Consider the following 130,080-nt stretch of genomic DNA (forward strand, 5'->3'; position numbering starts at 1 on the left):
CATTCCTTAGCTTGGTACCGAGTGAGCATTAGCTGATGGCAGTACTAATTTGGAATGCCACCGATCCCCGTTCTTCAGAAAAATGGAAAAAAAGAAAAGAAAAAGAAAGCGATGATTCCCTCTGGGTTTCGGAAATCACAGCTGAGATCGTTTCAAGTAAATCATCACTGCTGCGGCACTGAGAGCAACTGCACCGGCCATCAATCCAACATGAACCGGCGATATCCCACTCCTGCTGGGAGGTGGAGCCAGCTCCTGTGACGGTTTTGTCACTTCAGTATACAAACCCGGGTCTTCGATGTGCAACTTCAGCACCTGATGAACATTCAGTTTGGTCAGGTGGGATGAGCAGGTAACCCTAGCCCTATATCTAGCAATTGAATAAATATCCACAGAAGGCAAGAAGAATGGTTACCTTCAATCCAGATGATTTGGCATAGAGCACAGCACCAGCCAGATCGGAGTCTGTTGTCAGCAGCACTCGGTCACCTTCATCATCTTCATACTACAAAGAACAAGACCATTTAAGTTGGTTCGTGTAGTCAAATACGGATAATCCTTTAGTAAATGGAATGATTATTGAAATTTTCTTGTAGCATCACCGACAAGGCAAAGAAAATGATGACCATGCAAAGACATGAATGACAACACACGCGCTTGAAGCACATAAACACAGTGAAATTTTTCATTGACAAAACAAGGAAAACTTGCTATCAGGTATGGGCGGAAATTAATAACTACCCTATTGGACCCTGGGAATATTCTCAATCCAAATGCTCTAGATGCCTACTAAATTATATGATAGCAGAATAGGTTACACACACAAATACATTGATCATCAAGGGACAATACAAATTACATATATATAAGCCTACAACCAAAGGCTGTTGGGCAGGTGTGATTCGCACGGGCAGAAATCCCAGGCGTGCACGAGCACAAGCCTGGCATGCGCACAAGAGATAGACTAGGACTCTAACATTATAGGGATGTTTTCATGCCATCATGCCAAAATACTAAACCTTACCAAGAGTTGTACTGTTTCCTTTTCATCTGTAATACTTAATCTTTGTCTTACAGAAGACACAAGCTCATCCAAGCTCTCAGAGCCTGCAGTAATGAATTATGACAAATTACTAACCAATTATATTAGGAGAATTGCAGCTATATCATACATCTGCAGGTAAAGTATGGAACAGGTATATACCACAAGTGAATCTATGCACACGACCCTTCCTATCTTGAAGCTTAAAGGCAAATGAATTGCCAATCCCAGGGGGGTAAACGCTACTCTTTCCATCTCCAGCCTCTGACGGCAGGAGTAAAGATACCTCACTGAGCAATACAAGGAGAGTTGTATTAGAGGAAAACGGAAGAAAAAAATAATCCTCTAAAGACCCATCAACAAACCTATGGCTATCGAATTCCTCATCTGGAGGCTCCAAAGCAAGAGCAGAGTCCCAGAACCTCTGCATTACTGAGTTTGCTACATCATTTACAGTTCCATTCCCTCCTTCAACCTACAAGTAAAGAAATAGATTGACAAATTCGGCTTATGAAGCAGCACAGAGCTGAACAAAGGAGTATGGAGTTAAGGATCACCAATTGAATGGTTGCATGGGTAAGCTGTAGGACATCCAGGCAAGCAGCAATTTGTCCATCTGTTTACAAACATGAAGACATTAGATATGTAAAAGATGAGTGACATAAATATATCCACAGACAGAAAGAAATCAGGTCGCACCTCTGTCAATAACAGGAATATGCAAAAATTTGCCATCATGCATTATATGTAATGCATCAAGAATTGTTGTATCTAATGTGGCACAATCTGGGTTGGCAGTCATCACCTGACAAAGTTATAACTAAAGTTAGTGTACAAGCAACTAAAACAAAACTTGGATAATGAGACTAAGGAAAAAATGTAAATATGGTCATGTTCGTAAGGCGTCGCCTTGTGCCCTACTTATTGTCTTTTTTTCAGTAATGTGGTCCAAAACTGTGGACTATGACTTATTAATCATGCCCACTAGATTCTAAGATTGTGGACTGATGTATTGAACTGATGATATTAGTTATATTATCATTCCCATGCATTTATGTTGCTAAAGTTCAGCTTTCACTTAATTATTTTTTTGTTGGTCTTGCTGATTGATTTCTTGCTCGTTCTTTATGTAGCTTGCTGCTTGGGAGAAGAGAAAGGATGCAGGAGCAATTGGGAAGGGAAGAAAGTATGTTGCAACAGCTCAACAAAGGTATGTACATGCTACTAAAATTTGCTGTCATGGTATATTTAGGATATGTCTATGGCGTTGCCTCGCCGCGTGCCTTATACGCCTAGGCGTTGTGAGGGGGGTAGGTCGCCACGAGTCCGCAACGCCTTAAGAACCTTGAATATGGTGGAATACCTTTTCTACTAGGGTCAACTCAGGGGAAATATTTTGTGCGACAACACGCATAAGTACATCTTTTGAGCTGCACAACATGATCAGTATGTCAGTAAATAATTAGCAAGTAGATCATGTGCAATACTTTTTTTACTATTATAGAATGCTTACGTAAAGATCCCCTGCAATGTGCTTCCTGTAGCGACAACCACCGAATTAACTCGAAACTCTCGCATTTTTTGTGCTGCTACGCACACAGGATCTGTAGGCGAAACAATTGCTACCCTGGAAGTTGAAAGCATAGTAAGATCAACGTTTTTTTATTTCTGACAATTCAAAGAAAATAGTAAGAGAAACAAATATAGTACTTTGTGTTCTCTGTGATGATGGTTGACAAAGATGGTTTGAACATCCTCTCTCTTAGAGTTTCAATTAGAGCAGAAGGAGCTGTAATCATAGAAAATAACCTTTAAATGATTGGTAACATAACAGAAAGTAAGAAAAAGAGTTACAAAAAGTAGTAACAAAAAACTAGATGAATATAATGTAAGAATGTAACAGTAGAGCAGGATATACCTAGGAAATTGGTATGATATGAATTTTCATTTCACTTCGATTTAGAATGATAAGGCGTACCATGATCTTTTATTTTCTAAAATATACCTTAAACTCACTGTACTAACAAGACAAAAATGTTTTTTGAATTGAGATAACATGTCTTATGAAAGACCTGAAAAGTTGCCTCCTAATTGACGTTCAACCCCTTCAACAGCAGCTGCTATCGCACTTCCTTGTTCTGCAGCCTTTTCCAGTCTTGCTATTGCGTCATATAGGCATCTTGCAATGTCCAGCATAGCAATAACCTCACCATTTTCTACTACAGGGAGGTGTCTAAATTTGCCTAAAATATGAAAGAACATATTGGAAAAGCCAATGTTAGTGAAGAAGGAAGCAAATATCCAACTAAGTGTAAGCTCCGGGTTTCAATTCAAGGACATGAGAACAACCAGCCTACACAGCATATACACCAATATTGTTGTTGAAATCATATCAGAAACTCAGCAACATGCCACATGAATACTAGATATCTAACCATCCCGATCAATGCATCTGTTGCTGAAAAATTGAGGACCTGAGATACAATTCAGCTAAAGATGCCTAATGATCTACCCAAAATTATGTTTTCATTGCAATTACGATAAGCAAGTTCATCTGGTTTGGTAGCAACCTACAAAAAAGTTTTCATCATGTGATAAAATACAAGACAATATGTTTTTCAATAGGAGGTTGTGTTAAAGACACACTGACACAGAAAAATTGCATATTGGTAACGTGAAAAAGATGTGAGTTGCACAAGAACTTCAGGATGTAGCCAATACTGTTGTGTAAAATGTACAAAAATGGTTGGTGTACTACAATTACATGTATAAGAGAACAGCCTGTAGCATAATTTAGTGAAAATAACAAGTTTACTGTTTGAACTTGCTGTACTTTGTTGTCATATTGTCCGTACAGACATTTATCTGATGAACTCTATCAAAGGGAATGCCTCACTAGACATACCTTGAACCATCTTCTGCAATGCCTCAATTGCAAGCGTGTCGGACATCACATAAGTTGGATTGTGTGTCATGATCTTGGACATGATGGTTTGGTCCACCCTAAGCCCCTCAGCAATCACCCTTGTAGCTATGTCCTGAACCCCAATTTGAATACAAAAGAAAATGAAAAGGTCACCTTGAAAGTAGTAAAAATAGGCCATCACCTGCTTGGTTAAAAAGCAATTTACAATGCTGCTCAACAGAAGTTGTGTGAAACCATCGTCATTTTACCCTGACTACTTAGATGGCCTTGCTGGAAACTAACAAGTCCCTCCATCCAAAATTACAATTTGTTTTGGCTTTTTTAGATACATAGTTTTTGCTATGTATCTAGACATAGTGTACATCTAGATGCATAGCAAAATATATGTATCTAGAAAAGCCAAAAAAATTGTAATTTGAGACGGAGGTAGTAATAAGCACTTAGCTGGCAACTAACTACTGAGAAAGTACAAGAACATTATCTTCCATTTTCCATTCTAAAGACAGAAGGGGGAAACATAAATGGGAAAGATAGGAAGTGGTAAAACGAAATTGCAATAAATCGACCAAGTTTGGTCAAAAATTGGCTTGATCAAAAGCTCCAAATAAAAGGGAACTTCTTTTTAACAGAAACAGCCACTTGCTAAGCTCCAAACCTATAATCTAATCCAAACATAGATTTTCCCCCGAAAAAGTGAGAGGACATGTGGCATTTTCGACCCCTGTTACATCAAATTCAAAAACTGTCACCTTTTCCTCTACTCTGAATGATTATGCAAGGCACAACGGAGCACATATGACCATTAAATTCAACCAAAAAATTAAGAAAATAAAAATAACACCACCTTGTCGGTGACTATTCCTGAGAGGAGGCCTTGGGCGTCGGTGAGCAGCACGGCATCGACCCGCCTCGCCGCCATCCGCCGGCACGCTTCCGACACCGTCGTCCCCTCCGGAATCGTCAACGCCTTGGACAGACGCAGCTTCTTCACCGTCCTCTCCCCTCTGCCCAAAGAAACAAGTAAAAATCAAATCTTTGCCGGTCCCGGTTCGAACCGAGGGGACGAAATGGAACTATGGAAGCAGATAAGTGGACGAGGCTCGCTGCGCGCTTACGTGAGTTGGTGGGGAGAGGCGGGCTTGGAGGCGACCTTCCCGTTCCCATTCCCGTTGGCGGCGGCGGCGGCGGCCGAGGGGTCGTCGGACTTGCGGGAGGAGGCCGAGGGCGGCCGGCTGCGGGTGCGGCGGCTAGGTGCCGCCGCAGAAGCGGCTGCGCTCATGGCGAGGTTGCGGGCGGGAGCTCGATCGGACTCGTGAGGCGGCGGCGGCGCCCGGCGAGGTAGGAGCAACAGGTGGACCGGTGCTTTCTGCTCCGTTTCTCCTGGGTCCTGGCTTCCTGGGTTCCTTCGTTAGCGTGTGGATGTTTTGCGTTTCAGTCACTCCAGTCCTCGGTTATCATGAAGAAATACTCATGGTTTTGAGAGTTTTCGGACTGAACTTGATCTTGGTATTTTCCGTTATCTAATGAAACTCGGCTTTCACACGATTGGAGAAGCAAAAGATGCCACATGGGTTACATACTAATTTATCATGAACTCAGCTAATTGAGGGTGGCCAAAGAAAAGAAATTAGTTGACGACGGAATATTGTCGGTTCCATCTCGAAACGCACAAACCCAATTAATTCTTTTTACATGGACGGATTTCCAAACTATAAAAAATCTAAACCGCAAAACGTACATGGAGTTTTGACGCATCAACGATGCTCTATTAATTGGTTAGTGCATATCAACGATTGCTCCATTAGCATTATGTGGTTAGTGCATGTTTCTAACATAAAAAAATCAACAAAAAATGTACATGTTTCTAGATTAAAGTTTGGCATTTTTAAAGAGTAATCAAGACATTATTGAATAACCACCACAAATGTTTCTTTCGTTTGCTTGTAGCGGCCATCCCTTTCACTGTCCCACGGAAGGGCATGTACCTCAATCGTGACTGACAGATAACCCGATAGGTGCAGGCCCTCACTACCCGCAAAAAAAAAAAAGGTGCAGGCCCTCACTGAAACATTACCCCAACAATTAGCAGAGTATTTATATGCAAAAGAGCACCCATTAACTCGCCATTGACTCCCAAACCGCGTGCACGACACATGGCCCGCACCGCCCGGGCCCCGGCCGTATCCCACCGTCCGCCAACTCCCACACCGCGTGGGCCCCGCCGCCGCAGGCTCGCCGTCCACGGGGCACCGGGTTTGAAAATTTTGAACTTGCCCCGCGGGATCGAATCATGGAATGGATCGAGCAGCAAGGCCCCTCAAAGTTTCTCGATATTACATCGGACCCCTCATGCCTCCCAGTGGACCCACGATACGGGGGGCGTGTCGGAGGGCGGCGTGGCGAGCCTGGCGGCGCCGGCGTCCGTGGGAGGAAAGGGAACAAACGGACGGCCGGCAGCCCGGCAGCGTGCAGCGGCGGATGGCCACACGAGTTGCGTGGCTGTTGGCTTGCTTGGCGCCACCATGCCATGCGATCACTGCATGTTCTATCAGAGTCAGCAACTGACACTGTGACAGCAGCCGAGCAACGCACGGGACAAGAAAACCTTGGCGACCAAACGACGACAATCGATGATCTGGCGCAGCATACATGATGGGTTCAGATAATTGGGATTGGTACATTAGGCTACCAAAACGAATATTAGGCCTTGTTTAGATGCACTTTTGTGCATCTGTAAAGTAATACTTTCGTTTGTATTTGATAATTATTGTCCCGCCATGGATTAATTAGGCTTAAAAGATTCGTCTCGCAAATTATAAACAAACTGTGTAATTAGTTATTTTGTTTAGCTACATTTAATACTTCATGCATGTGTTTAAAGATTCGATGTGATGTGAAATCTTGTAAAGTTTTGAAATTTTGAAGAGAACTAAACAAGGGCTTAGTAACACATATTTTAACTTTGACGGGGTTGCGACAGGCAAGGAGCCTTATATTGATATGCAAGATTTTTATATACAAGATCTTGGAATGGAGAGGAATAGAGAGTTTGTGCATCAATCTAGAGATCTCATCAATCCATCACTCCTGTACGAGGAATCAACAACTAAACGGTGTGAAATATGAAATTTGCTAGTTTGTGCATCAAAAGATGTATTGATCTCGATCACCTTGAAGCCCTTTCTTTAATGATGAAAGGAAATTCCTTAAATTTAATTTAAAGAAATCTCAAACAAGTAGTTGGCCGCCAACACAATTGCAACGCAAAATAAACCCTACTATACCCACCTAAGAAACCATTTGACAAAAAAGGATGAAATAGAGGATTAACTATAGCACATACCAATCTTGAGAAGTTGATGTTGTTTACACATCAAACACACTCTATGTACTCACTCCTACTTTCTCTTGCCTCAACGGCTCAATCAACCTCTAAGATAATATTACATCTGTCCTAGAGTTCAAACAAAAGTAGTCATTATCTATATTTCTTTTTGTGTTTTGTGCTGGTGTCCAAAACGTTGGCAAATCCATTTTAAGATCATATTGACAAGATGCCATATCTTATTGTGAGATAGCTCGCAGCTAAAATAACGACCTATAAGATAAGAAGGCAACATTCTTACAAATGTGTCCGATGGGGTCAAAAAGACGGATACACACATCAATATTTATTTAACTCAAAGAACTAACACTTTGCAATGCAAAATTAGTTTCGTAGCACTAAACAACTCAAATTCAAAAAAATAACATCAAAAATACTCTGGCACTATGTTCGCTATTCTTTTCTTTTACATCAAACCGAGTTGTGAAATACCAGTGTTGCCCCTTTATTATCCCCTTCCCTCAACTTCCTAGCAACGCTCGTTGTCTTCACTGCCTTAGGAATTCAAGGCCACCATCTCTGCAACCTAGGTAGGTGCGTATCCACCCTTGTCGGTAGTCAGCACTCCTAGTACAGTGGTAGCACCGTCGGAGAGGTGAAGAGAGCCACTGCTGCTCCTTGTGAAGAGTGCCCCAATGCGTGATTGCTGCTTCCTGTGGATGAAAGGTGCCAACACCACTCCTTATGAAGAGTTATCCCTTGTATGGTCATGCTTGTATGGTCATGTCGGCGCTCCTTGGATAATCATACCACCGCACGCATCTAAGCAACTTTGAGCATATCCTCTGATGATCTTCTTTCCTTTTCTTTCTCAATCTTCTGCTTTTTGGATCTCTTCTTTCCTTCTTATAGTAGCCACTTCTTCTAGGAGCAGAGGAAAGAGTGGAGAGGGAGGGAGGGAGACAAGAGTATTTTTGGTCAAAGAGAAATGCAGTATGGAAGAACTTGAGATAATATTAAAAATTGAATATTGCAACCTTTAGGTGTTGCTTCTCTAAAGTCATGATTTTTGGGTGCCATAAAACCATTTTTCTTCTGACAACACAACACACATGCAAAACTGAATACTCAACTTTAACACTGAAGATCAACTTGTTGAGAAATGATTTATGATCATTTGTACAAAAATCCAAGATATTGGCAAAGAACATAACTTTCATCACTATGAATACCAATCTATCTTGACTACCCAAAAATTCACAAGATAGAATTTTCTTCAGTTGTTAAATGTCTCGTTGCATTATATATAGAATGTCACTTAAATTTGTCTATTTGCATCAAATAGAAAAGTTAGCGCATGTGAATTAATGATCAAACCACAAGAAAATTGAGAATAGAAAGAGCATACTCTTTTATTTAATATTAAAATCTTCTTCACCTCCTCAAATAAGGTTTGCTTTACTAAGAAGATTTTTCTTTCTGCTGCCAAATTAGCTTTAGTAGAAGAACTTAATGGCGAAACCAATCTTGGCGATGGAGTTAAGGAATCTAATAGCCGTCGAGACAACATGTTCATGAGAAAATTAACAAAACTAACAGAAATCTAATCATCAACATTCAACATAACACTTCAAACATAGGACCCCAAGCTAGAATTTAAATCTACAACCAATATAATTACAACATGTCATCAGCCCACATGTATCCCATCGATTTCATATTATCTTTTAAGGTTGTGTTTTTGTTGCATTAAAGGTCTGTCCACTAGTACTTGCTAGTTTATCTACACCCTAAGAATACCTCTACCAGAATAAAAGAAGTAATTCTATAGCCTTATGCTTAGACATACTACTTTATCTTGCTTGGTAGATCCAATCAATAACTGTTGGCTAATATGGAACATACGATCAGAGCATAGCAAAGATACTATCATCTCATTTTCTTTAATATCCTCTGGTGGGAAGGAAAAACATTGTGTGGGGACGGGCCCCAAAGTGCATTTGGTGAGGACCCATCCCCAGAAATTGCCGCGTGGGCATGGGACGGATCAGACGGCAACACATATTTCGGCTCCATCTCTCATCAAACGCTGGGCATGGGACGGATCAGACGGCAACAGATATTTTGGCTCCATCTCTCGGCAAATGCTGCAGCTCGGCTTGGCTAGATGCATTAGCATCTGGACGGAGCCAACGGCTCCTCTACAGAGCTTGTTTCTTCGTGTCCTCCCATCGCCGCCGCCTTCGCCTTCATCCGCTACAAGACTACAATCGCCAAATTGCATCTCCTGCAAGCGCCCCCTCCCTCGTCATCCGCCGTCGTGCCATGCGGAGCGGCGTCGCTGGCACAGCTGATGTTCTTGCAGTAGTGGCTCGGTGGCAACTTCTCCCGCCGTTAGACGAGCAGACCAAGAGGGTACCAGATCTGCACGGTTAGCTTTTAGCAAGACACCAATGTTAGCCTTCGTTATCTAGTCACTACTTCCATATCTCCGATGGGGCAAGAATTGCTTCTCATTTATATCAGATTGGGCACTATTGATGTTGGCTCGGGAAATGGCCAACTATCAAACTACTCGATTGCTAGTGTGTCGTGCGTTGGATCGGATATGGTCTAGCACACAATCACTCAAGAATTTAGACTGGTTCGGGCCGAAAAATGCCCTACGTCCAGTATGGGGGGTGGTACTCTTGCTATATTGCTCGAGCCCAAGTGCTCAAAGTTTAGAGGTGAGCTTACAAGCCTTCAAGCAGTATGTTCTCTCGAGCTTGAATCTCTCGGAGTCGAACCCTCTCCTATGTGGGGGGGGGGGGGGGCTTCCCCTTTTATAGTTCAAGATGGACCCCCCTATTTACATATTTCTATCGAAGTGTCTTGGTTCCGCCCGGGGGGTCCTTCATCTTCGTTAGTCGGTGGGCCCTGCCCGGTCGATCGGGAGTGGAGAGGCTGGTGTCAGGTCGATTTTCTTGGGTGACGGGTTGTCAAGCTGCTGTCCCGTCTCCGTTCCTGTCCGTCCGTATAGGCTCCTCCGTCCGTATTGCCGCTGCACGTCTTTCCCGGCGTGGCTTCTGACCGAAGGACGGCACACCTGTTGAGGGGCGCCCTGTCTCGGTCAGGCGGCACTGCCCTGTCACGGTCGCTGGCATAATGGATTGGTGTTCTGGGGAAGCCATCATTACGGCGCGCGGAATGGAGCTCGTTGACGCCCTTTCCCGTCTCTCATCCGTTGCGTCGTGTTGGCTGCACGGTCCGCACTGTGCCCCTGTCAGGGGGTCCTGTCGATCACGCAGGCGTGGCGTGCGGAAGGAATGGGCAGCGTATGCAGTCGTACGGGGCTGGCTTGACCGGCACGCATGTTGTACTGGGCGGCGTTCTTGGAGCGCACGATTAGGGTCACTCGCTACGGCGCTGACCCGGGGAGTCCCAGGTCGGGAGGCCTCCACGTGTCCGTAGAGGGCCGGCAGCTGGCCGGGTCAGGCGCTAAAGGCCGGCAGTTGTCCGTACTCCTTATGGGCTTTGCCGGAATGCGCCTATTAGAATGTTGGGCCAGTATTTGTTTAAGGCGGGCCCGCTAGGCCCCCCGGGTTTACGCCCCCATCAATTGATTTCCAGAATGTACATTTAGTTTCAGAAGAGTTGCTAAATGCAGAGCAATGACTTGAACTGCCCTTGCAGGCACATCAGGATGGGCAATCGATGTTTATGAAGTTGATACAGACCAATCTGATTGATGACCAAATTGTGAATACACAGGTTGATTAGGAATTGTGCTTCGATTCAGTTCATCATAGTGACATTCTGGGAGCGTTCATGACTAGGAATTGTGCTTCGATTCAGTTCATCCATGATTAAAGGTGTACGACTAGGAATTGTGCTTCGATTCAGTTCATCCATGATTAAAGGTGTACGATGTGTTCAATGAGGCATCTGACATTGTTTCACGAGATAAATGTACAGTGTATCTTTTTAATTGAAATGTACATGGATGTTTTTTTTTGCAAAAAAAATGTTTCAGAAGAGTGACATGTTCATGTGAAGAAAAAAATATGTCGCTGATTAACAAGTAGGAAAAAATGACATGTCTCTTTGTACTCATACTGAAAATTAAATAGTAACTTTCATGTAGACATTACAAAGCAGCCTAGAAAGATTACATATTTTCGTGATGTGGGACTCCATCAAAATCTAATTTCCTAACTGGTGGCTGCAATGTGGAAGCTTGATCAGATAAGATAGGTAATATATGAAAAAGCATCACGATTAATGAATTAGGCCATGATAACCTTACCTGTTTTGTGTTCGCTTTGGTTCCACAACCACCAATGATGACGGTCTCATCAACAATATCGTCCACCTCAGCCTGATCCTGGGATCCTTCTTCCTGGGTCTGGTGGCGGCCGTTAACTATGGCGCAAAGGTCATTGCAGTATTGTGCGACCACCTCGAGTCCCTGATCATGGAAGTGCTGGGCCAAGACAACGACAGGCGAGTGTCATCAGAACTGTCGCTGGCGATTTGATCACATGCACGATGAGTAGATGCGTTTAAGTAGCTGCGTGCTTGGTCTCCTCGTTGAACGGCAGGAGAAGTCGCCAGTTGCCACCAAGCCGCTGCTGCAAGAACAGCAGCTGCGCAAGCGACGCCGCTCCGCACGGCACGACGGCAATTCGGCAATTGTAGTCTTGCAGCGGATGACGGCAAAGGCGGCGGCGCTGGGAGGACACGAAGAAACAGGCTCCGTAGAGGAGCTGTCGGCTCCGTCTAGATGCTCATGTAGCTCGCCAAGCCGAGCTGCAGTGTTTGACTAGAGGGGGAACCGAGAATATCTATTGCCGTCTGATCCGATCCATGCCCATGCGGCACTATCTAGGGGCGGGTCCTCACCGGATGCACTTTGGGGGCCGTCCCCACACAATTTTTTTTTCCGGTGGGAAAGCTAATGTATACCAAATTGCATTAATGATGATTTTGTGAGCAGGTATGTCAAGAAACTACTTGAATGCCTAACAACTACAAGACCATGTCACTTGAGAATTGAGTGATCGCATCCAAATAGTGCAATTTCACATCTCCATATAGAATCAATATTTTCAGCATTTGAGTGTACCCACCATAAAAAGTCAATCAATCTTGAGGTCGTGTATTGCTTGCACATAACTACATATATTTTGCAAGTATTAATTCAGCAATGAATGAATTTCATAGCCTACACTTGCACACATTTACATACACACTAAAAGGGTTTATTATCAAGGAAAGAATTCAATATCATCTCATATTTTTCACGCGTGGGTTACAAGAAAATGTTGTGTTATCCTTGCTACTCATCATAATCTCACTCCTTATGTTTTTTATTTCAAATATTCCTCTCCTCTCTTTTTCCGATGTATCACAAGTATACTAAACAAATAAATAAACAAGCATGCTCTACTCAGCATATGATGGCCAATATAAATAGAAGAGTAAGTGAACTAATATGCCACATGTCAATAATCTACCATTGCATGCATTTTATGTTTTAAGCCTAACCAAATATCCCTCTCCTCTCTTTCTAGTGTAGCATAAGTATACTAAGCTTGCTCTACTCTGCATATGATGGCAAATATAAATAGAAAATTACTTCCTCACAATCTAAAAAAAGTGTGTGACCTAATATGCCGCCACATGTCAATAATCCAACAATGCATGCATTTTATGTTTGAAGTACGGCTAACCAACTAGAAACTAGCAGAGAGTCAAATTGAACAAACAAATGGGACATGTACTCTGAATGTTCAATCACACTTGACTCTTTCTACCCTTCACACCCCCATTAGCGTATACAGAGTAATAATCCTCCTGGCCTTTGAAATTTGCTTCAGCGTCATGTAGAATCACCCTGCCAGCTCTTTGCATCTCGGACATGTAGAACGCCCCCTTCCACCTAGTAATAATTCGGTACATACCAATGATTTATTGAATTATTTCCAAGGAAGCGAACTATGGTGGTTATTGAATGTTGAGTGTAGCAAGCAAACTGAATCCATCTAATCAATCACTTGCATCAGTTTACCGAGCAAGCTAAGCATGTATACGTTGTTGCTGCATGCTGGCCTGCTGCTTGATCTATCATTGTCACTGCCACATTATTCATCCTGACCAGCCCTTACACTGGGGACAGAGGTGTTTTGTAAGAGGTAGAGTTACTTCATCAACACACAGTGCATGATCGTATCACATGTGTTTAAGAAGAAACATGAACGTTTTTGGTAAAAATTAGCTAGATTCCAGCATAAAAGTGTATTATCAATTCATTGTACAGAGGGAGAGGGGTAACACAAGTAGTGTCGGACGAACAAGCGAACACGGTATTCTAAAGAGAGGACCGTTTCTACGATATGTTGACTTTTGGTACATCATATATTATTGACAGGTGGGCCTTGGAGCGTCTGTATCCTTTTCTCCGGTTTGGAAATCAATCCGGTATCGGACATGGAAGATAGCGACACAGACGGTCAGATACAACTGTCTTTCGGTATTGCCTTGTGTTCTTCTGCTAGAAAACAAGTCCTCGCAGGTTAGGAGACGAAGTTACGTTCCTTTCTACTAGGAGCCTTGACACGCAACGCCTTGCTCGCCTCATGTTTTCCAGCTGCTCGCTGCTACCTACATCTGCGCTGACACATGCTGTGCCATGCATGCTTCATATGCTTGCTGCTTTGTCGTACAGTACCACCGCCCCTGCAGACTGCTCATTTGTCATTGCCAACAGTTATAACTTATAAGAGCCACCTGGCCATCACATGCAGGAGGAAGCAAACATCACCATAAGCCATCATCATCAGTTCTGCCGCAAATTAGCCAGCAGACGCAATACAATTGTATTCAAACTTCAGAAATCTTGTGATCTTCAATATCTTAATTTGATCCGCACAATGACCGATTATTATAAAATATGATCCTTGCCCAAGTTAGAATCCTGTTGTATTTATTTATTTGATTTTTTTCAATTATTGCATCATGATGACATCACTCTTGCTGCACAATAATTTCAAATTCCCGTTTACTTCCCAGTTCCAAAAACATCCCTTAATCCCTTGAAACTTAGGGCTTTTTTTTCATTATTGACCCAGACCTGTAAATGCTCATATTATTCACCCCGCCGTCTAATAGCTATGCTTTTTTAGCAATTATTTGTGCCCATGTAACCATAGCAAGGTGGTCTACCTTCTTATTCTGTTTAGGAGATGATTGGTGTACTGTTTATAATTTATTATGTTTGTTTTCTTGAATATTAGCTATGGATCTTTTGTGGTTGATTGCTTCAGTTAAACCAAAAGCAGTTCGTGAACCTACAAGATCACAAATTAAAGACTAGCATCAACAACAACAACCATAGTGAAAGACCTCAAAACTTGGTGTTTTCTATAATCCTCATGTAAACTTAATTGTATGGTCCTGCGCATTACAAATAAAGTACAATTCTATACTTGGTATCTTTTGTATTTATTTGTAGCATAAGCAGTCAAAAATAGTATATGTATCTCTATAGTATTGTAATATTGAACAATATTTTTTTAAGCTTGCGAGCAATTTTTTCTCTCTCCCGTTGCAATGTACGAGCATGCTTTCTAGTTGATTAATAAGTAGGGAAAAGTTGGTCTACCTTCTTATTCAATTTTAAACTAAAAAATTCATAAGTAATTTATTTTAAGACAAAACATTATGAAATGGGTATCAAAAGTTTTCTAAAAATACAACCTTTCTATTAGCATAATACTTGTCAGCTGTTCAAATACAATTTTTTATGTTCATAATATTTGGTTACTTGTACTTATACCTATTATTTTTTTAATAACTAATATTTGAATGGAGAAATAATAGATAATTTACATTTTTATAAAAATTTTGGTACTGGTTTCATATTTTTCTGATTTAAAATGAATTAGTTTTGATTTTTTTAGATCTAATTAGATTTTTTAATTTTTTTAGTAAATGCAAAACCACCTTCAAAACCACCCCAGGGCCAAATTTGTCCGGTTTTGTAGTTGAATGTTGAAAATCGGACTTTTGCGATAGTTCGAGAGCGTAAATTAGACTTTTCCCTAATAAGTAACCCCCTCGAAGACCAACTCTCTCTCTCTAGCTCTCTCTCTCTCAGCCATGTATAAGTCTACATAACCCCCTCAACTATTGGACCTAGACTACTTAACCCCCCCAAACTACAAAACCGATTATTTTACCCCCTGATGTTTCCAAAACTGACCAAATAACCCCCAAGGCGGTTTTGGTGGGTGGTTTTGTCTTTGTCTTTTTTATTTATTTCAGTTGAATCTTTAAAAAATCATCACAAATCACAAAAAAAATTCAAAAATTGAAAATCAAATTTTGTTAGACTCTACATGAGTAGATCTACATAGTGAATATATAATATGATATGATTTAGTATAAATTTTTTGTTGTAGATTTAGATCTATACATTTTTGCAATTAATGGAAATAATTCATATCTGCAATTTCCATTGTCGAATTGTGGTGAAATTTTTATGGTAGGCTAAATATTGTATGCTTGAACTCTAGTAAAAACCTCATACTCATTGGATCATGTATACCTTTGTTATAAATTTGATTTTCAATTTGTGAATTTTTCTATGATTTGTTACGATTTTTCAAAGATTCAACTGAAATAAATGAAAAAGAAAAAGACAAAACCACCTCCAAAACCGTCTTGGGGGATTATTTGGCCGGTTTTAGAAAGTTTAAGAGGTAGAATAACCAATTTTGTAATTTGGAGGGTTAAGTAGTCTAGGTTCAATAGCTGAGGGGGTTATGTAGACTTGTTCCTATATACATAGCTGATAAGTAACCACGCAACATCTATCAGGTTTGAAGGATCAAAAGAAAAACCGATGTGGTGGGCTCCTCTGGAATTTGCTTCAGCGTCACGCGTAGAATCACCCTGCCAGGTCTTTGCATCTCGGGCCCGTCATCGAGATTTGCTTTCACCCAGTAATCCCATCGAGATTTGCTTTCACCCAGTAATAATCCGGTAACGTATGTACCAGTGGTTTATTTCCAAGGATGCGAACTGTGGTGGTGGTTGAATGTTGAGTGCAGCAAGCAAACTGAGCATGTGTACGCCCATGCTGGCCTGCTGCTTGACACGGTGGCCAATCGCATGATCATATGGCGCGCGTTTAAGAAGAAACACGAACATTATCTCGGTAGGAAATTAGGTTCGTTCCAGCATAAAATAAAAGTGTATTATCCATTCATTGTACACGGTAATAATTGATTAATTAAGTAGGGAAACCACCTCGACGGCCAACTTCTTAATACAATCTCTCTCCGATAGCCATGCATCATATGATTATATGTATACATAGCTAATTAATTAAGTAGTGACGCATGCAGCATCTCTCGCGATCATGGCGACCGAGAATACGCTTACCTTGCTTTAATCCGTAGTGTATATTATGTATATATATATATATATATATAAATATATATCGTCGTCCATGGCGATCGATTATATATATATATATTAATTATTTAGTAGCTGTAGTTCTTGACGAACATTCCCTCCTTGGCCTCGGCGGTCTCGCCGTCGGAGGTGTACTTGCCGAGCTGCGCGAGGGAGTTGGCCTTGGCGCGCAGCAGCAGCGCGTCCTGCGCCGCCTTGACGTTCTCCGGCGCGCCGCCCCACGTCTTGAGGCAGGTGTTCTGCAGCGCCCGCGCGTAGGAGAAGGACACGTGCCACGGGTTGGCCCCCTGGTTCATGGCGTTGAGGTTCTGCGTCGCCTCCACCTCCGACTGCCCGCCGGAGAGGAACATGATGCCGGGCACCGACGGCGGGATCCGGCGGTGGAGCAGCTTCAGGGTGTACTCGGCCACCTGCTCGGGGGTGGCCTTGTCCTTGGACTCGGCGCCGGGGGTCACCATGGACGGCTTCAGCAGGATGCCCTCGAACATGACGTTGTTCTCCGCCATGGCGTAGAAGGTCTCGGCCCACACCTTCTGCGCCACCTCGAAGGTCCGCTCGATGCCGTGCTCGCCGTCCAGGAGGATCTCAGGCTCCACGATCGGCACAAGCCCGTTGTCCTGCAGTGCATCGAAAGATTATTGGTTGATGATATCGATCCATATACACAACAGCAGCAGCTAGCAGCAGCCATCATGCACATCTACCTGCGAGATTGCCGCGTAGCGGGCCAGGCCCCACGCGGCCTCCTTGACGGCGAGCTCCGAGGGCCCGTTGGGGATGCTGACCACGGTGCGCCACTTGGCGAAGCGGGCGCCCGCCTGGTAGTAGGCGGCCTCGCGGGCGGCGAGGCCGTCGAGCCCCTGGCACCACGACTCGTTGTTGGAGCCGGCGAGCGGGACGAGGCCCTTGTCGACCTTGATCCCGGGCACGATGCCCTGCTCCGCCAGGATGTCCACGATCTTGCGCCCGTCCACGGCCGACTGGTACAGCGTCTCCTCGAAGAGGATGGCGCCCGAGATGTACTGCCCGAGCCCCGGCGCGGTCACCAGCAGCGTCCGGTACGCCTGCCGGTTCGCCTCCGTGTTCTCCAGCCCGATGGACGCCAGCCGCTTCCCGCACGTCGCGTTCGACTCGTCCATGGCCAGGATGCCCCGCCCCGGCGACGCCACCGTTTTCTGCATGATGCGCAAGCTAGCTGCTAGCGGATCGATCGGGAGGAGGAAGAAGAAGAAGGTCGGAACGAACGAGTAGCGAGCGTACCGCCGTCTTGACGAGCTCATCGGCGTAGGCGCTGGCGCGGACGACGACCATGGACACGGTGACCGGCCTGGGCGCGGCGACCTGCCTGCTGGCGCCCCATTCGGACTTCTTGGGAAGGAAGGAGGACTTGAGCAGGGTAGCAGAGGCCATCGTCTTAGCTTCTCTTGCTCAAGACTACTAGCTAGCTTCCACCTCCAGGAGCGAGCGAGCGAGCTAGCTAGGGCTCTGCAGCAGGCTGCCACTGGGATCAGGTTCACACGAGTGATCGATCGAACCGATCGAGTGTCTCCGTCCTTTCTTAGGATGGTGAGAGCTGCAACAACCTCCCGTATTTAAACGAAAACCAGTGGTGGCCGCGCAAGCACAAGGGATGGATGTGCGTTGTGAGGCTGAGGTTGCCCTCGGGATTTCGGTCCCTGATTCCCTGATGGAGTGGCTGCTTCTCACTGGCTCCGATACTGTTGCTATCGATCACCTCCTTTTTCTTGTCCTGATCCTGAATTCCTCATGCTGGTGAGATCTTTCCTCTCATTTCCATCCCATTTTATTTTGTGCCACTGCCCACTGCCATGTAAAAAGTTCCTTCTCAAGTTGAAAGCAGGCTGAGCCATGGAATTGCTGACATCAAAAGGAATCCAAGGTTGGCTGATGAGGCTGACGGAGAACAACCAAGCACTGAAACACAGAACGCTGTGGACGCATCTCGCCAACAACTGTTGCCCGTAAGATGCTACATGCGTCCCTGCGGCGGGCATCTCGCCGGAGAATACATCCGTGGATCGATCGTATTCGCAGGGTTGGTTACGTAGTTTTTGTCGAATGCTGCGAATTTCTTTTGGAGGGCATCCGGTGATGGCAACAGCTGCAGGTTTTTTTAATAAAGGATAAACTGACCTCTATATCCAGCTGGTGGATAATGCTAATATGCGGCTAAAACGCTGACTTCTCTACACCTCAAATGGATGTTTCTTCAAAAACTAGAAGAAATGCACCTAAGCTTCAGATTACTTCTTCGCTCATGTTCCATCCTTGCAACTAGTTTGCTGCCACGCGCTGTGTGTGCTTTGTGTGGCTGCAGGGGCACATGCGGCGGGGAGAACTCCAGTCCAGTAATGTAGCGCTCCTGCAGATCATCTGTCTGTCCCGACACATGATACAATGATCTTCGCATACCGGAAGGAAATGCACGTGATCATTATTCCTGAGTAAACACCTCTGTAGGAACACATGAAACATATCACTTTAACAGCTAGTATTACGTGAACAGAAGCAGCAGGCACTCAGGCAGGCATGGCCTCCTACAGGCTACAGGAAGACAAATGATGCAACCGTTCCTAGTACTGCAATAAATGGGGGAAAAACAACGTTTTTCCGACAAATCATCAATAAGAAATTGGTTTGAGAGAACATGTTTACAAATGGATGGTAATTCAAATGGAGAGACCTAGATGCCTATCTTATGGGACAACAGCAGTGTACACTGACAACAAAGGTCAGTCATGGTACAAACCTGAAATTATCAACAACATTCATGACAAGACAACAGGACTCGAAGTAGCATAGTATATCATCTCCCAGCACCTAAAATTTGTTACACGGATACCATAGTATGCTCTTCCCACTAACTACTTGTACCACTGCAGAAATTTAACAGCTTTTCGGTGGCATTGGCATCAGCTGATGAGGCACACAAAACTTCAGAACGAAGCATCTGGAAAGCAGAATCCTCTGGTACCATTTAGTTCTCAGAAGGCTTCAAGAGTTCACCAAGATCCACATGCAAGCTGTTCCGCATGGTTCGCCTTCCAGTTCCACCAGCATTGCCCTTTCTCATCATTGCAGCAAACTCGCTATAATCAATTTGTCCATCCTGAAAAATGATGTATTTACTTGTTAGCGCCCAATTAAATAAGACATGAGACAAGGGTTAACATCAAAAGAATAAAAGATGGGTTAAGAGGACCAACATTGTTTTGGTCCACATCTTTGATCATATCCTCAAGATGAACATCAGAAAGACCAAACTGTTGGCATGCTTGTGAGAGCTCATCAATTGTTATGAAGCCACTCCCGTCCTTATCAAAGAATGCGAATGCTGACACCAAACTTTCCTCCCTCTCTAGTTTATTCATGTGCAATGTAGCAGCTAAGAACTCTCCATAGTCAATGGTTCCACTGTTATCAATATCAGCCTGATATACAAGACAAATCCACATTAAAATTTCAATGGTACCTACAATCAAAGGACGCTACACTGCAACTATTTTCTTTGGACAATAGACGTAATGCAATAGTAGTACTTACTGCATCCATTAAAGCCTGGATTTCAGGTTCCTTCAGTTCTGACCCCACCCTTTTCAGACCATTCTTCAGTTCATCATAAGTTATTGTCCCACTGTTGTCAGTATCGATCATTTTGAACAACTCCTTTAAGCCTCCGATCTCCTCCTCAGAAAGGCTTTCAGCAATCACCTGCACGAACAAAAAGATGCCTCTGAAAAGATCAATTTCCATGGTCATGGCACGTATCACATACCATCATGTCTTATTAAGCATTTGCAATCATATGATATCTATTATGCAAGAAACCAGTTCATCTAGAGTTCAAGCAAACAATATTGTACAGCCCATAGTGGAAACCTGGTCATTGGTTGTTTTAGTATTGTGTCAGTCAGACAATTAAGCAAAAACAGAGAATCTCTTCTCTTCAAAGAAAAAGAAAAGGACAACCAATTGTGAACAACACATTCTTCTGAACTTCTGTGAATTGTATGGAAGAGAGGTGTAGGTGACATGCCACCTTTTTGTTTACAGTGGGACTGTTTGACATGAAAGGTTGTGCGGCAGAACTGCTATTAGAAACAACAATAGGGGGTTAAATGGCCTGGTTTCAAAAGTTTTGGTTTTTAAGCAGATGTGTGCAAATTGAGCCTTCTGAAAAAATTAAGGGGACCAATGTAGATTTAACATGCACAAAAAAATCCAGTTAACATGGAAAGCCAGGGCCAAGAGAAAGGAAAGCTATTAGAAACAACAATATGCAGTTAAATGGCCTGGTTTCAAAAGTTTTGGTTTTTAAGCAGATGTGTGTAAATTGGGCTTTCTGAAAAATAAAGGGGACCGATATACATTTAAAGTGCACAAAAAAATCCAGTTAACATGGAAAACCAGGACCAAGAGAAAGGAAAAGGATACAGATGAAGTTAACTTGAGCGCACAAATATAGTAGGTTGTAACTTGTAAGACAGTGTTGTAACAGAAATGATGCACGGAACCGAACATTGCTCTAAACAAAGTACTGGATTTTGCTTGCAACATAATCACATATCAACAATGGGATAAAAAGTTCTTATCTGAGAGGAATTTGAGAGGAAGGAACTTCTTCTTACCCTCAATGCCATCTTCTTGAGCTTGTTCATTGCAGAGAAGTTTTTCAGCCTTGACAAAACAGCAGAATCAATAGGCTTGTCAGGTGCAACAGCATCATCAACAATCCATGGATGACCTGGCATAGTCAATGTCACCATGTATAATGAGAATGAACTTCCATGACCCAGGAGCACAAACATGCAAACGAAATCACAGAGAGAGAGGGAGGGCATGTAGGCAGAAAACTTACATAGAACCTCATGAGCAGTCAATCTCTTTGTAGGATCCCGGATAAGCATCTTACGGACTAGATCTTTAGCACTATCAGAGATACTTGGCCACGGTTCAGATTCCAAGTCAAGTTTGCCTCTCAAAATCTGCCTGAAGATCCCAGCTTCACTCTCTAAAAGGAGGGTAAAATAGGAAGATTTTTACATATGGAAATATGCTAATGTCGGTTAACAACAATAGATCTTCAAATAGCAAGTCAATGGTTGGAATAAACCAAATGCTTTACCTGCCCAGAATGGGGGTACACCACATAGCAAAATATACAGAATCACTCCAGCACTCCAGACATCAGCTTCTGGGCCATAGCATTTCTGAAGCACCTCAGGGGCAACATAATAGGGGCTACCAACAACGTCAGAAAATTTATCACCTGGAGAAATGAATAGAATAGCTTTCATTATGTGTTCGATCAATCACTATCACTTCAAGGAAAACAAAAACACAACATAAGCTGAGAGTTCACTAATCCTATGCACTATGTAAATCACAACAAGAAGTTGACGTTTGCCACAAATTCCGTTGGATTTCTATGAGAAGATACAGATCTTGCCATCAACCCTGAAAAGGCCTATCCCTATTAAGAAGTATTAAATACTCTGACATCGCAACACTGATTTTTCTCCAAAATTTCATTACAATTTTGATATTAGCAAAATTGTGACAGACTTATTTTATGCTAGCAAAATGATCAACATATGGAAATGTTAATATGATTGCAAGTCTACCAAGAACTATCTAAAGAGCACTACTCCCTACCAAACCCAATGCTAGCAGCTAGACCACATAGAATAGCCGCATCATGTATTCATGTGGACCAAATAGCAACATTGTACAACACAAATTTTAAACCAGATAGCACAAATAATTGCACAGATACGCACCGGGCTTGTAGAACACAGATAGCCCAAAGTCAGTGGCCTTGAGCGGGGCATCCTCAGCGGTGCTCGCGAAGAGGAAGTTCTCCGGCTTGAGGTCCCGGTGCATGACGCCGAGCGAGTGGCATCCCTCCACCACCCCGACGATGGTCCTGATGAGCTGCGCGGCGGCGCGCTCGCTGTAGTGCCCCTTGGAGACGATGCGGTCGAAGAGCTCGCCGCCGGCGCAGAGCTCCATGACGAGGTGCACGAAGAGCGCGTCCTCGTAGGCGCCGCGGATGCGGACGACGTTGGGGTGCTCGGAGAGGTGGTGCATGATCTGGATCTCCCGCCATACGTCCTCGTAGTCCTCGCGGCACAGCAGCTTGCGCTTGGGGATGGACTTGCAGGCGTACTCGGCGCCGTCCGCCTTGCCCACGCACTGGTACGTGGTGCCGAACTGCCCCTGACCCAGCTTCTTCCCGATGCGGTAGTGGTCGCGCACGTTGGCCGTCTTGTGCGGCAACACCGATGCCGGCCGCCCCGCCGACCCCGTCGACACCGGCGGCGGCAGCCGAGCGTGCGCATTGGCGCCACCCGCCTTCCCCCTGCCGGGGCCTTGCGGGTCCGGCTGCATTGTCTTTCACCGGCGGTGGTTCCTCCCCGGATCAAGAACGTAACCGTACGGAGGGCCTGCCCTTCGTGGGGGGAAAAAAACACCGACGAATCCGCGCCGGCGACCGATCAGAAATGAAAACCTTTTCCGATTCTGGGTACTCTCCGGAGGAATCTGTACGGATTGAAACCGAATAGCTCGAAGGATTGGATCTTGGCGTGGGTGCCTCTCGCCTTTGGGGATCCTTGGGGGAATGGCTGACGAATTGGGCGCGACAGAGGAGCTTTAGCGGAGGTTTATGCGGCCGGGCAGACCGAAGAACGGAGAAGAAACGCCAACGGGAAGGCGAAGACGCGAAGCAACGGGATTGCTCTGTTCTTCTCTCCCCTTTGGAATTGATTTGCTTGATTCTTGCGGGAGATTTTAAGGAGAGGTCACATGCGAAGATTGGATTTTTCCTCCATGTGAGGGTGGAAATCTACACGGCTAGGTTGGTGATCGCTCGGGGATTGGATTGGGTCTGCAAATGAGAACGGATCGCTAGGGCATGTGGGGAAGCATGTCGGTGGTTATCGCCTTCGCCTCCCTTGGCGAGAGCGGAGAAGGGGGGGGGGGGGGGGGGGAGGGGGAGGAGGAACCGAGGAAGACAACGTGGTCGGAAACTTCCCTTTCCATTACTTTTCTATTTTTTTTGTTTCTTTTATTTATCTCATTGTTTATCACTCCATTGTTGGAGCTTCTGTTTAATAAATACTAAAACTTTTGTAATTTGAAGGTAAACTAATCGTGACACATCATCAGCGAGTCCAAAAATTAATTTCGTAATATGTTTTCAATAGGTAAAATGCTATGTTAGCACAATTATTCAATTGTAATGTGAGCTACCAATAATGGGAAAACTTATCTAAAACTAGTTCAACAATGATGATAGGCTTCGATTACCAAATTCCATTTATCACCCTATCCAATTTGAGGCTGTTTGTGTTGTTGGACCATTGCTATATATCACCATAACAAGAAACTCTCCAAACTTTCAATGCTCTGTTCAGATGGTTTGTCAGCCGGTCAGCCAGTAATGTTTTTTTCTCACACCAAATCAGCATCAACCATCAGCTATCAGCCAGCAGTCAATTAACTTTTCTCTTACAGCAAATCAGCATCAACTACCATCCACAGTCAGCTAAACAGAGAGCACATATCTCACCCGGCCCTATAACGATTGATCAATGTCATGGTAGTGCTATAGTATACACACATATACACATTGTTCTGGTATTGAAAATTTTCACCGATCAGATATTGTTTTCCAATGTATATGTAACTGATAAATTTCAGATGACAATTCCCTGTATTGTAATTGTATTTTTTTCTTTTGTGAAAAGTGGCTAGGTGTTCAAAAATAATAATCTTGTTGGGCATGTTTAGAGTGTGTTTAGTTGATGAAAAAGTTTAGATTTTGGTTCTGTAGCACATTTCGTTGTTATTTGACAAATAATATCTAATTATAAACTAATTAGGCTTAAAAGATTCAGCTCGTGATAATCTGTTAGACTGTGTAGTTAGTTATTTTTTCAACTGTATTGATGCTCCATGCATGTGTCCGAAGATTCGATATGATAGGTACTATGTAAAAAATTTGGGAACTAAACAGAGTCTTTGTAAATAAAACTTTAAACCATCTTTTAGAAGATTTAATTAAAACTTATTTGAAAAGGAAAACCTACTTGCGCAAAGACAAAAATGAAGCCTACTGGTAAGTCCTGCCTTCTCTCGAAAGTTCATTTCCGGGGGTTGCCTTAACAATAGTGGCACATCACCATAATTCCATTTGACTAACTCCTACCAATAACGGGATGAGTTCCAGTCCCAACTATTTCACCAATGATGAGCATTTTGTGGCTAACAACAATGATTTCTGATTTCAAATTATGACCCCCACCCCATCCAATTACAGTTAGATGGGTTTCTCTGTATATGACTTTAGACAGTTTTTTTTTTTTTTTTTGAGATCGACTTTAGATAGTGTCCAACTGCCACTTTTGCAAGCGCATATCCTCATGCTTCCTTTTAGATTTTGCAAAGATGCATGAGGAGGAAGCTGCCAAGTTGTGCAAAGGAATGAACACTAATACTAAACAAAGGACACAATCACACAACACGCACATATAAAAATAAAATAAAAAATGATAGTGAAAGCGCTTAATTTTTCAATGGGATAACATGCATCCCCACTAATCACGCACTGGTCTCCTTGTCATCTTTGACTTTTTTGCACCAAACTGCCGGGCAAGTCTTCAGATGAACAAAAGCGCTGGAAAACATTGCAGAAATGATTGGAGTCTGTCCATAGCTTTCTGAAATTTATGTTGCCTGCTTCCACTAATAAAATGCCAAATGGGCATAGTGATAGTTTATTAATTCCCTGTTCATGTATATATTTGTCAAATTAATATTTGATGTTGCTCTGATTTTAAATGAAACAAGTGCCATATGCTCTTTTTTTTCATGCGTTCTTGTTTGCCGTTCGTCTGTGTTTGTGGTTTTTTCCTTTGAAATTCTAGTGCCAAGTGGCAATAATGAACATAAAAAAAACTAAAGCATACGATTTGTGTCTAGATCGTATCCAGTTGTCATGACGTAATTTATTTCCCAACCCTCCGTAGTAGAATAGTCACGCTACGAGAATCGTGATGCCGGGCATTTGGTTCTAATCTTGGTCGCTATCTCCTCAAGAATAGCTGTACGGACCTCGCACCAAAGAAAAAAAAAGAATTATTATTATTATTATTGAGAACATAAAAGACGAACCAATGCAGCAATGACTGACAAATTACAGGACGAAGCCGACTCAAACGTACTGTAAGAACCACCAGTTCTCTTTTGGATCTTGGGAACCATCATCTGCAACTACGAGGCAGAGACTAGTTAAATCACAGCACATGATTCACAGACCATATGAAAATTAAATATTTGAACACAGATCAGAGTGAATAATAACTTTACTAATCTCCACTTGAACAAAGGTGGCTGACATCAGCCTCGGCAAAGTAACATAGGGCATAGGCAAAGGGGAGCCACGTCAGCACCAGCTCCTATGCATTCCTTTCCTGTTCTATTCTACAAGGGTTAGAACCCTGGAGGTAGCCACAGCCATTGTTGAAACCAACCTGTAGAGTTCCTGAAGCTGTAAACAGGCAATAGCCATATGAATCGATCAGGGGTTGGCACTGCAAAGGTTGCCAAGATTTCTTTTTTTCCTTCAGGATTCAGGAAATCATACCAAAACATATCGTACGACAGTTCGACAGAGAGAGCAAGATGAGCAATTCGGAGCTCTAGACAATTTCATTAGGTCCGTGCAGTTTGCAATCAGTGGCAGCAACGGCAGGCGAGTCTCGGCCATGGCGAAGTGGGGGATACTGTTTTTTTTCCAGAGCAGTCCAAGTGGAGTATTTTATTACAAACTTGATCCGTTAAGCCTGACGACTCATTCGCACGATAGATATCATGCTAAGTTGCTATCCACTAAGGGGTGTTTAGTTTGTGAAAAAGTTTGGGTTTGTCTACTATAACACATTTTGTTGTTATTTGACAATTAATGTCCAATCATGAATTAATTAGTATCATTAAATTTATCTTGTAGGAATCAGCTAGACTATGCAATTAATTATTTTTTCAACTATATTTAGTGCTCTATGCATATGTCCAAAAAATCGATGCGACGGGTATCGCGCAAATTTTTTTGGGAACTAAACGCATCCTAACCAAGATTCAGAAAATCGAGACCTGATCTTGGCATGCTACAGTGTTGATCTTTTTTTTTTTCGCCGAACACATTGTTGACCATTCAAACCCCAATCTAAATTAACATGCGAGGGCATCATCATTCGACTCCAGGAAAAACATAAAATACAGCTGATAAGATCCTACGTATGTCCTGTTCTTTAGTGTTGCTCAGATCTTTACGTAAACATTTCTGAACATCATTATTCAACTCCCAGAAAAAACGAGTGACTCACATGATTCTACAGCTGTCCAACGAGTGATTCAGATTATGCAGACTAAAGAAGTCTGCAGTCCTGTAGGTAAGGATGAGGAGAACGATAGAGGCCGTGTTTAGTTGTTTTGTAAAAATTTTGCAAAGGAATTTTATTAATTTGAAGTACTAAATGAAGTCTATTTATAAAACTTTTTGCACAGATGGGTTGTAAATCGCGAGACGAATCTAATGATGCTAATTAATCTATAATTAATTTATAATTAGCGGATGGTTACTGTAGCATCACTGTTGCAAATCGTGGATTAAGTAGGCTCATTAGATTCGTCTCGCGATTTACTGCCCATCCATGCAAAACGTTTTGTAAATAAACTTCATTTAGTACTCCATACATGTGTCAAAACATTTGATGTGATGTTTTTTTTGTATTTACGGGTAAAGATGGCCAGAGATGGGCGACTGCTCCCATGAACCTCACCAGCCAGCACATCTCCATGTGGGGTTGCTGCAACCTTGGCTGCACTTGCGGAGGATAGTGAGGGCCAACGGCCACGGGGGCGATGGCCCCCACTAGATTTCTAATTTTTTTTTCTTATGACCATCTAATTTTACTAGCTCTGACAGTCTGCGCACCCCCCCCCCCCCCCAGATTTTGCTCAAGCTCCGCCACTGCTTGGCTGATCATTGCCCCAAGTGCATCGATGCGATGGTACATGTCCCTGACTGATGCCATTGCACCCACCCTGCCTCCCAGTGCACAGGCAACAACAGCCAAAGCAGGGGCATAGGGTTTTGTTTGCAGACACATAATTGTACCAGGTCACATGCAAAATTATTCCTATGGTTGCAGAAATGAGAAAGGGGCCCATGCATTTTGGTCCTGAACTAAAATGGGTCCTGCAACTCTAATGTGGCTCAGCCCAACAAAAGAGTCTTTTTTTACAGCTAAACAGGTTCACCTTGAGCTCTGAAGAAATATCAAATATCAGTGGTTGCATCAATCCTAGACGAAGATCACATTTTGGGAGGGACTTTTTCTTTTAGCTTTGCATTACTGCAAGCCAAATTTCCTCAAGCAAGAAATCTGCCATAAGTGACAGAAACAACTAGCTTGCTTGGGGAACTTGGTTATGGAGAACCAGTGGCTTCAGCTCAGACGAAGGCAACCCTATTCCTACCTTTGAATGCTAGCTGGAGAATTTTTAACACAGCACATTAGGACAAACATAATATGGGTTCTTTCTCCCTTTAGTTTGCAGATGCACATAGTACAGTTCTGGACTTCTAACTTGGGGCAATATTAATTGACAGCATACCTCCTCAAGTTCTTTTAAGTTATTGAATGTGGTTAGGGATGCAAGTTATATATATTTTCGGTTATTGGGTCGACCCAAAAAGTTGATAAAGTGAACTAGAATGTCATTCTGCGTAAATAATTTGGGAAGAGAAATGAACTAGAGTGGCATGCCATTGTAATTAATTAGCTGATCCAAAAAATACTATTGGATACCCACTTGCATCCTTAAATGTGGTTATTTCAAAGCTCACAAAGGCAATAAATATTCCAGAGCTATCAACAATATCCACAAAACAAAACAAAGGCATGCAATAAACAGTCAAAACAAAAAGGAACCATGGTTTCAACACTACACATGACAGAGGAGATTAAGCACACAGCAGAAAAGTAGATCATGCATTGTGCATGTCAGTGGTTTCATTCTTTGAACCAGAAGGTGTGATATATTGCCATACGAGACCTAGTGTGCTGCCCATGATGTTCATGATGACAGCTGAGAGTGCAGGTGGCAGGGCGACCAAGAATGAGGAGAAATGTGCAGCTGCTAGCACTACCCCCAAGGATGAATTTTGCATTCCTACCTGCAATCCGGGAAAAAAATAAGGCTATTGAATATTTTTCAGATTACATATTCAAATTCAGTATCGGCATTGTAATTCTGAAAGACAAACAGGTAGAAAGCATTCTAAATAAAACATGGTCAAGGCAACAGAATTATAGTTTTACAATTTCTGATCCTATGACCTGAATTTGTAACAGCCTGCCAGTACTAATCCCTACAGTCACAAATAAGTGATATTTTGGACAACATGCGTATGCAAAAATTGCAGCAATGTACACTGTTTTCATCATATACTTATAAGGGTGCACTATTTTCAACATATACTTATAAGGCCAAGTAAATTTATACAAATTACTACGTTCAAAAAAAATTATACACATTGTGAAAGCACTTTTCAAGATATAGGCCAATATCTCATTCATAAGGATACCAATAGCCCAAGTTTAAAATGTCCAACTGCATGCATACCAAAATGCCTCTTATTTTTATTAGAGTAGAAGGATACTTGAGTAGTAGGAGAGAACTAATTTATGTTAACTAATAAACTAATAATCTGATATTTGTGACTAGTCAGTCAATCAATCCTCCCAAGTATTTTACACATCTTAATATAAATGTAAGTATGCTTGAAGAGTTGCTTTGTTTGTCTACTTCAGTATTCTAACATGGTTTCAACAATGAAATATAATCCTTCGTTTTACTGGTCATATTAATTGGGAGATATGGTTAGATCTGGTCACGGTCCATACCTCAATTGATATTGCTCTCCTTTGTTTTTCTTTGAAGCCACCAATAGCAGCTGCTGCATACCTGTTTGTTATAGAGCCATCTAAATAATTAGACATCTGGACGCCAAGTAACTGAATTTTGATGGTTCACACCAAGTTCAGTTCTACTATACTCTTTCTTTTAATGAAAAAAAGATCCCTTAAAGTGCAAATTTGTGAATTACATCACATGTAAAGGCCTAAAGGGTATCGTATGCATTCTTGTGCTCACCCAACAAAGAAGCCAGCAAAATGCAGCAAGATGACAGAGAGCATGACAACTCTGATATCCCCAGAGAAGAAGTCTCCGTTCACAGAAGATGCATCAGCAATTGTGGATCTTAGCCGTACAAAATTCTCAGAGAAGACACTGTAGCATTAAAAAATAAAAGGTAAAAGGATGCACAGCTTCTCCTATTCCCAGGCCAAAAAAACATGATAAATTTGAAGGATCGGAACCTGGAAGCCAGAAGCGATGAAGCCAAGACTGCCATCAGAGGTGCAAAAGGAGTAACAAATTGAACTACTGATGGAAATGCTGTTTGTATAGAAGAACCTAATAGAATTGGGGCAACAACAACCTGAAGAGGGAAAAAGGTCAGAGACAACGAAACTAACTAGAGTAAAATTTTGCTATGAACTAATGGCGTCAGAAAATTTCACCTGCAAAGTACTGAGAGAAAGCTTGACAGCATCCACAGGAATGTAAGCACCAGCTAGAATTTTCGTTAGCAGAGGTGTAAGGAACACTGCAGCAAGAGTGCTGCAGACAGTCATCACGATGGATAATGGAACATCCCCTTGAGCAACTAAAGTCACCTGAACCACTATATGAAAAAAATTAGGTCAGTGCATAGGAGAACACATCTAGGAGAGAAAAAGATCATGAGGCGGAAAAACGGAATTGCTTATAACTGTTAACAAATCGAAACTTTTTTTTTTCAAATTTTCAGAAGTTCAGTAGCATTGTCCTGTAGATGGGTAAACATGTGCACCTGTGCACTTAGTGCATGTATGAACATCAGACGTTGGATTCTCCAGAAGCTAAAACAACCAAATACTCAACTCCCATTTCTATGAACAAATGCATCTGAAATCTCATTTATAATGCATCTGAACTCTCAATCGCATAGCTATCAGTTCACTTCAGTACATAACAGGAAAAGTGAAGTCCACTAAAAAATAAAAAAAAGGGGTTGGGGGGATCCGCACTCTGGCAGAAACTTACAGAAATAGGGAGCGTAACATCTAACAAACAGAATTCAGCCGACAATCTTACCACATTGGACGCAGTTCCTCCAGGACAGCATCCCAGCAGGATGAGGCCAGCAGAGAGGGATGGGGGGAGCCCCAGCGCGCGGCTAATGATCGACCCAACCGCAGGCATTATAGTGTACTGCGCAGCGCACCCAAACAAAATCTGCAGCACAGAGACGAATCAAGATTGCAATGGATCGGCACGGAGCAAATGCCAAAAATCAGAGGAGGCAGAGGAATAAGCTTCTTCTAGGAAGGAAGGGATGCGTTTGTACGGCGAGGGGCCTATCGCGGAGGAGGGCGGCGAAGTCCTTGAGCTGGAGGGTGAGGCCCGTGGCGAGCATAATGAAGCCGAGCGTGGCGGTGTACGACCCCGGCGCCATGTCGACAAACCACCGGAACGCCTCGGGCCGCGCGATGGCGACCGACGCGCCAGCCGTGACGTAGGCCGGGTACAGGCCGGCCGCCGCGGCCAGCGCCGCGTGCCACCGCGGCGCGGGCGGGGGCGCGGCGGGCCCCTGCTCCGCGCGGCATTGGACTCGGAGGGCGGCGGAGAGGCGGCGATGGCGGTTGGTGAAGGGGAGATGAAGGCGCAGCCGTGTCACCGGCCGGGACACGGGCCTCGCGGACGGGATGGGGCGGAGTGGGAGGGGGAGGAGGAGGAGAGGAGGAGCCATGGCGAGGGTGGCGTGAGGTCTCGGGTGGCGTGGCCTCCGCGGCGCGGCGCGGCGGTTGGTTTTTGTCCGGCGCGCGCGCGGAGGGGAGTCAAGTGTGGCGCAGATTTTTATGGCGGGTAACCGTATTATGAAGGCGGCTTTTTTAATCTACGTCTTCGCCCCATGGAGGCTGGTTGCATTTTCCACGTCTCTGCTGTTGCCTGGGAAAGAAGAAACCAGGGGGTAAGGTACTAGGGTTTAAGAAAATCGATATGAAATGACTACCCATACGTCCTGCTAAATAAAGTTAAATGGCACGATATAAATTCGTTTTTCTTTTTTCGTATGAATACTAACGTATTTAATTAGGACCGTGGAGTGGGAATATTTAGGTAATGAAATAACCAACTAAATAGTTTGGATTGAACTCTAGTGCTTTCCTCATATCCAGATGCGTGATGACCGAAAGTAGCTCTCAATCGCAACCTCGAACAACTATATATGAGCAAGGTGTTCCATTTTTGCTGAACTATATATGTATTCCCGTAGTAGATATTATGAAGGAAGAGGTTGATTGATTGTTAGTCCAATTTCAATAGAAATATTATGAGCATTAAATTTACTCACATGTATAAGAGAGAGAATATAGAATGTCATAGGATGTGAGAGGCATGAAACTCCTCTGGCATGATTATCTAGTTTACAGTCTTGATAAATGATAACTGTGTGATGATCTTAGAAGTTACTAATTAAATAACATGATTAGTGCATGTGTTGCTATATGCGTAAGTACTTGAGTAGTGTTGCCTTTCTTGATGCAAAGGTTAGTTTATTAAAACTAAAAGGTTGTCATGTCAACTGACTTCTGTGGCTCAATCAGCGGCGGGTGCAGGCTGAAAGTCTAGAGGAGGCTCATTCATCTCTCTTCTTCCTTCTCTGCTTAATCTCCATTTTTTTTTTGAAGCAAACGGACTTGTATTATACCAAGGATACGGATACAGCACAGTACAAATACAGGAACATCCTAGAACGATACAGATAGCACAGCTGTCCACCTGTTTTTGCACAAAAGACCCTTACAAATAGATCAATTACGGAACAGTCCAAGGGAACTTCTGGGCATCTACGAGCCGCCGTCCGCCGCCGTTCTTCTTCCCCAGCCGCAGCGCCGCCGAAGATGGAAGACAGCAGAGACGCCAAGATCAAGAGGAACACCATCGCACAGAGGCTTTCAAGCGAGCCGCAATAGAAAGAACCGCTGAAGACGCATCGGCCGGGGACGCACCCCATGCTCCTCTGACCATGAGCTTGAGCACACCACTAGAAACCAGCGAGGAAGACACCCAAGCCCATCCACCTCTCATCCATGAACCCACCAACCAGCTTTCTGCATCTCGTCGTCAACAGCAACCACATACCTTGTGCAGCCGCTGACGAGACTCCTACATCGGAGCAATCTAGAGCCAAGGGAAACAACGCCATGGCGAAGCTCCCGACTCCAGTTGACTCCGCCCCCACGCACCCCTCGTTGGCGCCGGAGTGAGCGCAGGCGAGACGGGGTCGGGGTGGGAGGGACTTATTCCTTGCCGCCGCCGCCGCCTCGCCGACGTCGCCCGGAAACGAAAACCTAGATATACTAGGACCTAATCTACACCGCCGGACGGAGAAGCACGCACCCCCTTACCTCCGGGGCCAAGAAGGCCACCGGAGCTGAAGAAGATGGGCTCTCTCGCCGGCGGGAGCACGAATCGCCCTTCTTTTTCCTCTCTCAACTGTAGCACGGGAGGGTTCGGGGGAGTTGGACTTGGGAACGGGCTGCTTAATCTCCATTGACACATGGGTTTGTGGGAGTTCAGGCTCCACTGCTGCGCAGGGGTAGGGGTCCAGACCCGTGCCCCAAGTATAGATCCGTCCCTAGGCTCAATAAGATTTGGTAAAAAAAAAGTGCTAACAATATGACATTTTTAAGATTTGAAACAAGCTCATAAAAAAAGCGAGAATACTAGACAGCCTAGGCACCGCCAATAGATCACTTTTCCGGCTACTAGTCATCACATGCACTTTGATGCAAAGAAAAAGAAAAAGAAAAAAAACACTTCTGAACATAAAGATCATTTTGATAGGGTGATTCTATTTTCTTTTTCTCAAAACGAATCCGGCGCAAGAGCTGCCTATTGATAGTTGAAATTTAATTCGCAGAAGTGGTCGCTTACTGATATTTTCCTCGTAGACGACGGCTGACTAGTACGATTACGTATACGTATTGAGGTAAACCACTGCCTGTACCGTACGCAAGGGTGGACTAGCACAGCAGTTCAGTACTTGGATTAGGGCGCGTTTAGTTCCCAAACAAAAAAATTTTGGTTGTCAAATCAACAGTTTGACCAGATGTCGGGAAGATTTTTCGGACACTAATTAAAAAACTAATTTCAGAACTCACCTGGAAACCTCGAGACGAATCTTTTGAGGCCTTTGACCGCATCATTAGCACAAGTGAGTTATTATAGCACTTATGGCTAATCATGCATTAATTAGGCTCAAAAGATTCATTTCGTCGTGTACATCCAAACTGTGCAATTAGTTTTGTTGTTTAACTACATTTAGTACTTATACACGTGTTCAAAAGAAGAGTCACCACAAATTTTGAGTTGAAAATTTTTGAGAACTAAACGCGCCCTTAGTACTAGTATAATCGATCATGCGATGCCAAGGCCCATGGGTATGGGCATCTCTACTCGCCCATGTTCTAAACAAATACTAGAGCGGGCAGAGGCAGCCACGACGACCACGAGCACGAGGTGACGAGCAGCAACCAGGAGGATGCTGGATGGATGGATGGGGACTCTCGGGGGCCGCAACAACCCATCCAATAATCTATGCGCAATTATTTACCCGCCACTGACTATACTACTCCGGCAGAGTCTCTCGACTCGATTGATTCTCGGGCTGCCTCCCATAAGTTTGACCAACCCGCCGCACCAAACCAGCCCCCGCATGGTTCTGGCCTTCTGGGTTCCTGGCTCCTTCCTCCTCCTGTACCTGCCCCCGGTTCTTGGCGACGGAGCGCCGCTGGGATGGTGACGACCTCCGCCGCCGCCGACGACGCCCGTTGCTCCTCCGATCCGGCTCCTCCTCTTTTGGTATGTCACCGGCTGCTCCTCCGACGACGACGCTTAAGCTCTTAACGCGATCCCATCTGTCAAGGTGTACGTCTCGCTTTGATTTCGCTAGATTCCTCGAGAGGTCCCTGGGTACCATCGATACCATACTGTTGACGGAGAGGGCGTTCTTTCTCTGAGATCTCGACAAGAGAAAGGGATGTTCTTGGGTCCATTGAAGGTCCTAGCTAGTGCCATCAAATTAAAGGAGATCGATGGCTTTAGGACGACCAGGCCTTTTTCACACCCTTCTTTTATTGCGGTGATTTTTCTAGGTCTTCCGTGATTTCCTGCGAAATCTTTGGCTCCTCTGAACTAAAGATGGTCCCTTTATGTAAATATTAGCCCTTTTCTTCTGTCTCCTACAAGTACATCATAAGTTTCCTACTTTCCTTTGTGTCCAATAATTTAGGGTGAAGTACGGTCTCTATACCCCAAACTACATCATGGTCTGATTTGTACGACCACCACTACTCGGACTCGGAAAGCTAATAAGCTGACTTGTTGGATTAGTAGAGTTGAGGTTCGGTACCATCTTAATCTAGCGACAAAACAATATGTGCAATAAAACATGCTAGTTTCTTTGTTTGCTCTTTTCTTTGCCTCATGACCTAACTCCCCATCTAAGTTAAACTTGAAACTTTTATGAGTAGAGGCCTCAAAACCTCCTGGTCTATGCTGAAAGTTTCTATGTTCTATTTTATACCCATCACAGCTAAGAGCTAATGCTTTGGGCCTTTATATGGCCTTGAATATCTGCAAACCAGGAATGTTCAAATCTGCTTTTCTGATGACATCTGCTTTCAACTCCTGTTTTGCAGAGTAGAGTCTCCCTTTGAATTCAAACACGATCGAGCTTTCTGGAAGTTGGTCGACAATGGATCACAGTCACCACATCTATAACCAATCTGCTGCAAACCTCTGCCACCAGTTTGGTTCAGACAATCCATTGCTTGGCATGGGGATTCAGCAGTCATTTGCGCCATTCACCTCTCCATTTGGTGCTTCCTCATCGACCAATATTCCCCACATGGATTGGAACCCAGCTACCATGCTAGATAACCTCACCTTCATCGAGGAGAAGATACAGCAAGTGAAGGATGTAATTCGGACAATGGTGGACAATGGCAGCCAGCTACCATGTTGTCCAGGGGAGCTCGCCCAGCAGCAGCAGGTGGTCAATGCAGACCTGACATGCCTCATCGTTCAGCTCATCTCTACTGCCGGGAGCCTCCTCCCATCACTGAAGAACTCGTCCTTTCTGAGCCACCCCCCAGCTGGACACACAGGCATCGTTAACCATGTTGGGTCGAGCTCAAGCTTTGTTCCTAACGTGACAACCATTTCTGAAGAGAACGAGGAAATGTGTAGCCCGGAGGACTACGAAGAACTTTTCAAGGGTTTCACTGATGGCGCGATGGAAGGAGACATTGAAATTGACAATGTTCTTGCTGGGGAGCAGGATGCAAAGGATGGCGATGAAGGTGGTGATGCTGGCATGGATGGAGAGAGCTTACCGCTAGGCTCTTATGAGTTACTGCAGCTGGAGAAGGATGAGATATTGGCCCCACACACGCACTTCTGCTCCATCTGTGGAAAGGGTTTCAAGAGGGATGCGAATCTGCGAATGCATATGAGAGGCCACGGTGATGAGTACAAGAGCCCTGCTGCACTAGCCAAGCCACCTAGAGATGCAAGCACAGAACACGAAGTGGTGAAGAGGTACTCTTGCCCATTTGTAGGCTGCAAGCGGAACAAGCTGCACAAAAACTTCCAGCCCCTCAAGACGATCCTGTGCGTAAAGAATCACTACAAGAGGAGCCACTGTGAGAAGAGCTACACCTGCAGCCGGTGCCACACGAAGAAGTTCTCGGTCATGGCCGACCTCAAGACGCACGAGAAGCATTGCGGCCGCGAGAAGTGGCTGTGCTCCTGTGGAACAAGTTTTTCAAGGAAGGACAAGCTTTTCGCACATGTAGCTCTGTTTCAAGGCCATACACCAGCATTGCCAGCAGAGGAGGCAAAGACTTCTTTAGACCAGATCGGTGACTTAGGGAGCCATCAGGAACCAGCGAAACTCCCAAGCTCCATGGGCAGCAGCTTCATGTGGGGTACCTCCTCCGGCAGTGACAGTGTGCTGGATATCAAAGGATTTGATGGCTGCAGCGATGACTTCCTGTCGACAGCAAACTTTGGTTCCTTCAATTTCAGTTTCGGGCCAGCTGATGGATTTACAGGAGAGCCTTCTGGCGGTTCGTTCCCGATGATGCCTTCTGAGCACTTCCAGAATGCTCAGAAGAAGGGGAAGAAATAAACATAGATAGTCTCAGGCAGCTTCAGATATCTCATCGCATTGATCTTGGGGTAGCTTCAGATGCACCACCATCTCTGCTGGCTGTTTGCATCATTTCCACTGTTGTATAACATCGCCGTTGCTTCCATGGCTCTGTACTCGATCGGCTGGGGAGTTCTTGTTTTCCTAGCCTGTTGTATCCTATGCAGTACTCTTATTATTCTTTAGTCTATTGAGCTTCCTTCTTGCCTCCTGCGTGTGAATGCTTGATTTCTACCGTTAATTGTCTGTTTCAGGTAGCAATTATAGTGCTTGTGATGATCATCCCATTTCATCAGCCAATATGAACTGGTGATATCTTAGATACTGTGCATAAAGTGATTAGGATTTTTCTCACTTTATTTTTCACAAGGCACAAGCACTTGCAAAGCCCATGGTGATGCTGGAGCTGGAAACTAGAACATGATAAGCTAGTCATCTATCCTTTTTCAACCACCTATGCATATTGTATTGGAACCTGCAATTTCCTTCGCTGTGATCTGATCTCTGCTAGCTGTTGACCTCTCGGGATTCTCGTGCTACCTCAGACTGACAGACAATATCAAGGATTCAGGCTCTGTTTATTTCCATCAGTTTTTTTTAGCCTCTGTCACATAAAAAAAATCTTACCATTTAGGAATATCAAATAAAATTTATTTATAAAACTTTTTTGACAGATGGGTGTTAATTTGCGAGACGAATCTAATAAGCCTAATTAATTCATGATTTGCTATAGTGATGCTATAGTAACAATCTGCTAATTACAGATTAATATACCTCATTAGATTCGTCTCGAAATTTAGCCCCAGGACTCTGCAGTTAGCTTTATAATCAGATTTTATTTAATATTAATAAATATCAAGATTTTTTTGAATGTGACATAGTCTAAAATTTAACCTCTGAAACCAAATAACCCCTCAGGATCGCCATGCATATTACTGATACTGACTGACCAAACAAGCATCAGTGTATTATGGGTCATCAGCAGTCTGTACCACGGAAGCACATGCCATGTGGCCTGCTCCCCCATGCAGATGCAGCCCATGAACTGTGCGTGGATCGATGTGCGTGCAAAATATCAGGGTTGATGCGTCCGTCGATGCCAAACGATGTTGTGTCAATCAGGCCTTGATTCATTTCATTCTGCCCCTTCACGGAGCCAATTGGCAAAGAGCAGGGGTATTGAGTGTCACTATCGAGTTGCTTTAACCTGACGTTAAGAGAAAGACAGAACCAACCTACTAATACAGTGTAAGTTTTTTTTTTTTTTTTTTGCGTCTACTCCAAGAGTAGCTCCAAGCCTCCAACGATGTGAGATGGAGAAACTCTGCATATGTATCACCAATAAGAACATTGAACAATTAGATCCATGTTCGTATAATCATGCAAGTGCAGGTTTTTTATTGTTGGTGTTTCATTTGAAAAAAGAAAAGTTTCCTTCATATCTTTTCTTTTTTAGTACATGAGCGTCTAGTAGAACGAAGTTGCATCTTTACCAAACAGCATCAGCCCCCTGCGCTTCCAAGTTCCAATACTCTTGTCCTTCTGAAACTCATCAAACCTGCGCGCGTGTCAGCTATCAACAGACAACAGCTCGGTGGTGTACTTTGCTTCAGGGTTGGCATTCTGGCAACAAGCAAGTCTGCCCCAATATTCTAACTGATCAATTGCAGAAAATAAAGCCCACTTCCTCACAAATGCAGGAACTATTAGGGTTGATCAGTGATGGTTCTGCAGCTCTGCTACATACTGGGAGCCAACTACTGGAACCAATAAATTGAAAAGAACAAACTACTGCAACCAATAAATAAGACACGACTCGTTGTTCGTCTAATCTTTATTTGCTCGGAGCCTGCTCCCGTATCTGAAAAACAAGGAGGAAATGCAGCATCCCCACCTTCACATCATGTTATGAAATGGAAGTACCAAGACTCATGTACCGTGCATGAAGTATTTCAGATAAACTTGATATATAGCGCTTATACTGGGCATGCAGCAGTAAATTATTGATCCATTTCTACTGATGCGTATATACGTGCAAACTGTTGATATCCTGACCTCCTGGAAATCTGCTACTCACTGACATATTTAGCAAGGATCACCATGTTAGTGACTGATCTGCCATCATGCGGGATGCTGAGCATTGTGCACACCGACTAAAAACAATATTCATACATGATGCCACAATGTCAGGGAAGATAACATTTCACTACAGTTGCTTAATGAAACCAGGTGCAAGTGCTTCAAAGTTCTGATATGACATTTCAGACATTCACTGCATGTGCTTAAGGTTACCAGAAGCCCAGAAGGAAGTTTCATGTCGTCATTACCAAATAGCATCTCCCCCATGCGCTTTACTGCCTTTCGGTGCTCTTCCTTCTGTAACTCATCAAACCTCTTGGTGGTGGCCATCAACAGTTCCGTATACTTCTCGTAGACTGTCGTTTCCTTCCTGTCCTTCGCTTCTTGATGCTTCAACCTGGCTATCTCAAGCTTCTCTTTCGATAGGCGGAGCTGCACCTCTGACATCTTCTCGCAGTCCTTCTGAGCATGGTCTGCAGATCCACTGCATGTTTAATGTCTTCCTGAACTTCCGAAGGAGGAGTTGATGCGTCCCCTTTGCGTTTCCGCTTGGACTTTGTCATCTTGGAACCTTGTGGGTATGTTTCTTGCTCAGGAAGACCACCTCTCACTGTCTCTGCATGCTCTACCGTTTTGCGACCTTGTGGATGTGTTTTATTTTCAGGCACATCTTCCCTCACTGCACTCCCGTGCTGAAACTCATAGAACCTTGAAATGTCAGCCATTAGTCCATCTCTTCCATGCTGCAACTTATGGACCCTTAATGTCCCAGCTATCAACAGATCTGTTTGCATTTCAGATATTACCATTTCCTTGTCCTTCACTGTCAGCTGAATCGATCTATCCAGCTCAAGCTTTTGGTCTAAGCACTGAAGCTCTGCCTCTATCATCTCCTTGTGATTCTTCTCAGTCATGTTTTGAGGATCCGCTGAGCACTGGATATCTTCTTGCAACTCTGATGAAAGAGCTGGCACCTTACCTTTAGCTTCATGTTTCTTCTTCACAGGCATGCTACCCTGTTCACCTGTTTTTATTTCAGGTGCATCTTCGGCATCTTCAGACAACTTAGTTTTCTTGGAGTATAGAGAAGAGATGTATCTTTTCCGCTTGGGTTGGTCCCAGACAACTTTCAAAAAATGGTTGAAGGCAAAATGATGTTTTGTTTCCTCAAGGTACATCTCCCGTGCTTCCTCATTATACATCGCCCATGTTTTGTCCATCAGTTGCATTTTCTCAGACTGGAGACTGGAATATTTTTCGTCAACTTTTTTTTTTCTCGAACGCGCAGGAGAACTGCGCGTCGTTGTATTAATAGGAAGAAAGAACGGTTCAATTACAATGCCAAATCCACGGCCTGGGTTAGTTTTTTGTTACAATCGCGCCAGCTGATAAAGGGTACAACCACACACTCCTCGCTGCAGCTCCCCCAACGCCTTTGCCCCCGCCATCTTCCACAGTGTTGCTTGCTCAGCTATCTCCTGCAGGACGAGCCGGATGTCCTGCAGCTATCTCATATTTTGCCTCAACTTTGCACCAGCAATCATAGAAGTGGGCGACCTTCTTATTAATCTGAGACCAGTGATTCCTTAATTGTCCTAGTGACCGTTTTCGATCTTTCGGGGTGTTCCTATTGTACAACCCCATAACATTTGCCCAATATTTGGAATTACTCGACTTGGAATTATTCAACCAAGCACTAACCTGTGTATCCAAAAACAAATTAAGGAAAAATGTAAGGTCTAGTACGGAATAACAGAAAATGAATAGAAAACTTCTTACCAATCTTACAAACCAGCATTTACAAGATCCTACAAACTACGAAACAAGACTAAAGTCAAACATAGCATGAGGATTAATAACTTGCTGAATCATAATCGCATTTTCTCTAAAAATGAAGGTAGAAATAAGTCCAAAATCGTAGTATTGGGCATTGTTCATCATTTCTAAAAAAAATGGAAACCTATTGTGCAAACCTATTGTGCAAATGAAGCAACGTGTGTAGTCTGAAAGCTCTAGAACAGGAAGGAGTAGGGGAGGAACTTAACTGTGACATCCCAACCTTAAGTGGGCCAGTGGGCCGAGTTGAACAGTGTTGGGCCGGTGGTACTGTAGCAGACGCGGTACTGTAGCTCGAGCACTGTAGCAGAAGCGAGGACGAAAGCACAAGAGGATTAATTAGTATGTGTGGTTTACTCAACTTGAAGAGTAGATCTTAGCCGTTATCCCGGGCCGGGTCGTTACATTAACGCTGACCTAATCCAGTATTCCAGTGACTAGCATGCTCAGGTTTGTTCCCTCCCAGCTCGTCGTTCCACCTCGACCCGTCCTGAGGCAAAGGATTCAACTTTAGCGACAAGGACTCCGAAGCATAGCAAGGCAACGCCCAACACGATTCCTGATACAGGTTTAGCTCCCCAGATCATATAATGTGCGGATATCGGGCGCCTGGCCGCACCCAAATTCATCACGGAGACAGAAAGAGCAGTCGAATGAGAGCACGAAACATACCGCAGGCGCGAAAAGGGCAAAGAGGAGCGGTTTCAGCCCCTAGTAGCGGGGGTTCCGCGGGAGACCCTGGCCACGGCTGGGGACGGGAGGAGCAGGGGCACCGCTACGCCGCCGCCCGGTGGGTTGCCTGCCAGGCTGGCTGGCACCGAGTTGCAGAACGGCCGGCCTGGAATAGTGGAATCGCCGGACTGCCGGAGCAGGTGAGCAGCCGCGGCGGCAGGTCAGTTTGTGTAGAGGAAGCCGGCGAGAGGGGAAGCTCGAATCTGGTTTGCTCTTTTCTGTTGGGCCGAGTGGGTTTGGGCCTATCTGGGCGGTTTTGGATGTGTCGTCGAGATGAATCTAATGAGACTACTTAATTCATGATTTGTAATAATGATACTATAATAACCGCCCGCTAATTATAAATTAATTGGACTTATTGGATTTAACTCGCAATTTACAACTCATTTGTGCAAAATATTTTATAAATATATTTTATATAACACTCCTAAATAACAAGATTTTCTTTTAATTTTTTTTGCCAAAAATCTAAACACGGCCTTGGGCAGGTCGAAGCAGACGTACACCAAAAGTCATCGAAAATGGTAAACAACCACCGGCGGCCACCACAGTCCAAGTCAAGTCCAACCGCTACCCCACGTTATCGAAAATACAATTACCAGGCTTCCAAAGCCCTGCCAATTTTGCAGAAAAGCCCCCTTCATTTACTCCCCACCTCCTCCTCCTCCTCCTTCCTGGAGATCTCGCGCACCGGCGAGCGGGCGGCGGAGGCATCTAGAAGGTCCCGAAGCACCCCAGATGCTCTTCCGGAAGCGCATCAACTACGTGGCCCCGATGCTCGCCTCCGCCGCCATCCTGCTCCTCCTCCTCTCCGGCTACTTCGAGCTGCCCTCCATCTCCTCGCTCTCCACGCCCGCGCCCCTCCTCCCAGGCGCTGGCGCCACCCGCTTCCCCACCGCGCTCGACTCCGTCGGCTCCCGCGACCGCGACCCCTTCACCTCCCTCCTCGAGGCCTTCAACGCCTGGGACGCCGCCGTCGGCTGCCCCCGCATCCGCGCCAAGCTCGCCGCCGCGGAGCTGCCCGCCGCCAACGCCACCGCCTCCGCGGCCATCACCGGCGGCGCGGCGTGGGGCGGGGCCAGGTGCGAGGAGCTTAAGACGCGCCACGTCGGGGTGCTAGTCAAGGGGTGGACGTGGATCCCCGACGCGCTCGACGGGGTCTACTCGTGCCGCTGCGGGGTCAGCTGCGTATGGAGCAAGTCCGCCGCCGCCGTCGACCGCCCCGACGCGCTGCTCTACGAGGGCGCCACGCCACCGCCGCAGGTACCGGACTTCTTCCCCTCTTCTCTTGTCCAGTCACGATGCGTGTGAGCGTGTCTGTTTATGATGAACTGATAGGTCGGGCACTTGAAACTTCGGAGATCAAATTGGTGATGAATTTTGTTCCTTACTCTCAAATGGTTGTGTCGTGGAATCAGAGAATTGGTATACCAAAGAAAATGATGAAAAATTGGGGACCATTTCTGTTGGCGTGAGAGGTAGGAGTATCGAACAGGTGCTGATGGTAGCCTATGCTGCAATATGCGTAATTGGTAGCATATTCCCCCTTTTCAAATGCTGCTCCGGTTATAAAATGCTTTTGAAGTGTTTTCTAACTTTTCCTGTACACTTGATGACAGTATTTGACAAAACATTTTATGCTGGGATTTTCCCACCATGTTTAAAATATAGCGTTATGAACGAAGTAGCTTGTCTGAACCATCATATAATTAAAAATGGAGGGAGTAAATTCATGATTGCAGTTCTTCTAATTGAATTGTTTGTTGTAGTAAATTTTTGAAACAGCAGATATTGCTTCCCATTGATCTTCTTCATTAATGAAAAATTCAGAAGTTTGTTTTCTGTATTAGTTGGGACCTATAACCTGTCAGTATCAATAGGAGAAATAGCATTACTGCATCAGGAGGTTTTTCTGTGGTAGATTGCTTGCCGGCTCTTCCCTTTGCATCTTACTTATGTCTGTTAATTTTGCGGTTCTAGTTGGTCAGTTGGTAGCTAAAAGTTTGGTCAGTGGCATAGCTATAGCTTTGCGAGTTTTCCATCTTTTGTAGGACTTGCGTGGAATCAAACACTATCACTCCGTTCGGCTGCTCGGCGGCTGCTGCTGCTCGGCTGCTGCTCTGTGAGTGCAGAACCAGCCAAGAGCAGCCGGCCGAGCACCAGCCGAACAATGTGTATTTCTGTTTTTGAATAATATAGGATTTATTTATTTCATTGTTTTATAAACTGATTAAGTATATTCATCTACATGATTCTAACTTTCAAGTGTTCTGTGACATGCTTTGCAGAGAATGAAAGGACTGCCTCTTCGTGTTTATCTGGATCTGGAGGCTAGTAGAAAGCCAACTGGTTTTGAGGACATTTTTATAGGTTACCATGCGAATGATGATGTGCAAATAACATATGCTGGAAAATCATTTCACACCAGCCGGAGCTACCATATATCAACTGAAAAGAGAAATGTAAGACTGAAACCTGCAAAGTATGAATTCCATAGCATAGTTAATTATACCAAGGCAACAATTTACTTTCCTCACAAACATAATAAATAGTAATTTTTAACACACCGTGCATTACCTAACTCCAGCTATGTTTTTCCTTAATATGACTATCGTGTATTACTTATAAACTTTCATGGGCACTGTCCTGTCCATCATCAGATGGCTGTTTGAACTTTGTCCATAGAAAATGTTTACCATGTTTTTTTCCCAAAAAAAAAAAGTAGATCATGTCTACATGTTGGTTTATTCTAGAAAATTAGCAGTTGCATAGAGACCCATCCTAGCTGGAGGTTTTCCACTTCTTTTTACCTTTCCATGGCAAGCCTGGAACAGTTATATAGTGGATGATACAAAGAGTGATAGATAATTCAGAGGGGGAAACAGGTGCCCAAAGTATCAAATCTTCTGTATTTTTCTGTAATTCGTCTTTTACTGTCAGAGAGATGAAGTTGTGCATGTCTGCTCTTGCATCAGTGTTGCACTTTGTCAATAGAATCAGTCCTGCAATATTAATTCTCCCTCGCATCGTGCATGCCTTCTGTTGTACTTTATCTGATAAAATCAGTCCTGCTGTAGTAATTCTCCCTCCTTGCATCATTTTAATCTTATGAGCTTTTGACTTCCCTATCTGTTATCAGGATGCTCTTATTTACTGGTCATCTTCAAGGTGTCTCCCTCACAGAGACAAGGTTGCAAAAGACTTCCTCTCATTGGTGCCTCACCATTCCTTTGGCAGATGTTTGAACAATGTTGGTGGTCCTGACATGGCACTATCCATGTATCCAGTTTGCTCCACCAATGATAATGGCGCACCACACTGGTGGGATCACCTGCACTGCGCAATGTCACATTACAAGTTTGTTCTTGCAATTGAGAACACCAGGACGGAAAGTTATGTGACCGAGAAGTTGTTCTATGCTTTGGAGGCTGGATCAGTACCCATATACTTTGGGGCACCCAATGTCTGGGATTTTGTTCCTCCCAATTCTATTATAGATGCTTCCAAATTCAGCTCTCTGAAAGAATTGGCATCATATGTGAAAGCACTTGCAAATGACCCTGTAGCCTATGCAGAATACCATGCATGGAGGCGCTGTGGTGTTCTAGGTAACTTTGGTAGGGCCCGTGAAATGAGCCTTGACACACTGCCTTGCCGACTCTGTGAACTAGTTAGCAAGAGAGGGGGCAAGAGTGCAGATGCATTGTGATTGAGGTTGGTATGAGTTACTCTCCATTTTTACATGTCTGGCGCTAACACTATCTGATATAACCCTTTTTTTCCTGTTTGTACTAGGTGAGTTTTTTGGCTTATGTATACCTTGGTTGAGAACTGAATGACTTGCAACTGATATGTGATATGCCAATGTTATGTCAAAGTGCTCATGCTATTCAGTTCAAAAGGTGCTCACAATATTTGGGTGAAGACCACATTGTCAGAAGAAAATAGTGCAATCATTTTTTGTTATTTTTGACCCTTCTCTTTCACCTTCAGAGTTAAGAGGTGTGTACAGTTTTCGTCCTAGAGGCTCATGTTTGTAGGCAGCAAAGGATAAATATGCTGTGTTTGGTTAGGTATTTGTCATGTAGACATCTATTATACATCAATACAAAGCGTTTGAGGAAATTTGATGACGGCACAGAAATCACAGTATCAAAACTCTGCCCTCTTCATGTTGCTACAAAAGTATGAACCAGCATTTAATCTTGTGTTGTCATGGTTGTGCGTATTTGTTTTCTGTAGGATTTATTGCATTTCCAGGTGCATAAAAGCGTAACCTTTTGGACTCCTTTCTAATTCTTGGGAGTCTGGAATATGTAATCCTTGTGGAACACTTTTTATGTTTTAGTATGAGACTGAATTTCACAGGTTCCAACTGAAGCTTCAAACTATGGGCTAGGTCTGTCTGGCAGGTTTTCGGTGTTAATGCATAAACTCAACTATAAACCTGGCAAAAATAAGATAAAATTGCTAAATGAAGTCTTCGATTTTTTTGCATAAAGGCCCCCTAGTTCGGGTTCCGGTTCTTTTTCTCCGTCCAGGAGCCGTGCAGCTGCGGAGCTACCTGAAGCTGTCGAGCTGCCACCGCACTCCTGCCGAGGAAAAAAAGACTTGACGACGTGCGTGTCGACGCTGGGTTTGTTGATCTCCTCACGAGCTTGCGTCTCATTCCAAATCAATCAATTTTCCTCGATCCACAACAGAGAAGAAGAGGGTGGAGCACCGCAAAAATGGAGGTGCCGTGGCTGCTCTTGTACCTGGCACTTGCCCTTTCTCAATGGTGCCTCCCGCAGCGTCGCTTGGGCCACGCACGCTTGGGCCGTTGGGCCTCCTCTTGGCCCACGCCGCGTTTCAACCTCTCCTGAGCCCAACTAGTTGGATCGATCCTGTCCGCAAGCGTTACATCCGACGGCGCAGATGACCCCGGACCCGGACGGTAGATGAAATACCGTCCGTGGCCTCACCGTGGGCGACGGCAATCCATACACCGTCCGCCCCGCCGGCCTGGATGCATGCCGCTGCCACTGCTTGCCGGCGGCGCGCTGTCCCCGTTCGCCACAGCCGGACGCGCAACACGTCACCGGCGACAAAATCGTAAGCGCTACCGAGTCACCGGCGTCCGTCCCCGCTGCCGCGACAGCCGCCTTCACGGCGCCATCATCGCTTGCGCCGTGTGGAACTGGAACCCCGGCCTCGCTCCCGCCCCGGCGCCGCCGTCAGCAATGCTGCGGAGTTGGCGGATAGGTACCCCGGAGGGAGACGCTGCTTCTCCTCCATGATGGCGCGATCCCGGCTTGCTCCGACGTTCGCCTCCGCGCGCGGGAGGGCAGCTTCGCCGTCCGCCGGGGAACTCGACAATGGTGATCGCGTCCGGCCGTGGCTGCCACCACCTCCCCATCCTAAGCTGCAAGAAGCCAAGAAGGTTTAATGATCTAGGCACCTTTGCTGCGATTTTTTATTTGAAAAAAAAAAACTTTAAAAGAGATGCACAGAACATGCAAACCTTGTGTCAACTATCGTCGCCGAGAACACAAAGTATAACATTTGTTTTTTTTCTGACTATATCTTACAATTGTTTGCAGTAAAAAAGAACATTGAGCTTACTATGCTGCTACCAACTTCACTGCAGCAGTAGTCATGGTTTATAAACCATAAAACGATCTAGACTGTGACTTGGGAGGGATCGATAACCTCTTTACAGAAATATTTACAGCAGGCACAAGGCAGCACTCATTATCCGAAGAAATTTGTCCTTCCCCCATTGCACGAATGGAAAGAAAAGAAAAGGTCACATGTCAAAACTGAATGTTCAGAGATGACAGATGTTTCGCCACTGAATTTCTTACACCAGGCATGCAGAAGCCCGTCGCTGTGAGTTGCGTAGAGTGCGAATAGTAACCTGGTGCGAATAGTATTGTAACCTGTTTGCCGACGAACAGATGATGCGTTAACTGCAACTCATTTCAGAGGGCGATAAGGTTTTGAGGTTGTGAGATCCAGGTAAGGCTGTTAGGTAATCACTTTGGCAGATAGATATACGAATGCGAATACATTTGAGAATTGCATCGCACTGACAACTACTAGAATGTAAATAGCGTGCCTTTATTATTCACATAACTAGCAAGGTGCCCCGCGCAAATAGTGCGGGTAGCTAGTTTTTTTTCATTTTAACATTTAAGTTTTTTACTTCAAAATAATTTGTCCAAATATTATTGATTTCATTGTTATTCTTTTGTTCAAATTGCACGGACCATGGTGTCACATTTTTTTATATTCATATTTTTGGTGGAAGATAAATTCTTAGTAAAAGTAATACATTATGCAGAAATATATCTTTTATGCTTACTGAAATAGTGTAATTTTGGTCTTATAATGTGAAGTCCTATTACAGAGTTGGTACGGTGATAGCTATTCTTAAGGTTTGAAGTATAAATGTGTTAGTAGTTTTGTGTAGTGCGTATAGAATAAAAGCTTGTGAATGTAATCTGGCCTCACTCAACCAAATTCTTATATCTAGCTAGGGTGCCTATATTTGACTTCTCTGTTCAATTTTGTATTGGCGCTGGCGGATGCATTCATCGGCCTTGTAGTCATAGCAACATTGGGTCTTCAATTTTGGTGTCAAGAGACATACTTTGCTGAAGGATGTGTTTGCCATAACTGCATCCATGGTGCCTCTTGCCGCGGTAGCCACCGATGTAGGTGACGACATCATAGAAGTTGAGGGTTTTATCGATGCAAGCTCCTTCTTATGTAACAATGTGATCGTGATAATAGATAGATCACATCTGGCCATGACAGAGTGCTCATGATTGTCAACATGGCGATATAGCTTCGCGTGCCAACTCATGCACCCTGCATCCATGGCTGCGTGTGCAGAATAGAGATGGTGAGGATAGCTTCTTCATGGGCTCATGACTGTTGAGGATTATTGGTGAGATGGACTGTGGATGATGCAAGAGGTGCTTGTCTTGGTGCCTTGCTCCATGTGTTTTGACATGGGATGCGTGCATGTATTTGAGTTGGATGAGTGCCCGAGTTGAAACAACTGAGCAATCTTTCTCATAAATTCTAGTGTTTTCCTTATCCGATTGATAAGACAATTTCTTATTTCTTTTGTCGAACTTGGACTGTCTAGGTTAGCCTACACTAAAATTAGCTTCTTATTTCTTATTTTGGGAAGGACTCTTTAGTAATGTCTTAATTTCCTTATTTTTTAATTCTGAAATTAGCTATTTACTAATTGTATTTGATATGGACTTTTGAGTATTTTGGACCGTCAAATGTTCATAAAATCCAACGATGTAAATCCTTTTCTTTTTTTAGATTAACGTGGAAATTTCTAAACCCTCTCAGTGAATGTGGTGTAGGTATTTACTCCCATGGTCCCTTCCATAAAAGTTATACGAATCTTAAAGCAAAAAATCATCAATTACTTATTTTCTAAATTATTTTCATCTGGGTTTTATCTGGGTCTGGGCCTACTCGTGCCCAACCCGTGTGCAGGAGAATCCAATCTCTTCCCATACTATTTTTCGAATCCGCACTCATCTTTGACCTATTTTCACGTTGAGTCTAGACGCAGCCGACATCCAGCCATCCAGGTCGACTACGGGTGACGTCTGGCCACCGCCTTGATCAACACGAATGCACATCATTTTTTGCCTATAGTTTTGCAGTGTTCAGGTCCAGCTACTGATTTCGTTGACTTGTACTGCTCATCTCCATCATACTCCAAATGAAGGTCCGTTTGTGATTGATTATAGCTCGTTGCATCTACATGCCATAGCTGTTGCCTTTTCCACTACACTAAAATGTTATGTGCAGTGCTCTTGATGCTTTCTGTCAGAACCCTTTAACAGTTTAAGCAGGCAAATTTACATTTGTTAACAATCTAATTGGTTTGAGTGCTTAACTGCTCTAAGATACATAGAAGTGGGTACTTTTACTAGTTCAGGTTAAAATAATGTCAGTTCCGACCAAAGCAGTCATAATTTTGTTACTGCTTGCTAATTGGACTTCAGAGTTCAGACAAAGAGCATATCTGCTAACCTTTTGGATATCTGGGTTCTTTTTTATTAGGAAAAAGTCTAAATTACTCCCCTCAACTATAGCCAAAGTATGGATAACCCCCTAAACTATCGTTTGGTTCATTTTATCCCCAGACTATACCATTTGGTTAAAATTACCCCCTTATTTCTCCATTCATAGGTGGAGTTTTAAGTTGAAATTTTACAACATAATAGTACACACCATAACGCATGTTAGAAAAATAATCATAATTTTTACCATTATTTTGATAGGTTAGGATATTTAATAATAAATTAATCATTGTAATTCAAAATTATATGAAAACTAATGGCGAAAATTATGAAACTTTTTCTAAATATGCATTGTGATGCCCACTACTATCTTGCAAAATTTAAAATTAAAATTCAACTTGTGTATGGAGAAACAAAAAAGATAAATTCTATTATGGGGTAAAATAAACTAAATGGCATAGTTTAGGGGGTAAATTGAACCAAGTTTTAGTTTAGGGGGTTATCCAAACTTTGGCTATAGTTGAGGGGGGTAAATTGAACTTTTTTCTTTTTATTATTTGTCCAATGCACCTCATGGAGTATTACCTCCGTCTGTCCACTTACCTTGGTGGAAATTGCTGTAGATAGCTTGCTACCTAGCATCACTCTCAGGGACAATTTGTAGTTTTATCTGGCTTCTTGTGTCCATTAACCAGATCTTGGTCTGTATACTATGTGGGTAGTTTCTTTGAAGGTTGGTGACTAGATAGCTTGTTGCGCCATAAATATTTTGGTGCTTGTTTTGGCTGCTAGAAAATGAGCTAGTAAATCTGGATATTAAAAATCAACTTGAACAAATGAAGCTACTCTTAAATATCCACTTTCATGTTCATTGTATTATTTCTTTCAATTGTGTGCTGAAGTGTCCGTTGCATCATCAGCAGGTTCCTGTGTCTAGCTATATTATTAAGCACTCACTAAAGTTGAAAGGTAGCGATGCTGGAACGGTATGTTCTGCTGAGTTGCTCCCAACATGATTCTGGTCAGTCTTCTGTACTGAGACTACAAATTAACTTGTCATAATGTTGTGCGTCCTTAAAGGTTGTCAACATACATGCTGCTAGTGAGAAGTTTGCTGAATTAGTTCATCTCCTTGAGTCAAGTTTTGATGTGAGAACTTTCAAAGAGAAGCTGGAAGATGAATATCTTGAGATACCTACAGACAGTGTGAAACGCGTTTGTGCAGGTCAGTATTCAACATAATGTGTTCTTGCAGGTCATTATTCAGCATTGTAGTTTTAAAATTTGTAAGGTCCTCTGAACTGCTTTGTCCTTTGTAATCTGATACTTTTTGGTGTTTGCTTATACGATTGTGTGATATAGTTTGTTACAGTACTTATAGTCTTTAAGATACCTACAATATGATATCCTTTGTATACATTTTGATTATTAAATTTAGTTTGTTGCAGTACCTGCACATTTTCTAATGATTTAATCTGATTCTTTTATTGTCATATGACTGATATTTGGTTTGCTTTAAGTAACATTTGGGACCAAAGCATGTGACTCTCAGCATTTCAGGACTTATACTACGAGAAATAAAGGACTTTTGGCGAGTGGCACTTCTTGTATCCATTCTCTCCAACCCAGAAGCTGAAAATGCTGCTGGCATCCTCAACAAGCAGGATGAGCTGCATTGGAGAAAAGAGAAATACATCAGAGTTGAGCGTGCCATAACTGACTTAGGTAAAGTAGTAAATGATGGTTGTGGTATTTGTGATTTTCCCATAACGGCAATCGTGGGGATTTACTTGTTCATAGTTTGCTCAACTGTGCTGGTTTGCTATTTTGCTTCTCCAGATCTTGATGGGGTGTGGAAGCTGAAGCTGGTACTTGACGGCAAATCTATTATGGGTGATATGCAGGTCAAGTCAGGAGGTCCATTGATAGGAAAATGGGTAAGTAAATTATGGCTCTGCCCCCTTCCTCATATCACTAATTCTAGACCCAGAAAAAACTTGCATGACACATGTTCCTTGCCGCAGCAACAACGTGCCCTGAAATGGCAGCTTGCGCATCCGAACGGAACCATGGATGAGTGCATCGAATGGATGAAACAGTCGCAGTCGAAATGCCAAAAAGTAGAATCCAGCACCTGATACGGGATGGCATTTTGAGCATAGGCATAAGCCATAGGCAGTCTTCAGATAGGTAAACCAGCTGCAGTAGCAACAGTTTGCGTCAGTTTAGCCACCACCTGGGTTGAACACTGAAACGCCTGCTGCCACCAATGGGAAATGTAAGATCGTCATCATAGGGTCATGTCTTGGTCTCGGCGGATTTGATGTCACCAGTTTACCCAGAGTTGTCGATAATTTTTGAAAAAGTACCCATCTTCTGGTTATCATGTAATTGTTCCAATAAAATTCTAGGTGATCGATTACAAGTGAACTCTGACAGGAACACTCTAATACGAAAGAAATTGGAAAGGAAAAGACAGGAGGAAACTCCGAATGCCTACTATAAACAAATTTGGCACTCAACTGTCACCGAATAACAGCACCCAACACCATGCACATCAGTTGTTAAGTAGGCACATTACCAAATAACATGTTAAGAGTACATACATACCCAATGTCATTGCATCACTACAGGGTCATAGCATATAATAGCTTAATAATCCATCTAAGGTAGCAGCACTACAGGGTCATAGCATTATAATAGCATAATAATCCATCTCAGGAAACAGCACTACAGGGTCATAGCATAATAGCTTAATAATCCATCTAAGGAAGCGTCACTACTAGGTCATAGCATAACAGAGACATCTGGTATCATATCATCATTCCAATGTCGTCACCAAATTGCTCAAGGAAGCAGTGACCAAGCGACCAACACATGCAGCCTAGTCGCGCCAATCGTGAAATAGCCTTCACTTCTCAAGGCACATCTAGCACGGAAAGTCATCTCCCTTGCGGCAGTAATGCTACTCTGGCCATCTTCACCTAGCTGCGCAGCCTCGAAGCCAATGATCAGTTTGCCTTGCTCCTCAGATACCACGATGCTGCGCTGCAGATCAACCTTCCCATCATCGGCGACGGACACCTCCCGTCCTCGGGTGTCCAGCAGCACTGCCTTCTCGCCGATGCTCATGGTGCGGGCGGTGATGCGCGCACAGAAGTTGCCTGACCCGGTGGCCATCCGGATGGAGATGGTCGCCTCAAGAGAGCATGTCACATGTGCGAACTTGACCTCGATTGCACTATGCTCGCTTGAAACCACCTTTGTTATGGCATAGCTGCCATCCCCCTTGTAAGCAAGGTTGTTGTATCCAAAGTATTTGCAGCATAAAGCTGTGTCTTCAGGTTCCTCATTGCCCTTCACTTTAAGGCCAATCTAGAATTCAAGGGGGGCCAACATTAGAACTGCACGGCTAGGGCCTCTAAGTTCCAAGAGAGAATCCTGCACAGATGCACACGCAGGAAAAATGAGAGTCCAGCTCTGCAGACAAGATGAAATTGTTGGAGCAAAAGTTCAGAATTAGCAAGATGCAATGGAGAGCATGTTATGTTATTTCGCAAAACCATTTTCACTGATTTCCATCGCATTTCTTTTTCAAACCCATGATGTCTCCTGAGGACACAGTACTCGATCCTAGCAACACCATGTACCATGGTTTCTTCCAACTGTTGGGAGTTCAGATCCAAATTAAACCTCAAGCTAAAATAGTGAAAAGAGATGCATTCGGTTATTACTAGTAGAAATGGTAGTTTTATAGTTGCCTCAAGTCTCAAAAGATTGTAGCCCATACAATTGACCAAGGTCATCTATCAACTCTGAACATATACACGGCTAGCGCCAGTTATCATCAATGGCAGAAGTAACAATGGCCATAGGATGCTTGTCAGCTGAAGGTTGATGAGTACATTATTAGTACATTATAAACCATCTATACAAATAGAAGATAACAAATAAAGGTATACAAAGGTGGAAGAATCTTATGTCACAATGTAGGTACACTAAAATAAAAAGTACTGATGTTCTGATACTTCTACCTCCAATTTTTCAACCTATGAGTTTATTCCATGTCGATGGTGTATAAAGAAAAAGAACAGGCAAAAGTGGGATTCGGTGACTATAACATCAAGAAATTCTTAAACTGCCTGCTTTGTTGAGAAGTCAAAAGCATATAATAGTATTGGGCGATTCAAATTTACAGTAGGTTATCACAAAATGACAGCACTTACATTGCCATTAGGCATTAGCTAGCCCAAATTGATCAATAGTAGTATGTATGCTCCAACTACTCCCAGCCATGACTCCTTGTCAAGTCCTCAAAAGCTTGGGTTCTACAAGCTATCGATCGTGGTCGCGTGGTCGATGCTTGGATTAACGTTCTTGCACGTCCTTACTCCTGAGAGAGAGAGAGAGAGAGAGAGAGAGAGAGAGAGAGAGAGACTTTTAGCATGTGACATTAGTCTGTTCAAGTCTTCAAGATGGCTTGTTTCGTGCGATACTTTGGGCCTGAATTGAGCCCATTTCCGCTATTGTCCGGATCGGGCGGGCGGTGAACACTTGGATTGGGCTCTGAAATTTCAAAACAAAATCGTACGGAAAATAAATTCTATTCCAACAAACTTCGGTTTCATCAGAAAATTGGTCAAGCTGACCCAGTAGGCTCTGGAGCCTGCACGTGCCTATTGCATTTACATACCGTCTGGCGTTCGTCTCCAGCTATGCGTATGCAGCGTATCATCACCATTGATGCAATTTCCATGGACGGCGGTCAATCGACCAGAGAAGAGAATCTTGCCGTCTCAGTGAAAAAAAAAATCTTTGGCTTGGTTGCTATGGATGGAAGGGAATTAGGGAAACAATCCACCATCCCCTACCCCGGAATCAAAAACAAATCCATCACTTCCCGATGATGGCACCACCGCCGCGTACACGCGGGCACGGCTGCAAGTATGAGCATGCGCAAAAAAAGGACAATTTCTTTTTCTTTTTCAAAGGAAATACTACGTGGCCTTTTGATTTATAGAAGCCCTTTTAAACCAGAGAAAACATTATACTAGGTTCCTAGATGGACGTTTATTTCCTCTTCTTGAGAAAAAAAACCCCCAAGGAGCATTTGTTTTATTTAAAACAATTTTTATGATATTATTTATATTGCGGTCCAAGCAGACGCGGAGTGATTAGCAGACCATTTTCCTTGCTGGCCACTCAACGTCCCAGAGTGATAGCAGCAGTACAAGTACGGCGACCTATTTGTTTAGGCAAGATCCACTGCGTTCGGCAGGCTGGAGTTGGAGCCTGGAGCTGGAATGGTGTGAGAGAAAAATATTGTTGGGTTGGCTGGAGCTGGAGCTGGAGCTGGTGGCTGAAGTGGTGTGAGAGAAAAATACTGTTGGGCTGGAGCTAGAGCTGGCTGCCGAACGCAGTGATCGTCCATGGACGCTGCCGTCACTTTCTCTCTTTCTTTTGCTGACGGCACCGATGTCTACTGCATTGCATATTTGCATGCTCGAATAGTAGAGTGGATAATGCCCAGCTTTGTACTAGTATGTACACACCCCCTTCACATCCATCTAAAAGACGCGAAAATCATCTGCTATCCTGCTCCCCTGACGCGTGCGACCATAACAGCGACATTTAAATCCCATTCTCCTAAGATTCTCTTGCGCCGAGATACATACATAATTCTTGATGGTTTCGTGGAGAGTTTTATAACATTTGATATTATCAATTTTGCTGACATGTTAATAAGATAGAATGATTGAGTTTTATGAGATGTGAGGAGCTTTATCATCATAAAATTCATCTAATATAGTTAATTAGTTTCCAGTCTAGATAATTATACTATGAAACTGTGAGACTGAGCTAACCTGAGCGAGGTTAACGCAAAAATAAAATATCTGGGCAATCGCGCGAGCAGCAGCCGCCGGATGCACGCCGAGATCCGTGCGGCCGCAACGGGGAGCGCCGAGGTCGCTGTGAGCGCTGACGCGACGGGCAATTATTAAAGGGATAATCCCAACTTGGTGAGGGGGGTAGGGACGCCTGCGCTTTGTTAATCGATCCCGTCGCTGTCAGTTTTCTCTCTTTTTTCCTCTGTCCCTTCATCAAACACCCATTATCCTCCCCCTAGGCTACCTCCCTGTTATTACGCTGCTCTCTTTTGGCCCCGCGCGAGCTCTTTCCGGTCTACCAGAAATGGCTAGCTTGCTAGCCCTAGAAAACCTCGTGTAAAGAACACAATAGAAATACTAGCCAGTAACAATCGCAGAACGACGATCAGTTCAGGTCGCGTCCTATCTTCTATCAGTGTGGGTGTTGACTGCTGTGCCAAGCACAAATAGCAAGCATGGAATTCGTAGCAAAATGAAATCCAATTTGAGGTCAGCTTGGATTGGGTGAGGATGGTTCAATTGAAAAATATACTACTTCTGTAAACTATTCTGATCCACATACCACGACATGTGAAATTTTTCTTACGGTTTTTGCCATATGCAGTGCCTAGGACAAAGATGCAGCTTTCCATGTCCAGTGACGTCACAATATGTGCACTGCCTATGGAGAAGCAAGCACTATCATTCATGGTGACATCAAAAAGAAAAACAGAAGTGTATCCCAATGATATGAGCGCAGCAAATCATTGCTATAAAAACCCAGAATTCGAACAGCGCAAGACATCACACGAGCACAGAAAATAGCACCCTGACGAAACAACGAAACTAGTCACAATTCATGGTGACGATGCATGAGCAAACCAACGACTACAATTAACATTCTTGCAATTCGCGAGGAGGAACTAGAATTAACAACGCAGCAAAAAGGTAAAAAAAAATCAAGATGATCAGCTGTATATACAGATCGATCCCTCTCAAACTCGTGTCCTCGGCCCTCCTAACTCGGACCCACTACTCATCATCATCACACCCGTCTCACCAACGCAATCATTCATAGAACAATCCAAAAAAAAAATCAACAGAAACAGATTCCAAAAAACTAATGGAACTAGCAACAAGTTTTGCTCTTGCATTGGCTTGGCTTGGCTTGCTTCCCTTGCTTCTTGCACAAAAGCTTGCGCTCCATCTCCATGATTGACGCCACCGTTTCCTCCAGCCAATCATCCTAACCCCAATCCGGTGACAGCTCAGGGCGATCCTCCCGCGAGCAAAGAGAGCAAAATTCTAAGCTCTAACACCTATTGGATGCGGATGCTAGCTACCAGAGTAGATGCGGTCATGGCGGCGGATTCGGAGCTCATCATCATGTTGTCGCGGGAGCTTACTGTGAGCTGTTGTTGCCATGGTTCTCCTCCCCGCTGTCGTCGCCGCCCTCCTCTTCGTTGCCGCCGCCTTCGCCGCCGTGCTGCTGGTCCCCTTCAGGCTGCTGGTGCTGCTGCTGGTCCTCGCTTCCGCCGCGGTTGTATGCATTGAGCCCGGCGAGCATGCCTATGTTGGTCTCCGACATGCCGCCGCCGCCGCCTCCAGCGCTGCTGTGGTAGCTGGCCCGGGACATGAACTGCAGAGGCGCCTGCACGGTGGCGGTCCCGCCGCCGCCGCCGCTGAAGGACCACATGGGCTGCTCCGCCGGCCGCGCGGCGGCGGCCGAGCTAGCGGACACGGGCAGCATCCAGAACCCGCCGGATGGCGCTGCGGCGTTGGGCCCCACAGCCCACATTGCGGCGGACGGCGGCGGTGGCGGCGTCGCCGCCTGCTGCTCGCGCGCCTTGGGCGCGCTCGGATCTTGGCGGTCGTCGTCCTCCTTGAACAGGTCCTCCCGGTAGCGCTTCCGCATGTAGGCGTCGCCTGCGCTGGGGTCCTGCTGCTGCGGCGGGAGGAGGTGGTGGTGGTAGCCCATCATGGCGGACATGTCGTGCGGCGCGGGGGCCGCCTGGTGGTGGTGCGGGTGGAGCGCGAGCGCCGGGAAAGGCGCGGCGCGGGTGGGGTTGGCGGCGGCGGCGGCTCCCGAGCGGATGGAGATGTTGAGCGAGGAGTAGTTGGCCGGGATGGTGCCGGTGCCTGTGGCCGCGAGGATGGCGGGCTCCGCCTGCTGCAGCAGCCACTCGATGGTCTCGCCGTCGGACTTGTGGCCGAGCTCGCGGGTGAGCTGGAACACCCGCGCCGCGCACAGCGCGGGCATCCGAATCCGCCTTCCGCGGCCGTCCACCTTGGTGTGGCGGTCCTTGGACGGCCGCTTCGCCACCACGGGCCCCGCCGCGGGGGCCGCCGCCGGCACGAGAGCCTTCTTGTCGGCGCCCGCGGCCGACGACGGCTGCGCCTGCTCGGGGACGGGCGTAATAGCTAGCGCGCCCGCGAACGGGGACGGCTGCTGCTGCGGCGGCACTCCGGAGTTGGACCCCGCCGGGCCGGCGTAGTAGAAAGGGTGGCCACCGCTCGCGCCGCCAGCAGCGGCGGTCGCCCCGGAGCTGTTGCTGCTCGACGGCGCCCCGCCCCCTCCTCCCCCGCCGCCGCCGTGGTCCATGCTCCCACGCCTCCCGGCAAAGGAGCAAACGCACCAGAGAACCTTCCTTTACAGGCAGGGACGCGCCCGAATGGAAAGGCGGCGCCTTTGGGTTCCGGAGGCCGCGTGACGCGGTGTGGCGGCGGCCGGAGGCAGGGCGGAGGAGGAGCGGGGCAGGGAGCACGTGCAGGGCACGCACGGCACGGTGGGGGAGGGGGAGGGGGAAGGCGGCGCGCGGTGGGGCGGGGGGTGGGGTTGGGAGGGAAGGGGGAGAGAGCCAAGGGGGAGCGGGGGCAGGGAGAGACAGAGAGAGAGAGAGAGAGAGGGCGACAGACAGGGAAGGGTGGCCGGGGTGGGGTTGCGGCCTTTGCTTATTCTTGTTTGCGGCCTTTTCGGCATTTCTATAAAACCCTAGAGCTGATATTGGGTGGCGTCGCCTCTCGTTTTCACATTCCCACTTTCGCTTCATTTTGATTGGTCGACAGACCAGTCCGAATTTCCATCCTCAAAAGTGGGGTGAAGTTTGTTTCTATAAACCAAAAAATATGCTGCCTGCAAAATTAAATAAATACTTTTTAAAAAAATATAAAACTAGGTTATATATCAGTCGCCAATAATTCAGAGATGTTGAGCACAATATACCTTTCGCCGGTAATGTATCAAAATGAGGGACTCACACGCGATCTTATAGTTTGAAAAGAAAACACCCATTAAAACTATTCTATTACGATGAACGTATCATCTAGTAACATCGTCAAAGTTAGGAAGTCATACATTTCTTCTATGTTGATGAATAACTGAAACAGAAATTTTATCGTTTAGCTACTTCAATAGAAGTTACAAAGTATTACATTTCTTCTACTACGACAAAAAAAAAACTGAAACAGCAGCATCAATTGAAGTTAGGAGTAGTACAAAACCACAACTGGAACGTGTCGCTTGGCAACGTCGATTGAAGTTAGGAAGTATTACATTTATTCTATTATAACGAATTTCTGGAATGGAAACATAGCACTTAACGGTGTCCATTGAAGTTAGGTACATTTTTTAGCAATGTTTCGCTTAGCAATGTGGATCTGAGTTATGAACATAAAAGTACCACTTGGTAACGTCCATCGAAGTTAAGAAGCAGTGCATATACATGTATGATATGGAATCAAGTCTTTTCTTTCGATTTTTCACCACATTTATTTTTGTTGTCGTCAAAGTTTTAGGTGCTACTCCGTACGCTCTTCACCTGTACACAATGCATGGCGACAAATCATCTGACTTCGTATGTTTACTATTCTAATTTAGAGTTTAGACGTGGTGGGTAGATATATAGTCCTATGGTGAATGAAATAAGTTTCCATAACTTCAATTGACACATACAAACTGTCTAGTGCGGCGTAGATAAACCATGCAAAATGGATACTCGCCGTGTAGCTTATCATCTTGTGTAAATTAATTCATTATGGCTTCATAAAGTACGGCTATCACTCCAGTCACTAATTTTTTTTATTTCAAGAACATAGTCATATTTTGTAGTGATACGGGGTGAAAAATTATGACATTACTTTTTAGGAAAAATCTGCGCGTATGATTTTTACACTTGCAATGTACTACAAATAATAAAATTGAAAACAAGACAAATGCCTTGGGGAGCCGAAAATTCCCGGCACGGTTTTGGCGGCACCCTTTCCCTCTCTTTTTTTGCCTGCTTTTGGCTTTCCGCAGGGGTCCTTTTTAATTTGTTTTGGAGGGAAGACTCCCGACCTGAAGCGCGGCCGGGAGAAAAGAGCGGAGTAGGCCACCCGTGCGTGGGTCCTCGGAATGAGGGACGCGGAGCAAGGATCGGCCGGGCGAGCGAGTCCAGGCGTCCAGCGGCTGCCCCCCCCCCCCCCTGCTTTTCCGGCCTTTGCGCCAGGCACGGCCAAAAGCCTGCCTCTGCACAAACCCCACATGCGATGCGCCCACACCAGTACCAGTACGTGCACCACACCTTGAGGCAGGCCGCAGGCGAGGCGATTAGGAGTAGGATGCAAACGGTAATAAAATAGTAAAATGAATATGTGATATTTTCAAAGAAAAATAAATATGTGAGATATTCCAATCCGTTTTCATGCGTATCCATAGAAACTGAAAGGAAATAGCACATATCTGAGGTATTCGAATCAATTTCTAAGCGTATTCAATCTGTCTTTAATTTTAGAGGCGAGGCTACAAAATTTATGATTATTTTTGAAGGAAGAGGCTCCAAAAAATGTTCTTGGCATAGATCTTTACCCGTAAATCTCGTAAACAAAAAAAACATCACATCGAATGTTTTGACACATGTATGGAGTACTAAATGAAGTCTATTTATAAAAAATTTGCATGGACGGGCTGTAAATCGCGAGACGAATCTAATGAGCTTACTTAATCCATGATTTGCAACAGTGACGCTACAGTAACCATCCGCTAATTATGAATTAATTAGTTTCATTAGATTCGTTTCGCGATTTACATCCCATCTGTGCAAAATGTTTTGTAAATAGACTTTATTTAGTATTTCAAATTAGAAAGATTCCATCGCAAAATTTTTTGCGTTAGAACTAAACACGGCCTTAGCGGATTTTTGAAAGGTTTGCATGTTTTTCACATGTGGTTTGGCTTCCCCCCTCCAGTCTCTGCATTTGCATTATGGCTACTTGGGCATATTTGGTGGTAACTGGTTAAAAGTAACTTACATGCTCATGCATGCATGTGTTTTTCACGAGGGCGTTTTCAACTTTTTGTGGTTGTTGGTGTTGGTGTTAAATTTTTCCTCTTTTCACTTTTGTGTGGTAGGTGGTGGTGTGTTTCTGAAGAAGAGAAATTAATACTTTAATAGGAATGCATGGAAAATTACTTGAGCGTTCAAATGAAAACTACTTGAGCGTTCAAATGAAGCGTGTTCCGATTCCATCTTTTCAAAATCAGTTAATACAATATAAGATGGCTATTGCAAAATTTAATAAAAATATAATAAGAGGATTTTCAGCAGATTAATCATCTCCTTCCCAATAATAAATTGTTCTTTTAGTAATAGGAGGTGTTCTAATAAATTACCAATTTTGTTTTTGATATGGAAATATTTTTGGTGATTAAAAAAACCCACCTTCCTCTCACTCAAATATAGAGAATTTCTTCCTCTACCCTATTATTTGAGTAATATACTATATCATTGTCTAATAAAAATATAAAAAGTATTATTGGAGATGCTAAAAGGTGTTTACTTTATGCATAATTGGGGCATGCGTGTGAGCTGGGGAGGAGACGACTAGAGAAGGAGGTGCGAGTAGCCAATGAGTGCCAGCTAGATGTGGGGAGGGAGCGTGTTGTAAAACTTTTGCGCATGATTGAGCGGAGTGGAATGGTTTTGTGGTGTGGATGGAATTGAAAGAGGGCGGGGCGGGGGACACTGCAGGTGGGGGTGTCAGACCGGGGAGCATCTAATGCTGCTGACAGCTCATCCCCCAACAGCACCAACCCCAACCCTTCTCTCTGTAGTAGGCTATTTTTATACTCTTGATAAATGAATTCAAATTCGTGCGCAAACTTTTTTCCCAAACCTGATTGCCAAAACAAGGTAAGGCCGGTGTTAGTGATTGGATCCATTGGTTATACTCCAATACTATAAAATTAACTGGAACCTGACAGCAAACACATGCATAAAGAAAAGGCACACACAGTGGGAGCCAAGGAATATCTGCTGTCTATGCGAGTACTACTAATCTTTACCATGGTGGCAATGATTAAACAAGCTGATCGCGCAGAATGTCTTTTACCCGCGCATAACACGGCGGAATTAAAAATAGCAGCCGAATACTTTATTCTACACTATAGTTTCGTTACAAAGGAAAACGAAAAGATCTCCGGTAGTAGTGGCGCTGATGATGAGGGGGCGAGGGAAATACGAGTAAACAAACGGAGGGACAGGACAGGAATACTACAACAGTGGGGTGGATGGGCAGGGAAAGGGGTTTCCTGCCAGTCAACTCCAGGCTGGCCCCACCCGCCCGCATTAAAGAAACCAATGGGGAACGGTTCCTTGGTGGGCCCGGGCACTGCTTCTACTGTAGCAGCAGCGGGGCGAGGGGTACCCGAAACCCGATTACAACGGGGTACCCGAAATCTGATGGGTTTTTCTCCATTAGTTACGGGTTTAGGTCATTGGATTCATTACGGATGTCTGAGATTGCACCGCCAGTCACGTTGTGACTTGCGACAAAGTCACCCAATCTGGATCCTGCCGGTGGCCGACTAGCCGGTGCCAGGGTGGTGAAGGTGGGATGGAAAGGCCCGGTTCTCTTCCAAAAAAAATTGCTACAGTAACCGGCACATCGAATTTTCGGATATATATATAGAGCATTAAATATAGTTAGAAAAATAATTAATTACACAGTCTAGCTAATTAGTACGAGATGAATCTTTTAAGCCTAATTAGTTCATGATTGGATATTATTTGTCAAGTAACAACGAACTGTGCTACAGTACTTTTCATCCCAAAATCGCGAACTGAACGGGGCCAAAATTTCCACACAGTTTTCTGTATTATTATATCATTTCAGACTTTTTTCTACTTTTAGAAAAAAAAAACATAAAAATTATTATTTTTAATAAATTTATAGTTTTTTTTACTATATTTGATTTTATTAATTTCATAAAAATAAAAATTGCAATCCGACTGCCACCATTTTTTTTTGATCGATTCTGATTGGACAGCGAGGAGGGTAAAAATGAAAGTAAAAATGCGGGGTAGTAGTAATAAAGAATGGGCGGGGATGTGATGAACTGATGATTATACTTCCGGCCAACCAGCCAGCCAGCCAGGCGGCCACGTTCCACGTTTTTTGGCCGGGATCCATCATTCCGTTCCGTTTCAGATTCAAACGGATTATTGGTACGCTAATTACAGCACTAGAGCAGTATTATAAGGCAAACTAAGCAGAGTGTATGAGCAACATTAAAGTTGAGATACAGTTTTCAAAATACCTTGTGAGAGGAGGAGGTGAGCTATATATTAATAATGAAATATATGTCAACACGAGTCATCATTAGACGAATACGGAGTAGGTTGTTAGATGAGCTGTAAATAATATTGGCACAAAACCAAAATTATCAAGTGGGAAGTGATTTGGCTCTTGCTCCTGTTGGCAAATGGTCTGGTGGTTCCTATGGCTATCTCCGGCAAGGCACGGGCGCACGGCCACCAGCGGGTCAAAGCAGAGGTCAAACGCCATGGCAGCGGAGAGGTGTGAACCCTAGCGGCGGCGACCGGCGACGCAGACCATTCGAAAAGGCGCACGCATGTGTGGTCAGGTCTGACCGCGCAGGCAGTTTTGTTGACTTCACGTCTTCACCGGCGGGGCGGGACGGGTCGCTCGCCGTGAACGAACATAATATATTCCCTTTATCATTTGTTTTATTTTGTCAGCCAACTAACTAACAGTATTGTTTTTTCATATTAAATCAGTATCAACTATTATCTACCAATCAGTTAATAGTACTGTTCTCTAATAATAAATCAACATCATCACGAACACAGCCGAAGGATCCGGATCGCCTGTGCCGTCCCCATCATGTGATCAACCCTGCAGCGCCACTAGAATCCTTTTTTCGTCCCCTCCCTGGCTCCGTGCCTTACGTCTCCTCTCCTGCTGCAAGTTGGCCAGAGGGCAGACATGCTCTGGTATTCCTTCCTCGCTCTCTCGCAATGCGCGCGCGCTCTCTCTCTCTCTTGATAAAGGCCTAGGCCGGCTTTCTAAGATTTCAGTGGCCACCCGGCCCACCCCAGCTCCCACGGCTCAGCCTGGGCGTTCCGTAAATACCGAAGTGATCGGTTCGGTATTCGCTACCTATACAAATTCGGTTTCTCAAAAATTAGTACCAATCGTTTCTAAAAAAATTTGGTACCAAGAGAATTTAGTATCAGTAAATTCGGTTCGGTTTCGGTATTTATCGAACAGTACCAAATTAGTCACAGAGAAGATGTAATAGCCAGCTCAAAAACTAATTTTGACATAATTTCATAGATATTGATAGTGCAATATACAAATACATATAAAAATCCACATGACTATAAGTGTGAGTGCCAAAAATACATAATATATTGTCTATAATTATAAAATAAATTATATAACAACACTCAAACTTATCACATTTCATGTAAATTCGGTAACTTCGGTAAATTCGGTTCGGTTTCGGTATTTACGTCGGTAATTCGATTCCTCAAAACTCAAAACCGAATACTTCGATTTCGGTAATTTGGGTTCGATATTCGGTTGTCGGTATTTTTGTGCCCAGGTGACCCACGGGCCACAGTGAAAATTTGTAATGCGACCGGCTTCCACCATTCATGCGGCAGCGGCATGACCCCGGTCAGCGGCGGATCGGCAGCCAAGCTAGCTGCGCACGTGATCGACTGGCCCAGCCTACGTCTGCATGCCCAGCCTAGTTGCACGTACACGTCCCACTCGAAAAAAAAGGTTGCACGTGCCTATAGCTTGAACGGGGCCGGTAAAAAAGAATGAGAGATTAAAGGCTCTGTTTAGTTCCCTCAAAAATCCCCACAAAAACATCACATCTCCATCACATCGAAACATTAAATGTAGCAAATGACCCATGCATGGAGTACTAAAAGTAGGTAAATAAAAAAACTAATTGCATAGTTTTGATGTACGTTGCGAGACGAATCTTTTGAGTCTAGTTAGGTCATAGTAGGACAATATCTACCACAAATAAACGAAACGTGCTACAGTGCACTACAGTTTATTTCACCCTGCGCTACAGTGCATTTCGTGGTAACTAAAGGCCATGTTTGGTTACATGTCCCATCAAAATTTCACAAAAAGACAAATGTCCGCATGGAGTACTAAATGAAATTTATTTGCAAAACTTTTTTAGGGATGGGTGTAACTTTTCGAGACGAATCTAATGAGCCAAGTTTCATCATGATTGGCTACAGTGATGCTACAGTGACCGCGCTCAATCATCCCCTAATCGTGCGGTCAAAGGCCTCATTAGCTAGACCAACTGCTACAATACCATAGTTGTGGAGGTAATTTTGCAATTAGACTTTATTTAATACCCTTAATTAATGGTCAAAGCATCAAAAAGTTTTCCTCAAAACTTTTTCACAGAGTAACCAAACACGGCCAAACACAGCCAAAGTTTACAGTGCTGGGAGGCAAAGGAGTGAAAAGAGTGCATGTGCAGAGGAGCGAGCGTGCGCGGGCTCGGGCGACATCTTTTTACTGCCAACTTTGGCACCGCTTTCAAAACTTTACCGCGCGCTGGAGAGCAGTGCTAGACGTACTGCTGCTAGTACTGCACTGCATCTGCATGTGATGATGTGCAAAGTTACCACGCGAGTTTCTCCAATCCGAAGTCACACGATCGCCGTCGCCTTTGATAGGCTGCACAAAGCGGGTTGATTTTGTTGTTGTTGTTCTTCTTCTTCTCATTTTGTGGACAATTGCATCGAGTATTTCCTCCTACTCCCCCCTCCTTGGGCTAGGCAGCAAAGCAAGCAGGATCCTAGTGGCACCTATCTACGAGTAGCTAGCTAGAGACCAAGAGTGGCCGGGCAGCACCGGCTGCCTCCCCGGCTCCCCCTACCACTGACCGGCTTATAGATGGCCAAATGGATGACCCAGTCCAACACGACACTAATCTAATTTTAACACGGTCTACTTAGGCACGGTCCACTTAGACATGCTTAATTAACCGTGTCGTGTTGGGTTGGTTCACGAGTTGAGCCAGAGGCCCAGACACGACACTAAAGTCGCTGGATCGTGCCGGGCCAGCCCATCTAACCCATCGAGCACGCCAACACGCCGGCCCATTGAGCACGCCAACACGCAGAGAGGGTGAGGGGGGAGAGAAGGGAGATAGAGAGAGAGTGTGATGTACAGTAGAGAGTTGGATGGGCTTTAAAATGGGTAGAAATTTAGGATTGAGTGGGTAAGTATGGGCTATTAATGGGCCAAATTGTGCTGAAAACAAAATTAGTCGTGTTTAATTAGGTCAGACTCATTAGTCTTGTCGGGTCAGGATCAGTACTATGGGTCGGAGTTCAGACCTAGGCACTACCCTATGCATCGTGTCGGGTCGGCCCTGACCCTATAAGTCGTGGGTTGGGCTAGGTTAGAGTAGGATTTTTTTCGTGTCGTGTCTAGTGCGTCCCATTTGACCCAATCCATTTGGCCGGCTGGCTCAAGAGGAGCAGACCGCGAGGCTTGCTGGCCTGGCTGTGGCCATGTTTGGATACCTGTCAAATCAAGTTTGCACAAAAAGACGAACGTCCGCATGGAGTATTAAATGAAGTCTATTTGCAAAATCTTTTCAGGGATAAGTGTAACTTTTCGAGACGAATCTAATGACTCAAGTTTCATCATGATTGGCTACAGTGATGCTACAGTAAACGCGCTCAATTATTCACTAATCGTGCGGTCAAAGGCCTCATTAGTTAGAGTGACTGCTACAGTACCATAGTTGTGGAGTTAATTTTGTAATTAGACTTTATTTAATACCCTTAATTGGTGGTCAAAGTACCAAAAAAATTTTCTCAAAACTTTTTCACACCTAATCCAAACATGGCCTGTGACCGTGACCCGGCCAGGGCCCAGGGTCACGCTCCCGAGGGGAAAAGAAGATGCGGGCCTATGATTGGTTGCACTGCATCTGCATGCAGCGGCGACGGGGACCACGCATTGGCATGGCATATTGGCATTGGGCCCCCCTCCTGATGATTGTGAATTTGTGATGACGTGGGCACGGGCGACGGACCTGCCCTCTCCAGCGTGGTGGTGCTGGTGGACCGCGCTCCGCTGCTGCTAACGTTTCGAGTACTGGGACTGGGCCTACGGAGATGGGGGCCCGCAAGAATGTGCTTGGGGCGGAACGCATTGTGTTTTCATTAAGATTACAAACAATACACCTTCTTCTCCTTATTCCTTCCCGAGGGTAAGAATACGAGCCTGGTCACGGAGCACGCGACAAATCTTTGAGCTAGTTTTACCTCTAGTTTATTCAGCGTACTGTATGTTCGAGTACCGACTAAGAACATGTGATCCGAGAAGATTACTAGCTAGCTAGGCGGCTGCGTGCCTTGTGTCATTACGTACAGTAGAAAAGTAAGCGTCAGAAGAAATAATCAGGTGATGTGCTGTCAGATGGATCTCCACGTACTCTGATCGTCAGTCTCCTGCGCCTGGCAAAGAACTTGGCACGAGCTGCCGTGTCAACTACCGATTGAGGCCTGCGGCGTTACTACGTGCAAGCGCATGCAGGTCTTGCGTGCACGCTGCCCTGACTTGCTGCTCGTACACCGGCAGGACGATACGCACCACCTTCCATGGGAAAAGGTTTAGCGTGCAGAGTGCAGAGTGCAGCGGCACACTACGTGTCACTGGCACTGCGTGCAGAAAGGTGACGAGACGGGATGACGCGGCGATGCATCGTTTACGTGGAGCAGCCGCCGCCTTCCGTGGCGTGCCTGCAGCCTGCCTTGTCGATCAATCCGGTCGGTGCCACGCACCGTGCCAGGGTGGGCTGCATATGTATCAATCTCTGATGCCTGATGGGCAGGACAAGACGATTGAAATGAAGACTATGTCTAATCTCTATCATTGCCGGAGGTATTATAAGGTCCGGGTGGAATCATCTAGGATTAAACTTTAGTCTTGACTAAATATAAAGTGAGTAAGTGACCATAATGCACGTTTGGATTCATGAACTAAACTTTGAGTAAGATACATATAAAAATATATAAATACTATCATTTTTTGTCTTAGATTATGCTACCGTTGTGCCTGCATATGGACTAAATTTGGATTCAGTTGAAATTAAACTTTAGTCAACATTTTAGTCCACCTATTTGGATCATCTAGTGGACTAAATTTTAGGGCAACTGATGCAAGCAGGACCTAACTATGTTCGGTAGTGGCGGATACAAGGGGAGCTCAAGCCTTCCAAATAGTCTTAAATCCCTTATATTTTTGGAAGAAAGAATGAAGGAGGGAGGAGGAGGAAGAGAAGCGAGGAAGAAGAAGAGATGTGAGATAAGGAAAAAGGATAAAACGGTGGTTGACAGGCCAGAAAAAGCATGCGTGCATGCAGGGTGCAGGCTAGGCTACATTTTTTTGAGAGGACTGGACTGCCACTCTCTTCAACGAACGGCCCCGGTCGCCTGTACGCTGACCCAGTGGGAGTGGGGGCCCATCGACACGTGTTCTCTTTAGGCCCGTCGGGCTGGTTCAATTCCGCGTTGCCATGCATCTCCTCTTTGCACTTGCTCGAGCGTGCCCCGTCACCCAATCTGAATCCAGGCGGGATTGTTCGTTCTTGCTCAAGGGGTCATCTTCAGGTTGATGATGCGGCATTCAGGGATCTTGGTTACTTGATTTAGATTTAAGAATTCCCTACATGGCCCCTCTATGTGTTGTTTTGGGACTCCTAGATAACCATTTCCATCTCCACCCCCCGCTAGCTTTAGGTCTAATGGACGGATACAAGGCCGTTGTCGCTTTAGTGCAAGTACCATTGACCACATCAGAGTCACCACTCCTTTCTAGATTTATTTTAGCATACGTGTAATTTCACAAGGTAAAGTCAAAAATAGTGGCACCGCCCCTCGAAGCAGAAGCAGCGATGGTGTCACAAAAAACAATTAGATATCGAGTAGGGTATAAATTGATGACCCTTAATACACCTCTAACCATCTTTAATTTAATTATTTGTGCTAATTTTTAAAAATAAAATCCAATCTGAAGAAGCAGCACAAATATTTGAGCTAAAAAGGTTAGAGGTGCATCCAACGAGTCACCAATTTGCACCAACGGTCAAGCAACTGTTGAGTCAATTACTGAATCGACCAATAATTTTTAATTATTAAGATCATATAACAGATAACAGGCCTATTCTCCGGTTAGCTAACTCGAAGACTCACATCTTCTTTAATTAAAACGGATGCCTGCGTACCGTTTTACCTGTGTACTCTGGCGTCCCCAGTTTACTGGTGTACCGAACGTTATGGCTTTCAATCAAAGCAGAGTTTATCTCCTTCAAAAAAAAAAAAGAATACAAACGTCTCTTATCTTCGCGGCGATTGTGCCTGGCGGAGTGGCGCGACGAGGAAGCGGGAAGCCTTCGCGCCGCAGGCGGTTACTGGCTGACGAGTGGGGCCCTTCCTTTTCGCTGTTGCCATTTTAGCGGAGAAATAATAACGCGGCCGCATTTTTCTAACTGTTTGTTCCGCCTCCAAATTACACCGAGCCATTTTTTGGTCTCGGCTTCTCCTCCCCAAATCGAGCCGGCCACCGCTCTTCCTCCCCTCCTCCTCGTCGCCGCCCGGATCCGGCTGCGCCTCCCCTAGTTCCTTCGGACCAGCGGTGAGCCGGCGGAGGTAGCGAGCGCTGTGGCGGCGGCGACGGCGGTAGGGTTGCGGTCCGGGAATTGATCCGGGGGAAGAAGAGGCGCGGGCAGCGGTGGCGCCTGGCATGGCGGGGGCGCCCGGGGTGGGGCCGGGTGCGGATGCGGGGGGCGGAGGCGGAGGCGGCGCCGCGGCGGGGCTCAAGACCTACTTCAAGACCCCCGAGGGGAGGTACAAGCTGCAGTACGAGAAGACGCACTCCGCCGTCCTGCACTACAGCCACGGCGGCAAGACCGTCTCGCAGGTACGATTGCCGACGCCGGTGCCTTCTGCTGCTAGGGGATCTAGGTGGGTGGCTGGTGGCGTGGGGGAATCAGGTTGTTGCAGTGGATGATTTTGGGTTTTGGTTTTACTGCTAACCGGAGTTTGGTTGGGTTCAGGACTGTTTTGAAGCAAAGTTGAAGTAGATTCCGTATCCTTCGGTATCTGTGCTGGGTGCTCCGTAGTAGAATTAGCGCTGCCGTTAACTTGCTTATTAGGCAATTTAGTATTAGCTGTTAAGTTTCATGGGTGATGTTGTGCTTCTGTTTGGTTTTAGTATGCATTGCGGCTTTATTTTAGTGAAGAAGCAGTATTGAACTATTGACAACTTTTGTTGGTTTATTTCTCAATTTTGCATATATATATATTTAGGACTTCTGCTTGTGTTTCTGATCAGTAGCATGGTTTATGGTGGCCATTGATTTTCATTGTCACAGCTGACAGCTGGCAGTGGCGATAGCTTGTTAAGCAATTGATAAATTTAGGGCTTTCTTCATTTCAATGATAAGCTTCTGTTTTCATAATTATTTTTGTTGTTCTGAAAACAAATGATTGGTTTTGATTGTCACAGTTGACAGTGGCATACCTCAAGGAGAAGCCTGCTAGCCAGGGCTCTCAGCCATCAACACCAAGCTCCAGCAGTGGGATGCGCTCTGCGGCAGCAAGGTTGCTGGGCAGTGGGAATGGTAGCAAGGCACTTAGCTTTGGTGGGGGCAACGGTGCAAACCGGGCTGTTGCTGGAAGCAGCCGTTTAGGAGGAGGCCTTGGTACATCTACGAACCTTGGTGGATCACAAGGGGTGACAAATTATGATGGCAAGGGCACATACATTGTCTTCAATGCTGCTGATACACTATTCATTAGTGATCTCAATTCACAGGAGAAGGTATTCAGTCTTTTTACTGGATGCAAGCTATGAACAGGTTTTGGCATCTTGCTATTTTCTGATCAGCTGGTTACTTGCACTAGGATCCAATAAAGTCCATCCATTTCAGCAACTCAAACCCACTGTGCCATGCATTCGACCCAGAGGCCAAAGAGGGGCATGACCTGATCATTGGGATGGGATCAGGGGATGGTTAGTGGAATTGATTACCTGAAACCCGTTATGCTTCAAGCTGGACTGTGCATAAATATGAGGCCTCTATTTCATTTTCTTTTCTTTTGTGGGCCATCGTGCAGTCTATTCAATGTCGCTGAGGCAACAGTTACAAGATCCTGGAAGAAAGCCTGTGGCAGCTCAACATTATAATAAGGGTGATAAAGACAGCTCCTCCAATGGCTGGTATGTTTGAATATTGACTATCAGTTCGAATGCTATAGATGATGCATATGATCTTTTGAATCTATCTATATCGACATTGTTCATAACTAGTTTAGATTGCATATCTGATATTCAATCAAGGTAGCACATGTACATGTCTGGTAATAGGGAAACAAGAACTCATCAATTTCCTGGATATATTCATGTGGTTTAAAGTCAGACATAAGGCAAAGTTTAGCAGGCAGCAAAGCTACCTGCACTTCTAGGATTCTCAGCCTTTTATAAGCTTTCCACTCTTGAGTTCTGACTTCTGACATAAGCGATGCTATTAATCTAATCCTAGTGGAGTCAGGGCTTCTTGTCCTTGGCGGCTTTGTGGTAACGCAATGGACTCTATGTATCTGTATTACTTGACTATGCATTCAAAGAACACCTTCGAAGGCCAAACTTGCTTTTTCTTATTTTAGAGTTTCGAAATTTGGTTCTTTGTGTGCCATTCGTCTAGGGTGATACAGCATCTGCTTTCATGCCTTTGAATTCTTAAACATGTTTTCTAATGAAACTATAGAGATTATTTTCTTAACTGGATTCTCGGGAACTGTTTTTCATTTTCTTATGGTGACCTTTATGTTTTTTAGTGCTGGGTGAATTGGCTATCTAAAGTTTGGTATGAATGCAATATACACAGAACATTCTGTGGTTATAGTCCTTGTAGATGCCTATCTTGCTATATCTATTTATAACTTATTAGTTCTCTAATTAACATCTGTATATAAATGTTTTGCAGTCGGTGTACATCTGTTGCGTGGGTGCCAGAGCGTGAAGGCATTTTCGTCGTTAGCCATTCTGATGGAAATTTGTATGTTTATGATAAAGTGAGCAGCTGCTAGTTATCTGATAATATTTGTTAGACTTTGTTTTGGTTGATTTGAATTGACACCCATCTTCTTGTATCCAGAACAAGGATGGGAACACAGACTGTACATTTCCAGCCGTGAAGGATCAATCCCAGTTTATGGTTGCACATGCAAAGTCGAGTAAGGTATTTTAAGTTCATCCGTGACTGCTTTCCTAAAGTGCATTACTTTGGTTAAGCAAGATGCTTCAGCTTCAGTTAATATAGTAAAAGGGTACTCCTTTTGGCTCTGTTGGCATGAATTTGCAGACTGTTCAACTCTTCAACTATTCTAACTTCGATAGTGTAACAGTGTTCTAACTTTAAATCTTCCTTAACAATGAACACTCTTATTCTTCATTTGTGAATCATGGAAATAGCAATGTTAGCTGCTAAACGGTGATAACTACTATATAATTTTCCTGTCATTCAAAATTGCACATAATGGCACAAATCTCTAGTATTTAAGAGAGCACTCCATCTAAAACATTCCAGGGGCAGATTACTGATGCCTAGTTTCCGAACTAAAATATAAAATTGTCGTTTGCTTAATTGATTACATGCATTTCAGAGTTTGCTTCTAGCATTCAGCATCATTTTTGGTAGAATGCTGTATGTCTCAAGAACTACGTATTTGTACTGCCTCCACCTGTGCACTTTTATTGGTTTTGATCACTAGATGTAGAATCAATTTTGCTACAACAACTTTAGTTCTATGAATTTATTTTTAGAGTATCTTAGAAATAGTCCTGCTTGACATTTGACAAGAGTTCTGATCAAGGTATAGAACATTATTGGCCTCGAAATGTGGCACCATAATTAACTGGGATTCATCTCATGAATAAACATTACAGAGCAACCCAATTGCTAGATGGCATATCTGTCAAGGTTCGATCAATGCAATTTCCTTTTCACCAGATGGCGCATACCTGGCGACTGTTGGGAGAGATGGTAATTGCTTTGCCTTGGGCATCTTAATTTTTTTTTCTTTTATCTCTCCATAGGGTCCACCTATCTTTCTGCTTAATCTAACATTGATGAACAATGTGCAGGTTATTTGAGAGTTTTTGATTTTTCAAAGGAACAACTAATATTTGGTGGAAGAAGTTATTATGGTGCACTGCTGTGTTGCACTTGGAGGTAAGTGTGAATGGCTTGCGCAGTTAAGAATTGTTTGACATCTATACCCTTACCCTCATGTGTTTGCCTTGTTATTTCACTTCTATCATCATTGGCTTCTTGAGTTCTTGTTGGCTATTTTAAACATTTCAATGAATGTAGCTGTACCTCTTTCTGACGAAGTCTATCTGAACTCTATTGCTTATATTCTCAAAAAGCATATGTATTGAGTAATATAAAGTAGTGCCATAATTGTGTCCTTAAAAGTTTTTTTTTGTAATCTTCTATCTGCTTATTCATGATTTGGGGTACTTGACACTTGCCAGTCATACCTGTTCCATTTGGCAACTAAATTTGCTGACTGCTGTTGCTCAACCTCAATTCTCACAGTTTGAAATATGTTGCTACTGGAACATCTAATAATTGTTGATTGACTTCCATCAGACATAGATCCTTCATGCTTATTGGTACAAGTGTCTTTTTACATGATCTGTACTATATAGTTCTGGATGTCCACCTTACTTCACATATGGTCTAATTACATAATTAATACACTATGAATCATAACAATACTTTTCTAGCATAGTTTTATTTCTTAAAATTATTTTTTGCTCAATATCATGGTTAAATATCCTAGTTTCAGTGAAGTTGCATCTTGCTTCATTCTGTTGATTATTTTTATCACTGATTTTTTATCTGCAAATTGTTTCGTACTGCTATATGGGTTTGTCACATTAAATAACATTTCAGCCTCTGACTTAATCTTATCTGCTGTGTGTCTACAGCTCAGATGGAAAATATCTATTAACAGGTGGTGAAGATGATCTTGTGCAGGTATGGAGCATGGATGACAGAAAGATCGTTGCATGGGGTGAAGGACATAATTCCTGGGTAATGGTTTCTCCTGCAATAAATTTTCTCAACGTCCCCCGTCAAACTTGATCATTGAGGATGGGGTATTTTTATTCTGTTGGCAGGTTAGTGGAGTTGCTTTTGATTCATATTGGTCCCCACCAAGTTCTGATGGAAGTGGAGAAAATGTCTATCGCTTTGGTTCTGTTGGTCAGGTATGCCAAGTTAAATATAGCTGAGAGCTTTAGTTTGAATTTTTGAAATATTACAGCACAAATTTTGTGTATTGCGATCATGTGATAATTGTGACAAGCTCTACAGAAGGCTTAGATACTGGATTTTTTATGAAAATGATATTGGACACCTGAAATTGCAAGACCTTTCTTTCCATTATCTTCCCTTGCTGGACCATTTTCAGACCTTATATTAATGAGCCTGGGCAGATTTGTGCATTCCACTGTTGAAATGAGTTAGTTTGATCAATTACTTTTATTTTTTTCTAGAGCATAGGAATTATTTTCCCCCCATCTCTAACAGTGTTATTTTCTCATGGCTTTTTCGAATGTTTTCTGTTTATGTAAGTAAAATTAAGTATTGGGGCCATTGTCCTTTTTATATTCTTGTTTTGAACATAAAGTTGATTTGGCTATAACCTTTTTGGTTTGATGTCATTTCTTGAGCATACTAGCACATGCTTAAATATTGCCAATTGGCATTTTGCTTATGGCATGATCTATTCCTGGAGTAAATTTCCATTGTGACATACTTGTAGGACACCCAACTGCTTCTGTGGGACCTGGCACTTGATGAGATTGTTGTCCCACTACGTCATCCTTCAAGTGCCTCACCGACATTTAGCGGTGGGAGTCCGTCTGCACATTGGGACAACGCTTGCCCTCCAACAGGTGTTCTCCAGCCTTCTCCAAGGATGCGAGATGTCCCGAAGCTATCACCACTTGTTGCCCACCGAGTACATGCCGATCCCCTCTCCGGTCTGGTGTTCACTAATGAATCAATCCTCACCATCTGTCGTGAGGGCCTCATCAAAATCTGGGCCAGACCGGACCAGAGTGAAAACAACCAGCAATCAAATTCTTCTGAATTCGTTTTAGGTAGCCCTGTTCCAAAGGATAGGGTGATCACATCTTCTAATAAAGTAGGTGGCTCCAGCTTCAAGAAACCATCGTCTGTTCTTGTCACATGACGAACCGACAGGATGTTCCTTGTGGGCATTTTTCGACATGATGTTCATTGTGGGCGTTTTCCTCTGCTTACCCTGATCACTGTGGTGGTCATGTTTCTTACCAGCACCGTGTTTGAGGGGGAAACTGAAGTTCTCGAAAGAAGGCCGCCGTTGGAGGAAAACATTTGTTCATAGATGTTCCCGGGCTTACAGAAATGCTAGCGTTGCCAGTTGTGGCGCAAAAGAATAATGGAATATGCTCTTGTACAGATACATATATTTAATGATAAAATTGTATAAATGTATTGTGTGTTCCATATAATTCAGTAACTACCAAAAGATGATGGGATGCCATGTATCCATTAGCTGGTGGTTTGGTGGTATCCTTCCTAAGGTCTATCACTTTTTAGGAGACCTGTAAATTATGAAGTATGAACCATATTATTTAAAGAATGTTTCGGTCTCTCTTCGTGTATTACTATTACTTTTCTCCTTCAATTATAGTGAAAACCATCATCGAGACTTGTAGGATATTTCTGTATGATATTGATGATTTATCTAATATTGTGATTATAGTGGAATATAGTTATACCCATTGTGGAATATGCATGTGGGCTCTGTCCGGAAGAAATTTTGACTGCCTTGGTGTCTTTAAGATGGAATTGGCACACATTTGAAGTTTGAATTCTGGAACGTAGATGATGATACTGCACCTGCCATGGGATATTAAACTCTCTGTTTATTGGCGGCTTAAATCCATGTTTCTCCGCTGCCTGATCTCTGCTTACTGTTGATCATCGGATGGCACTACTGTTTTTTAAGATGTCAAATGTCGGTTCAATAATGATATACATTTTCTCGAACTCTCTCAGCGTGCCTTTTGGTGGTTGGATGCCTGGATATGGTGTTCTGGAGGGTTTTTGAAAACTTCCTCTTTCCTAAAAAATATAGGTGAGAATTCGCACATTAGATCCATTCCTTTTTGTCATCCTTTAATCAACCTACGGCCCATGTTTTCCCCCTGTTGCAATGCACATACTGGTTAGATCCCCCCCTGGAACTCTAAAAATGGTAAGGCATAAGTAACAATGTATATAATCTATAACTGGATGTTTTTCTAATGTATAATTGTTTAAGGTGCATTAAGCCATATATGTACTTTCAAATATATTTGTTTCACAAATTGATAATCAAATACATTTCCTCGCTTCCTTTTGTGGAAACTTTCACTACCCACACATCTTCACGTGAAAATACATGTACATTTCGTCATTTCCAGCAATTTATATGGCTGAAATCACTTGATTGTGGCTTTTACTCGAACCAAAGGATTTTGTTGCGACCAAGGTGTGTGCAAGAAAAATGTGTATATTTATGTCAATCGTTGCATGCCAAGTGAAGTAAAATGCAAAAATTATGAATCTTCAAAAAGGAAAGCATACACAAGATTTTCTCCTTTATTTTCCTTTTATTTATAGTAGAGATTTTTTGATACGTAACTTTCCTTTGCCTTTGATTAATTTCCACTCTGTTCGCTGTGCTGGTGCTGGAGCCTGCTGCTGGAGTGGTGTAAGAGAAAAACACTGCTAGCTGGCTGGTGGCTGGAGGCTGCTGCTGGAGTGTGTGAGAGGAAAACAATGTTGGCCGGTGCTGGAACAGAACAAGCGAACAAGGTGTTGTTCGTGTGGTCTTTTGGACATGGGCTCCACAGGCCCAAGTAAAACCGCGCAGGCCCACAACCATATCAGCAGAATAAAGGCCTGTTTAGATCTTTACATGTAAATGTAAAAAAGCCGTAAACGCATTAAAGTGAAACAGAATCTTGCTAATTTAAAAAACTAAATGAAGTCTATTTACAAAATTTTTTGCATGGATGGACTGTAAATCGCGAGACGAATCTAATAAGCCTACTTAATCCATAATTTGCAATAGTGATGCTACAGTAACCATCCGCTAATTATTGATTAAACATGAATTAATTAGCATCATTAGATTCGTCTCGCGATTTACAACCCAATAGACTTCATTTAATACTTCAAATGTCTTGTTTACATCTTTACAAGTTTTTGCAAAATGAACTAAACACACCCAAAATTGCCACCCACAACCAGACACGGGCCCACCGCGATCCCCATTTCCCCCGACGCCGCCGCCCAAAAGTCCCCAACGCCGCCGCCTTTCGCCTCCGATTCCATCACCATCACACGACGGCGACGATCACCGCCGCTGCCACCCCCCCGCATCTGAGATTCCGAGTATGGGGCGCTCGATCTGAATCCCCGTCTCGGTCCTCCCACCCTGTAACCTATTCCCCCGGTAGCGACCCCCTAAACTCCGGCGGTAGCCAAACCTAGCTGGCGGCCGGCGCCATGCGACGTGGCGGCGGAGGTGGAGGCAGACGAGGAGGAAGAGGAGGCCGAGGTGGAGGCGGGTACGACCGCAGGGACACGCGCCCCGGCGGCGGCGCCTCCCGCGACGACCGGGACAGGCGCCCCGACCATCGCCCCCGCCGCACCCCATCCCCGTCCCCGGACCGCCGCCCGCGCCGCACGAGGGGCGAGGGCGAAGACAGAGACGCGTCCCGCGGCGGCCGCATCGGCTATGGCAGCGGCGACCGCAGCCCGCCCCGGCGCGAGCGCACTGGATACGGCGACCGCCACGCGTCCCCTCGCCGCGGGCGTGCGGAATACGAGGACCCCCGCGACTCGCCCGGCCGAGGAACCAACAGGGAATACGGCGGCGACCGTCACTCGCCCCGCGGACGCAGGGCGTACTCGCCCCCCGTGGCTAGGGACTACAGAAGGGGGGCCTACCGCGAGGAGCGGGACCGCTACGAGCGCCCTGGCCGCGGCAATGATCATGGCTACGAGACACCGCCGGCATACATGCTGCCCGACCATCCTTCCGACCTGGGGCGGCCATCCCAACGCGCAGGGAAGAAGGAAAGCGACTACTTTGATGGCTCTGGCGACCGTGGCCTTCTCAAGGATGACTACCTTGGGGGTGGCCATGGTCCACGGAGCATTGACAAGGAGAGCGAGTTGTTTGGGGATGGTGGTGTGACGCTCAGAATTAGTGCAAATGAACTGGGAAGGACTACCACAATGTACTCGCAAGACCGCAGGTCGCCCCCGCTCCGGAAGTCACCACCACCGAGGGCTGTGTTGCCTCCACCACCTCTTTATCCCTCTGTGCCACTGGAGACAGGATTCTTGGCGGGGGAATCTGCCATGAAGGCCATTGACGGTTATGGTGCTGGAAGCACCCACCTGCTACATGAGGATTACAATTTGAAGTACCATAAGCATTCTCATGACACATACATTGAGAGGGGTAGAGATACGGAGAGACATTATTCTGGCAGTAGGGATTTAGTTGCTGAGAAAGGTGGAGGAACTGAAAGGTTTTATTCTGCTGGGAATGTGCCTGCTGGGAGGGTTAGAGAGACAGAGATGGTTTACTCTAGTAGGGGTATGCTGGAGTCTGACCTGCTGCCCTCAACACAGTTGAAGGTTATTGGGGATTCTTCCTCAGCTTTGCTTGCTAAGGACCATGCATACAGGATGCACGCTGAACCTGACTATGAGCCAGGCAATGGATACATCATGGATGGCCTTGGCAGGTCATCTCATGACTCACTAGGGCACGGGAGTGGTCATCCTCGTAGGTTATCAGGAAGTCCATTAGAGCATGGCAGTGCTCATGGTGATGAAGTGTTACTGGATATTGCAAGGCAGTCACACTCTAAGCGTGCACCAAGAGCTGCATCCATGGAGTATGATGCACATGATGAATATGCCAGAAGGGATCCAATAAATGATGCATATGCTGCACCGGAGAACTTACCTGTCAATGCCTCACAGAATTCAAGGTACATATCAGCTGCAGGATCTTTGAGAGGCATCAGGGATGAAAGATTTAACCACCATCTGAGGCTACCCCGTAGGATTGAAGAGTTTGAGAGTAGCTTTGAAGCCATGCATCAAGACACAAAGCACTTAAATCAGCATTCTTATGACGGTGATGCTTCCGTACAGTACCCAAAAGCAAGGGGTGGTAATGATCGCTACTCCCACTCCCCTGAAACTGAGCCCATTGGAATTGTGAGGCGGCCAGCTCGTCATCATGAGTCTGCTTCATTTGAGAACTTAAGTGATCAAGAAGCTTCACCTATGGTTTCTAGGAAAAGATACAGAAGCCCTGCATATCTATACCATGATGTGTATCGAGCTGTTGGTGGGTTTTCAGAATATGGGCCCTATGATGATGATATGGATGCATATGACCTATCCCCACCTAGAGTGTCAATACATGACATGGTTGATGATGATGATGATGAGGAATACGATGGAAGATATGATATGCCAACTAACCGCGATGTTTTCTCAAGGCTTGCTTTGCCACATGAAAACAATGGGGAATGGACTGATATGGATGAGGGAAACCATCCTCATTCTGACAACTTGACTTACAGGCATTCAAAACAAATACCTATGTCTCAGAGGCTATCCAGACCCAATTCCCACTCACAATTCTGGGGAACTTCTATGCATGGAAGAGGAAGAGGAAGAGGAAGAGGAGGATTGACTAAAAGTGCAAAAAAGAGACTGAAAACTGCTCCTCATCAATTCCTTGGTGGATATCCATCAGAGAAATATGAATTTATTAAGCCAAATAAATTCTCTAAGCTTTCAGAAGATGATCCTGATGTTTCTCAAGTGAAGCATGAAGATGCTCCAGAGTATGTGGATCTTCCTGTTCAGAAGGATCCACCAGAAGGTTCTGAGGAATTCAGGAAGCAGGTTCACCAAGCCTTCCTTAACTATGCGAAGATGTTAAATGAGAGCCCAGCCACTCAGAAGAAATACCGTGAGGCTACAAAAGGATCTTTGTCTTGCTGTGTCTGTCGCAGGTTTGTTTTTCTCCGCCTACACTAACACTCAACAAGCTAAACAGTTCCTCCTATAATTTCGTTAGAAGTTGCCTATTTACTGATTTGGTGACTGAAATAGAGGAATCGATTGAAAAAACGATATCTCGCGTAGTCACGTGGGAACATGCCTCCATAAGTAGATCAGCTTTTTTGACTCTATAGTTTAGGTTAACATACTTTTGTATTAATTTACTCTAGGAAACTGGGAGAGGCTCTTCTTTAGCTTTCGAGCCCCCTTTGGCTAAAGCAACCTATATGGTCTACTTAGGGCACGTTATTACGTATTGCTATCGTTAGAATGAATTGGGTTGGCAGAATTGAGTGTGCACGATGAGGTTTTTGAGGGACCCAATACCCATCGTTTGGATGTATGGATTATGGCAACTTATTGGTTCAGTTCACCTACATATCCAAAGCATGTTGGCGCTGTTTAAGGATTCAGACATTAAAACATTTGTGCCCAATGGTTTGAGCATTCCAACATAGGTCTATGATGTGAATTGACACTCTGTAAGGCAAGATTCAATGATGTTGCAGCTCTTATGGAGTAATGCATTGGAGTCTTGATGATGTATTTGGACAATATGGTTGGGAAAAGTTAAAGTACAGTTTGTTCTGTTGATGAGACAATAGTTTCAGAAAATTGTTGGCATGTTGGTGCTAGTAGTGTTTTCAGAACTTCTTGTTAATGTTTTTGGTATCAACAAGATTGCATCCTGTGAGTTCAGGGTCACACATTACCGAACTGCTGTGTCTCCATGGATAACCTGGACTGGACACATGGCAGACAACATGTGCAAATTCGGAGAACGTGGGCATGTTCAAGTTTGGAGAATACATGCACAACTTTGGCAATGTGTTTGGACTTTGAAGTAATAATCTTCATAGCTTCTTTATGGAGCCCATAAGTATGTTTACTTCTTTAGATCGTATCTAGCTTACGGGTAAATTAGATTTTCACTAGCACAATTGAAAACTATCGTCGCGTGTAAGTTTATCAGAGGCTGACACATATATAGGTCTGGACTTCGAGGCCCGTACCAGCTGCTTGGGCTGTGCAGGCTGTAAGGCATGCCTGATATGTTTCTTGCAGGAACAGTTTAAGTCAATGGTTTTCTTTAAACTTAAAGTAGGGGTTGTTATTTATATAATTATTTTCTGTCCTTTTGACCTTTCTGCTCTGGTAAGTTGATCGTGGTTTCTGCTTTTGCATTTGAAATGCATGAAATGCCATTTAGTTTTACTATAATTAAAAAAAAAACTTGACCGGTGGGGGAAGAACCGCCCCCACGGCATCGCAATTAAGAAAGGACCATATGACCCCGGCCGAGAAAACCCCCCCGAAACCTGGCCATGCCCATATGGGCCAAACCGAACTTGGGCCAGCGTATACCGTTGCCTAGGCCGGCGCACTGCACCATAGCCTGGGCCGGAAACGCACCACAGCCCAATGTTTTACAGTCGTCCGACTAATCGCGATTAGTCGGGCTTATCTTTCCCTCGGCACCGATAAGGAGCAACAACGACCAGGTAGAAATACAAGGGTTCTTTGAGTTTTTCAGCAAACACAGTACACCTTAAGAATTGATTTCTAAGTATGCCTAAATTTGATTATTCTTGCCCCAAACCAGAAGTGGCGTATTTTTTCTTTCTTTAAACTTTACATCAAATAAATCTTCAGGAGATGGCCAATTTTGTTTTTGCTTGAAGCAGCAGTAGTGTTCTTTGAGTTAGTAGGGTAGAGATTTGGTTTGGTTATGGTCTGAAGCACTTCTAGGATGTTTCTGGATTACCTAAGCATTTGTTTTGCACTATATCTTCCGACAGTTAAGATTTCTGTTACCTTTTTTTTTCCACTTGATTTTGGTTGGTAATTTTGTTGACTATACCCTTGTGAATCGTTTCATTTCTACTATTGATCATGATGCTTCCAGAAGGATTGTCAAAACATGATTTCTTTTATCTGCATAGTTAGATTGACTGAACATTTCTGTGGAATCTCTAACCTGAAGAAATTCTCTGTTTATTTTGTTTTTTGTTTACTTCCTATACAACAGTGTTGCAAGGAAGTTTCCAGATATTGATGCCTTGCTGACACATGCTTACAATACATGCAAAGAGGGGTTGAAGACAAGACACTTAGGGTTTCACAAAGCACTCTGTGTTTTGATGGGGTGGAATTGGCTTGTTGCTCCAGACACATCTAAAGCCCACCACTCGATTCCATCTGAGGAAGTGAATGCCATGAGGGGAGATCTCATGCTGTGGCCTCCAGTTGTTGTGATACACAACAGCTCAATTGTGAACAAGGCAAAGGATACTGAAGCAAAGGTTGTGTCCATGGATGAAATTGATGGTGTACTGGCAGGTTAGTTTTCACTTAGCCTCAAAAGAACCTACCTGTGCACTTGTTAACATTGTGTTTATCTGTATGGGTACCTTGTGTTTATCTGTATGGGTACCTTAGGATTGTGGGCTTGTGGCTAAATATGTGGTCATGATGTCTTCTTTAATATTTCGCTAAGATGTTATTATGAGATCGACTGATACATTGGGCTAATGTTGGCATAGTTGTTTATTCCTTTACAATTCTGGTAGTATTTTCAGAGCAAAATGAATGCTTTTGTAATCATAGAGCTTTCAGAGAGGATAATTTTTAATTGTGAAGAGCAACCTTGTGTTATTTTTGCTAGTGTTGCTTGACTTCCGTAGTTGTTTATGTTTTTCTTGTTTATCCAGATATCGGGGTACCACGTGAGAAGTTGAAGGTTAGCCATGGAAGACCTGCTAATCAGAGTGTCTTCCTGGTGAAGTTCCAGCCCACAATATCTGGGTTTCAGGAAGCCATGAGAATCCACCATCATTTCTCCAGCAGAAACCTCGGCAAGGAAGAATTCCAGCAGATGCGAGATGGCAAAGGTAAGAAGGCTGCTCTTGTTGACAACCTTGAAGAGCTGCTCTATGCGCATATTGCAGTGGTGGAAGACCTGGTTTACCTAGATGAGGAAGCAAAGAGGAGATGCAAGATCAGGAGTAAGAAGGAAGTCGAGGCCAATGCAGATGCCACGCTAAACTAGATAGATTAGGTTATTAGGTTCACTAGGATTTTACTAGGATCTGAACTGTTCAAGTGGTCCTCCATTTCGCTTAGTCCTACGGCTGCTTGTCCAAGTGGCTGTCAGGTTAAGAGTGCACGAATTCTTCTTTTGCCATTAAGTGATGGAATCCCAGTTGTATTTTGGTTTTTTGCCGCTGGGACCCTTCATGTCGCGAAAACAAACTTTGCGGGGGGTATCCTGAGGCACAACGAAAGGATTCCGGATCTTAATGGCAAAAGCAGAAGTTGCCTCGGCGAAGAATCTATATGGCATTTTATCGACTGGGTGTTTTTGTTATGTTATGCAAGTCCTTTCCTTTTTTTCGTTGATCTTTTCTTTGCCTCCTAAATTGAAGTTGCTGCGTCCATTCATTGTTGTGATAATTTTCAGCTTCATGAATAATGCCCAAGAGATATGTACTAGGTATGTTGGAAAGTTTTTTGGTGGAAGCTAGCGGTCATTCTCGCCGCGGGATTCCTCTGTGCTACAAGTCTGAAAGCATCCATGAATTCAAATTCGAAAAAAAGACGAAATGGCTGGGGGATCAGCAAGGCTCCCGGCGCTGGTGGCTGCGGCCTGCGGGCTTTTGCTATGGTCTTGTGCAGTGAGCCTTGCAAATGCAGATGCTACACTCAACTTTGCTTCCTACGGCTGTAACATTAATAGTGGCAATTTACTAGCGATGAGACCCCAAATGCATTTTGGTTGTTTGGCCACTGATGTTTGACGAAACAAAAACTACCAGGAATTGCGTTCAGTTGCAAAACAAAAAAGATTTTACCTTAGAGCATCTCCAAGAGTTTGGCATTTTTTATTCCCAAAATATGGAGTTTGCCAACTCACAAATTAGTATAGGGAGGAAAAAAGAGGTAATCTCCAACAGTTTGCTATAAATTACTTCCAAAAAAATCAGTTTTGTGGACCCACACTCTAATCCATGGCGGGTTTTTTGTCCCACTTTATTAAGTCTTCGACGCCGCCCCCACCGCTCCTCCTTTCCTTCGTTGTGCCCTAGCGCCGCCCTGCAGTCCCAGCCGGCGGTGATTCAAGAAGGCTAGATATGTGTATATGCCATGACACCTTATGATTTAAAAACCTTGTACGTCGTAATCAGCTGGTACCTACACACGCACACGCACGAGCCGGTAACTAGCTAGCATGCTTGCGGCCGGCGGTGCCGAGAACTCTTGCTGATGGCCTTGGCCACATCGTGTTCGTCCAGCACCACGTCCTTGCAGTGGATCTGCAGAAGCAAGGCAACATACATGTCGCACGACGACGACAATGCACTGCTTGGATGATCCGATCGTCACATAGGTCTTTGCGGGTGCAGAAGATCAGAACAGGAGGAAGAGGTCCTTGTGAGGGTCTTTCGGAAGGAGAAGATCGCGCGGTAAACATGCATTTGTGCAACGGAAGCCAGCGCACAAATATGCGCATTGGGGACTTCTATTTATCAAGTTGCTAAATTTTGCCAAGTCATATGCCAAACGGTTGGAGACATGTTTTTGTTGTTTTTCCAAAAAACTAAATATAGCAAATTAATTTGGCAAACTCTTGGAGATGTTTAATGGCACAACCGGAATTGCCTCGGTTAATTTTCACCTCGGTCTTTTTCAATCCTGCCGATTTGTTGAAATTGAACGGAGATCATCGAAATATCTGTAGGTTAGTTGGGAGGCTTTTGGTGCAATCATGTACTAGGCATGTACGCCTGCATACCACTGAAAAAGGAAACCATCACTGCAACTGCAAGGGGGTGTCACGTTCTGACAGTGACATTGCAGGCAGAGACAGAATGTTCAAGTGTTTTGTGCTTCAGCTGGTGATTAAGCACCAAGCGATCGTGTAAGCTTTTCCCCGATCCTACTTGACCTAGCACGATACTACTCTCGTGTGGCTGCATCCCGGAGCAACCGGCCGCTTTGCGCCTTTGCGTGAGCAGCTGAGCTCAGGTGCATACACTGTAGCGAAAGGAGGAGATGAGCAGAAAGTCCATGGCACGAGGTGGTACATGCTGGCGAGTGGCGACCATGGAGTACACTCGGTTCTGGGCTCTCGGCTTTTGCGCAGAAGGCCAGCCAGTAGCGGCCAGGCTTTGGCTGACTGACTAGTGGCCCTGTCACTGTCACGGAGAAACAGTGGCGTAGCTAGGGTTTCAGTTTATGGTGGTCCAGTGTCGTCTTTTCTGACCCTCCATGCTTGGATTTCAGTAAGTGTCACACTGTTGTCTTGAGAAAAAACTGAATGCAGAACATCGCCATAGCGAAAGAAGGCGATGAACACCAGGAGCAATGTCTTTTTTTCTTCCGAATCAATCAATTTGAATTGCTAAACAAGAGTCATGTACCTTCGGCTGGATTCCTAGGGTGGTCCATGGCCCGTCCGGACCACCCTCTAGCTACGCCCCTGCAAAAGGTTTGGCGTACTAGCTGCTCGAGATGGGCAGCTGTTGGAGATGCTATCACTACTAGAAACCCCCCAGATACGTTTTAGTAGAAACGCCGCTTCAAAGCGTCTCTAGTTGGCTCGTAAATACGTTTCATGAAACGTTTTCAAAAACATGTCGAATTGTCACGATATTAAACACGCTGGTAGTGTCAATAGTGCTGTAAACACGTTTCTTAACATGCTATTTGAAATCATCTCAAAATGACACGGAGCTAGACACATTTCTTAGCGTCTTTAACCAATATACACATTATAAAGCATACCAGACATTTGTCTATATCCATGTAAAGACATGTTTTGACATAATTAGAAAATCATGTCAAATTTATACACGTTTACAAATGTGAGTAGGATGTCGACACGTCGTAAAGTGTATCAAACAATTATCTATAGAAACGTAAAGATGTTTTTTATGCATGATTGAAAACATCTCAAAGTGATAAATCGGAAGAGGAGGACGAGAAAGATTTATAAATGATTGAAAGTGTAATTCGAAGGTCAACTATCATCGTTGATACAAGTTTGTATATGAGCCCATACTGTAAAATTATAGTACAAGTATATTAATACTATTATATGACACCTAGCTATATTAATACTATATTAATACTCTATTTAATACTTCTAATTAGTGTTGCAAACGAAAAATTTTGCCCAAATTTTTTTCTGCTAACTAAGGTTCTGTTTAGTTCCCAAAATTTTTCATGCACTATAGTAACTTCAAACGTTTGACCACTAATTATAAGTATGAAATGTGAATAACTGACAAAACTCATTCTATAACCCCGGGTGAAATCGCGAGACGAATCTAATGAACATAATTATGCAATAATTAGACAATGTTGTGCTATAGCAAACAATCTCTAATGATAGATTAATTAGACTTAATAGATTCGTCTCGCGATTTTTCATCCATCCATGTAATTAGTTTTATAATTAATCTATGTTTAATACTTCTGATTAGTGTTACAAATTTTACCAAAAAAAATGCTAACTAAACGGGCCCTAAGCGGGCCTTAACATGGGCTAACCCATGTCATCCAGGCCCTTTTACTGTCAGGCAGCCCGCGGTTCCTCACCTACCTAATCATCACCCAGCCGGCCGTCCTACCCAGCCGTCCCAACACAACACCAATCCCAGATCTACGCCGTGTTTAGTTCCAAAAATCAAAATTTCAAAAAAAAAAATTCGGCACATGCATGGAGACTTAAATCTAGACAAAATAAAAAACGCATTGCGACTGCAGTCTGTAAATCGCGAGACGAATCTAATGAACCTAATTATGCTGTAATTAGATGCTAAATTGCTACAGTAAAAATCTCTAATGACGGATTAATTAGGCTCATTAGATTCGTCTCGCGATTTACAGACGAGTTCTGTAATTATTTTTATGATTAGTCTATGTTTAGTACTTCAAATATAAAAAAATATATTTTCAAAAACTCCACGAGAGGCAACTAAACACGGCCCTAGAAAAGTAGAGGCACCTTCTCGGCGGCGGAGGAGCAAAACCCTAACCTTCTCGGCGGCGGAGGAAGATGGATGACGTGGATCTGGAGGCGAAGGCGGGTGGGAACGACCACGGCCACAAGAGGTCTGATCCAGATCCGGAGAAGGCAGTGGGTCAAGTGTTCCAGGGCGGCGATGCTAAGAGGCTTCGTGAGCGCCACAACGGCGACATACTCAGCGCCATGGAGACGGACGAAGACGAGGAGGAGATGGGGCCAGAGCGTATCTTTGAGATTTACCGCAAGGATTGGCTCATGATGTGGGGCAGAAACGGTGCCAGATCCTTCGAGGCCGAGAGTACGTATTCATCTGTAGGAGATTTCTCCAGACTTTCCTCGATCGTTTAATCTTATTATTGTTTGCCGCTTGCTTCAAAACTGGCCAGCCGATTAGGACCCACTGAAACCGTAATTTCGTACCCGTACCGTTTGATTTTTCACTAGACTCTCGTGGCCGGCCAAGCCTAGGTTTGCCAGCAACGGAGACCTTCTAACACCAGTCGTCGTAATCCTGCTGTATCCGCATGGAAGGTTTTGGTGGTTGAGATCAATGATAGGAGGCCTGGCTGGCTAGCCAGACATCCATTGTAGATCCTGTTGCTTACAAAACCCACTGATTTTCATTTAAAAGAATCAAATGTAATGCTACATGTTTGTTAACAAACCCCATTTGATCTGAAACCCATATTGGCTCGGAGGAGATCAATGTGATTTCCCTATACATATGTCATGCCATATCCCATATATTTAGCTTTGCTAATATGATGATGTCATGTGGTACATGGCCGGACTAACAAATGACCCCCTTGTTTTTGTCAGCCGAGTTCCCTCCCATGCGCTACACAGACATACCGGTACTGCCATTAAATGCTAGATTTGGTGATACTATGGAGGTCTTCTTCATCAAGGTGACTCAGATCAGCAGCGACTTCCAATGGCCACTAGATGTCCACGGCTATGTTGCTGTTCGTGATTCCTTAGACAATAAACGTAACTACCTCTTCCGTCGAGGCAGAGATAATTGCCAGACCCTCACCTCTCCTCAGGCATGTGCAAGCATGATGCATCTTTTAACTTTGGACCTTTCCAATCTCCCATTTCATCTGCTATAGCAGCATCTCAATGCATGTATATGGTACAAGTCTTGTTTGTTTTTCTCTAGCTGTTGCTTGGTAGTACTTGGAATATCTGCTGATTTTTTAGGGCGTTAACCTCAAAGCTAGCATTCAGGTGAAATGTTTATACAGGTGATACTGGGAATTAGGATCAGAACCTTTCCACCAGGGATACTTTATGCATGTTTCTGCAGGCTCTAAAAAAAATTAAAGATGTCATTGCAAGTCAGTAAAACTATGTTATGTTTTAAAAATTGTTATAGAAGTAGTATATCAATTTTAGTTTTGATAGTATTTATAGTGGTTGGTTGGCCAGCCCTTACATGCAAGATTTCAGTAGGTTTTGTAAATTTAGTATATCTGTTTCCTCATCCGTAATTTAGTATTTTTATAGAATGCTATTAAATGGTTTTGTATTTGCATCACTGGTGAAATAAATTTTACTCATGATGCATCCGCGATGTCTCTTTGCCATTCTTATTGGTAAAACATTTATAAAAATAATCATCTGAAGTTTAACGAGTAACTGTATGTATATGTATATGCATGTGCATATGCATTTGATTTTTATCGCTGATGCACCTTCATTGATTTGTGTTCCTAAAGGCGGTTGAAACTTGCTGGCCTTTAATTTGTGCATCACTGCATGCAGGATTCCCTTTTGGAACTTACCGGTCCTAGCCGCGCCATCCTGCTGTGGGATGAGCCTGTTTTTGAGATTGACCTGAAAGTGAAGGACAAAGGGAGTTCATCATCTGAAGATGACAAGATTTTATGCTTGGATTTCTTTGGGTACAACAACATTTGTTACAGAGGCACTCTCAGTTACATCAGAACTAAAGTGGTTTCAAGCAAGCATAGCACATTGGAGGTCAGGTTTGCTCATCTCAAATGCTCCGTCGAGGCGACCATCACAGCTCGCATCAGCAAGGGATCAGGCAACTTCAGTGCGCGCCTCACTGCCTGCAACTCGAGCATTGGTGAGGATGTGGTGCTGCTGGACACCCGAGGCCAGGAGGTGTCTGTCGGCAAGGATGGGGAGGTTACATTGCAGCGCCGTGTTGTTGTTGTGGAGGAGAAGGCTCAACTGATCCTTGGCATCAAGGCTGAACAGCTAGGTGACACTGCTGACAGCAGCACTAAGCTTGAGAAGAAGTTTGGTTTTTATGCCAAGTCTGCACTGAGAAATGAAGGCTATTTTCACATTGGATCCTCAAGCCTGCATATGCTGGTCGCATGGTCACTTCTTCCTTAAATTACTTTGGAATTGGTACTGTTTCATCATACCAACATGACTTATCTAGTGATGACCTGGTAAACGGGTGTGTTGCTTCCTTTTTATATATATATATATACACACACACATGTAATGTTTGAGTGTTTGAGATGATGAACGTTTCGAGAGAAAGAAGTACTTCACCCGCTCTGTTGGGCTTCGTCAAGCCGCCATGTTCAACATGGGCTTCTTCCACTTATTTCGTGGCCATCTTATTTACCCTTTTTCACCACTTCCATTCATGTTCGGTTTTTGTTCCTACCGGCACTGGAATTGATCGGACTGCCCGTGTCGGGAAAACGATTTTATAGGAGTCACTACACACATGATGAAAATAAAAAAAAAACTTCGGTCATCCAATCACTGGAAACCTGGGGCGTCAAGCTCTTATCTTGAAAAAGTTTCTTGTCTCCCCTATACATTATACCATTTCCTTATGTACCATATATATGGGGGCGAGTGTTTTTGTGGTATTTTACGGAAGTCTCTTTGCACAACCAATTTCCTCAAAAGTGAAAACTTTTACATACAAGTAAAATCCAAAATGGAGAAATGCATCCATGCATGAATACGATCGAATTAGACATACATGCATAGAGAATCTACTTTGAATAGCCCTGCAAATAGATTGGAAACCAAACTATACCTACACCAATCCATTCTCATTAGAGAAATTAATATTACCTACACCACTCGAAACCACTACCGCCACAAATCAATCCAATCCAAACATTTCAGCTCATATGTAACAAACTATTAGTCAAACTATGGTTACAACCTAATGAAAACTTGTTTCCCAAAAAGAATTCATAGTGTAGATTTTGCCACACCGTTTTGCACAGAGTAGCTGTCAGTTATACTGAGCCATCTCCAACAAATTTCAGTTAATTTCGATAAAATTTTATAGTATGAACGCGAGGTTTTATTTTTATGGTCCGGCTCTTGACGTGGGACCCACGTGTAATTCTAACCACACTGCTTTGCACAGAGTAGCTCCTAGTCATACTGAGTCATCTATAACAAATTTCAGTTAATTTCGATAAAATTTTATAATGTGAAAGTGAGGTTTTATTTTTATGGTCCGGCTCTTGACGTGTGGGACCCACGTATAATTCTAGCCACACTGCTTTACACAAAATAGCTGCTAGTCATACTGAGCCATCTCCAACAAATTTCAGGCAATTTCGATAAATTTTATAATGTGAACACGAGTTTTTATTTCTAAGGTCCGACTCTTACGGGACCGACATTCATATATAGTCATACTATTTTGCATAAAGAATCTATTTCAGCCCACACCAATCCACTCTAATCCATATTTCTATAGAACCCGCTCCACCCCACCCCATTGGCTAATACAACCCATTTGAATCCATCCAAACACAATTCATATTAAAACCCAATCCATTAAACCCATTTCAATCAAAACCATTAGCAGGGCTAACTTTGAACACGAAAAATGTAAAAAAATATTGTTAAACACGGGCGTTAGAAGTTTAAATCCATCAGCCACGAAGCATGGGCTTATGACATGTGGGCCCTCCTGTCATTAAACATTCTGCAATGTCAAAACATATCCACTATGGATCTTGATCTGTTCATCATAATTCGAGGACTGCTATGCTTTAGACATAATGTTGATCCGGCAACTGTATAAGGAAATATTCACATTTGAAGCTTGCTAATCAAACCACTAAAGCATTTAAGCGAAACCATTCTCGGACTGCCACATCATCCGAAAGGTGCGGCCCACTTCAGATGTCACCAGAGTGATGGATGGACGGTAGCCATCCGATGGAGAAAGGAGGGAGGAGATGTGCACACTGGTGGGAACACAATTCGGACAAAACCCCACCGGCCCTGCCTTGCTGCCTCCCACTTGCCGAGTTCGCGTCGTCCACACGCTGCTATTCTCCGCCCCACCTCTCCCTCTCCGCCACCGCCACCGCCGCCGCAAGAGTCGCCACCTGTACCCGCTCCGGTTGATCGCGATGGCCCAACCAGCAGATCCCTTCGCGGTGCGCTCCCACTCTCCCCCGCCCCTCCAGTCCACTCGTTATTTTATTCAACCAAATCTGGACTGCTGGCTTGCTCGCATCAATTTTATGCCGCTTGTCTCCCCCTTCTTTTTTTTACTCGAAATTCCGGTGGCTTGTCGGCTTGTTCTAGGCGGAATAGGGCCTGTCGCTTGTGCGCGCATGTGGTTTCTATATTTTTTGTATGAATAATTTGCAATTGTATGTCACGCTGGACGGCGTCGACGGTGCGGCAACGGCGTGATCGTCTACAGTTAGCGTAGCGTGTGTGTTTGCCACCTGCGCGTGGTGTGTGTGAGGGCCCGCTGGTCAGTTGGGTTCGGCTAATATAAGCCGCAACCGTGTAAGGAGAAGACATGTTGAAATTGAACTCGAAACAGAACAGCGAACGGGACAGGGGATTCTTTCCTCCTCCCCCAAGTTGTCCTCTGAAACTGATCTCCCTCTGATCTAGCTCACGTCGCCGATTCGCCGGCGGCCACGGGTGTGACAGGTGGTATCAGAGACGGTGTTCCTCGGCGGTTGGGTATCCGGCTTCATCGTGAGTTCCTGTTCCTCGCTGGTGTTCCGCCATCCGGTTGTTCTGCTGTTTCCCGGCTTCGTCTTCTTCTCCGATCCCTGCTCGTGTCTCTCCGGTGAGTTCTTCTCCCCTAGTCCGGATCGACGCTCTTGACTCGCGCCGTCGTTGGTCACTCCGATCGCGACGTCCCCGCCCCGCCCACCGCGTTCAGTCGACGGCGGCCACCGCATAGCGCCGGTTAGCCATCCCGGCGCCGTCGCCCAGATACGGTTCGATTCGCGCCGCTTAGGTTGTAGAAAGGGGAGTGGTGTGGTCCTCTATCGCACCCCTATTTCTCGTCTCGGATCCACTCGTTCCGGTTCATCACAGTGCCGCCAAAACCATCCGTGCAGTCGGCGTTCATCCTTGACGCCCTGGCCGAGCACAGTCGTCGAGGATGAGCACTGGGAGCAGATCCACGCAAGTTTGGATCTCTTATTTGCTAGAGTCAGTTCTATTGGTTCGTCTCAGTAGGAATTGCGCGATCAGATGGCTCATACATCTGCGACCGTGGATCGCTATGCTCAGGAGCAACAGATGCTGGCCAAGCAAGTGGACGCCACAGGTCAGGCCGTTGCCCGCTTGACACTCGACATAATGTCTGACAGTGATTTGAATGATCAATCTTTGATTTCTGGGCCCGGGGTGCATCATCGTTCTTCCAGACCTCCTCCTGCTGGTGAACCTTCTCGCCACCGTGTTCCACCGCGTGCTCCTCGCCCTCATCGCGACGCTGCCCCGCTATCCAGGTCTGTTATTCCCAAACTTCAATTTCCCATGTTCACTGGTGAGAACTCGAAGATTTGGCGTGATAAGTGTGTCGATTACTTTCATATTTCCAATATTGAGGAGTCCATGTGGGTTACTGCTGCTGCCTTACATTTCGATAAGAATCCAGCCAAATGGCTTCAAGTGTACAAGAAAACCAACCCTGATCCAACTTGGGAGCAGTTTGCTGATGCTGTTGAGAGTCAATTTGGTCAATATGAGTATAGAGAGGCCATGGATAGTCTTCTGGATCTAAAGCAACGAGGGTCTGTGGAGGATTATGCAGCACAGTTTTAGGAGCTGTATTATCAGATCAATATGCATCATAGTGGTTATGACCCTGTCTTTTTCATCTCCCACTTCATCAATGGCCTGAAACAGGATATTCGGTTGGCCGTTCAGACTCAAGTTCCACCCACTTTACATCGGGCAATCATGTTAGCCAAGCTCCAGGAACGTGTGATGGACAAAGGGAAGGATAAATTTCAGAAGTCACAGCTGTCTCAAAAGCCCCAACAGTCTACATCCAAGCAAGCTTCTCAGACCAGTCCTCTGTGGAAAGAACATCAGAAGCGTGACTACTGCAAGGCTAATGGCCTCTGTTATTGGTGTAGTGACAAGTATGACCCTGCCCATACCGCCATTTGTCCCAAACGCCCTAAGGCTTAAGTCAATGCTCTCTCTCTCTCTCAACTCTCTGGATGTGGAATTGTCTGAACATATTTTGGCCCAGTTAGATTTGGAGGATGTTTTGTCTCAGGATTTCTGCCAGTTATCCTTGAATGCCTTGTCTGGGACTGATCAAGGTCAGGCCATGAAAATTTCAGCTCTGGTGGATAACAAAGTCATGCTTGTGTTGATTGACAGTGGCAGCTCTCATAGTTTTATCAGCTCAGCTTTTCTTCAGACTGTGGGCATCACTCCACTGCCTGTCTCTGCTTAGTCTGTACACTTGGCTAGTGGTGATACACTTATTTCTGATAAAGTGGTTCCTGATTTAGAATGGTGGTCTAATGGTCACACCATGGTCACTGACATGAAGGTCTTGGATATGGAGACCTATGATGCTATTCTCGGCTATGACTGGTTGTGTTCTCACAGTCCCATGTCCTGCCATTGGGACCAGAAAATACTGAAGTTTGAAGACAAAGGAAAACTGATCACTCTTATTGGACTCCAAGCCAAACCACCTCAGTTGACTCCAGTCTCCTTGAAGACTATTAACAAATGGGTAAAGGGCAATGCTATTTGGGCTATGGCATTAGTGGATGCACCCACTCATGATCCCCCTCCACCACATTCTGCTAAAGTTCAGTCAGTGCTTCAGCAGTACAAGGATGTCTTCTCTGATCCAAAAACCTTGCCACCTCAAAGGTGCCATGACCATCACATCCCTCTGTTACTTGGTACAACTCCTGTGAATTCCAGACCTTATAGGTATTCTCCTCTTCACAAAAATGAAATTGAAAGACAGGTGAAAGAATTGTTGGAGGCAGGCCTGATTACCCATAGTACCAGTCCCTTTGTTTCTCCAGTCCTCTTAGTCCAAAAGAAAGATGGATCCTGGAGGTTTTGTGTTGACTACAGAAAGTTAAATTCTATCACTGTGAAGAATAGGTTTCCCATGCCTGTAATTGAGGAGATTTTAGAGGAACTAGCTGGTGCCACATATTTTACAAAACTGGATATGAGGTCAGGGTATCACCAAGTAAGAATGCATGTACAGGATGAGCACAAAACGGCCTTTAAAACACATCATGTGCATTTTTAGTTCCGGGTGATGCCATTTGGACTCACAAATGCTCCTGCCACTTTTCAGTGTCTGATGAATGACATTTTGGGACCTTTTCTACGCAAGTTTGTGTTAGTGTTCCTAGATGATATTCTCATCTATAGCCCTATCCTGGAACTGCATTTGAGTCACATTCAGCAAGTCCTTCTGAAACTCAGAGACCATCATATTTCTCTCAAGGCCAGTAAATGTTCTTTTGCTCAGGAAAAATTGGAATATTTGGGCCACATTATTTCAGCAGAGGGTGTTGCTATTGATGCCACTAAGACTCAGGCCATGTTGCAGTGGCCCACTCCACAATCTTTCACTGAGTTAAGAGCTTTCCTCGGCCTCACTGGATACTACAGAAGATTTGTCAAGAATTATGGGATTCTAGCTCACCCACTCACTCAGTTGCTGAAAAAGCAAATGTTTCACTGGTCTCCAACTGCCCAGCAAGCATTTGACCATCTTAAACAAGCTATGAGCACTACACCAGTATTGGCTTTACCCAAATTTTCCCAACCATTCACTATGGAGACAGATGCTTGTGATACTGGCATAGGGGCTGTTTATCACGGAATGGACAACCTATTGCTTTCCTTAGTAAGGCTCTGGGTCAAACCCACAGAACATTATCTATATATGAGAAGGAGTTCCTTACATTGATTATGGCTGTCGAGAGATGGCGACCCTATTTACAGATTCAGGAATTTCTCATCAAGACTGACCACAAAAGTCTCTCCTATCTGACAGAACAGAACCTTCACTCTGAGATGCAAAGAAAGGCTATGACAAGATTAATGGGGCTCAAATTCAAGATTATCTACAGACAAGGGAAAGAAAACACTGTGGCTGATTCTCTATCCAGGGTGGGACATTTGATGGCCCTGCAAGCAGTGGCTTCCATCCAGCCTACTTAGATTCAGGAAGTGTTGAATTCCTATGCTACTGATCCCAAAGCCCAAGAACTTCTTACCAGATTGGCTGTGCACTCCCCTGATGAGCATGGTTTTTCCCTACAGCAGCACATCATCAGACATAATGGCAAAGTGTGGCTGGGTGATAATTCTGCATTGTAGACCTGGATCATAGATGCTTTCCATTCCACACCTATAGGGGGACATTCAGGCACCAATGCTACCTATCACAGGATTAAGAATTTGTTCACATGGAAGGGTCTCAAACAAGATGTGGACAGTTTTGTGAAACAATGTTCCATTTGTCAACAGGCCAAACATGTCAACACTTTGCCTGCTGGTCTCCTTGCCCCATTACCAATTCCAAAGGGTGCTTGGCAGCAGATTTCCATGGATTTTGTGGAGGGTCTTCCTGTGTCTCACACTTTTAATGCCATATTAGTTGTGGTCGACAGGTTCACCAAATATGCCCATTTTATTCCTTTGAAGCACCCTTTCACTGCTGCTCAAATTGCTAAAGTGGTACTGGATAATATTGTGAAACTCCATGGTTTACCAACAGCAATTGTCACTGATCGCGACAAAATTTTCGTCAGTGCCTTCTGGAAGGAATTGTTCAAGCTTTATGGTATTCAATTGCAACTCAGTACAACCTATCATCCACAGACCGACGGCCAAACCGAGCGGGTGAATCAATGCCTTGAAATGTATCTGCGTTGTGCAGTCTATGATTCTCCCAAAACGTGGCATTCCTGGCTTGCCCTTGCTGAACTCTGGTACAATTCCTCCTTTCACTCGGCATTACAGTGTTCTCCTTTCATGGCTCTGTATGGATATGAACCCAAAATTGGAGCTCTTCCTTCACCCCCGGATCAGGCAAGTTCTTCAGTGGCTGAGTTCGCCACTGCACGCCAGCTCCATCTTGACTCTCTAAAACTCCATCTTGCTGCTGCTCAAAATCGGATGAAAGCTCAGGCCGACAAGAAACGAGTTGACCGTCAGTTTCAGGTTGGAGAGCAGGTTCTTCTTAAATTGTAACCATATGCTCAGTCTTCTGTGGTGAATCGTCCTTTCCCTAAACTGGTATTCAAGTACTTTGGCCCATATACGGTGCTCGAGAGGATTGGTCCCGCGGCTTATCATCTGAACTTGCCAGCCGGCAGCCTGGTGCACCCGGTCTTTCACATTTCCCAGCTGAAGCCATTTACTCCAAACTACTCGCCGGTATACTCTGCATTACCTCTCTTGTCTGATTTAAGTGCTGTTGATCTGGTTCCAGAGGCTATCCTCGACCGTCGCTTGGTCAAGAAAGGCAATCGCGCCATCGCTCAGATACTCGTGAAATGGAGTGGTCTGCCACAGTCGTCGGCTACTTGGGAGGACTTCAACGTGCTGCGCACACGTTTTCCTACGAGTCTTGCTTGCGGGCAAGCAAGTTCTCCAGCGGGGGGAGATGTCACGCTGGACGGCGTCGACGGTGCGGCAATGGCATGATCGTCTACAGTTAGCGTAGCGTGTGTGTTTGCCACCTGCGCGTGGTGTGTGTGAGGGCCCGCTGGCCAGTTGGGTTCGGCTAATATAAGCCGCAACCGTGTAAGGAGAAGACATGTTGAAATTGAACTCGAAGCAGAACAGCGAACGGACAGGGGATTATTTCCTCCTCCCCAAGTTGTTCTCCGAAACTGATCTCCCTCTGATCTAGCTCACGTCGCCGATTCGCCGGCGGCCACGGGTATGACATTGTAGGAGAACCCTCTCGTTTCCCAAAAAAAAGGAAAAGAAAAGAAAGACGCTCTTTCCCAAGCGTGTGGCCGTCTCTGCTCTGAGCTGGTCCATTTAGTTCGCAAAATTTTTTAAATCTGGGTACTGTAGCACTTTCGTTGTTACTTAATAATTAATGTTAGTAATTAATGTCTAATTATGAACTAATTAGGTTTAAAAGATATTGTCTCCTCATTTATAGTTAAACTATTTAATTAGTTATTTTTTCAACTGTATTTAATGCTCCATGTATATGTCCGAAGATTCGATGTGATGTGCACTGTACGAAAATTTTGGGAACTAAATTAGGCCTTAGATGCGCTGACTTCGTGGATGAGTTTTTCTCTCATCATATATACTCTAGAGGGGGTGTTTAGTTGCCAAAAAAATTTCTACAGTACCCATCACATCGAATCTTCGGACATATGCATGAAGCATTAAATACACTTGAAAAAATAACTAATTACACAGTTTAACTGATTAGAACGAGATGAATTTTTTAAGCCTAATTAATCCATGATTGGGCATTAATTACCAAATAACAATGAAATGTGCTACAGTACCCAAACCCAAACTTTTTCACCAACTAAGGGCGTGTTTAGTTCGTGTTTTTTTGAATTTGGCTACTGTAGCAATTTCATTTGTATTTGGCAATTAGTGTCCAATCATGAGTTAATTAGGCTCAAAAGATTCATCTCATCATTTACAGCTAAACTGTGTAATTGGTTATTTTTTAACTACATTTAATGCTCCCATGCATGTGTCCAAAAATTCGATGTGACGGGGAATTTTGAAAATTTTTGGGAACTAAACATGGCCTAAACACTCTCAGAGTTTTGAGTTTGATGCTGTTCTCTGTGCTTTGTGGAGGTGGAAATTCTTAGGAATAGTAGTTGCAACAATGTCAAGTTAGTGTATATGGTTTACTTGCTGGTGGGCTCCCCAATTATGTGCTGCTTCGTTAAGGTTTCAGTAGAGCTGAGCAGTGTTGACTTTGGTTGAAAATCGATTTGCAGTTGTCATTAACGCTTTGATCATTCTATGTGTTATAGTGGGTTCCTTCAGTGGACATCAACGCCGAGGATCCGTCCCTAGAGGATTATCGGCACGCGCTGGAATGGATGGCGCAGCGGGATTTGGGCCGTGCGCAAACGCTTTCGCGGCATTCCACTCACTTCTGCGACCGCTGGGTGGCGCCGCATCAACTTCCTATTCACAAACATGCCAACAGTATCCATTCTCATCGATGAAGCTGACTCATACCTGGTGGCCATCCGGAGGGGGGATGGGACGTGGCTCAAGTTTACCGACCGCTATGTTCCAGCACAAGACAATGCGGTTGGGAGTATTGGCCTGGAATCATCTTATACTGAGCTGGCACGTGGCTTCGACAGGTACTACATCCGATCCATATATGTTTTTCCTTCACGTTTTACATTAGGTACTAAATTAAAAGATAGTACACACTCATGGCTCCTTCCATCTGTACAATGTTGTTATTCTTTCTTTTGAGTCTAGGGAAAGAATATTATCACTCAACACTAAATGCTTTGGAGGTTGTATTCACAGGGAGCTGTTGGTTTTCGGCACTCCAACTGTGACAATTCTGTACCACGTGCTTCGCCAATTCAATCCAAATCTTGGATTAATGAACCCAAATATGAAAAGGCAAAGGAAGACACTCGTACAGTTGGCAGTCCTATTCTGTGAAGCCGTTCGCTTTAGTCAAATGCGTGCAAGGCTTCAAGAGATCATGGAGGACGGCCAGAGCGTCCAATTGCCTGAGCACATGTGGCAATGGATTCAGAAATGGTCAACAGCATCATCGTTTGCTCTCTTCAGCAAGAGGAGAGAGGATGCAGGTGTTATGGATGATGACCCTTTGGAGTTGGAAGCTGTGGAGTCACTCGGAATTAGCAGTAGAAGTGATTTGGTTGAGTTTCTTGGACTTATCCTGCACACAGCGCATGTTCGTCGTGAGTAAGCTATACTGCAACACCTTATCGGAAAGAAAGCTGTAGTACAAGATGGAGGATATGGTTTGACCTCATTTTGCACGTAATATGTTGAGGAGAGTGTAAGTTTAGTGATAAAAATTTTAGAAGTTTGCAACTGATTATGTTTAAGTACGACTTTTCTCGATGAAGTTTGCAAAATTAATCATTCTGCGGACCAAAGCGAAGAATCATGCTGATCAGTAGTGAACTCTGAAATGACTGAACAGATGCGCACACAAATATCAGCGAAAGGTGCATTTAAATTATAGTACAAATCGTCACTGGGGGCAGCTTAGGAGCTGTAGGAGAGTTGGAGGGCATACTTACTTAGTAGCCAGTATATTTAGGAATGGAAATGCCATAATACATAGGTACATTAAGCAGAGGGTGAAATTCCTTCATGATAACACAGTTGGAATGCTGACAGAGAAATGCACGACCAGTAGATGCATTCAGTGATTTGGGAAAATGGCAGCATTCTTGCTTTGGTGTCACCCTGATAGTCGTTGGCATGGCCAGCAGCTGAATTGCTTCATAGGTAAGTGGGGATGATGTCATTCCTGCAAGTGAAACATCTGTGTTGCAAGCAAGGGAGGATACCTGAAATATAACAGAATCTAGTTTTAAGTGTCCTGCAAGGGCCGCACCATCCTTCCAAAGTAAGCATGTATTCTGCTAGGCTTTTAATTGAAGTAGTTTTAGATAAATGAGTGTACATAGATAAATCTTTTGCAGTTGTGCTCGAACAGATAAATCTCCTTTGCTTATCCTTTTGGGGAGCACATGCCCGGTAAATAGAATTCTCATGAATAGAAACTGAACATGAAGTCAGAAAAAAATGTTAATTTAGATCTACTAAGGTTAATGGAATACTCAAAACCGATACTGGGAAAAAAATGTAAAGGCGGGATAAGGATTTCAACATATGTCATTTATCGCAGTAAAGAAGACCATATGATGAATCTAGACTTAAATGTTGATAAAAAGATATGTAATGCAAATTGGCTTAAATGACATTTACTTTTGCAACACAATATTTTGACGGAGGTTAATCTAGCTTTGCGCTTTGGCAAGGAATTCCAGCACATCGGTACTTGATCATAGTGCTTTGCAAACTACAAATCAGTTGCTTCCTGCGAGAGGAAAATTGAAGCTGTTTAGAGTATTTTCCTTTTGCCTTTCTGTTTAATTGTAAGTTAGACAATAAGCAACATCAGTCATACTGAATGACGTTTAAATCCATCTGAAAGGCTGCTAAGCCCAACCAGAACAATGCTGATACATATATGGAAGAAATCAGGCATATATGTTTTCTTTGGTGGTTGCTGCCTTGATGGTTGCAGTGTCACTGCCGGAGGCCTGCTCCCGGATGACAGTCTGAGCAGATATCGACCCTTAGAATGTTTTGCTTTCTGCGTTGCTCAAACAATTCATCGAGGCATGTACTCCATCTCAATTGTGGAAGCAGCCATGTATATGATAAGATAGGAACAACAGAGTTCATAAAAAAAACAATTTGATCTGCACACACCTGTACCACTCCAGAAAAAAAGAGGCCTAATCAAGCACGTTTTTTGTTCATGGAAATGAAAAACAATTTCCATGCTGCGATGCAGCCAGCATTGTAACGCCATAAATAGGTAGTGGAATCAGGAACTAATAGATTTACACATGCTTAATAGACGTACATCATATCCAAAGATCAATTGGCTAGTTAATTACCTTACTGCAATGAGTTATCGAACCATGCCTGACAGTGGATGAAGCATGAATCGATGAACCAGCTGCAGCTCTTGTTGACCCCTACAGCCTTGAGGCCATCCACCATCGCCTTCCTAAATCCTACGAACAAACGGACAGATCGAACTATACTGAGGAACAGATGCATTGGAATGGGAAAAAACAAAAGAGAACAGAAAGATTGCATGCCAACCATTGAGCACTTGTATCTGTGAGGAGTTGCAGCTGCGGATGTCAGCTCTGCGGCGGCGCCATGACTCATCAGGAGAGGAACTATCCGGCACAACAACATTCTGTACCTGCACACAGATCAAACCTCATGGATAGCGGTCAGGGTCTTTATCTTAGCTCTTTTCCACCTTTGAAGTAGGAACTGAAAATGAAGCTGAAATGGAAGTGCTGTGCCTGCCAAGAGTCGTAGGCAGAGTTCAAGATAAACGTGGGCGTCCTTATGCTCTTGATAACCTCCGCAGGAAAGAAACACTGCATGGCTTTTGAGCAACGCCACTACTGAATGAATCTATTCTATAAAATCTATGAAGAGTCAAGAATGTGCATCAAACGAACATGCTGCTGGAAAATCACTTGCATGGTATAGGATAGGAGGTAGAGCTAGCTGCAGTAGACGGGTATGAATCCGTCTGGAGCTCTCCAAGCGCAGGGAACCAAACCTGGAATGACAAACCATCAGGGAATCCGAGTAAGAGGTAAGCATTAGCGGATCAATGCAAAATGGGGACGACCCCTCGCGGCCTCACTCCCTGCTCTACCAGCACCGGCTCCCCCATCCCATCCACCTCCTCCTCCTGCTGGTGCTCGGCCCTGACCTGACCGCGACGGGAGGGCGCTGCGCTACCGAGACAGCTCCTCCAGCTCCCCGGTATTGTCGGCACGGCTCGGGTCAACGCGTGTCGTGTGCTCCGCGAAGGGCGGATGAGAGGGAGGGCTCCCCCGTGGCGATGCCGGCGCTGCTGGGTGCCTAGGTAGCTCGCCGCAGCGGCGATGGAGGGGATGAAGCGCGGCGCGGGGGGAGGCGGCGGGCCGGTGGCGCTGTGGCTGCTGGTCGGCGTTTCGCTGAGTGGTGGTGCAGCGGGCCTCAATGCGGGCAGGGTGCTGCTCATGTCCTTCAAGGCCGCGGTCACCGGGGACCCGCTGGGGCCGGGTGGGGCTACGACGCCGCGGGGCCCTGCGTCTGGAACAGCGTCGTCTGCAAGCAGGGGCGAAGCCACATTCATTTAACATGGTGCACAGGCACAGGGTCCAAATCAAATTACAGTATTGTTTATTAAAGCTTTGCTTGGAAATTTTGAGTCCAATGTAGAAATGATGAAGTCGGGCACCAGGGTCTTCTCTGATCTAGCTTCGCCCCTGTCTGCAAGGGCTACACGCAGCCCGACGCCGCGTCGGCCGCGGAGAACATGACCTCGGCCTCCGCCACCGACGGCGGCGGCTGCGTGGAACAGCACCGAGGCGGCGGGCGGCCTCAACGCGTCGCTGGCAGCGGCCACAGTGTCGCGGGCCATCATTCTGGTGCTCCCCAACGCGCAGCTCTCGGGGGGTGCTGCCGCCGGACCTCGGCCGCGTCGAGCACCTGCAACACGGTTTTTTTTTCCGGCGAAATTTCACCGAAATTTCCGAAATTTCACCGAAATTTCCGAAATTTCGACTGTTTCGGTGGGTCCCTAAAAAAAATTCATATCGGTCAAAAATTTCAGTCAAATTTGGGCCTCCCGCCGAATTTAGGTGCCACAACGCCCAAAATCACATTCCCGCCGGCCAGCCCACCAAATAAAAGCCTCCAAACCCTAAAGTCACCGATTTTTCCCCAAACTCCCAAATCGGCGGCCGCCCAAGCCTCTTCTCCAGCTCCCGGTGACCGGGACAGCCCAAAATCCCAAATTTGGCATATTTTAGGAAGTTTTTAAACATGTAATATTGGGCACTTCATCAATTTGTAATACCATGGACATGTAATATTGGGACTTTCCAAGTCTCCATTGATTTGGGACTGTTAAAACTACTATTTGGGATTGTTGCTGTGGAGACTTAATTTAGGACTTGCCGTTGAGACTTAATTAGGGAGTGTGGTGCTATGGATATATCATTTGTGTATTATAATATGTGATATGCTGTTTTTTATATTCAAATGTGATGTGGAGGGATTAGGGATAGGTTTTGCTGAAATTCTGGCAATTTTTTTAAAAAAATTTGAATTTGTTTGAATTTTGTCCGAAATTCCCGAAATATCGCATTTATCGGCAGGTGCCGCATTTTTTTTTACCGGTAGAAAAAAACCCTAGAAGTTATCGGGCAGCTCCGATCAGCTATCACACATCCTAGGAACTGCAAACAAAAGGAAACTAGAAGTTTCGATTCTTGGCACTACTTTACTGATCAGGGAGCTCCAGCAGGTCCCCTGCGCCGGCCGGCCCCGGCGACGACGAGCTCCATCTGGTCGGAGGTACCGGTGCAGCAGCTGTGCCCGATCGCCAGTGTCATTGCCCGCGATCTCCTCTTGCTACGACTAGGGGCGGAACCAGGAAGTTTTTTTTTCAATATTAGGAGGAGCCAACCATATTAATTTATATAAAGATTTAATTAAATTTTAAATTTCCAATATAAATTTGGGAAGGGCCAGGCCCTGTCTGCCCCGTCTACGTCCCTGGCCACGACCCCCCTCGCCCGCCGCAGGCACGCGACTTCCGGACCCGCCGGAAGTGGACTGCCGCGACGGCGCAGCAGAGCAGCGGCAGCCAGAGGAGCGCCAGCGCCAGGACCACCGGGACCAGCCACAGCGCCAGCGCGCGCCACGACGCCGTCGGCGGCGGCACCACCGCGCCGCCGCCCATCCCCGGGTGGGAGCGAGGGCCGCCGGCTCTTTGCTGTTGCTTGTTATCGTGGGTGGGTGGTTCCGGTTCCATTTCTAGTCGGGTGGCGGCAAAGACGAGACGGGCTCCTGCTTTGCTTTGGGCGGGCGTTGCTTCTAACAAAAGCTTCGCTCCCGCTAGGGAGAGTGGCATTTGACGTGTCACCGGGGCGGGCTTGCTTGCTTCTCGGAGCCGGAGAGGATCGCGGCCATGGGCACGACACCTGATTTTATCTAAGAGGATCCGCCTTTATTTAGCAGTATATTTCCTTGATATTTTTTAAGCACGTCGCCACTGTAGCATTTACTCAAGCTGACAGTGCTGCGGCATTAGTCTAGTGGTTTAAGTGGGTTTTAGTAACGATTATTTATTACTCATTTAATGGTGAGTCATTCCAACTTTATTAGAAAATAGAGTTAAAATATTTTAAATTTAATTATATATACAATAAAGTACTCATTTTAAATTTATTACTCATTTTAAATTTATAATACCAAATAAATATCATTACATTCTTCATTAAATTTGCTTAATAGTATATTTATTTTTTATTTTTTAGTAGAGGAATGTCCTGATCTTGAACGCTCTGAGGAGAATGTCTACAGCCAAATGAGGGATCCTTCTCTTACATTACAAAAGTTCTTAGACTTTAAACCTCAAATAAGAAAATTTCACAAAAACAAGACAAACTAAAGAATAAAGAAAGTGACGGGGTGTAAACCCGAGACCCTGACGGGCTTGATTCGCATGAGGGCAGCCCAACAAGTCTCCTGGGCTGGACGCGGTGCTGCCCACCAACCAGCATGGGTAGTCGCCTTCCTTCGTAAGCCAACACGGCCGGGAGCCCGACCTCCTGCGACACGTGGAGACTCCCCGACCTAGCGCTCTGGGTCAGAGCTGTACCGGACGACCCGGGCCGTGTGCTCCAAGATTGCCGCCCTGCACAACAGGCGTGCCGGTCAAGCCAGATCCCCGTACAGGCTCCACGACGCATGCTCCCCTTATCGCGCGGCGTGAACGTAGGCTACAGGGCTCTCTGACAGAGGGACAGCGCCTCCCACGCGGGCCCCGCGACACAACGGGAGAGGGCGTCAACGGACGTCGCCTCCCGCGCCGTAATGATGGTCGCCACTGTGCACCACTCCATTACGACAGCGAGCGTGACCGGACGGCCCTGCCTGGCCTTGGTAAGGCACCCCTCACCGGGCGAGCTGTCCTACAGACAGGGGCTATGCAAGGAGGACGTGATGTAGCCCTACGGATAAGTAGCGTAGGCACAGGCGGATAAGACCGGAGATGATCCCTGAGAGACCATCCGAGTGACCAGACTATCCCGACTGGCCCAGGATGGGACAGCACTTGGACAACCCGTTGCCCAAGAAAACCAACCAGACTCAAGCCTCCCCACTCCCGACTGACTGAGTGGGCCCCGACGACTGACAAAGACAAAGGACTCCCAGACGGAGCCAACAAATAGCGCTAGATATATGTAAATGGGGGCTCCACCTTGAACTATAAAAGGGAAAGCCCCCCGAGTAGGAAAGGGTTGGACTCCTAGAGGTTCGACACTGCTGGATACTGTTTGTAAGCTCCTCTCAGAACTTTGAGCACCTGGACTCGAAAGCAATAGAGCAAGAACACCACCCCCATACTTGATGTAGGACACATTCGGCCTGAACCAGTCTAAATCCTCGAGTCTTTGCGTGCTAGACCATATCCGATCAAGCGCACAACAAATGAGCAATCGAGTAGTTTTGTAGTCGCCCATTTCCCGCAGCGACAGTTTGGCGCCGTCCGTGGGGGGCGCTTTGTGCGTTCACTGCTTCGGCGATTGGATGGTTTCGATCACTCCATTCGCCGCCCCGGCGGCGAGCCGGAGCGAGACGATCCGTTTCGGCTCCCTGGAGTTTCCCGCGATCCCCCGCAATGGATCGCGGGCGCCTTCACCATTCCCGCCTTCCCAGACCTTCCAGTTCGGAAGCCTGGAGTTCATCACCGACCAGATTGGTGCGCTACGCCTCCGCGAGGAGGAAGCCGCCCCGGCGGCCACCGAGGAGCCCGCTCCTCCTCCCAAGCTTCACAAACTGAAGCGCCGGTGATCAATTCGCTGGCGCATCAGGAAGCACAGGCCATCACAGCCAACCCGTGCGGTGCTCCGCCGCATCGCGCTCATGATGGCCACCAAACCCTCCCTCGAGGATGTCAACTTGGTCCTCTTTTCTTTGGCCAACGTCTCTCGGCAGCTTGCGGGAGGGCCTCCGCTTCCGACACCCCGCTCATTCTCGGAGCGGCTCCCATTCGGCCTACGCAACTCCGCGAGCGTCTATGCTCAGGAGATGCACAAGGACGCCTAGGGGCGCCAGCCCACGTCTTAGTTCGTGGGCATGGCGGGAAGCCACCCCGACTCCGTCCACGACCTCTTGTGCTACGAGGATCCCCAGAGCGATTCCTCTAGCATGGGAGACAACAATCAGGAGGGGGCATCCGCACCACCTCGCGTGTGCGCCATGGCCGACGCCCCCAACGACCCCCACCGGAGGTGGTGCCATCCCAACAGACCCGCACCCCTTCAGACCACCGTGCGCAAGCACTCGCCAACGCGCAGGCCCACGGCCAGGATCTTCGTCTTCGGCGGCAGCACACGCCCCCACCCGTGGACCAGCCTCTGCGGGCTCTCTCCGGGTCAAAGGGGATAAATCCTGCAGGCTCTGCACGACAACGAGCGCGCGGAGTCAACCGCGACATCATCAACAACGCCCGCATGCAACTCCCACAAGAGTTTCGCGTGGGCCAGAACATCGCCGCGGCGGTGATCTTCCTGCAGACACTGCCTGAGCATGAGGATCCGGCCCAAAGGGATCTTCACCGCCAGGTAAGAAACCTGGTGGAACTCGCCACCGTTCAGCAAGCGAAGAGCTCCTCACTTCAACCGCCAACAGGCCGCTGCCTTGTGCCCCGCTGGCAGCGCGAGTCACCGTGGGCGGGAACCGTCCGAAGTACAGCTCCCCCCACCGGCGCAGCAGGCCAACGCGGGCAGCGCGCCAGTCCCGTCGCCGGCATCCGCTCCTCTTCCGCCAAGGCCACCGATCCACGGTCGCGTCGGCCACAACTACAACACGCGCAATGTGATCCAAGGCCGGCAGTAGGCGAGGCACCACGCCGATGTCGACCGCACGGCCGCCCGAGCAGAGGACGCGCGAGCGTACGCACCCAATCCGGAGCGCTCACCGCTCCGATGTAGGGGACACCCCCTGCGATCCCGACATTGATTGCGACCGGAGTCCGAGCCCGGACCCCTCTGGACCGATCATCTTCTCCAAGGTGATCCGTGGAGCGCCTTTCCCCCAGCGCTTCCGGCCACCGGCGAACGTCGTGAAATATACCGGGGACACGAACCCTGGTGTGTGGCTGGAAGATTACCGGCTTTCCTGCCAGGCCGGAGGAGCGAACGACGACCGCTTCATCATCCAGTATCTCCCGATCTTCCTGGGAGAGAACATCCGCGCCTGGCTGGAGTTCTTGCCCGCCAACTCCATCGGCAACTGGGCGGACCTCCGGAAGGTGTTCGTCGGAAACTTTCAGGGTACATATGTGCACCCTGTCAATTTTTGGGATCTCAAGAACTGCCAGTAGGAGCCTGGCGAGTCCCTGCGCGACTACATCCGGCGCTTCTCCAAGCAGTGCAACTCGCTCCCCGGCATCGTCGACGCCGACGTCATCAGTGCATTCCTCAGCGGGACGCACTGCAAAACCCTGGTCCACAAACTGGGGTGCCAGAAGCCGCGCATTGCGCACGAGCTCCTAGACATCGCCACCAACCACGCTTCCGGCGAGGAGGCAGTCGAAGCAGTCTTCGAGCGGGACCAGCACGCGGCGGAGGTGAAACGACACAACATGACAAGCCTTCCTCAAGTCACGACAACAGGAAGAACAAGAAGAATCGCCGGCCACCCGCCGCCGGCGAGGTCGCGGCGACTGATCGCCAAGATAAGCGCCCTACCAGGAATAACCATTTCGACCAGCTTCTGGAGAAGCCGTGCACCAACCACGGCTACCCGGTGAGCCACAAGTTCAAAGATTGTGACATGATGAAGCGCATTCTTCGCAGGACAGCCAAGTCCGATGGCAACGGTCGCGACAAGCAGCCCGACGCCGACCAGGAGAAGGAGAAGCTGGCGGAAGGATCATTCCCGGAGGTGGACCGGTGACTGGTCATCATCGGCGGCCTGAAGGACGACTACTCCAGGCGACAGCAGAAGGTGCGGCTTCGTGAGGTATGTGTCGCCGCGAGCGCTATCCCCAGGAACCTGAAATGGACGTCCACGCCCATCGTTTTCGGTTAGGACGACCATCCGACTAGCATCCCTCGACCCGGGAGCTACCCTCTTGTCATCGACCCCGTCATCAGCAACATGCACCTGTCCAAGGTGCTAATGGACGGGGGCAGCATCCTCAACATCCTGTACATCGACACCCTGGAAGCCATGGGGATCCCGCGATCTTGCTTGCGGGCCTCTCTCTTCCCCTTCTACGGCATCTTGCCAGGCATGAAGGCGTACCCGGTCGGCAACCTCAACTTGCCGGTCATGTTCGGAAGCAGAGCTAACTACCTCACCAAGACCCTCACATTCGAGGTGGTAGATTGGAAGGGGGCATACCACGCCATTCTCGGGTGCCCGGCCTACGCCAAGTTCATGGCGGTGCCCAACTACATCTACCTCAAGCTCAAGCTGCCGGGCCCAAACGGAGTCATCACCGTGAGTGGCTCCTTCGAGCAGGCCTACGCCAGCAGCCGTGAGTATTTCGACATCGCCACCACCGCGGCGAACTCGGCGGAGCTCGGCCAGCTTCGCGCCGCCACCATCGAGTGCCGCCTTGACCCTAGCAAGCCCAGCCAGGCACTGGCTTTTGTCTCGGCCGAAGAGACCAAGTCGGTTGTGGTCGATGACGCCGACCCAACCAAGACGGTGTGGGTCAGCTCCCAGCTGTCGGCCAAATAGGAACTCGCACTCATCGACTTCCTCCGCACCAACAAGGACACTTTTGCCTGGAAGCCGTCCGACATGCCGGGCATCCCAAGGGAGGTCACCGAGCACGAGCTCCGCATTTTGCCGGGATCCAAGCCTGTCCAGCAACGACTACACCACTTCAACGACGAGAGGCGTAGGGCCATAGGGGAGGAAATAGCTAAACTGTTAACTGCTGGCTTCATAAAAGAGGTTTATCACTCCGACTGGCTCTCCAACCCAGTCCTTGTAAAGAAGAAAACTGGTCAATGGAGGATGTGTGTTGATTACACCAGCCTGAATAAAGCGTGCCCCAAAGACCCTTTTCCTCTGCCTAGAATAGATCAGATAATCGATTCCACCTCCGGATGCGAGATCTTATCTTTCCTAGACGCTTACTCGGGCTATCACCAGATAGCGATGAAGGAATCCGACCAGCTCGCGACATCCTTCATCACACCATTCGGTTCGTACTATTATGTTTCCATGCCGTTCGGACTCAAGAATGCAGGTGCAACATACCAGCGATGCATGCAGGCCTGCTTTTTTGACTAGATTAATCCGCCGACCGACCCCGACCGGGCAGATCCGCCTCGGGCGACGGTCGCGGTCTATGTTGACAACATTGTCGTTAAGACACCGCGCGCGGACGACCTAGTCGCCACCCTGAGCGTCATGTTTGCAAACCTCAAGAGGTTCAACATCAAATTGAACCCCGAGAAATGCACGTTTGGTGTACCTAAGGGCAAACTCCTTGGGTACATGGTGTCCGAACGTGGCATCAAAGCCAACCGTGGCCATCACCAACATGGGCCCTATCCATGGCCTTAAGGGCGTCCAGAGGTTAACTTGGTGTCTAGCAGCGCTCAGTCGGTTCATTGCCCGACTGGGAGAGCGGGGCCTGCCACTGTACTAACTCCTCAAGAAGTCTGACACCTTTGTCTAGACGGAGGAAGCGCATGTGGCCCTCGATCGCCTCAAGACTCTCTTGTCCTCTGCCCCGGTCCTCGTCGCACCAGATCCTTGCGAACCCCTTCTGCTTTACCTGGCAGCCACCAATCATGTGGTCAGCGCCGCTCTGGTAGTAGAAAGGGAGGAGATGGGACACGCCCTCAAAGTCCAATGTCACGTATACTTTGTCAGCGAAGTACTGACCGACACCAAGTCACGGTACCCACAGACACAAAAACTTCTCTATGCCATCATCATGGTGGCCAAGAAGCTGCAACATTACTTCACCGAGCACGAGGTGTCGGTCGTCACCTCATTCCCACTCGATGAGGTGGTCCGCAACCGCGACGCCGTGGGACGGATTCCAAGTAGGCAGTCGAGCTAATGGGCTACGACGTCAAGCTCATACCACGCACGGCGATAAAGTCTTAGGCCCTGGCCGACTTCATCGCCGAGTGGACGGAAGTTCAACCTCCGACCCCAGAAATCTCCCATGAGTACTGGACCCTCTACTTCGATGGGTCGGTCATGGGACCCGGTGCAGGGGCCGGGGTCGTCTTGATCTCCCCAGAGGGAGGCAAGTTCCAGTACACAGTCTGCCTCCATTTCCCTACGTCCAACAACGTCGCCGAATATGAGGCGCTCATCAGCGGCCTCCGCATAGCCATCGACATTGGGGAAACCCGCCTGTACGTCTACGGCGACTCCAAGCTGGTAGTCGACCAAGTCATGAAGAACTCCAATTGCGAGAGCCCCCTCTTGGACGCATACTGCCAGGAAGTCCGCAAGCTAGAGGGGAAATTCCGAGGTCTGGAGCTCCATCACATCCCGCGGCAGCAAGATCCCGACGCATATGCTCTCGCAAAGATGGCCGCCGAACGCAAGCTGGCGCCCAGTGGCATTTTCGTCAACGACTTAAACGTGCCGTCAACGCGAGAGAAGCCGTTGACCGCGGACAAGACACGGGCAAAGGAAACAGAGCATGCAGAGAAGACAGAGCACGCTCCCTTCGACCCAGCCCCCGACCAGACACCCGAGGGCCCACTCTGCTTGGCTACAGGCCAATCCGACCCAAGCCAGGCAGACAACACAGATTGGAGAGACAACCTATTGGCTTACCTCCTCCACGAAGTCCTCCCTGAGGAACGCAACACAGCTCGCCGGATAGCCCAACGAGCCAAAAACATTCACCGTGATCGACGGCGAGCTCTACAAACGCAGCCCCTCTAAAACTGGCATTATCATGAAGTGCATCCCCATTGCCCAGGGCAAGGAACTTCTTCTCGAGATACACGCTGGGATCTGTGGACACCATGCTACACCACGCTCCCTGGTTGGAAAAGCTTTTCGACAGGGATTCTACTGGCCAACGGCACTGCGCAACGCGGAAGAAATCGTCCGTGTATGCATAGACTGCCAGTTTTACGCAAAACAAACCCACTTGCCAGCCCAAGCCCTTCAGACCATTCCCATAACATGGCCATTTGTCGTGTGGGGTTTGGACATGGTCGGGCCACTGCGGAAGGCACCAGGGGGTTTCACCCATCTACTTGTCGCAATCGACAAGTTTACCAAGTGGATAGAGGCAAAGCCGATCACCACAATTGATTCCAAGGAGGCCGTCAAGTTCTTTTTGGACATCATCTATAGGTTCGGCGTCCCCAATTCCATCATTACCGACAATGGAACCAACTTCACGGGCCACTACTTCCAAGAATTTGTAGAAGGGTATGGGATCCAGATCGACTGGGCATCGGTCGGACACCCATGCACAAACAGGCAAGTTGAGAGAGCTAACGGCCTAATCCTCCAAGGGCTCAAACCGTGAATTTTTGACATGCTCAAAAAGTTCGCGGGTCGTTGGGTAGAAGAACTGCCGTCAGTGCTCTGGAGCTTGCGAACCACACATAACCGATCGATGGGGCTAACACCTTTCTTCCTGACATACGGCTCTGAGGCCGTGCTCCCTTTCGACCCGGACTACGGTGCCCCGAGAGTCAAGGCATTTGACCCAGAAACGGCGGTTGAAGCTCAAAGGGACACCATGGAACTATTAGAGGAAGCAAGGCTAGCAACGCTACACCGATCGGCCCGTTACCAACAAACTTTGCGTAGATACCATGAGAGGCATATACGGGAGAGGATGCTGCAGGTCGGAGATCTGGTCTTGCGACGAGTCATGTCGACGAAGGACAAGCACAAGCTCTCGCCGCCATGGGAAGGACCCTACAGCACCGCAGAGGTCATACGCCCAGGCACCTACAAGCTAAAAGACTCCGATGGTAACACACAGACCAACTCTTGGAATATAGAACAGTTACGGCGTTTTTTTCCCATAAGTGCACCAGCGGCTCAGTCCAGTGCCCCGACCCGGCCACTACCGGCTAGGAGGACTCGGGGGCCCGACACCTGTCGATTTTTTTTCTCTCCCCGCACAGCACAGTAGACTCTCCCAGCATCCCGACCCGGCCACTCCCGGCTCAAAAACACTCGGGGGCCGGATACCTGCATTTTATCTCTTCGCAGCACATAAGCTTTCTGGTTTCTAGCACCCCGACCCAGTCGCACTTGGCCCGGCGCACTCGGGGGCCAGACCATGGTCTTCGACCATCCCACTTTCTGTTGCTTTTTCGCCTCTATAGCCCCTTGACCTGAGAACTCTCAGGCCAAGGCACTCGATGGGCCTCACAGGGCAGACTGTGCAGCACACGCACATCGATTTGTCCTATCACACAACACACAAAAAACGTCTACGAGCAAGTTGAAAAGCAAACGGTGGAACTTTTCCGAAAAAACCAAACTCGCGCAAGACAGAAAACGGGGCGAGAGAATGAGACGCAAATAAGACACTAAACATAAGCAGGGTGCCGCACACGCGGCGAACACCCCAGATGTCCGCCCAAGCCACACGAATGGCTTGTGGCCCAGCATTTACAAACATTTCACATTTAAACAAAATAAAAAGATGGCCGCCGGCCGGCCCCATGCTCCACCTCCATCCCGCCAGGCCACTACAAGCCGTCCAAGTCCGGATCCGTGCCACGCTGTAGGAGGTCGTCGACGTCCATCTCCGCCGCAACGACCCTCCTGATCCCGGCAAAGTTCAGCATGGCCGTCCGACGGACCGCCGCACTGGAGGTCCCCGGGAAGCCGGGGTCGATCCCCCCGAGGTGCATCCCGGTGCGAAGTTGGACGGAGGCCAACGCGACAGCGGCACCGCGACGGATCCCCAGCCTCTCCGCCGAGCGAATGATCTCGGGGAGGGCGTGGAGCTGATCCACCCGCATAGGTGCACGCGGCTCCACCACGTGGAAGACGGCGAGCGTGCCCTCTTCCAGAGCCTCGCACTGGTCCTCCACCTCGCCGAGACGGCACTGCAAGTCCGTCACCTCGCGGCGAATGGTGTCCAACTCCTCCTCCAGCACTGCGGATAAAAATCGTGAAATGCAGGAAAAATAGGGGACGAAAGACACGACCAAGAACAGAACTCACCAAAGGCACGGGGTTGGGCATCCGCGGTAGCATCCCTCGCTGCGCGCGCCTCCTCCTCGACAGTGCCGCGGGCCACTTCGACCACCCACAGGCGATCGATCTCGACCGAGACGACCAAGAAGCGGCCACGTGCCAAGTCGCACTCCCACTGCAGGACCGGTATGTCTGGATGGACCTCTGCAGGGCCGTACTCCGAGGACGTGGCGGACACCGCTGGCGAACCCGACGCGGCAGAAACGGCGACCGACGGCGCCGCGACGACCTGTGTCGGAGGTGCGACGAAAGACGAAGCAGAGCCACCGGCGATAGCGGCAGACGCCCCAGCACCATCTGACGCCAGGGGTTCACCAGACGAAGAGAGCCTGAGGCGATGGTGCCGCCCGACGGCCCGACGCCACCTTGCCCTGCGATCCACTCGCCGGGACCCGACGATGCTACCCTACCACCACGCAGGTATCATAAAAAACATGGCAAGACCAAATGCAGAAGCAAATGAAGGAAGGTGGCGCCGAAAAATACCTCCCCCGAGAGAACTCGCGACACACCCGCGGCAGGCCGCGCGGTGGGGCACTAGACTCCTCGTCGCGGGGGCGCTTACCGTCGGCCATCGGGAAGATCATGTTGACGATGAAGGCGGTTAGCACTTCCCCTTTCTCCTTCTCCCCCCACGCCTTGTCCTCTCTCTGTTTTTTCACGAACTGGCAGGCAACAGCATCGACGGAGACGAGGCGGCAGGAAGGAAGGGCTTAAATAGACTCACATCATCACTTCGCGGCGGTTCCCGAGTGAAGCGATGCATCGAGACACGAGCCGGCGCACAAGGACCTCCCTGCGGCAACCGGCACGACGCATCGGCTTATGGGTGCGTACTCCATAATTTTAATTAAATCCCTCATCGTCCATATGTTTCCAATTGCAGGAAAGATGGTGAACCGTTTCCATGCCTCAAATGAATCTTAACTGCACGATTCGATTTCAAGGTTCTAAGGCCAGTTCGCTAAGGGCTCCGCACCGCCTTGACTAAAAGAGCTAGGGAAGAAAAACCGAGACGAGCACCAAGCGGCCCGAGCCCGACTTGCCCCGGTAGTAGTTAGGTCGTCTCAAATTTTCTTGTCCGATCTGGCCTCTAGCGTTCCACAGAATCCCCTCCAGGGGGGAGGCCAACTAGGCCACCCGAGCTAGCAGACAGTTCGGGCATCTGACTGGAATGCGGACTGTAGAGCAGTGGAGTGCTCCCAATGGGGTTCCGTCGACCCTGTCGTGCGCGACGGGGTCGGACTTCACTCGGATTGTCCTTAAATGGGCGTACCCGTTATCGAGCTCATCGAACCCGCCATTCGGGGCCATCTAGGTCAAGTGGCAGGGTTCACCTCCTCCGATCGCCATGGATCGTAGTGGAGTTCATTCATCGTTGAGGCATGAAAATGAAAAGACAATGCGGCAAAAACAAACAAACAAAAAACACCCCAGGGCGAGCTTTATTTCATTAATCGTCTTATCAAGACATTCGGCCGGAAGCCGTTACAACAAACAAAAGCTAGTTGTCCTCGACTCGGGAAAACAGCGGGTACAATGGATCAAATCCATTTACTCCAACAAAGGGAGCAACAAAAAAGGGCTAAGGCAACGGCTGCTGCCTGGCAAGCTAGAGGACATGGCCAAAGAACATCGCAAGACTTCTAGCATCAGCCGCGCCGAAAAGCCCCCGGTGGAGGTAGAGGCAGACGACACCGTCGAGGAGTTTATGGAGCTGAGGTTAGCCCGAACTCCTCGCCGGTGCTACTTTTGGGTATCTTCCTTAAGCAATGGAGGACGGGCCATGATCTTCTTGCCCCGGCCACTCGCCTTCCAGTCGCCACTCAGAAAACCGCCCGCCTCCAAACGGAGGCGCGGAGACCCATCCTGGCTGCAAGGCCACCCTGCCAGCAGAGAGAGAAGCCCATGACCGTCCCCCGCTGCCACGAAGCACAACACCAAACTGCGCCGCCTTCCAGTTGGAGCTGGAAGATGAGGCAGCGGATCCGCAGCTCCGCGCCAACGACGCGTGATGCACCCACCCGAAGTCCCGGGGGAGCGGCACCAGCAAGAAGGACGCAGAAGGGCGACCCCCCGGCAGGATAGGTCCACCACTACCAGGTCACCGGGCCGACGCCGAGTAGAGTCCAAGGAGGCCACCAGCGAAGCCGGGAGCCCCCCGCGCCGATTGGCAAGGGGGCCGGCAGACCAGTGGCCTGGCTTGCCAAACTCCAGTAGCAAGCCCTCGAACTCCTCGGTGCCGATTAGCGGTAGGCGGGATGAACTCGTTGACAAGTTCATGCCTGAGGAAGATCCTCCGCCGCTCGCAAGCATTCTTCCAGCATCAGAGACATAGGACATGCCCGCTCTCATCTGGAGGGCGAGTGAGGGGTGTGAGGAAGAAAACTGTCAAAAAGATTTCCATGATCCGTTTCTTGTGTGGAACCATGTATCAATAACACCACTATTTATAGGCAAATGTGGACACGAATGGCCATGGTGCCCAATGGACTGGTCAAACGGGGCGCACCAAAAGTCCTCACCTAGCCGCGTCTCCCCTCTTCAATGCCAAAGGGCCGGGCCCAGCACGCCGAACGGCCGCCGCCCCACTCGGGGCACGGTCGCCGCACGACCAACCAATGAGGGGCGGTCCCAAGCAAGGGGGAAGCCGAGGTGCCCGCGGCGTGGTGATAAGATGTGCCAGCAAGCCTCGAGATTCTGCGATACCCGCGCTCCAGCCGGCCATCAAGACCGGCACGACTCCGTCACACCAGCGCTGGCGCCCGTCGAAAGCTGAGAACGCGGACAGGCGGATGGGACGACCCAGCCAGAGGTCATCAAACCAAGTCCAGCGGCTCCACGATTATTAAAATCGCAGAGCCACTCGGGGGCCTCTGACGGGGGTGTAAATCTGGGACCCCTGACGGGCGTGATTCGTATAAGGGAAGCCCAACAAGTCTGCGGGGTTGGACGCGGCGTGGCCCACCAACCAGCATGGGCAGTCGCCTTCCTTGATAAGCCAACATGGCCGGGAACCCGACCTCCCGCGACACGTGCAGGCTCCCCGACCTAGCGCCCCGGGTCAGAGCCGTACCGGACGACCCGGGCCGTGCGCTCCAAGATTGCCGCCCTACGCGACAGGCGTGCCGGTCAAGCCAGATCCCCATACAGGCTCCACGACGCCTGCTCCTCTTATCGCGAGGCGTGAATGTAGGCTACAGGGCCCTTTGACAGAGGGACAGTGCCTCCCATGTGGGCCCCGCGACACAACAGGAGAGGGCATCAACGGACAACACCTCCCACGCCGTAATGATGGTCGCCCTTGCGTACCACTCCATTACGCCAGCGAGCATGACCGGATGGCCCTGCTTGGCCTCGGTAAGGCACCCCTCACCGGGCGCGCTGTCCTACAGACAGGGGCTACACGAGGAGGACGTGAGGTAGCCCTGCGGATAAGTAGCGTAGGCACATGCGGATAAGACCGGAGATTATCCCCGAGACCATCCGAGTGACCAGGCTATCCCAACTGGCCCAGGATGGGACAGCACTTGGACAACCCGTTGCCCAAGAAAACCAACCAGACTCAAGCCTCCCCACTCCCGACTGACCGAGTGGGCACCGACGACTGACAAGGACAAAGGACTCCCAGACGGAGCCAAGACATAGTGCTAGATATATGTAAATGGGGGCCCCACCTTGAACTATAAAAGGGAAAGCCCCCCGCATAGGAAAGGGTTGGACTCCTAGAGGTTCGACACTGCTGGATACTATTTGTAAGCACCCCTCAGAACTTTGAGCACCCAGGCTCGAGAGCAATAGAGCAAGAACACCACCCCCCATACTGGACGTAGGGCACATTCGGCCCGAAACCAGTCCTCGAGTCTTTGCGTGCTAGACCATATCCGATCAAACGCACAACAAATGAGCAATCGAGTAGTTTTGTAGTCGCCCATTTCCCGCAGCGACATAAAGAAATCTTGAAGGTTAGGTTTTAAATTTCTTCTCCGTCCCACTCCAACTTCGCAATATCTTCACACAACACCAAGCTTTCACATCACCTTAGAAACTTGATGTCTGGATCATCTGTTGCCATATTTCTTCAAGAATACTCCGCCTAACACATGGGTGTGAGGAAATAGCACCAAAAAGTGTCACCAATAACGTCGGCGTAATGCTGATTAGGATTCCCTCAATTGGTTTCCTATTGCACCCGGCTTCAACATGAACAGGTAGGTAAGGTTGCGCATCGGCAAAGCCGCCACGAAGGAAAGCGGTGCATTACCAGCTAGCGTGAGTCCGGACTGGAATTTCTATTTACGCTCTTTGAAGCCACATCAAAATATCTGCAATAGCTGGCCGGACCTCGATGAGGGCCCGTCGCCTGCACTTCACGACCAGACCCGAGCGGTGCCCCATCAGCATCGGACCACCTTTTCTCAATGACCCCAGCCTTGTTGGAGGCCCGCCGCCTAGCGGCACTCAGGCCACACGGGAAGGAAGCGGAGGATGTGGCTAGCTACCTTGATCTCATTTTGCACATCAGCACATGAGACGTTTGTTGCTACGCTTAAACAATATTTTATGCCATGTAGGATGTGGCTGTTTTCCTTGCCTCATTTTGCACGCGATATTTGTTGCTGAGGCTTTAAGTTGTAGTACTACATTTTATGTTGGTGAGGAGAGCCCAAATGTAACGATGACTTGTACTTACTATTATGTGATATACTATTTTGGAAAATCATGCTAGAAACTATGTCACGCCTATATATATTGCTAAGTTTTGATGATTGGTGTTCGAGTGCTTTGTTTACCTTTTGATATGTTAGATTCCAATTGTAATGCCCAATTGATCTATATTTTTAGTTGAGGTCAGTGGAGTTGTTTTCAGCAATAATTGTTCATAACGAACCACTATACATTATATCCATATTACACAACACTTGTGCGTACATGACTCCGACTAGATGCGGAATTTTTTAACACCAAATAAACTAAGGTGCGTTAGGATTTTTTTTCCTTTTACAAAACCTCTCTATAAAAGAAGAGATACAAAATCACAATAGATGTCTGCTATGGCAACAGTTGTGACAAGAGGTGCTTAAATATAGTGTGCCATCGCTGCTTTCACCACCAATTCAACTATATATCACTTTGAAAATATCACTATGAAACTCTATTCTTCTTATTAGATGTTGGAATGGTCCGGATCTTTCAAAGAAAATATCACTGTGAAAATACATAAAAACAGCAACAAAAGTGCATATCGACCGCAGCTAGTTGTTGGATAACAGCTGGCCGGACCTCGATGAGGGCCCGTCGCCTGCACTTCATGACCAGCGGTGCCCCATCAGCAGCGGACCACCTTTTCTCAATGACCCCCGCCTTGTTGGAGGCCCGCCGCCTAGCGGCGCTCAGGCCACACGGGAAGGAAGCAGAGGATGTGGCTAGCTACCTTGATCTCATTTTGCACATCAGCACATGAGACGTTTGTTGCTATGCTTAAACAATATTTTATGCCACGTAGGTTGTGGCTGTTTTCCTTGCCTCATTTTGCACGCGACATTTGTTGCTGAGACTTTAAGTTGTAGTACTACATTTTATGTTGGAGTGGAGAGCCTAAATGTAATAATGACTTGTACTTACTATTATGTGATATACTGTTTTGGAAAATAATGCTAGAAACTATGTCACGTCTATATATATTGCTAAGTTTTGATGATTGGTGTTCGAGTGTTTTGTTTACCTTTTGATATGTTAGATTCCAATTGCAATGCCTAATTGATCTATTTTTTTAGTTGAGGTCAGTGGAGTTGTTTTCGGCAATAATTATTCATAACGAAGCACTATATATTATATCCATATTACACAACACTTGTGCATACATGACTCCGACTAGATGCGGAATTTTTTAACACCAAATAAACTATGGTGCGTTTGGATTTTTTTCCTTTTACAAAACCTCTCTATAAAAGGAGATACAAAGTCACAATAGATTTCTGCTATGGCAACAGTTGTGACAAGAGGCGCTTAAATGTAGTGTGCCATCGCTGCTTTCACCACCAATTCAACTATATATCACTTTGAAAATATCACTATGAAACTCTATTCTCCTTATTAGATGTTGGAATGGTCCAGATCTTTCAAAGAAAATATCACTGTGAAAATATCGAGAAAATATTATTTGAAAATACATAAAAACAGCAACAAAAGTGCATACCGACCGCAGCTAGTTGTTGGATAACATATACAAGAAACAACACGCCGATGTACCGTTTTCCCAGCTCCGTGATCTGACCTATCCCTTCCCACATGCACGATGCTTCAATTAGGACAGGATTCCTCAGTTAATTGTGTACTAATTGCTCAAGTAAGAGACGAATTTAGTTGTAGTACACTGCTAAACAAGAAGCACGGTTTAGCACATCACAACTGCGGACTGCCGATCAAGTCAACAACAACACAATAAATTGTCCTGTTGTGTTGGTGGGGCAGAGGATGCTTCACCACAGACACGATCAAATACTATTGCTGGCATCTCGCTCAACGTTTGCCGACTACTGCTACAAAGCACGCATGGGGTATCCATAAAAAGAAAAACTAAACTAAACTAAAGGGGCCGGATTCTACTCAAGATTTTAGAATCCGGATTCTTGATTCTCAAAAATCCCAAAATCTGGAGGCCTTTTTGCCTCTAGTTTTGTGCCGGATGGAGACGGCGAGCTCCATACGTGCCGGATCAAGCTGTTGTGACGCCCGTCGAAGGGCAGGAGCGGGGTGGGCAATCGCTCCAGGCCCCCATAAACGAAGAGCCTCCAAATTTTACAGACCAAGACCCATATAATGTCTGTCGCTTTCCAATTTCTATATCCGGCAAATCCGTGGTTAATCAAATGTCGCTGCCGAAAGCGATTGAATCGCTTCTGCGCGTCTCTTGGGCTTCCGCCTTCCTTATCGGCAGCCCGCAAATTGGCGATCGCGTCGGTGCTTGCTGCTACCCGCTGCCGACGGCAAAGCAATCATCTCACAGATACCTAATCTACTGGTCGGCACACTCTGCAAAGTCAGCCAATGACCAAGCGTCCAAAGCTCCTAGCGTCTCCAAGCGCAGCAGGCAGACCCCCAACTGAGCAACGTGGGCTCATGAATTGATTAGTTTTTTTTTGATGCAATGCAATGATTATTGTCTTCCTGAGTGTCAATTCAATCAATTATTTAACTGAATTTTCTTTAGTTTATAAAATAGACATACATTTGTTCCTTGGAGGATTATGTCGACAAGAACTAAAAATAGAAAGTATGATTCTGGTTCCGAAAAAACGTAAAAAGAAGCAAAGACTAGGACCCTCTTTATTTCCATCAATTTTTTTTAGCCCCTATCACATCAAAAGAAATATTACTATTTATGAGTATCAAATAAAATTTATTTGTAAAATTTTTTCACAGTGACGATACAATATCAATCCGCTAATTATGAATTAATATATCTCATTAAATTCGTCTCGCAGTTTAGCTCTAGAATTCCGTAATTAGTTTTATAATCAGACTTTATTCCTATCTCCCTCACTCGCCACTGGCTTTTCTCCTCAGCTCTCATCCCCGCCTTTTGACGCGTCACCCACCGCCTCTCCCTTGCTTCTTTCACACCTTTTGATCTTGTCCCCCTCGCGGAGCGTGCGTGTCCCTGATAGTACAGTATACACACACATGATACGAGCGAGGTCACGGTGACATCTGCGCCTGCGAGGAATTAGCACCGCTGCCCCAAACGGGGAGCAGCCTGTTTTTCAATTGCAACGCTGACACTGACTGCTGGTGAGAGCAGGGTTGGGTGCGGCGATCGTGCGTGCGTGCGTCCGATGCGGCGGCAGGCGGGTGGTCGCCTGATCGGTGGCGGTGGCCAAGTCCACGCCAAAAGTGGCGTGCTTCGCTCAGGTGACGACGACGACCACCGACCAGAGAGGGAGACAGAGTTTATGCACCGGAGCCGGCCTCCCACAAATGCCGAGCCTGAACTGAACCCATCAACGGCGAACCCACACTCGCAGGCGCAGGCAGCTCTGGTTGATTTGAGGACTTGTGCACCGTGTTTGGTAAAAATTTTACATAAAAATACGAATGCATGTATAGAGTACTAAATGCGAAACTTTTTCATAGATGTGTTTAACTTTTCAAAGCGAATCTAATGAGCCAAGTTCTACCATGATTAGCTACAGTGATGCTACAGTAACAATGCATAATCATTCCCTAATCATACGATCAAATGTCTCATTAGCTATAGTAAATACTATAATATCATAATTGTGGAGTTGATTTTGTACTTAGATTTTATTTAATACTCCTAATTAATAGTCAAAATTGCAAAAAGTTTTCGCGAAAATTTCTTCGCCTTCAACCAAACACGGCGGTGGTGATGTGCTCGCCCTGCTACCCAGCACCGCCATCAATACTTGTACGGCGAGACAATTGGGGTACCCAAATCCAAATACTATTTTTTAATTAAAGAAAAATCCAAATACTAATCCGTTGATCAAGCAGGCGCTACGGTCTCTGCTTTCCTCAGGTTCGCACACTCCATGACATGTGGTTTCTAATCCAACCCAACATGAATGGACAACGTCAGATACAGTCAGACACTGCAAATGTTCCGATCCAAGATCTATCTATCTATGCATGCTCAGAGTCTCGGAGAGGAAACAAGTAGAGTAGAAGGCTGGTTCAAGCCCATGCCTCATTGCCTCCGTATATCACTACGTATTAGCAAGAGAGGTCATAACCCCCCCGGTCGCTCTCATTGGGCATGTGTGCAGGTGGTGAACATATATAGGTGAATCAAGTAACGATATACGACCCTCAAAAAGGAAATGAAAAAGCGGAGTTCAAGTTTACTCAAGAAATTAGATTTTGAATTTGAAATTTGAGTATAGGAACGCCGTACTATCAAGAGAGACTTGGTTCAAGGGTTTTGATTTTGATCTTGTGCTCAAGAGAACCTATACAAATTTTTGTGAGCCACAAAACAATTCAAAGGAGCAAAAATCAGTGTTTTTCCCTGCCATACCCGGATACTCCGGGTATAGGGCCGGATACTCCGGACCCCGTTGCCCGGAGTGTCCGGGCTCTGTTCAAAGTCTGAAAAAACTAGGGTTGCCCGGAGTCTCCGGGCATATACCCGGAGTCTCCGGGTACCCTTTCGCCCAACGGCTATTTTTGGACTGAAGACTATAAATACTCCCTCCATACCCCTTCAGCCCTCTCTCTTGCCACTTTGGACGAACAGAACTCAAACCTAAGCCAAAAAGAGCTCCTTCACTCTCCCTTCTTCATTCTTGAGTGATTCCCATGAGGGATTTGAGTGAGAAGCAAGCAAGAGCAAGGATTAGTGCTAGTGAGCCCCATTTCCATCTCTTGAGCACTTGGTTTTGGTCAAGCCCGCGGATTCAAGTTTGTTACTCTTGGAGCCTTGTGCTCCTAGACGGCTAGGCGTGCTTGTGATTGCTCAACCAAGATTGTGAGCTGCACAAGAAGTTTGTAATCTTCATTCCTCGCCGAGGAATCCATAGTAAGTAACCTTGGGCTTGAGAGGTGATCTCGCCCTTGGGAGAGGAGCATAGGGGTTCTTGAGCACCGTCTCTCGAATCCTTCCTCAACGGAGACGTAGCACCTTCGGGTGTGAACTTCGGAAAACAAATCCTTGTCTCCTTTGTCTTAGTTTACTTGATTTCGTTGTCATTTTCTTGTGAGACTTCTTTTCTAGGGTTTGAGCTCGATCTACTCACTCACGAGTTTCTAGTGAACTTCGTTTATTGGATATCAACCTTAAGGAACCCCTGGTACTCTTTATCTAGCTCGATCTACTTTTCTTACAGAGATACTTGCAGTTTCGTTTCAGGTTGTTCAAACCCGGAGACTTCGGATATAGCTCCGGATACTCCGAACCACCAAACCCGGAGTATCCGGGCATATACCCGGAGTATCCGGGCTAGTCTGTGTCTGACCCTTTTGTTAAGTGTTTTTAAATTGCAGATTGCCTATTCGCCACCCCTCTAGGCATCTTAAGATCCTTTCAATTGGTATCAGAGCTTGGCTCTCAATTCAAAGGGCTTAACCGTCCGGAGAGGTCAAGATGTCGGATGATGAAAAGAATCAAGAGATTCCGGTTAATGAAGGTGAAAAAGGTGATCCTAGTGATAAAAGAGACAAAGACAAGAATGTAGAGCCATCCAACAACAACAAGAAGGGAAAGAATAAGAATGGTGGAGTAGAAAGTGAAGAAGAGACATCCGATGATGAGATGTCTTATGAGGAGTGGAAGGCATGGAGGAAAAAGAAGAAGGAGCAAAGGAAGAAAAAGACTAGTTCCCGAGTTATCATTGACTCTAGTGATGACTCTGACACCAATTCCAAGAGAAGAGCCTCACGCTCTTCAAACAAGGGCAGCTCATCAAAGTTAAAAGGCAAAGGTGATTATCGAAGAGTTGCTCATGATTACACTTTTTCTCTACCTAGTGAGCACAATGCATCAATTCATATGGGCAAGCCACCTTTCTTTGATGGTACCAGATATAATCAATAGAAAACTAAGATGTTCGGTTACATGAATGCAATTCACAAGGATCTTTGGAAAGTTGTGGAAGTTGGATGTGAAATTCCGGATGAAGATGAAACTCCAACCCCGGTTCAATCATATGTGCTACAACGGAATTTTCAAGTATTGAACATCCTACACACATCCGTGAGTCCCGAAGAGTTTGACAAGATAGAGGATGCACCAACCGCCAAAGATGCTTGGGACACTCTCCTAGTGAACCATCAAGGATCAAGGAAATTACGAGAATTAAGAATCAAAACTTTAGAAGATGAATTGAGCTTGTTCTCCATGAAGAAGGATGAAGGTGTGAAAGAGATGTACAACCGCATGAAGAAAATCACAAATCAAATCAAATCTTTTGGTGGTGACAAGTGGGGTGACCGTGAGACTGTGGACAAGCTCTTGACCGTGTATATGGCTAGGGATGTTACTCTACCTAGCTTGATTAGAGCCGAAAGAGGATTCAAGCACTTCACCGCCGAGAATGTCCTTGGAAGAATTGAGGCTCACCATGATCAATTAAAGAGAGTCAAGATTAACCAAGATCTAGCCGAGCTTCAAGAACAAGCGGCCAAGAATAGTGGGTTGGCACTTCAAGCTAAGTCAAAAGGCAAAGAAAAGGCAAACCAATCCTCAAAAAATGAAGGCACTAGTAGTGATGATGATGAAGAGCTTAATGATGAGCAAATGGCTTTCTTTATCAAGAACTTCACAAGAGTATTGAAGAGAGGCAACTTTAGAAACTTTGGAAAGAACAAGAAGTATGAGCCAAGAAGAAGGTCTAATAGGCCGTGTTTTGGGTGTAACAAAGTTGGGCATTTCATTGCCGATTGCCCGGAAGAGAAGAAGAAGAACAAAGACACCAAAGAAAACACATCCAAGAGAGATAGATCAAGATACAAGAAGCAAGCCGGAGAAGCTCATCTTGGTCAAGAATGGGATTCACAATAAGAAAGTGAGTCCGAGAAAGAAGATGTTGCAACCATGGCTTTCAAGGCATCATCTCCACATCCTCCAAGCTTGTTTGAAGATCTCACCGACGATGAAGATGAAGCTCCTATCATGTGCCTCATGGCTAAAAACTCCAAGGTAACATCTCCAAACACATCGGATGATGAATTGGATAATGAAGTAGAAGTTGCTAAACTAGTCAAGAAATATGGTAAAGGGGCCGCAACTAAAATGATGAAATTAGTTATGAAACTAGATGAAGCGGATGAGACTCTTGAAACACAAGAAGAATTGCTTAGACTTGAGAGAGAAAAATTCAAGGCTCTTGAAAAGGACCTCGCCTATGAAAGGGAGGAAAACAAGATGCTTGTGAACTCAATCAAAGTCAAGGATGGCACTCTTCTTGAGTTGAAAGAGTCACTCTCTAGTGAAAAAGAAAAAGTGGATGATTTGACTAGAAAATTTTCTTTTGTCAATGACACTAACACTTTCCTAAGGAAGGATAATGAGAAACTTCAAGAGAGCATGACAAGCTTACAAGCTAATCACACAGCACTTGAGGTTCAATTTAATACTCTTTGGGAAAGTACTTCTAAGACTAAAAAGACATCTAATTCATCTAGTCCTTCTATAAGTAATGGATGTGCACGGTGCTTTAATATTGATATTCAAACTTGTGCTACTAACCATGTTGAGATGAATGCAATGAAGAAAGAAATCTCTAGACTCACTCACTTGTTGCAAGAAGAGGCTCCATCACATACTCAAGTCCCAAAGAAAATTCCCTTTACAAGGGTAGGTGAATTTGAGAAACACACCAAGGGATTTGGGTCAAGATACATGAGCAAGTTTGGGTTTGAAGTGGGTAAGGGACTTGGTAGGAATGGGCAAGGTACCCCACATGCCATTCCATTTACCAAGAACAAGAACAAGACCGCCTTGGGTGCACAAGGAGGTCTAGTGAACATGACCACTCCCATTCACAAGACAAATGATGTAATTCAAGAAAATGGTCATGTCAACTTTATCAAGAGAGGCACAACATGTGATGAGGGTGCTAAGATTGTTGCATCCTCATTCAAAGAAGATAAGTTCAAGGCCTCTAACCCAACTAAGATCAAGGCACAAGAATCATCTCATGTATCCTTTTATGCCGATTATGTATTGACAAGGAACCACCGTGGTAAAGTGGTTGCCAAGTTTGTAGGACATCGTACGTGGAACACAAAAGTGAAAAAGCATGTATAAGTGCCCAAAGTTCTTGTGACTAACATTAAAGGACCCAAGTATTGTTGGGTACCTAAAAGAAAAGAGTAATTTTGTTTTGTAGGGATACTCCTCCGGTGGATCAACTTGGGTGATTGATAGTGGATGCACAAATCATATGACCGGAGAAAGGAGTATGTTTGAAACAATAACCGCATCAAGTGGAGATCATTTCATTACTTTTGTGGGAAATCAAAAGGGAAGAGTGCTTGGTACCGGTAACATTAATCTAAACTCAAAGTTCACTCTCTCAAAAGTTCTTTTAGTTGAGTCACTTGGTTACAATTTGTTGTCCATCTCACAACTTTGTGATTCGGGCTTCAATTGTTTGTTCACTAACGAGGGTGTGACCGTCATTAGAAGAAGCGATGACTCCGTTGCTTTCAAGGGGGTGCTCAAGGGAAAGCTCTATCTTGTGGATTTTTCTCAAGAGAGGGCTCAACTTGATGCTTGCTTGATAGCAAAGTCTAGCTTGGGTTTGTTATGGTATCGCCGACTAGCTCATGTTGGGATGAGAAATCTCAACAAGCTTCTAAAGGGGGATCACATCCTAGGACTAACAAACGTTTCTTTTGAGAAAGACGTGTATGTAGTGCATGCCAAGCCGGGAAGCAAGTTGGTGTTCCACATCCATCAAAGAGCATCGTCACCACCGTCAAGCCATTTGAACTTCTACATATGGATCTCTTTGGCCCGGTGGCGTACATTAGCATTGGTGGTAACAAATATGGTCTTGTCATTGTTGATGATTATTCTCGTTTCACTTGGGTATTCTTTTTGCATGACAAAAGTGTAGTGCAAGAGACCTTCAAGAAGTTTGCAAAAAGAGCTCAAAATGAATTTGAGACTAAGATCAAAAAAGTGAGAAGTGACAACGGCACCGAATTCAAGAACACTAATGTAGAAGAGTTTCTAGATGAAGAGGGCATTGGTCATGAGTTCTCGGTTCCATACACTCCTCAACAAAATGGAATTGTTGAGAGGAAAAATAGAACTCTCATCGAAGCCGCAAGAACAATGCTTGATGAGTACAAGATCTCGGATCAATTTTGGGCGGAAGCAATCAACACGGCATGTCAAGCAATCAACCGCCTATATCTTCATAAGATCTTGAACAAGACGGCATACGAGCTCCTACTTGGTAAAAAGCCTAATGTGTCTTACTTTAGAGTTTTTGGAAGTAAGTGATTCATTCTTAACAAGAAGCCCAAGAACTCTAAGTTTGCACCTAAAGTTGATGAAGGTTTTGTTCTTGGTTATGCCTCAAATGCTCATGGCTATCGTGTTTTCAACAAAACCTCCGGTTGTGTTGAAATAGCGTGTGACGTGACATTTGATGAATCTAATGGCTCTCAAGGGGAGCAAGTTGATAATGTTATAGGAATGGAAGAATCATCAAGTCAAGCTATCAAGAAGTTGGCGATTGGTGAAATAAAGCCTCAAGAACAAGTGGACAATGATGATGATGAGTTGATGTTTCAAGGGCCATCTACCTCTACATCTGCTGCAAAATCTGGAAACTCCGGATATGAAGCCGGAGACTCCGGACATCTTGACCGGAGTATCCGGACTCCAGACCGGAGTATCCGGGCTACTCAAGCTGAGGCATCAATCCAACATCAAGATCAGTCTCAAGATGACAGAGAAGCTGAACCAATCCAACATCAATCCTCCATTCCACATCCAAGAGTTCATCACATAATTCAAAAGGATCATCCCGTGGATAATATCCTTGGAAGTATAAGTAAATGGGTAACCACTCGATCTCGTTTGGCTACTTTTGTGAACATTACTCGTTTGTTTCTTCTTTGGAACCTCTTAAGGTGGAAGAAGCATTGGATGATCCGGATTGGGTGATGGCTATGCAAGAGGAATTGAACAACTTCACTCGGAATGAAGTCTGGTCCTTAGTAGAAAGACCCAAGCAAAATATCATTGGAACCAAATGGGTCTTTCGAAATAAACAAGATGAACATGGCGTGGTGACAAGAAACAAAGCAAGGTTGGTTGCTCAAGGCTACACACAAATCGAAGGTTTGGATTTTGGTGAGACTTATGCTCCCGTTGCTAGGCTTGAATCAATTCGTATTTTGCTTGCCTATGCTACTCACCATGATTTCAAGCTCTATCAAATGGACGTGAAGAGTGCTTTCCTTAGTGAGAAGCAAGCAAGAGCAAGGATTAGTGCTAGTGAGCCCCATTTCCATCTCTTGAGCACTTGGTTTTGGTCAAGCCCGCGGATTCAAGTTTGTTACTCTTGGAGTCTTGTGCTCCTAGACGGCTAGGCGTGCTTGTGATTGCTCAACCAAGATTGTGAGCTGCACAAGAAGTTTGTAATCTTCATTCCTCGCCGAGGAATCCATAGTAAGTAACCTTGGGCTTGAGAGGTGATCTCACCCTTGGGAGAGGAGCATAGGGTTCTTGAGCACCGTCTCTCGAATCCTTCCTCAACGGAGACGTAGCACCTTCGGGTGTGAACTTCGGGAAACAAATCCTTGTCTCCTTTGTCTTAGTTTACTTGATTTCATTGTCGTTTGCTTGTGAGACTTCTTTTCTAGGGTTTGAGCTCGATCTACTCACTCACGAGTTTCTAGTGAACTTCGTTTGTTGGATATCAACCTTAAGGAACCCCTGGTACTCTTTATCTAGCTCGATCTACTTTTCTTACAGAGATACTTGCAGTTTCGTTTCAGGTTGTTCAAACCCGGAGACTCCGGATATAGCACCGGATACTCCGAACCACCAAACCCGGAGTATCCGGGCATATACCCGGAGTATCCGGGCTAGTCTGTGTCTGACCCTTTTGTTTAGTGTTTTTAAATTGTAGATTGCCTATTCACCCCCCTCTAGGCATCTTAAGATCCTTTCACGCCGCCGCCACCTTTGTGCCCCTTCCTGCTCTTGTTGGGGTCCTTGGCCGTGCCGCGTCCTTGGGTGGCCATGGCTGCCGCCGGTGGCCCTGGCCGCGTCGCCGCCGTCGTCTCCGGGGGGCCGGGGGCGCCTAGCCATGCCGCCGCCGCCTCGGATGGCCGGGGACTCCCAGTTGCGCCGTCGCCGCTGCGCCGGGCCGCGGTGCCGCTTGCCCTGGGTGGGCCTCGCCTCGGCTGGCCAGGGCTCGCCGTGCGCCTCCATTCGCCTGTCCTTGTCGGGATCGATGACTGGTGGCCAGCCGCCGGCCTCCGGTCCTCGCTGCTCTCGGTGGCTAGTGGTCGTGGCTACTGCTGCCGGCCTCTTGGTGTGGCCTGGGTCCATGGTTGCGCCGCTGCCTGCTCTGTCCGCCGTCGGCTCTAGGTTGGAAAGGGGTGATGGCGAAAGCCTTGGATTCGTTTGCGGTCCGATGACGATGATGCCCTCGGGCGCCGTTTACCTTCTCGAAGGCGTCATCCTACAGCCTTTTTCCTCCCTCTCCGGCTTGACTTCCGGGTGAAAACCTATACCATATTGGTCGGACGACGACGGCGCCTCTGGCGTCGTTTCCTTCCTGAAGGCGTTGTCTTGGAAGCCTTGCCAGTGGCGGATGCTCCTGCGCCTGCCTTCGCTTCATTTCATCTGCATCGTCCGGGTCGCATTTGGTCGTTGGTTCCTCTTTGCTGGCGGATGCTTTGCCACCGCCGTCGCGTTGGTTGAAGTTTGCTTCGGACGGATGCTTTGCCGCCGTGGTTGGTTGTTATGGTGGATGCTTTGCCACCTT

At 45.9% G+C, this 130,080-nt stretch overlaps 14 protein-coding genes across 31 annotated transcripts in view; 7 read left to right on the top strand and 7 right to left on the bottom strand.

The window, feature by feature from the left end:
* LOC120663700 (CBS domain-containing protein CBSCBSPB3-like) overlaps positions 1-5,519 on the bottom strand; it is a 5,741-nt gene extending 222 nt beyond the window's left edge. Inside the window, exons 1-14 of the mRNA XM_039942593.1 lie at positions 5,084-5,519; positions 4,813-4,972; positions 3,948-4,080; positions 3,115-3,285; positions 2,753-2,831; positions 2,556-2,669; positions 2,406-2,472; positions 1,742-1,847; positions 1,600-1,658; positions 1,408-1,517; positions 1,205-1,332; positions 1,025-1,107; positions 416-505; positions 1-315 (exon numbers count right to left, since the gene is read on the bottom strand). The exon at positions 1-315 is cut by the window's left edge and continues 222 nt beyond it. Coding sequence (XP_039798527.1) covers positions 136-315; positions 416-505; positions 1,025-1,107; positions 1,205-1,332; positions 1,408-1,517; positions 1,600-1,658; positions 1,742-1,847; positions 2,406-2,472; positions 2,556-2,669; positions 2,753-2,831; positions 3,115-3,285; positions 3,948-4,080; positions 4,813-4,972; positions 5,084-5,247 — 1,644 coding nt within the window. The 5' untranslated portion in view covers positions 5,248-5,519 and the 3' untranslated portion in view covers positions 1-135. The remainder of the gene's footprint in view (positions 316-415; positions 506-1,024; positions 1,108-1,204; positions 1,333-1,407; positions 1,518-1,599; positions 1,659-1,741; positions 1,848-2,405; positions 2,473-2,555; positions 2,670-2,752; positions 2,832-3,114; positions 3,286-3,947; positions 4,081-4,812; positions 4,973-5,083) is intronic.
* A 10,989-nt stretch (positions 5,520-16,508) lies between these two features.
* Positions 16,509-18,801, bottom strand: LOC120663701 (fructose-bisphosphate aldolase, chloroplastic-like). The gene is made up of 3 exons (XM_039942594.1): positions 18,016-18,801; positions 17,460-17,930; positions 16,509-17,372 (listed from the first exon to the last, which is right to left on the bottom strand). The coding sequence occupies exons 1-3, from the start codon at positions 18,163-18,165 to the stop codon at positions 16,824-16,826; spliced, it is 1,170 nt and encodes a 389-aa protein (XP_039798528.1). The 5' UTR covers positions 18,166-18,801; the 3' UTR covers positions 16,509-16,823.
* A 560-nt stretch (positions 18,802-19,361) lies between these two features.
* LOC120663702 (calcium-dependent protein kinase 28-like) lies at positions 19,362-23,770 on the bottom strand. The gene is made up of 7 exons (XM_039942596.1): positions 22,557-23,770; positions 21,902-22,045; positions 21,635-21,787; positions 21,405-21,520; positions 20,320-20,487; positions 19,983-20,207; positions 19,362-19,885 (listed from the first exon to the last, which is right to left on the bottom strand). Exons 1-7 carry the CDS (start codon positions 23,164-23,166, stop codon positions 19,754-19,756), a joined length of 1,548 nt encoding a protein of 515 aa, XP_039798530.1. The 5' UTR covers positions 23,167-23,770; the 3' UTR covers positions 19,362-19,753.
* A 4,848-nt stretch (positions 23,771-28,618) lies between these two features.
* On the bottom strand, positions 28,619-31,758 carry LOC120663704 (probable sodium/metabolite cotransporter BASS1, chloroplastic). Its single transcript, XM_039942598.1, has 7 exons — positions 31,301-31,758; positions 31,048-31,188; positions 30,432-30,587; positions 30,228-30,349; positions 30,001-30,138; positions 29,751-29,811; positions 28,619-29,020 (listed from the first exon to the last, which is right to left on the bottom strand). Exons 1-7 carry the CDS (start codon positions 31,700-31,702, stop codon positions 28,832-28,834), a joined length of 1,209 nt encoding a protein of 402 aa, XP_039798532.1. The 5' UTR covers positions 31,703-31,758; the 3' UTR covers positions 28,619-28,831.
* Positions 31,759-34,538: 2,780 nt separating this feature from the next.
* On the top strand, positions 34,539-37,385 carry LOC120663703 (zinc finger protein STAR3-like). The gene is made up of 2 exons (XM_039942597.1): positions 34,539-34,821; positions 35,661-37,385. Exon 2 carries the CDS (start codon positions 35,717-35,719, stop codon positions 37,151-37,153), a length of 1,437 nt encoding a protein of 478 aa, XP_039798531.1. The 5' UTR covers positions 34,539-34,821; positions 35,661-35,716; the 3' UTR covers positions 37,154-37,385.
* Positions 37,386-39,314: 1,929 nt separating this feature from the next.
* LOC120663706 lies at positions 39,315-41,986 on the bottom strand. 7 transcript variants are annotated; one of them, XR_005670591.1, is made up of 4 exons: positions 41,762-41,986; positions 41,507-41,579; positions 41,033-41,068; positions 39,315-40,954 (listed from the first exon to the last, which is right to left on the bottom strand). XR_005670591.1 is itself a non-coding variant. In XM_039942599.1 (2 exons), exon 2 carries the CDS (start codon positions 40,480-40,482, stop codon positions 39,655-39,657), a length of 828 nt encoding a protein of 275 aa, XP_039798533.1. In that variant the 5' UTR covers positions 40,483-40,954; positions 41,762-41,986; the 3' UTR covers positions 39,315-39,654. The 7 variants fall into 7 exon arrangements, 1 of the variants encoding a protein (XP_039798533.1); XR_005670590.1 differs by having other exon boundaries at positions 41,507-41,648; XR_005670588.1 differs by lacking the exon at positions 41,033-41,068.
* A 460-nt stretch (positions 41,987-42,446) lies between these two features.
* Positions 42,447-45,965, top strand: LOC120663707 (alpha-(1,4)-fucosyltransferase-like). The gene is made up of 4 exons (XM_039942601.1): positions 42,447-43,084; positions 44,110-44,283; positions 44,961-45,535; positions 45,617-45,965. The coding sequence occupies exons 1-3, from the start codon at positions 42,560-42,562 to the stop codon at positions 45,528-45,530; spliced, it is 1,269 nt and encodes a 422-aa protein (XP_039798535.1). The 5' UTR covers positions 42,447-42,559; the 3' UTR covers positions 45,531-45,535; positions 45,617-45,965.
* A 4,873-nt stretch (positions 45,966-50,838) lies between these two features.
* On the top strand, positions 50,839-52,154 carry LOC120666977 (tRNA nucleotidyltransferase cca2-like). The gene is made up of 5 exons (XM_039946975.1): positions 50,839-50,849; positions 50,934-51,088; positions 51,424-51,588; positions 51,703-51,800; positions 51,888-52,154. The coding sequence occupies exons 1-5, from the start codon at positions 50,839-50,841 to the stop codon at positions 51,999-52,001; spliced, it is 543 nt and encodes a 180-aa protein (XP_039802909.1). The 3' UTR covers positions 52,002-52,154.
* Positions 52,155-56,565: 4,411 nt separating this feature from the next.
* LOC120663708 (transcription factor PCF3-like) lies at positions 56,566-58,553 on the bottom strand. Its single transcript, XM_039942602.1, has one exon. It carries the CDS (start codon positions 58,330-58,332, stop codon positions 57,133-57,135), a length of 1,200 nt encoding a protein of 399 aa, XP_039798536.1. The 5' UTR covers positions 58,333-58,553; the 3' UTR covers positions 56,566-57,132.
* Positions 58,554-69,554: 11,001 nt separating this feature from the next.
* On the top strand, positions 69,555-75,797 carry LOC120663709 (dystrophia myotonica WD repeat-containing protein-like). Its single transcript, XM_039942603.1, has 11 exons — positions 69,555-69,989; positions 70,578-70,892; positions 70,976-71,084; positions 71,189-71,291; positions 72,058-72,145; positions 72,229-72,312; positions 73,020-73,116; positions 73,218-73,305; positions 74,070-74,175; positions 74,262-74,351; positions 74,909-75,797. The coding sequence occupies exons 1-11, from the start codon at positions 69,813-69,815 to the stop codon at positions 75,338-75,340; spliced, it is 1,689 nt and encodes a 562-aa protein (XP_039798537.1). The 5' UTR covers positions 69,555-69,812; the 3' UTR covers positions 75,341-75,797.
* A 1,637-nt stretch (positions 75,798-77,434) lies between these two features.
* On the top strand, positions 77,435-83,681 carry LOC120663710. The gene is made up of 3 exons (XM_039942605.1): positions 77,435-80,231; positions 82,310-82,620; positions 82,992-83,681. The coding sequence occupies exons 1-3, from the start codon at positions 77,689-77,691 to the stop codon at positions 83,327-83,329; spliced, it is 3,192 nt and encodes a 1,063-aa protein (XP_039798539.1). The 5' UTR covers positions 77,435-77,688; the 3' UTR covers positions 83,330-83,681.
* A 3,623-nt stretch (positions 83,682-87,304) lies between these two features.
* On the top strand, positions 87,305-89,860 carry LOC120667441. The gene is made up of 3 exons (XM_039947512.1): positions 87,305-87,608; positions 88,130-88,356; positions 89,078-89,860. Exons 1-3 carry the CDS (start codon positions 87,341-87,343, stop codon positions 89,678-89,680), a joined length of 1,098 nt encoding a protein of 365 aa, XP_039803446.1. The 5' UTR covers positions 87,305-87,340; the 3' UTR covers positions 89,681-89,860.
* A 9,346-nt stretch (positions 89,861-99,206) lies between these two features.
* Positions 99,207-102,422, bottom strand: LOC120663711 (pectin acetylesterase 5-like). 12 transcript variants are annotated; one of them, XR_005670599.1, is made up of 4 exons: positions 101,447-102,417; positions 101,236-101,355; positions 100,535-100,646; positions 99,742-100,113 (listed from the first exon to the last, which is right to left on the bottom strand). XR_005670599.1 is itself a non-coding variant. In XM_039942606.1 (4 exons), the coding sequence occupies exons 1-4, from the start codon at positions 102,044-102,046 to the stop codon at positions 101,237-101,239; spliced, it is 330 nt and encodes a 109-aa protein (XP_039798540.1). In that variant the 5' UTR covers positions 102,047-102,422; the 3' UTR covers positions 99,742-101,236. The 12 variants fall into 12 exon arrangements, 1 of the variants encoding a protein (XP_039798540.1); XM_039942606.1 differs by having other exon boundaries at positions 99,742-101,355; positions 101,447-101,552; positions 101,843-101,924; positions 102,024-102,422; XR_005670593.1 differs by adding an exon at positions 99,207-99,470 and having other exon boundaries at positions 99,841-101,355; positions 101,447-102,421.
* A 6,110-nt stretch (positions 102,423-108,532) lies between these two features.
* LOC120666993 lies at positions 108,533-110,462 on the top strand. Its single transcript, XM_039947001.1, has 2 exons — positions 108,533-108,820; positions 110,307-110,462. The coding sequence occupies exons 1-2, from the start codon at positions 108,533-108,535 to the stop codon at positions 110,460-110,462; spliced, it is 444 nt and encodes a 147-aa protein (XP_039802935.1).
* Positions 110,463-130,080: the final 19,618 nt, after the last annotated feature.

The sequence above is a fragment of the Panicum virgatum genome, chromosome 3N (assembly GCF_016808335.1).
Source record: "Panicum virgatum strain AP13 chromosome 3N, P.virgatum_v5, whole genome shotgun sequence".
In the NCBI taxonomy this organism is placed as follows: Eukaryota; Viridiplantae; Streptophyta; class Magnoliopsida; order Poales; family Poaceae; genus Panicum; species Panicum virgatum.

Excerpts from the sequence above, each read along its gene's own strand:
- LOC120663707 (XM_039942601.1), top strand. The coding sequence starts at position 42,560 with ATGCTCTTCCGGAAGCGCATCAACTACGTGGCCCCGATGCTCGCCTCC. Across the intron at positions 43,085-44,109 it reads GCGCCACGCCACCGCCGCAG|AGAATGAAAGGACTGCCTCT; the intron begins GTACCGGACTTC and ends CATGCTTTGCAG. Across the intron at positions 44,284-44,960 it reads TATCAACTGAAAAGAGAAAT|GATGCTCTTATTTACTGGTC; the intron begins GTAAGACTGAAA and ends ATCTGTTATCAG.
- LOC120663706 (XM_039942599.1), bottom strand. The coding sequence starts at position 40,482 with ATGCAACTGATGGACAAAACATGGGCGATGTATAATGAGGAAGCACGG.
- LOC120666993 (XM_039947001.1), top strand. The coding sequence starts at position 108,533 with ATGCACCTGTCCAAGGTGCTAATGGACGGGGGCAGCATCCTCAACATC. Across the intron at positions 108,821-110,306 it reads CCTACGCCAAGTTCATGGCG|ACACAAAAACTTCTCTATGC; the intron begins GTGCCCAACTAC and ends CGGTACCCACAG.
- LOC120663704 (XM_039942598.1), bottom strand. The coding sequence starts at position 31,702 with ATGGCTCCTCCTCTCCTCCTCCTCCCCCTCCCACTCCGCCCCATCCCG. Across the intron at positions 30,588-31,047 it reads GAGGAACTGCGTCCAATGTG|GTGACTTTAGTTGCTCAAGG; the intron begins GTAAGATTGTCG and ends ATAGTGGTTCAG. Across the intron at positions 29,812-30,000 it reads TTTGCTGGCTTCTTTGTTGG|GTATGCAGCAGCTGCTATTG; the intron begins GTGAGCACAAGA and ends TATAACAAACAG.
- LOC120663710 (XM_039942605.1), top strand. The coding sequence starts at position 77,689 with ATGCGACGTGGCGGCGGAGGTGGAGGCAGACGAGGAGGAAGAGGAGGC. Across the intron at positions 80,232-82,309 it reads TCTTGCTGTGTCTGTCGCAG|TGTTGCAAGGAAGTTTCCAG; the intron begins GTTTGTTTTTCT and ends CCTATACAACAG. Across the intron at positions 82,621-82,991 it reads AATTGATGGTGTACTGGCAG|ATATCGGGGTACCACGTGAG; the intron begins GTTAGTTTTCAC and ends TTGTTTATCCAG.
- LOC120663702 (XM_039942596.1), bottom strand. The coding sequence starts at position 23,166 with ATGCAGCCGGACCCGCAAGGCCCCGGCAGGGGGAAGGCGGGTGGCGCC. Across the intron at positions 22,046-22,556 it reads ATCTGTGTTCTACAAGCCCG|GTGATAAATTTTCTGACGTT; the intron begins GTGCGTATCTGT and ends TCATTTCTCCAG. Across the intron at positions 21,521-21,634 it reads GACTGCTCATGAGGTTCTAT|GTCATCCATGGATTGTTGAT; the intron begins GTAAGTTTTCTG and ends TGACTATGCCAG.
- LOC120667441 (XM_039947512.1), top strand. The coding sequence starts at position 87,341 with ATGGATGACGTGGATCTGGAGGCGAAGGCGGGTGGGAACGACCACGGC. Across the intron at positions 87,609-88,129 it reads CAGATCCTTCGAGGCCGAGA|CCGAGTTCCCTCCCATGCGC; the intron begins GTACGTATTCAT and ends TGTTTTTGTCAG. Across the intron at positions 88,357-89,077 it reads AGACCCTCACCTCTCCTCAG|GATTCCCTTTTGGAACTTAC; the intron begins GCATGTGCAAGC and ends CACTGCATGCAG.
- LOC120666977 (XM_039946975.1), top strand. Across the intron at positions 51,589-51,702 it reads GCGTGCCATAACTGACTTAG|ATCTTGATGGGGTGTGGAAG; the intron begins GTAAAGTAGTAA and ends TTGCTTCTCCAG. Across the intron at positions 51,801-51,887 it reads GTCCATTGATAGGAAAATGG|CAACAACGTGCCCTGAAATG; the intron begins GTAAGTAAATTA and ends TCCTTGCCGCAG.
- LOC120663709 (XM_039942603.1), top strand. The coding sequence starts at position 69,813 with ATGGCGGGGGCGCCCGGGGTGGGGCCGGGTGCGGATGCGGGGGGCGGA. Across the intron at positions 69,990-70,577 it reads GCGGCAAGACCGTCTCGCAG|TTGACAGTGGCATACCTCAA; the intron begins GTACGATTGCCG and ends TGATTGTCACAG. Across the intron at positions 73,306-74,069 it reads CTGCTGTGTTGCACTTGGAG|CTCAGATGGAAAATATCTAT; the intron begins GTAAGTGTGAAT and ends GTGTGTCTACAG.
- LOC120663711 (XM_039942606.1), bottom strand. The coding sequence starts at position 102,046 with ATGGGATGGGGGAGCCGGTGCTG. Across the intron at positions 101,925-102,023 it reads GGATGGGGGAGCCGGTGCTG|GTTTGGTTCCCTGCGCTTGG; the intron begins GTAGAGCAGGGA and ends TTGTCATTCCAG. Across the intron at positions 101,356-101,446 it reads ACAGATACAAGTGCTCAATG|GATTTAGGAAGGCGATGGTG; the intron begins GTTGGCATGCAA and ends GTTTGTTCGTAG.
- LOC120663701 (XM_039942594.1), bottom strand. The coding sequence starts at position 18,165 with ATGGCCTCTGCTACCCTGCTCAAGTCCTCCTTCCTTCCCAAGAAGTCC. Across the intron at positions 17,931-18,015 it reads ATGAGCTCGTCAAGACGGCG|AAAACGGTGGCGTCGCCGGG; the intron begins GTACGCTCGCTA and ends CGCATCATGCAG. Across the intron at positions 17,373-17,459 it reads GCTACGCGGCAATCTCGCAG|GACAACGGGCTTGTGCCGAT; the intron begins GTAGATGTGCAT and ends GATGCACTGCAG.
- LOC120663708 (XM_039942602.1), bottom strand. The coding sequence starts at position 58,332 with ATGGACCACGGCGGCGGCGGGGGAGGAGGGGGCGGGGCGCCGTCGAGC.
- LOC120663703 (XM_039942597.1), top strand. The coding sequence starts at position 35,717 with ATGGATCACAGTCACCACATCTATAACCAATCTGCTGCAAACCTCTGC.